The sequence below is a fragment of the Artemia franciscana genome, chromosome 13 (genome assembly GCF_032884065.1).
Source record: "Artemia franciscana chromosome 13, ASM3288406v1, whole genome shotgun sequence".
Classification (NCBI taxonomy): domain Eukaryota; kingdom Metazoa; phylum Arthropoda; class Branchiopoda; order Anostraca; family Artemiidae; genus Artemia; species Artemia franciscana.
The window spans coordinates 31182405-31326583 of NC_088875.1; the positions used below are offsets into that span (position 1 = coordinate 31182405).

A 144179-nucleotide genomic window follows, 5' to 3' on the forward strand; every position below is an offset into this window, starting at 1 on the left:
ATAACTTTTGACGGGTAACTTTGAATCTGGTAAATTTTACAAATTACGAACCATAACGAAAAACAGATTCTTTAAATAGTTGAGTTGTTTTCGTTTTGTAAAATTTACATTAACATTGCAAGTGTTGCTCTCTACTGATCGTTCATCATCAAGGACAATTTGATTGATGAGTTACATAATTAGGTACTTCTTCGGCTCAGGACGAATAGCATGGTTGATATAGTGATGATGTAAAAGGTAGCCAAGACGCAGAATTTTTCCATTCCACAGGTTTAAAAAATTGAGAGAGAAATCAGAAGAAAGAATCTAAAGGATATCTGAAATACATGGGAGGGGGCAAACAGCAAAGACTTCACCAGATTGAACTTCAGCCAACTACATAAACTATATAATACGCAAATTATGAATTTTGAAAACCACTTGCCAATGAAAGGGTGCATAAGAGGTTTTTTCAAAATATTACTTGTGTTCTTTTAGAAGTTTCTCACTGCCAAAATACGACTTTCTGTCGATTTCTTTAATATTTTTATTATTATAGGTATACTATATATTTTGCTGTCCGAACACTTATTTAAAATTGATAAATAAGTACAAAAGTTGCTTTTTGAGATTACAAAACGATCTCAAAAGATTGCGACATATTGAATCAGCTTTGAAGTAACAAAAAGCCAAAATGATTAATGTTTTAAATTTTATCTTTTCATCTGTCTAGTTTGTACTTCTAAGAAAAACATTGTTAAGCTGATAAACAGTAAATCTATTATTCCTTTTGTTAGCTATAACAGGTGAAGTCCTGTTTACTAGCTAAAACTACCAACAAAATTTATAACAGGAAATATTCTAACTAGTAAACTTCAAGCTTTTGCATCTTATGCACCTATTATTTGCATATTTATGTTATCGTGAATGTCCGAAATTGGTGAATGTCGACATTCACCGGTGAATTTCCGAAATACCCTTTTTTCTATTTGGATTTAGTTAGCGTGGTCAGTCAACTTTTTCAGTTTTTTGCAAGGTTTGATGGTGAGACCTTAGGTTAGGTTGGGTTATGTTAGTTTAGGGTTTTAACCATTTCTAAAATTTATAACCTAATTTAACCCAACCTGACCTAACTTTAACTTTAACCATTAAAGCTTGCATAAGACTGAAAAAGTTGTTTCGCAGAGCTAATTGAATCTAAGCAGAGAAAAAAGAATGGTGGATGTTGACATTAACCAGATTTCGGACATTCACAGTAACATATACACAAGTAAATATATACCTACGTGGAGGTACATATTATATACCAGGAGCCAAGTGGCTACGCCACTGGGCCCCTGCACGACTAAGCGGCAGGCTTGCAAATATTGATCCTTATTTTCGCTTGTCTTCTAACCGTAGCCTCTTCTCGATGTTATGGCGTTGCCATAGGCTCGATACAAACACCCAGCACCAAATACAAATTCTTCCTTAAAGTTGTGATCTATTTAGATCGCATGTGGCCAGAAATGTCAATATGCCGGTTTTAAGAAAAAATTACAACTATGTAGCTGATTTCGAGGCCGGACTCCGGCACGGCAACGCGGTAGGCTTATATATATATTGATTCTCGGTGTCCCTTGCCTCCTAATCGCAGACAATGTGAGCCTTTTCTTGATGTCATGGTTCGGAACCCTGCACGCCTACGAGGTAGGCTTATATATATTGATTCTCATTGACGCTTGTTTTCTAATTGCAGACAATGTCATCCTCTTCTTGATGTCATGGCGTCACCATAGGTTCGATACAATCACCCTGGCAAAAATACAAACTCTTCCTTAAGGTTAAGACCTATTTAGATCTTTTTTTGGCAAGAAATTAATATGCAAGTTAAAAAAAAACAACAAAAAAAACTATGCAACTGATTCCGAAGCCGGATCCCAGCACTCAGGATCCAGCAGACTTGTATGGTACCTTTCCTTGGGGAAATGGAGGGCCCAACAGGGAATGCATATAACATTGAAGGGTCCCAATGACTTGTCATTTTCATTTTTAACACGTTCTGATTCTCGCTGTCGCTTGTAATTCTTGCTGCCGCGTATTTCCTAACAGCATATTTCTTTGTTCTCGATGTCGCATATCTTTTAACCGCATATTTCATTGTTATACTTTGAGAAAACCAATAGCTGCTCCATGCCTGCTCAGCCTCAAGCTTCGAGTTAATAGCATCTAGGAGGTCAAGGAATTTACCTACCTTGGCAGCTTACTCAGCTCTGACAAGAGCCACTTCAAATACACCAAGCTATCCAAAGTTCAAGCTTGAACTGGATTTTGTGACTGCCAGACGACTGACACTCGCAAATTTCAGTTTTAAAGCTTTGAAGTCAGCCTATTCAACTCACTCATCATATCTATCGTCATTTAATCCTGTGAATTCTTGGACTCTTAAAAAAGAAGACCTGTATCACCTCACTGCCTTTGAAACAAAATCACTACGACGTAAGCTGTTGCTGTTATCACTTAGCTTGAGAGAATCTCCAACACTAAGCTTTCCCAAAGTCTCAAAGGTCAAATATACCGCATTCGACAGTATAAAACTATACAACAAATAGACTCATCAAGCCCATGGGAAAAAACTCGTCTCCCGAAGATAGCCTTTGAAAGTCTTGTACACAATCCACAAGGGTTCGCCCACGAAAATATTGTGTTTGGTCACAACATGGTCGACAACTTCACATGGTACCCACACGCTTATAAGATAGCCAACGTTATACTTTATGTTATTGTAAATTGAAGACTGACTGGGTTGATTCAGGACACTAGGGTATATTGGAATGCCTGAATTTATGCTAAAAGTGACGATCGCTGTAATCAAATTAGTTAAAAATCTCTAGAATTAAATGCTCTATCTCCAAAACTATTCAATTTTTTGGGTGGAGGGGGGAGTTAGATATCTCTTTACTAGAGGTTAAGTCCCAAAAATTTCAAACCTTTTCTGTTCATTAACAAGTCCAAGGTCCCCTGCTCAGCAAGAAATTTGTTTTTGTTTCTTCTGACCGAATGAAATTTTAGCACTACTCTAGTATAGGAATAGGGCCTACCCAGTCACAAAAACAAAACAAAAAAATGAAAAAAGTGAGTTATAGGGCAAGAACAAAATACTGAGCAATTTAGAAAATTTTCTGCAAAAGAGTAGTCTTTAAAAAAAGACTTCAACCGCAGCGATATTATATTTGACAGTAACTTTTAATGGCGAATCAATATTCTTCTTCATTAGGAACTTTAAGGCAAGGTAGGTTATGTCAAGTCAAAACCAGCGATGAATTAAAGCAGACCTGAATAGGGCTGAGGAAGTAAGACCCTGATTGCGAAGACTTTGGTTGGCTACCTATTTCGAAATTCCCACGATGTTCCTGTACAAAGTTTCCAAAAATACATTTTCCTAACTAACTTTTATTTTTAAGATGAAAATAAATATTCCGGAGGAAAAGATTGAAAATAGTGAAAAATTGTGTGTCAGTTTGGAAAATTTATTTATTGAGGAAGGATCAGTGACAGTACTAAGAGGTTTAAAAAATGTTAAGACTCAGGTACTGATAGTGTGGTAAATAAGTTTTTTAAATACATTGGTTGTGAAGTTCGGGACAAATTACTGAAGATTACAATTATATTATTGAAAAAGGGGAAATACCTAGCGACTTTAAGAAAATTTCATTTAATCCTCTCTATAAGAAAGGCGGTAAGAGTGAGTTTGGTAATTTAGAGGCCGTAGCTTCGTTCCTATAGGAAGCAAATTACTTAGTATGGAGATACTTTTCAGACTTAAAGATGCAGTTGATAAAGTTTTAAGAGAAGAACGGTGCACTCCAGGAAGGGTAGAGGATGTGTCAACCAAATTTTCGCTCTTCGTTTAATAATTTGAGAAGTGCCTGAGTCATTAAACACCTTTAGTCTTCACTTTCATAAATTATCAGTAAGCGTTCGATTCAGCCGACAGAAGAGCTTTAGTGTATACATAAATGCATTATTTTCATTAACGGTATGTGTGAGAATGACATTACAGCGGTTACGGTAGGAAATGAGGTTTGTTGCTGGTTATGTTTAAATCAACAGTTGAGCAAGGTTACGTTTTGCCCCATTTATATGGATCACTGTGATGGACTTTGTCTTAAGGAGTACAGCAAAGGCAATGAGAGAACAGAATCATTGGGAGAGTAAAACTCACCTAGACTTACATTGTACTGATCATATGAGCATCCTAGATGAAAATGTTAGAATAATGAATGAATTTTTGAAGGTATTGAGAATTCAAGGTGCAAGAATAGGTTTGAAAATTAATGTTAAGAAGACTAGGTCACTAAGACTAGTAATAAGCAAAGATGAAGAGGTGATGTACACGTTCATATATCAAGGCAATATTATTAGGAAAGACGGTGGGTGAACTGAAGATGTTAAAAGTAGAAGGACCAAGACCCAGGGTGTTTTTTTTCAAAGTTGAAAAAGTTTGTAAGAGTGGGAAGGTTAGTCTGCAAACCAAAATTAGAATATTGGAGGATACAGTGATGACAGTGGTAAAATATGATTTTAAAGTATGGGCTCTTCGAAATACGGAGTAGTATTTGCTAGATATTTTGCAGAGAAATTGCCTTCGTACCGCATCTCATACAGGAATCACTACAAAAAATATGGTTCAATCCCGTTTTTTCGGGAAAACGGTCAAAGTGGCCAGGACAAGGTCTACAGATCAATGGTGACAGATTGCTCAGACGATCCCTGTCGTCGAACCATCTAGGGCCCACCCCACTGAAAAGCAGGTCATCCCCGAAAGGGTAGACGAATTTCCAAAGAAAGACTTAAGGAAAAAGGGAACTTGTTGGTAGGGTCTAATGAGGGTGTTTTCGAATATTTTGGAATAGAGGAGGGGCATGTTTAGCTTTGTTGGTCACAGGCGACTTAATGTTGAGTTGTGAGTTGTCAGGAGTAGTAGTAGCAGCCTCCGCTGAGAGCTATTGAAACTCTGGGGTTTGACTAGGAAATTTGATCGAAAAGACCGCGAAATTTTACGCCCCTGCGTCGGGAAGGTTTTCAATTAAACTGGGTAGTACCACAGGGAACTCTCAAAGCCTCTGAATCGCTTTAATGATATTTCCTTTAAGCTGATTTCTAGCGTTTTCCTAGCAGGTATGCTCGAAAATTTTTAGAGACTGCCCTTTCCTGAATTTTAAATAAAATCCTGCTTCGTTTAATCGAAAAAAAAAAATTACTTTCTGATGCCGTACTACTACTACAAATACTACCAACAACTCACCACAGCGCCAAGCCACCTGAGGCCAACACAGCTACGCACGCTTCTTCTTCATCCCAATCTATTCAAAGCCTCCCTCTTTACACACTCCCAGGAAGTACCCACTTCCTTTAAATCTTTCTATGACATCCTCTCAACCCAACCACGGACAACCTGCTTTCCGTTTAACTCTTGACGGTTGGCCAAAAAGGAAGGACAATCTTCGGCAAACTAGTACCCTGAACTCGCAAAACCTCTAAAAGTTCATTTATTTTGCTCACACTTTCTTCTTTGACGCTTAAATCATCTTCCGTGGAGATTCCGTGATCTCCCATTGCCTATCCTGTCCTCCTTAATACAAAGTCCATCGAAATGATCCAAATAAAGAGGGATAGAACACAACCCTGTTTAATGATGTACGTTTTATTAAAACTCAGCACCTCTATCTCTGGCACAAAGCGGGAGAAGTTAAATGGCTTTTCTAGGATTTCTTGAAAAACCAGTCTACAAGTACCTCTACAAGTTATGACAAGACCGTCCACTCAATTATGAATAGTTTGGCCAAACAAACTAAAAAGATTTGTGTGATGGACGAGATAGAATGAGCCTTTAAGGTATCAAACCCCCTCCAAACTGTCATGAGAATCCCTCGTAGCCGTGCCAGGCCCCGGCACGACTACGCGGCCAACTTGTATATATTTATTCTCGTTGTCGCTTATCTTGCAACCGCATACAATGTGAACTTAATCACGTGTTCTAATCGCAGACAATGTGAACTTTTTCTTGATGTAATAGTGTCACTATAAGTTTGGTGCAACCAATCTGGGAAAACCACGAATTTTTCCTCGAAGCTGTGACCTACTTAGATCGTTTTTGTGGCCAGAAATGCAACCATCCCAGTTTCAAGAAAAAAAATAGAACAAAAACAACTATATAGACGATTTCGAGGCTGGGCCTACTTGCTCGAACGCAGAAGGCTTGTATATATTGATTTTCCTTGTCGCTTGTCTTCTAACTGCAGACAATGTGAACCTCTTTTTGATGTCACGGCGTCATATTACGTTCGATGCAACCAACCTGAGAAAATACTAAAAAGGCATATATTCTAACAAAATGATGCTTTAAGTAAATACACATTTTCTCGTTTAAAGGGTATATATTTGTTATTCTTGTGTTTTAAGTGATAAGGTTTCAAATAAGAAATAACTATTAAGTTAAGAAAGTCTGGCGTAAATTCAACTCCTTCTTCCAGTTAATTCACCAAAAAAACGGCTCAAAGAGATAATGCCATAAGAAAGCGTGCCGAGGAATCACAAAAAAAAGGTAAAGGATACGGCATTAGACTTTACAGTCCGTACCGGCGGTGCTGATCTCCGTTTCTTGGCCCTTCAGCCAGGATATGTGGATATGTCATGTGGATATGTTCGCTCCTTCCAATCACTGGATCCGAGGTTCAATCCCAGTCACTGCCAGGGAAGGTTCATCAAGGATAAGCATTTTCTTTTCTTTTAAGCATCACAAGAACAAGGTGAAAACAGGCTTGCGGCTCAAAGAGATAATGCCAAAAGAAAGCGTGCCGAGGAATCACAAGAGCAACGTCAATATTATCGCCTGGCATTCAGGTACAACCCAATCGATGATTATAGCTTGAGTAGATGTGTTCAAATCAGGACTTTATCTAAAATTTGTCCCTATTGCAAGACCTTGAAATTTAATGGTGAAACAATGGGAATGTGTTGCGCCTCAGGAAAAGCTAAACTTCCTCATCTGGCTGCACCACCAGAGCCATTGAAGACTTTGTGACGTTACAGACCGGGACACCAGGACACAAGGAATATAAATGACGACCGGGACACTCAAGGAGAAATCACACACCGGGACACCGGGACACAAATGACGACCGGGACACAGGAAATATAAATGACGACCGGGACACTCAAAGAGAAATTACAGACCGAGATACCAGGACACAACTACAACGGGGACGCCGGAAGGGGACAGGGGAGATATACAAATGACGACGGGGACACAGGAAATATTTGATTAGCAATCACCATCAACAAAGCTCAAGGGCAATCATTAAAAAATGCGGTATAGATCTGAATATGGATTGTTTTCCCATGGACAATTATATGTTGCATATTCAAGAGTCGGTAAAACTGACAATCTATTTATATACGCAGAGAATAGGACAGCGAAGAATGTTGTATATTCGCAAGTTTTACGTAGTTAAAAACATATATATATCTATCTATATTCATAGGTGGGACACAGGGACACAACTACAATGGCACGTAACTAATATGGAGCGTAACGACTTACGCACGCGGGGGGGGGGGGGCTTGGAGGCGCGAAGCGCCCCCACCAACTAAGTGTTGGTGTGGCGCAAAGCGCCACACCAACAGCTAGTTAACTATAAATATGCGTGTCCGACTGCAAAACGATGACAGTAGTGAAATATTTTCAGATCAATTGCTGGCAATTGGAAACGGAAAGCTCCCAGTAGACTCAATTTCAGGACGTATACAACTGCCTGCTGAATTCTGTAATTTAGTGACGTCCAAAAATGAATTGGTTGAAAAGGTATTTCCGAATATTCTAACCAATTATAAAAATCACAAATGGCTCAGTGAACGAGCGATTTTGGCAGCCAAGAATAAAGACGTCCAAGAAATCAACAATATTATTTTGACCAAGATTCGAGACCAGGAAGTATTTTACAAGTCAGTCGACACAGTTCTGGAACCAAATGAAGCGGTTAATTATCCATCTGAATTTTTAAATTTCCTGGATCTCCCAGGGTTTCCACCACACGTGCTACAACTAGAAATAGGCGTACCAATAATACTGTTACGAAATATTAACCCACCAAAGCTTTGCAATGGCACGCAACTTGCCGTAAAAAGAAACAATGGAAAACGTAATAGAGGCAAAAATCTTGACAGGGCCTTTTAAGGGTGAGGCTGTTCTTCTTCCTCGAATATAAATGACAATCGCGACACAGGGACGCAACTACAACGGGGACGCCGGGGGGGCACAGGGGGAATATATAAATGACGACGGGGGCACAGGGAATATTCGATTAGCAATCACCATCAAAAAAGCTCAAGGGCAATCATTAGAAAAATGCGGTATAGATCTGAATACGGATGGTTTTTCCTATGGACAATTGTATGTTGCATGTTCAAGAGCTGGTAAACCTGACAATCTATTTATATGCACACACAATGGGAGAGCGAAGAATGTTGTATATTCGCAAGTTTTACGTAGTTAAAAACATATATATATCTATCTATATTCACATGTGGGACACAGGGACACAACTACAATGGCGCGTAACTAATTTGGCACGTAACAACTTACGCACGCGGGGGGCTTGGGGGGGGGGGGCGAAGAGCCCCCACCAATTAGGTGTTGGTATGGCACGAAGCGCCACACCAACAGCTGGTATATATATATAAATATATATATATATATATATATATATATATATATATGTATATATATTTAGTAGACATATTCGATTCAGTTTTTGAACAGCGCATAAATAAATCTTCAAAGTAAGTGCCTAACTTTTTTGTTGCGTAAATTTTATATACTTAAGAAAAGAGTTAGCCAAAAGTTTAGAACAAAGTTAAACTTTAACATTTGCGAGAAGAAATTCATGAATCTTGTCTGCATCTCTTCTCAGCAAGTTGCTGTTCAGCTTTATAGATTCCACTGCTTGCTTTACTTTCATGTCAACACCTGAAATCACAGAATAATAAGACCTCTTAATGACAATTTGACCAGGTCCATTTTTTCTAACTTTTCTGACCCCACGTCCAGTACAAATTATTGCAATTAATTGCAACAGTCATCCCTCAAAGCTAATAGAGCCATTTTTTTTCAAAGAGAATGCTTTTTATTGGGCGTCAGTAATGAAAATCAATTACACTCGAGCCCTGGATTCACTTTTAACCCTCTAAAGCTGTGTGGATATTCCTAAAATTAAGGATTAATAACAAGAAATAGAAAAAAAACATGTTGGCTATCAAAAACTAAACACAGATTTCTGGACATGAAATCATATTTTTTAGGTTTTTTTAAGGAAATATATTTTGTGAAAGCTCTGAAGTTCAAACTAACATGTTCTTAAACATCTTCTCAATGCTTAAAACAAATTTTTCTCCGCTTGATAAGAACCAGTACTTTTTCCACCGGATCGGTAATAAATCAAAACCAAAATCAGCAATTGATCTTATTTTCAAATTTCTTTGTTTTATGGACAGTAGCAATTTAGTCTCTAAACAACTAACATAAAAAATAGTTAAAATAGAAAAAGAAGTTTTAAAAAGAAGAGGACAAATTTGAATGCAAGAAACTTAGTCAATTTTTTTTTATACCAAGGGGAGAGAGTGAATCTAATACACCTTTCCCTGCTTCATACGTGTCTGTCCGCTTCTTATTTGCACAAAACAAATACAAACAATACTATTTGCTTTACATTTAAAGCACTAAGATATCGAGTTTCACTTTATCAAGAAAGAGACAGCTTGTTTTAATTGCTTTCGAATAAACAACTTTAACTCCATCTTATTTTATTCGCCGTAGAAAATAAAACCATGACGGTTTTGGACATCTGGGTATTCATGATGTTATTCACCTGAAAATTCTTTTTTCCAAAATTAATAAAGGCCCTAATTTTTCACACCGGAAAATGAACACCTATCTTATAATGAACATTCTTTTAAAGACGAACAACAACCATCGAGCGAAGCTCAGTCCCCTGGTATGCAAATAATTATTGTAAGTTTTCTGCCGCAATGCGTATCAGTTAATGCAAAGCAATTAAGAATCAGAGACTCACTTCAACAAATATCAAACGGAAATGTCTTTCTCTAAGAGCTCAGAACCAACGAATTTGTCAATAAATAAATATTGTTTCTAAACTCTTCCTACTCATGCTCAAGGTTTCCAGCCTTCAGGGATATCTAGTTTCAGTTAGCAGACGATTTATGAAAAACATTAAGGGGGCTGGGAGGAGGAAATAAGCTTCCTCACAGTCATGACAGATCTAGATAGTTTTTCACACAGGAAAATGGTAATATCCCAGTTTCAAGAAACGAAAAATTTTAGTGCCATTTTTGAGAAAAAGTTTAAATATATACATATATACAAATATTCCTCGTTTAATAAAATAGATAAAGACATCAAGCTTTTACATAAATGTACTTTGAGTAGCATTCTTGTAGGAATGAAACTTTCCACAAAAAAAAAATAAAAATATCCGTTAAATTCTAGCTGGCGGAACATAATAGGTAAAAATAAAAAGTAAAGCACATAAAAGTTTACCTTTCATTTACAAATGTTCAACGGTTCAATTGGTTCATTGACGAAACAAGAATAAATAAATCACACATAATTAAAACAACTCAATCCCATCCTGGATGCCAAGAACCGCAATATTGATATTTTTAGACATAAATACGCAGTGGTCACCGCTCCTACTCTGAGAAACGATCTTACCTCTCATCAATAATAATAATTAACCAAATACTTTCCTTTTCCCCACCCAGGGGAAACAACCCCATGATACAAATTAAAAAAAACTATTCTTTTGTAATGCTAATGCTAATAAATAATTTTTTAACTCTTTTTTTAAACGACGCAAGGGAACTCCTACCTCTCAGATCTTCTGAGGTCGGATTCTATATGATTGCACATGCTATATTCGGAGCATGACAGGTATGTGCAGATTGGATAATGACCGAGTATGCTAGACTCACAAGATACAAATTTAGACACAAAAGTCAGGATAGTTGATGCAGTGACTTTATTGATAAGTACTCCTCATTTTTTTACAATCAATATTAGACATCGTTTGTGGATGAGTTCAGATTCCGCAAGTGAGATTGAAAAGTCAATGGCCAGCTCATTGCTCAAAAAGTAAATAGGGTGTTGTACAGCAGAATAAGTGTTTTCTGCAACAAGGTGTTCGTAAGTTTTTCCATAGCTCCAAGATTCCGGGATAGCTTTGGCTCTTCTGCTTGAAAATGATGCAGTAATGGCAGGTTTTCATCAAGAGGGGCCCCAAAGTATCTTGCAAAATGATTTTCTGGCAGACTGCTCAGACTTCTAGACCAGAAATACCATGTATTTCTGGATGAACACCCCCCAACCCGGGGAAATAATAAAACACAAGATCTGTCAACAATAATAACAAGTCGATTAGAATCCATCCATAGATACGTCTCCTCCAGAACGTTTCTCAGTTTGGACATAAGCATTGTCTTATCCGTTTCAGAAAAGCCAAGTGTAGTTTCATTCGGGAAAGCCACGAGCTCACATTGTCATCTTCGGGCTGTAAAGAATCTTCATTGTGACATACGAGGCGTGTTTTTTAAGTAAGGCCCGTTTGATCATAATTACACAACAAATTATTTTTTTTTAAGTAAATTTATTTTCAAAAACTTTACTCTATTTAAGATCATAGTTGTCAAGTTTGTTGTAACACTTATCATACCTCTAAAATAATTTTAAAGTAGCCTCTGTATAGAAACTTGCTGCCGGTTCTGCTAACCAGGAATTCACTTCCGTTTTTACATTGTCACCATCGTTACAACGTTTGCCAACAAGGCGTTGCTTGAGGTGGAGAAACGGATGGTCATCACCCGGCAAAAGATCAGAACTGTTTGTGGGTGATCTAAAACTTCCAACCTGGCACGTACGCAGGGGGAGGCCTTCGGCCCCTCCCACCGAAATTTCGTGAAATGTTTATTTTCCCCATGGTTTCTTGGGATTTCTGGAAAAAGTAGGATATTTATTAAGAATCTAAAAACATGTGTGAACCTTTTTTGGGATTTTACAGCATGCACTTATCCGGTCGTCACTGCCCAATTATTAACCCACTTTCTGTCTAACTTTTTACCCTCTTTGAAGTAATTAGTGATTGTACTGTTTTCTTTTCTTTTTGTTTTTTTTTGAAAAAGAGAGTCTGCTTTCCACATCAAAACAGAATTATCCTTGATATTAGAGCGTCTATCCCCCCTTTTCAGGATAAAGTACAGCTTAGAATGGATTAATTTTGTAAACTATCATTTTTCATTAAAATCAATGTTTTCGCAATAGAAGAACTACCCCCCACAGCACCCATATTGCAGTATTAATCCTAGAATTTCCCTTTCAGTGGGATATAATAGATCAATCACTGGTTCTAAATCGCTATGAACATAACCTGAGCCTAAAACGTACTTTTGAGCCTTCAGTCTTCTTCCCCTTATCCGCTGCAACACTACAGATTAATGCTAATCTGTATTTTCCGATATACCTACTTATTGCATTTATTTAGTTACTAAATAAAAAAGTGCTATTTTATATCTGCTGTTTCGAAAGTTTTGCCCCCTCCCCCGGAAAAAAAATTCCTGCATACGTGCCTGCTTCCAACCAAAACGGTCCAACAAATTACAGGTCTAACCAGCAGTTGGAGGTCTAGCATTGTCATGAAGAAGTACAATTTCCTTTGTCAGCATGCCAAGTTTTTTTGTTTTTATTTCTTATTTGCTCTGCGGAGCGTTCTGAGGATTAGACAGTATGCTTCTGAATTGACAGTGGTTCTTCTGTTGCATAAAGTCAATCAAAAAACACCATACCTATTCCCAAACACCGACGCCATTATTTTGCGCTGGGAGAGAAGATGTTCGGCCTTCAAATTTTTAGGGGAGTGTGTGTGTTTCCATTCCATATTCTGTTGCCTCGATTTGGGCGTGATATGCGAAACCCATATTTCGTCTTCAGCTCAACCAGTTGCCAGCTAAGTAGCAACCATTAAAAAGATGACGACGACGTAAAAACAGCAGTGAACTCTTGATTATTGGAGCTGGCGGCAAGTTCTTATAAAGACTTTACTTTAAAATTAGTTGAGAGGTATGATAAGTGTTTCAAAAAACTTGGTAATTATGTCGAAAAATAGAGTAAAGCACGAACTTTCTGAAAAATAAATTCGCTTTTTTGAAATAATCTTTCGTTGTGTACTTATGTTCCAACGGACCTTAATAAAAAATACACCTCGTAGATTACAGCAGCTAAGATTTGTCCCTGCCGGGTTCAAATTCCTATCTAATATCAAGGAAAACCGCTACAGGTAGTAGACCAGAATCCAAAAATTTCTCGATCAATAAGCTCAACGCTATTAAAGCATCTTCAGCAGAGTACCCTGGTCTGAACACAAGCAGGCTATAATTAAGAATTTCAACAAAACTGAAGTAGCTATTGCTACCAAGGTTCCTGAACTGAAAACTGAAAAAGACTGAAAAAAGGAATATAGGCCTGTAGTTAGCCAGATCAACTCGAGAAGATTCTAGCTAAATCTTTTTTTAGCAGTTTTGGGAAAACACCATTTTTGAAGGACAAATTTATCAAGTAAGTAAGAGCCTCTATATTTGACAGGGCAGCTACTTTTATCAGTTTAGTGTGTACTTGATTGAACCCAGAAACCGAATTTGCCTGTTAGATTTGGGATGGTTTGCAGAATTTCAGATGGGAGGGATAGGTTCAAGTGCCATTGACTTAGTGCATGCCGGACCAAGATAATCTAAAACTCTTAACAGCATTTCCAATAGAATCTGCATTCCTATTGCCCACCTCCGCAAAAAAGCTCCCAATGCATTTTCAACATAAAAAAAAAATATTATAAAATAACAACTATGCTTCCAATTCATTTAATTACCTTTATAGGCCGGAATATTTCAACACAACTACTTTCGATTTAAGTGCGTTTATTTTGCACTAAGCGTGACAAGTAGGAGATCAAAAGACAAGCTAAGTCTTTCTTAACTTCAGCGACACCTTCGATATTCAGGAAAAAAAAGTTCGAGGGATTGATTAGAGGGAGGAGGTTGAAAAATAGCAGAAAAAGAGAAAAGGTCGAAAAAATGTGCTCAGAATAGTTATTAATCCCTCATAAAATATACAAGATCTCTTAACAACGAATTTAAAGAAGAAATGGCCATAAGAATGATGAAAGACATCAGGGGTGAAATTTAACTCTTTTTAAGAGTCAAATACTATAGAAGTATGAGACTGAAGTTCGATAAAAACGTATATACGAAATTTTAATTGATAAGAAATATGTTGAAGACAAGATGTTTCCCAAATAGCAGCAGGATATTTAAATTCACTACTGTTCATAAATCGCCATTACTAAAATAAGCTATGAAGCTTGAATAATGAACGAAAATTCCAACACTTTGTGTTGAAATTATCAATTCACTTTTTGCATGTATATTGAAACATTCTATATAATGCAGTTTTACTTTCACAAATTTACAAAGCCCATTTCATTTATGACGAAATTTTTTATTAAAGCTCAAGAAATCTTCTGTAAGAATCAATACTATCCATCTGAAAAAAAGATTGTCATTCTTTTGGGTCTCAGACTGGTGCCATTGACAAGTGATCTGTGGTCTAAACACTGGCCTGATATATACTTCAATTCAGATAGTGTTTTTTTTTCTAATTGGCTCAGTTGTGTAGACTCATTATGTCTGTTAAATTTGCTGTATGCAATTAGGGTTGTTTGGAGATTGACGTTGGAGATTCTTAAAAAAAATAATCCTACTTTCGTTTCATTGGCTTTAGCCTACTGTATACGCGAAAATCTTTAACCTCTCTCCAGCTTCCTTATAGTTATTACTGGAAGTATAGGAAATAGGATATTTCAGATTCTGTGGATTTCTTCAATTCCAGCTGGTTTACACCGTCCGTCATAGAAGCATTCATTCTAACCCAGTTTTGAATTTAGAATATGGAAAAAATAATTTGTCTAGTGGAAGGGTTCCCACGGGCAGATCTAGAACAAAATCTTTGGGAGAGCCCAATGTGACAAGGGCACTGATGAGCAAAATCTTGGGAGGGGGGCAGTGTGACAAAGGAAACAATAAGTTGACAAATTTATTCTAAAAAAAGTGAAAAGGGGAAAAAAAACAGTGGAAGAGGGCGCCAAAAAAAATCTTGGGGACACGCCCCCCCCCTGGATCCTTTAGTCAAGGTTCTAGCTCCGATCACTGTGCCCTAGCAAAGAGTTCCAGCCCCTAGCAAGAACCAAGTGTTATTGATTTTCTTCAAGACGCAGATGTTTGTTACATAAAAGGACTTTTTGTTACGTAATAGCGAATGTTTTTTCTTTGATTGTTATGTTAATTACTTAAAGAAACCTAGGGATGTAGGGGAAAACCTTCAGGGCCCACCAGTGGGGGGCCTTCACGATGCAGGTATTATCATGCAGGTGTAGGCGTAGGACCCACTAGTCAGGTGGAGAGCCCCCGGTTGTAACTGAGGACAGCGTACACGTGAATGTCACATAATGCTTTAGAAGATGTTTTTGTTCTTCAATATCTTTTTTTATTTTTTATTTCTTCAAGATATTTTTCTTCTTCAGGATTTCTTTTTCTTATTTTCACTTATTTCCAGCCTTCTTGTTATTTCCAGTGATTTTGTAAAAAATTGGTTGCATGGTCTCTCACACCGTGCTTGTGTGTTTAAGCATCTGTTTGTCTGTCTTTGTCTCTGCCGTTCTCGTCGGATTAAAAAGGTTCTCAGACCAAATTGGAAAGCGAGTACAAGATTTATTGATTAAAAGCAATGGTTTTCATGCTATATTACATTTTTGATGTCGTGGGTATACGGCAAATTTCTCAGCACTTAAGCAGACAATCCTCGACTGAGGGAGTTTATATAGAGGAAAATAACCCTTTCCTAGCTGCGTAATATTGATTTCAGTGCCATAAAGAGAATCAAAGCCATTTGAGAATCAAAATAAAATTTCATCTAGCTCATGTCAGAAAATTAATAACAATGTAACAGCCAAGTGTGTCTAATAAATCAATAGTCAATAACATCATTGGATTCTAGCACGCTCTTGGAGAAAATTAAATAAAACAAAAACTAGTTTTTTTAACTGAAAGTAAGGAGCGACATCAAAACTTAAAACGAACAGAAATTACTCCTTATATGAAATGGATTGTCCCCTCCGCAATGCCTCGCTCTTTACGCTAAAGCTTTTAATTGTTTTAAAAAGTAGAATTGTGGCAAAGAGTTGAACTTTCGCGGAAAGGCCGAGGGATTGCGGAGGGGACAACCCATTTCATATACGGAGTAATTTCTGTTCGTTTTAAGTTTTAATATCGCTCCTTACTTTCAGTTAAAAAAATAGTTTTTTTTATTTAATATCTGAACGTTTTTGAATTAATGCATGTTTGATTTTGGCTCTCCGTATTTAAATTATTAAAATGAAATTTGCATACTAATTCTTTTTTTTTGCTAAATGGCTTTCTGTTAGTTTTGATCAGATGATTTTGAGAAATAAGGGGTGGAGAAGGAGGCCTAGTTGCCCTCCAATTTCTCGGTTACTTAAAAAGGCAACTAGAACTTTTAATTTTTAACGAACGTTTTTAATAGTGAAAAATATACGTAACTTAAGAATTAACTTACGTAACAAACTTTTATATTCTTATATTTTTGATTATGTATATGAGGGGGTTTTTCCCCTCTTAATACCTCGACCTTCACACTAAATCTTAAGTTTTGCCCTTAAACATTCTTTAAGAATGTCATTCTTTAAGAATGACCCCTGACTCAGAAAGGCCGTGGAATAAATAGTTGAAATTACTAAAAACACTTTAGCATAAAGAGCGAAGTATTTATATCCTCCTAAATGCCTCGCTCTTTATGCCGAAGTATTTTTAGAACCCCTCATATGCATAATAATCTCTGTTCGTTTTAAGTTTTAATGCTACTCCTTACTTTCAATTGGAAAAACCTTTTTCATGTTTATATTTTCATTGTTTTTTTTTGTCGTTTTTTTAATAGTAATGCTAGAAAATCCTGTGCCCTTTTCATTGAATTTCTCTTACCCCATGAAATATTCCTCCAAGGAAAGATCCCCCCACATAGTCCCCTCCCCTCAACCCCACACCCAAACAAAAAAATCTCCCTGAAAACGTCTGTACACATCACAATAACCATTACTGTATGTAAACATTGGTCAAAGTTTGTAACTTGCAGCCCCTCCCCCAGGGGATGTGGGGGAGTAAGTCATCCCCAAAGACATAGTTATTATGATTTTCGAATAGGTGGAACAAAACGGCTATCTCAAAATTTTGATCCGTTGACTTTGGGAAAAAAATGAGCATGGGAAGGGGCCTAGGTGCCCTCCGATTTTTTTGGTCACTTAAAAAGGGCACTAGAACTTTTCATTTTCGTTAGAATGAGCCCTCTTGCAACACTCTAGGACCACTTGGTCGATACGATGACCCCTGGAAAAAAACAAACAAACAAATAAATAAACACGCACCCGTGATCTGTCTTCTGGCAAAAAATACGAAATTCCACGTTTTTGTAGATTGGACCTTGAAATTTTTTCTATAGGATTCTCTGATACGCTGAATGCGATGGTGTGATTTTCGTTAAGATCCTATGACTTTTAGGGGGTGTTTCCCCCTATTTTCCAAAATAAGGCAAATTTTCTCAGGCTCGTAACTTTTGATGACAAAGATTAAATTTGATGAAACTTATATATTTAAAATCAGCATAAAAATCCGATTCTTTTGATATATCTCTTAGCATCGAAGTTCCGTTTTTTAGAGTTTCGTTTACTATTGGGCCGGGTCGCTCCTTACTACAGTTCGTTACCACGAACTGTTTGATTGATATAAAATACGCGATTAATTGCTTATCGATTCGAAAACTGTGCAGAGAATTCTCCACGCGGTCAAAAACCTTTGATGACGGAATATAAAGATTTTTTGAGGGGAAAATCTTGAAGAAAATGAAACCTTTAAGAAAAAAAACGCCTTGAAAGAAAAAAATGCCTTGAAAAAAAAACATCTCGAAGAAAATGCCTAGAAGAAAAATATTTTGAAGAAAAAAGAAATCTTCAAGAAAGAAATATCTCCTAAAGCATTACGGAACACCCACGTGTGCACCGTTATCAGTTACAACCAAGGGTTCTCCACTTGCTAGTGGGTCTCTATAAAATCATGCCCGATTACGTCACAATCAAAGAAAAAGTAATTTTTAACGCCTATGTCTGTATGATAATACCAGCAGCGTGAAGGCCCCCACCATTGGCGGGTCCTGAAGGTTTTTTCCTACATCCCTTGGTTTCTTTCAGTAATTAACATAACAACCAAAGGCAAATCATTCCCTATTAGGTAACAAACAACTCCTATTACACAACAAACACCTGAATCTTGAAGAAAATCAATAACACCTGGTGGTTGCTAGGGACCCGGAACTCGTTGCTAGGGTTCAGTGATCGGAGCTGGATCCCCTCCACTACTAATTTGAATGGATCCTTTCGTTGCATTGTAAGTTAAAAGAGAAGACAAGATCTTACCATGTTCATTGTTAACAGTCAAAAAATTTTCGACTTCTTCTGCTTGCTCGATAGTTGCGAAATTGCATGTAACACTTTGAATAAGTTCACCAATGTGGAAAACTCCCTAAAACATACAAATTATAGCATAAAATATTCTGTGAAAGTGAAAAAACATAACCCTTATGCTTTGGATTTAGGCCAATTTCTTTCTTAGATATTGGATCATAGAAATATATATTTGTAATGTTATTGTTTGTTGCTGTTTATGTAGTGAGATTTAATCAAAATTGAATTTTTCATTTTGTATTGCCACGGCCCTATGGCCCTAGGGCTTTTGGATAAATAAAAGTTATTATTATCATCATCATTATTAGTTGCTGTATGTTGTCAGTTTTTTTTAGTTTTAAAATGTACGAATCGTAGTTCAATTTTTATTTAATTTTTCTTTGAACAAAAAATGAAAACAAAACAATTTCTTTGAACAAAAACGAGCTAACTAAAATCAGCGGTATTATAAATGATCTAGTAAGTCAGAAAAGAAAACTCAATGACATAAGGACAAAATCTCAGTTTGTGCGACACGGATATAAAAGTCACAACTTCTTTTTGCACAACAAAGTTAAACTAAATCTTTTAACTCTTAAAAAAACCTTGAAGCTTCTCCCTCAAACTAGGTTTTAGGTCATTTTTTTCATCAACAATCCTCATTTTATCTTTTCCGGTGTTTGGCTTTGAAATGTATAAATGGTGTTCGTTAAACATTTGATCCGTTAAACGGAAAGATCCGTTTAACATTTGACACGTTTACGAGTCAAATCGTTTCGCTTGTTCGAACTATTCCAAAACAAATTAGCTGTTTAAAATAGGCATGGCCAGAAATAAACTTGGCTCGATGGCATAAAGATACTATCTCACTTTGTGCGTGAACCAAATTACTAATTGCTAATGTGCAACCAAATTAAGCTAAAACTTAAAATTAAGACGCTGAAAGCTTTTTCTCTACAAAAAAAGAAAATGGGCTTTATCGATCTTCTTTATAAGCATGTTGTCTACCAATAAATTTGAAATATGATAATCCAGAGTGCCTTGCTCAATTCGAAGCTAAATTTAGATAACTTCGAAGACCACACTGCCTTTCCATGACGAAAGTAAAACAGTTCAAAATAGGGATGATACCTTTTTATTGACAGTGAAATATAAAATTATTTAACTGGATATTTCGAACACATATACAGTGTTCATCATCAGCAGTAAAACTCCCAAACAATAGGAGTTGTTTGTTACCTAATAGGGAATGATTTGCTTTTTATTGAGTTTTACTGCTGATGATGAACACTGTATATGTGTTCGAAATATCCAGTTAAATAATTTTATATTTCACTGTCAATAAAAAGGTACCATCCCTATTTTGAACTGTTTTACTTTCGAAGTTAAATTTGAAAATATGCCTTCAATAAAATCTCATTTGACACATAGAAATTTCTAAAAGGCTATCGCTTAGCAACACAGCTGAGATTGTTTCTTTATATTTCCTCTTTGTCGTAGAGTTTTTCTAACTTGAACTTGAACTTTTCTAACTTTTCTAACATTTTAGATCATTCTTTTTTTTTAGTTCTGCTCAATTGTCAATCGTTTCATATTTAAGATATTTGAGTTTTTCAGACTTGCCAGTTCATTTCGATCACAATTATTTTATTATTACTTACGATATATACCATTCTAGGTCCTAATTCTTTAGTGTTATTAGCCTCCAGCATATTTTTTTAGCTTTCATTGCTGTTTTGCTAATTAAACAAATATAGTCTGGAATTTGACTATATCCAATTTACAGATAAAAATGACACTCATCATTGCAAAACAAACACATTTTGAAAGAAAAAAGATCAAAGAGCACTAAGATTATTAGACTGAAGACTAAAGAGCGCAAAAAAAAGTACAAATCAAAGATGACACACCAATGAAAATAGCCTAAGAGTGTAATGCATTTCAGAACTCTCGTTATGATTATTCTCTTAGTAATTAAACTAAAGATAAAGAGATTTCCCCTGATGGTAAACAGCAATGTTAAAACTTATTACAAAACAGATATCATTCAGCATTAGAGAAGGCTGCCAAACCCTTAACCTTCAGCCTGTCAGATCGAATTTAACTTATACTAACTAGGACTATATACATTTTCAAACAGGGACATTTTATATATACGAATAGTGAATTTCTAAAAAGGCAACAAGGTAACTAACATATGTTCGTAATCACCAACCAACAGAATCTAACACCTATCTAATTAATATTTAATAAAAAGACAGCTTTTCCATGGAAATCAAAAGCTTTATCGTATAAGAGAGGCAGTTTGAGTGGAGAGGGGATTGGCGGAGTGGAAGAGGGGAATCCCCTCGCACACAAGGTAAGTTCTGTATATTTTAGGTTCAGGTACATGGCAAATACCATGAAGAGGATAGGCTGGGTTTCAATTGTTTGGGCTGTTCTGGTGTTGTGGGGTTTAACTGCGTCAAAAACACCTCCCTCAAGCCCTAACACTAGTAAGACAACCCTGCTTACGTGGCCTCATGGTATACTTTGAAAAGACTTGTTATCAGTTTCAGAAGCTCATCTCCCAGGATTAGAAAACATAATTTTAGGTCACACAAAAATTGATTAACTCAGGTGAGAAATGAAGAAATGAAGTTAAAAGCTATTTTTGCATTGTTACAGGATTTAAGCAGGGTTGCGTCCTATCCTCCTTTACATGGATCATTTTGATGGACTTTATCCTAAGGAACATGGCAAAGGCTATTTGGAGATAATGGAATCAAATGGGAACGTTAAACTCTCGTAGACTTAGATTAAGCAGATAATTTGAGCGTCCTCAATGAAAATGTTAGCAAAATGCACGATGCTTTAGAGGTTTTAAGAGTTCAGGGTAGGAAAATAGGTTTAAAACTTAATTTTAAGAAGACAAAATCGCTGTAACAAAATCCAGGAATAACTGGAGAAGATTAATCAAGTGGATAGCTTCTCTTACCTGGATAGCATTGTTATAAAACAAAAGGGATGCAGTGAAGCTATTAAAATTATAATAGCCAAGGCTTAGGATGTTTTTTCAGGATTGAAAAAAGTTTGGAAGAAAATGAAGATTAGTCTGCGAAACATGATTAAAATATTGGAAGCTACAGTGACAGTGGTTAACCATTGTCCTGAAACGTGGGCGCTTCGGAAGACGGGGGAGGATTTGCTAGATATTTTTCAGAGGCTGTAAATCAAACAGTAAACTACAAGAAAGATGAGTTTCTATCCCCCTTAGACTATAATTAGGCTTCCTAGGGCTAAAATGAGAAAAAGATTGGGATGACTAGGACACGTTTTGCAGATGAAGAATGACAGATTATCAAAGATCGTCCTTTTTGGTCATCCATCTATGGCCAGACGAAAATCAGGTTGTCCCTGAACCGGGCACAAAGAGCTCTTAAGAAATAGTTTAAAGGAAATTGGAACTTCTTGGTAGGGTGTAATGAGAGAAGCTTCAAATAGATTGGAATAGAGGAGGCAACACATGCATAGCTGTGTTGGCGTCACATCGCTTGGTGTTGCAGTGAGTTGTTAGTAGTAGTAGGAAGGACGGGGCACAATGACAGTCGAATAGATAAATAAGGAAGATAAGGATAAAAAATAGCTGATAAATTAGGAAGCTTTGAAGTCTTGCTTAGGTTAGAACGGTATTAATAAAGGAATTCTAGTCGCTCAGTTTATGACATAAGTCTGCAAGATATCAGTCATATACCCCAGTAGAACTGAGGCGCTAGCGACAAAGATGAATTTTATATCCCGTTACCGGAGCAAATAGACAAGATTTCAGGAAGAGATATGGTATTTATTTTTTTATTTTTTTAAGGAACTTCAATGTCCAAGTTGGAACAAATGGGGATATATGCTTTCCCAGTTAAGGTAAATATAGTGTAGGGAAGAAACATAACAACGGCAATAGGCTACTACAACTTCGTAGGTACAAAAATCAATACGGTATTTGCCCATAAAATGGCCAATAACTTAAATTGCTACTCACCTAACAGCACGACAACCAACCTTAATGATTATGTCATTGCAAATCAATGACTGGCAGGACTGACACAAGAGTGCCGTTATTGATGTTAAGTTCCGCATGTATTAGTGTATAGAGTTAATAAAGGTAAAATTTAGGAAGGATAACTACCTTCCGGGTGCTTATGGGTTATGCGAAGGATAACTGGAGCATTTAAAATTGACAATGTATATGATAGTTAGAACAGTATTAGAAAAATACGCTGGATGCATACTTATTAAACCTTTCAACGTTCTGGAACACAATGGCTGTCAAAAAATTTTGTCCCTACATCATAGAAGTTACGGGGGACAGATGGCAGAGATGGAGACTGGTTGTCTTTCCCTTCCGACCCTTTAAAATGGCATTAGAGCTGTTGATTTCCCATTAAATGAACTCCTTCCCATGTTTCCACGACTACCAATATATTACAAATATATTACACAAAGTGGGGGGAGAAATAAGATTTTCTGTCCTTAGTCGGGTCCATTTTGGAAGGAACCATTGCTTTTTTCCCTTTCTAGTTTTTTCTGCAAAGAGTAAAGATGTCATAGAGAAGTAATCTAGAGACACAGCTAGGAATATTAGCAAAAACCCCTTTAGGCTTGATAGAATACAGGGGTTGGTTCAATGAGTTACCGAGTAGTGGATCTTCAACAGATAGAAGAAACGTTAGAGAAGTAGAGAAGAAATTAAAGTTTGAATATAGGAGACGTGGGCTGGAGCCAGCAGGTAAAATTGCCTAAGACCTTGGAGATACAGCCAGACGACATAATAGTGAGACATTTAATTGACATCATAAGCAATTGAGAGGAAGCAGACAGTCTGGACATATTCCATGTACAGATAGGAACGGGGATCTCACAGATGCGTCGACCATACTTCCACTCTTAGATTAATAATTGAAGTTTATGGACCATCAAACCTCATTAGCCTTCAGTCTTAAAGATTATGAAGAAATAGTCGAATCAGCGGACAGAAAAGCTTGAATGAAGGTCACGAATGAACATATTAAAGTGGTTAGCCCTGAGTGCAAGAATAATATTGCTGAGAATACTACAGGTAGAAAAAATAGTTAGCAGCTGGTTTCATTCTGACTCAGGAGTTAAGCAGGGCTGCGTTTTATCCCTGCTTATATGGATCATTTTGATGGACTTGGTCCTTAGGAGCAGGCCTAGATAAGTACATAAAGTGGTTAGAGCCAAGTGCAAGAACAGTATTGCTGCAGTTAAGGTAGGCAGTGAGGTTAGTAGGTGATTTGCTATGGAATGAGTGCTTAAGCAGGGCAATGTCTTATCCTCATTTATATGAATTATTTTGACCGACTTTTTCCAGAAAAATAAGGACAAGACTACAGGAGACAATGATAGCAAATGGGAAGGTAAAATTAGGAAAAGTCACTTAGACGCACGAATAAGCAGGGGTAAAAAGGTTAAGCTAGATAACGAGAAAATCGATCAAATAGATGGCTTCAAATCGATTTGATCGATCAAATCGATCAAATATTAGTAAATATAATGGAGGCAGTGAAGATGTGAAAAGTAAAATAGTCAAAACCCTTTTTTTTCAGTTGAAAAATTGTGATATTGTCTCCCACTTAAGATTAGAATATAAGAATTCACGTGGAAGCCAGTGGGTCAAGTAAGACTCTGCAAATGGATGCTTTTAAAAGGCTGATGGAAATTTATCAAATGTCTTCCAGAGAAATATCTATAGATGCTTTTAGGCGCTCCTGTGACTTGCCGCGTATAAAAAAAGAAGCCATGCAAATAATCTGGTTGCGTCTGCTGCCCAAGGGTACAATGACATTAATATTAAAACGCTAGGTCACGTTTTACGGATGAAGGATAGTATATTACTAAAGATTTTGATCTTTAATCTTCTTTTAGGGACTAAACAAGAAGCAGGTTATCCTTGATTGGGGTGCTAATTGGCCATAAGAAAGGAATTAAAGAAAATTGGAACTTCACGGGAGGGAGTAAAGAGTGAAGCTTTAAGTAGACAGAGATTGAGGAGGGACGTTAACAGCTCTGATGGCCTCATGTGGCCTTTAGGGTAGCTCTTCGAGCTACCCTAAATTGTTAGTAATAGTGCTATTTTAGGTTTCAACGTTGCTGTCTACTTCAAATTTTAACATTGCTTGTTACTGTCAGGTTCTTGCAAAACTTACGTCTACAAATATTAAAAAAAATTTATTATATTAACTTACAGTCAAATCATGTTAAATTATTAAAAGATTTCAATTTTTGAAGACTATTCATGAAATAATAATAGAAATACAATTTTTTTTTCTGCGCCACAGAATTTACAAATACGAAAAATTACATCTAACTCATCCAGAACAAATCTAGACCTGGTTGCTTCCGAACAATTATAAGGAAGCAATAATTCTTCAATCTCGGTGTGATGGCATGCCTAATAATAATGTATCTATTTTACGTTGTTTTGTTTTTAATCACAAGCAGATTAAAAATATACTTCACAACAGGAGAGTAGGCATAAAAGAAGCGTCCTTCCTTCCTTAAATAAACCTTCATAGAAATACAACAGTCAAATAAAAAAAAGTACCAAATGAAACAAAATATTTAGATTCAGATTATTGAAAATGATGAATCTGTACTTTGTAAGGTGCGTTTTCTAAGGTGAACTTTTTTTTTTTTTTTTAATGATCCCTAATAGCCTAAGTCATGGCTGGATTTTGGAGTTATTTTGAAGACATATGTCAAAGTTAAACAATTCTCTATGGAAAATCGAAGAAAATCCTAAAACTTAAAAATGAACAGAGTAAGGCCACAAATGGCAAAAGAAATCGCAGATATTTATATCCGATATTAAAGACCTGTTTCTAATACCAAATGAAGTAATAAAATATTATTGCTAAAGAGCTGCCTCAAGTGATCACACAACTCATCCAAAACTAACCCATTTTGGGACAAGGTTGAGTTGACTTTCTCGAATAGTCTATATGACTATTGTGAAGTCATATAGACTTCACAATAGGTGATTCACAGGTGATTCTGAAGATCTCAGAGTTTTCTATCTTAACTGCCAGGGTTTGAATTCATCTTTTGATTTTATAAGCGAGATATGTGAACTTTCCATTTTTCAGGTTATTCGTATCACAGAAACATGGCTAAATGAGCATAACTCTGCTCTCTTGGACATTCCAGGGTATACATTTTATCGTAGGAATCGTCAATTTCGTCAACATGGATGTATTGGAGCTTATATACGGAGCGATATCGAGGTTTTGGTAAGAAGTGATCTAGTGCTGTTTCACGAGATGTTATTTGAGCCACTTATCCTTCAGCTCAGGCTTAAGCCAAAAGATGTTTATGTTGTTGTACTATATAGACCACCATCTGGGTCTATACCGGCCTTTTTGGATATTTTGGAGGAACAGTTGGATAAACTACCTACTGGTTCGCATCCATTCTTCATGCTTGAGGACTTTAATATTGATCTTAACGATATGAATTCGAATACTCCTACGAACTTCCTACAGCTTTGCATGTTATGTAGTTTATTTCCCACTATTAATATTTGTACGCGTGTTACCACTTTAACGGCAAAGCTACTTGATAATATTTTTTCTAATTCCAAATTTTCAGATGCAGGGGTTGTTGTTACTGATGTTTCTAACCATTTTGGGATTTCGGCAAGTTTTAAAGTTTGTTTCCCGAGGCAGCAAGGCCCTAGACTGAAAATGAGTATGTTACCTTTGCTCAACCAGTGTAACTTAGAAAAGTTTAAACAAGAGATTTCTAATGTTGATTGGAATAATAAAGTTGAAAATCTAGATGATATAAATATAAGTTTTCAGAGATTTTATGATACATTGATCTCTATTTTGAGTAGAACTTGTGTAATGAATCGGACAAGGTCAAGGAAAAAGATGCCCAAAAAGCCGTGGTTGTCACCTAGTCTTCTGCGGTGCATAAATAAGAAAGACCAGTTATATATGGATTCAATAACGAATGAAAATGATCCAGTTTGCGCAAGAGTTTATAAAAATTAAAGAAATACTCTTAATAAACTTTTAAAAAACGCGAAGAAAAAAATTTTGAGTGTAAATTTAAAGATGCTTGTGGTAACCCTGCTAAAACTTGGAAAATTATTAAAAGTGTTATATCTTCAACAGATCCAGTTCTGCCTGATGAATTTACTACAAGTGATGGGTTAAAATCGAATGAGCCTGATGTAATTTGTAATGCCTTTTCAGAACATTTTGCAACTGTTGGGGCTCGATTTTCTCGTACTACAGTAGCTTCTGGTAATGATCCTCCGCTTGAGACTTTTATGGGTACTTCTGTCGATGCATCAATGTATCTAAGACCTGTCACTCATGATGAAGTTCGTAAGATTATCTTTGAGATGAAAAGTTCTTCGGCTGGGAGTGATTCCATTAACCTTCTTGTTTTGAAAGCCGCGTTTCCAAGCATTTTACATATATTAACGTCCCTTATTAATGCTTGTTTTAAGCAAGGGAAGTTCCCCAATTGTCTTAAAATTGCAAGAATAACTCCTGTGTTTAAGGGTGGTAACAAGAATGATTTGGGGAATTATAGACCAATTTCATTATTACCTGTTGTTTCACGAGTTTTAGAAAAATGTATTAATATTAGAATTTATGAGCATTTGGAGCGTCATAAACTTCTAGATCCAAATCAGTTTGGTTTCAGAAAGGGCAGAACAACAGAAATGGCGATTTCATTTATTACTACTATAATTAATGATGCTCTTGATAAAAAGCTTAGGGTAGCTGGTGTATTTTTGGACTTAATTAAGGCGTTTGACACTGTTGACCATCGAATATTATTAAAAAAAAAGGTGAATTTTATGGATTAAGGGGTGCTACATTGGGTTTGCTTTGCAGTTATCTTCAAAATAGACAGCAGTATGTCAATTTACAAGGATTTGCCTAGTAAAAATGTTGTTAATTGTGGGGTTCCCCAAGGCTCCGTACTGGGTCCGACTCTGTTTTTAATTTTTATTAATGATCTACCACATGTTGTGAAAGCTCTGCCTAGAATTGACCACTTTGTTGACAATGGTCCGAGTAAGACCCAGCCTACTATGCCCTTATTTGCTGATGATACAACCTTGGTGTGTGTTGCCCCTACAGAACAACTGCTCATGTCAACGATAAATGCAGCAATGAGCAGGATATGTACATGGCTTAAAATAAACCACCTTGACCTGAATATAGATAAGTCAAATTTTGTTATTTTCTCTCGATCTCCGAATTTTTACCCTTGGATTACGGAAATGATTTCGGAGCGGGGAATTATTAAACGAACAAGATTCACCAAATACCTCGGAATCAATGTTGATGAAACCCTATCATTTAGAGATCATGTGAAGTCAGTTTCGAAAATATTGTCACGTAACTTAGGTATCATGCGCAAATTAAAACATACTTTCCACCCAAACGTTCTAAGATTGTTATATTTTTCCCTTACATTTTGTATTGCTCGTCGATTTGGCTTGGTACTTTCCCTTCGATAGTTCGTCCAATCCGTGTGATCCAGAATAATGCTATCCAAGTTTTTCGTGGTGTTGGGAACCAGGAGTCTTTGAGGTCTGTATATAGAGATTTAAATATAATGCCTGCAGCTGGATTACGTGATTTTTATACGTTGATTTTTATATATAAGTATTACAGTGATAGCCTTCCTGATTGTTTTACAGGAATATTTTATGAGAGGTCTGGTGTTCACCACCACATTACTCGGATGCGAGGTAATACTGAGGTTCCTCGATTAGTTTCAAGTAGGTCTTCTTTTTCACTGATTTATAGAGCTTCAAAACTTTGGAATAAACTGAGCATAGATATCAAGGAAATAGGTAGCCTTGGCCAGTCTAAATCTGATTTACGTGTGGAGTTGCTCGTTGGGTTTGCTTTTGAAACGGATTAACTAAAATAAATTTTACATAGGTTATTCACTTGTATTATTTATGTTTTTTTTTTCTTTTCTTTTTTTTTTCTTGGGGTCACGCAAGGTAGTGTATTGTTTATGTTTTTTTTTTGTTGATTTCGGTATATGGTCTCATTCTCCATATTTTCTTATTCTTCATATTGTCTCTTTATTTTCTTTGAATTTAGCACAGCCTCGCAAGCTTCGCTTATGTTGTGCTATTGATTAAGAAATGTTTATTTCTAATAAAATTGTTCTACTGCTACTAAAAAATGAATTACTTGAAGTTTTTCACCGAATAATTTTGTAGTTCATCAATTAAAAGTAAGATAAACAAAACAGTAGTGAACAGATATTTCTTGACAAATTTAAGATGATTGTTTTTACAATACTTGCAAGCTATTTTTCTTCAGACCTTTAAGTGTGAAGACATAAATATAATGATTATAGATTATATATAAATATAAAGTGGTTATCTAAATACGTCGGATGACTTCTGTTGTATGACCTCTCTGTTGACTTTTGTCAATGACTATCACTAGATGACTTCTACTGATTGAGACACGATACTCGATGAATTTTACTGATGACTTCTACGATAAACGACAGAAAGCGTGGAAGGCGACAGAAGTCACCCGCTTCTATTGCCTCTCAGAAATCAAATTCGACTTCCACCGTCCACAATACCCTGAAAGTTTCCTCTTACTCTCCAAAGCCGTTCCGAAATATTAGAGATACTCCAATTTGACAACCTAGTAGCAGATAGTGTCGCTATATTTAGCTTACTACTGAATCATGAATCGATTCTGAATTATGGTGCAATACCTTTGAGGTGTATCAAAGAAAACATACTTTAAGTCCCACAGCCATCCCCCACCGCACGCACTCACACAAAATAAAAGAAAGATAAATAAAACAAAGTTTACCGGATGTTTTTTGACCAGTTCAAGATGATTGTCTTTATAATACTGCCAGGCTATTTCCCTTCCGACCTTTGAGACAGCTACTGAGCAAAATATCCTCACTGAATCTTGTTTTCGGACACGGTCCTAAAATATAAAATTGTTTTTTGAAAAACAAATATTCTCTAAATTATAAAATGAGGGAAATATTCAACGAAGCTCTTCCCTTGACCTTTAAGACAGCCGTTGAGCAAACTCTCCTTGTATTTTGACACGTTCCTTAAATAAAAAATTTTTGAAAAAGAACTGAACATTTCTATGAAACAAAGGAACTATTCAGTAAAGCTGTTTCCCATCCTACCTTTGAGACAACCGCTATCCAAATAATCCTTTACTGGATCTTGTTTTCGGACACGGTCCAAAAATATACAATTCATAAAAAATAAATGAATACATCCTAAACTACAAAACAAAGAAACCATTTGATAGGTAAAATTTCACGTTTTTACGACGGGTAAGTAATAAGAAAGCAACTTGCATCTAATTTACATTATACATTGTCATAATAGCATGAAGCGCACAGATTAAAGGTATTCAGATATGAATACCTTTAATGAATATCTTATTGAATACCTTAGATATGCATGGGGCTTCACGCCCATGAAAATTTATACAATTTTTCTAATTTTTTGTCTGTCTATTATATTCGTTCGCCAGTTATAATTTTGTACTTTTTCTAATTTTGCCCTCCCCTAATTCACCCTTCTCTCCTGAAATTAATACCTGTGTGTGTGCCTGGAGAATTAGTGTCAGTCATGCAAAACCTTGTAATTACAGAAAGAAATTTCTAAACTAAGTATGTTATGCCATAGTTAAGGGATAGTTAACAGATAAATTATACCAAAGTTAAGGGATAATTAACAGATAAATTACACCGTGGTTAAGGGATAGTTAATAGATAAATTATGCCATAGTTAAGGGATAATTAACAGATAATATATGCCATAGTTAAGGCTTTCGACAGTCTTGACTATAATGTAGTGGTAGAAAAAGATAAGGGTTATGGGCGCCCGTTCATTTGTTGTACGTATGCTTGCTAGTTTTATTTTTGAAATATGTTAGGGTGTCCAACTCCCTGATCATGAGCTCTCTGGATTTTAAGATATTTTTTGCAGTTCACCAAAAGAGACTAAACTAGGATCACTTTCATTTCTTATTGTTTTTAACCGTATTTTAACAACAAACCATAAGCGTTTTAAATTTTCTGATGACTTAACTATTTTATTGCTGCGACTAAGCCATCTTTTTGATCCTTATTTTGTATCTTCTTTGTTTAAGGTTAACATATTCATGTTAGCTCCAGCTATTTTAGCCAATGAATATATTCTACCCTATTATCTGCATAACTCTGCAAAATGATATCAAACGTGCCGTAAAAAGAGCAGCCCTTTAAACTAAATCAAGTAACTATTCAAACAACCAATTCCGATTTGTAAACTACAAGGGCAATTTTATAGTTTATTGGTTTCATATACGACAAAAATCTTTTCTCTTAACATCAAACAAGAGTTCCGAATATTTTGACAATTGATTTACTCTAATTAATACATTAAGAACAAATTAATTTGATTTTAATAATTTTGTGTACATAGAATTTTTTCCTTATTCAAACTATTTATATTTCAAATTGGACAAATCAAAAAGAAATTACGAATCAAAAATAGTTCAGAGCCGGAAATGTAGGCAGAAGTTCAGTCTCGGAGAGGGGGGGGGGGGCAATACAATAAAAATACAAAACACTTTAGGGAAAAAACTTAAAGCAGGATTTTATCATCCTCTTACCATCTATTTTCGCATGTATTGTATGATGCAATAGACCTAGTTGCGCAAGTTCTTGGAACGTGGACTTGATTTTCTATTAGAAATGTCATTTACAACAAAGTAAGATAAGGATGACATGAAATTAAAAAAAATACATATTTTAATGATTACATAAATATTTACTCCTTTTCTTATTTACCTATCTAAATACATTAGATAAGAAAAGTTCATACAAAAAAACAACACACTAAATGTTAGGATATAGATAATGCCCGTCAAAGACATAGTACCAGCTAAATCTGTTCTCATCAAAATACCTTGATCCAAAACTATCTACCGATATCTTTTTCGAAAAATCTTTTTTATTTCTTTTTTTTTATCCTTCATAAACAACTGGTTCGCAGTCCTTATGGACTAAGTATACTTTTCATGTTCGTATTAGGGGTCTATTCGATAAGAAAAAGTAAGAATCGTGAATAATTGTTTCCCAAAAACTCTCTTTTTTCTTCATTTTAAAACGGATAAGTTCCACTCGTATTTTAAGTCACATTAGGTTTTTGGGAAGGGGGTAAAATATCCTGGATATCGGATATTTGGATATTTGGACGAATCCAAAGTCTACTCTCTGCGTACATGCCACTTCAAACCCACTTGTCTTTTCCTACCTCTTATAAGCACTTAGTGACATTTTTTTCAGGACTTCAATCGTACATCTGTCATTATCAGCTTTAGTCCCTGCTCTTCATCCCCTTCTACAAAAAGAAAATATACAAGTTTCAAGGGGATTAAATACCACTTTTCATGGATCCCATATGGCCTCTTTTGTTGCCTTCAGTAGAAGATTCGAATTTTTTCACAATGAGATGAACGCATCGTCTTACTTCGAATTTTACTTGAACAAAGCTATACAAGCCCTTTGAAGATAAATATGCTAGTTCTGTGTTGTATTCAAAGTCTGTGTTACTTCTTCTTCTCTATTATTATATAGTCTTTTTTACTGAACTAAAGTATTGTGTTGCGAAACACAGAAAGTTAGCTAACACATGGACAAAAATGAATATAATATCACAATTAATAAGATAAAAGAATAAAATGGCAAATACATTTATTCAGAAGTGTCAGCTAATTTGAACTGTTGGAGATGACAATAGTTATATTGATATTATTAGCTCTGATATTATTGTCTATTATTGATATTTTTAACATTTCTTTCATTGGTGGCTATTTTAACTAAAAAGCTCCCGCTGGATACGTGTTATTCGGTCAAAGTAATAAGTTGTCTGTCTGTGGATCAGGTGACGTCATGAAATTAGTTGTCGTCATTTTTGCTTTGACGGTGACGTCATTCAAGTTATATAAGACATATGTTCACGTAGAAATCTATTAATGTTTAAGTTTACAATGACTGATGAAGATGCTCAAAGAGTCTATACCAAAAAACTTGCTGCTGATAGTTCCTCGGCACGCTTTCTTTTCTGACTTTCTCTATCAGCAGCAAGTTTTTTGGCATAGACTCTTTGAGCATCTTCATCAGTCATTGTAAACTTAAACATTAATAGATTTCTACGTGAACATATGTCTTATATAACTTGAATGACGTCACCGTCAAAGCAAAAATGACGGCAACTAATTTCATGACTTAATTTCAGAGCTTAATTTCTGTGTTGACTGACGTCATGAAATTAGTTGTCGTCATTTTTGTTTTGACGATGCTTAGTATATTGTAAAACACATTAATTTGGTTAATAATATACCATTTAAAACACCAAAATGAACATGCTGGAGTAGTCACTCGGTGAGAGAGGGTGTCAGAACGGAGAATGAAGGTCCCAGGTTCAAATCCTGGTTAGGCTAAAAAAGGTAAAAATCTAAAAACTAAAAAAAAACCTGAAAAAACTAAAAAAGGCAAAAACTACAATAAGAACTAAAAACTAATAAAAAGAAAATTAAGAATAAAAAAAAAAAAATAAAAAAGATAAAAACTAAAAAAAAAGTAAAAAGAAAAAACGAAAAAAACTAAAAAAGCTAAAAAAAAAGGTAAAAACCAATAAAAAACTGAAAAGAAAAAAAGGAATAAAACTAAAAAAATTTTCATCTAAAAAACTAAAAAAAAACTAAAAAAGGTAAAAACTAAAAGAACTAAAAAGAAAAAAAAACTAAAAAAAGGAAAAAAACTGAAAAATAAAGGAGAAAAAGAAAACTAAAAAAATATAAATAAAAATAAAAAAACTAAAAATATAAAAACTTCAAAAAAAACTAAAAAGAAAAAAGAAAAAAACTAAAAAACCTAAAAAAAGGTCAAAACCAATAAAAAAAAAACTAAAAGGAAAAAAAGGGAAAAAATTAAAAATTTATTTCATCATATACCAATTCAAAAACGAATGTATACCGGGATGACGACCGGGACACAGGGAATATAAATGACACAACTACAACGGGGACGCCGGGGGGCACAGGGGGATATAAATGACGACCGGGACACCGGGACATAAGAGAAATCAGAGACTGGGACACCGGGACACAGGGAATATAAATGACGACCGGGACACAGGGACATAACTACAAAGGGGACGCCGGGGTGCACAGGGGGATATATAAATGACGATGGTGACTCAGGGAATGGTCGATTAGCAATCACCATCAACAAAGCTCAAGGGCAATCATTAGAATCATGAGGTATAGATCTGAATACGGATTGTTTTCCCATGGACCATTATATGTTGCATGTTCAAGAGTCGGTAAACCTGACAATCTATTTATATGCACAGACAATGGGACAGCAAAGAATGTTGTATATTCGCAAGTTTTACGTAGTTAAAAACATGTATATAGATATATATATATATATATATATATATATATATATATATATATATATATATATATATATATATATATATATATATATATATACACATATATATATATATATATATATATATATATATATATATATATATATATATGTGTATATATATATATATATATATATATATATATATATATATATATATATATATATATATATATATATATATATATATATATATATATATATATATATATATATATATATATATATATATATATACACATATATATATATATATATATATATATATATATATATATATATATATATATATATATCTATCTATATTCACAGGTGGGACATAGGGACACAACTACAATGGCGCGTAACTAATCTGGCGCGTAACGACTTACGCACGCGGGGGGGCTTGGGGGGGGGGGCGCGAAGCGCCCCCACCAACTAGGTGTTGGGGTGGCGCGAAGCGCCACCCCAACAGCTAGTATATATATATATATATATATATATATATATATATATATATATATATATATATATATATACACATATATATATATATATATATATATATATATATATATATATATATATATATATATATCTATCTATATTCACAGGTGGGACATAGGGACACAACTACAATGGCGCGTAACTAATCTGGCGCGTAACGACTTACGCACGCGGGGGGGCTTGGGGGGGGGGGCGCGAAGCGCCCCCACCAACTAGGTGTTGGGGTGGCGCGAAGCGCCACCCCAACAGCTAGTATATATATATATATATATATATATATATATATATATATATATATATATATATATATATATATATATTAGACGCAATAAATTGTGTCTTAGCGGCAAAAAAAAGTGCCAGTCGCAAAAAAAAAAACACAAAAAAAACAAAGGAAAACAAAGCTGGCTAGTTACGAATAAGGAGTAAAAAAGCACGTTAGTTAAAAATTAACGCTTTCATCATCATGATAAATTTTTATCGATAAACTAGTGCAAATAATGGGTATTTCTTGATGTCATTAATTACAAAAGGAAGAAAGAACTCAAACTTGGAAGTTTTATGAAGTCATAAGCGTAATCATTTGAGTTTAGCGCGCAAAATCACAAGCTAAAAACATTTTCCACTATCAGGCTGAATTTGTTTTCCAATGCAATTTACTTCTTGTGTCCCAGCGAATAATGTCTAGAAGCTTTCTTCTAGTCGTGGATGATGGAACTAAACAATGAAAAGCTAAGTCAGCTTCTTTTCCAAGCTCGCAAATAACACCCTTTTGTTCCCACTGGCTGATTCCTTGTTCACTCATCTAACAATTTTTTTCTTAGATTTATAAATACTGGTAGAAAACAACATTTTTTCACCATATTGAACGTGCGGCTGTTGCAATGATAAGGAAAGACAATATAACACTTACAGACTCTGCAAAATCTATTACATCTCGAAGAATTGCTGGATCTTTGGATTTCCCGAATGAATTGCCAATTCTGTTCTTTTCTTCAGTGGTCGAAGCTTCGTCATAAAGCTGAAAATATAGCTCTCAGTTACATTCAGTGTATTTTTTTAGAGATAGCACAGTTTAAAGCAAAAATTTCCTAATTCTATAAGCTCAGATTATTTTTCCAGAATATTAAGAAATGTATACAGTGCAACTCCTCAAGAAAATGAGTAATTTGTAAGGGGAATTCCTTCCGTTTTTTGGCATTACTTTTGTCAAAGAGCGTGGTGAACTACTAGGTTTCACAAAATACCCAACATTTTCCAGTATTCATATAAAAAACTTGAGCAACTAGGTCACTTTTTGTACCACAAAACTCTTCAAAGGGTATTCTTCCTGGTAGACTTCCTGTGCGAAAGCTCCCTTCCCTTTTTGCTACTGACTGAAGTTAACCCAGAGGTTGGCTTTATACAACTTTAAAGGTTTCTTTATTTTACTTTGTACAATCACTGGCGGATCCAGAGGGCTGGAGGACCCCCCCCACAAAAAAGTTTCTAGCACTCTCTTATCCTGTTTTTTTTCTACGCCTTTTTTAGAATAAATTTGTCAATTTGGTCAATTATGGGCATCAATGTTACACTGTCCCTACCCAAGATTTTACTCATTGGCGCCCTTGTCACATTGTGCCTCCTCCGATATTTTTCTTTAGATCCACCCCTTTGTACAATTAACAAAAATAGAAGAGCCAGAGCGCAGCGTGTTTTTATGCGGTTCAAGAAAAATTAGAAGGATAGAAAGATAAGGAAAAAATTGGTTTATGGTACTGATTTTATATATATATATATATATATATATATATATATATATATATATATATATATATATATATATATATATATATATATATATATATATATATAATATATATATATATATATATATATATATATATATATATATATATATATATATATATATATATATATATATACATATATATATGTATATATATATATATATATATATATATATATATATATACGTATATATATATATATATATATATATATATATATATATATATATATATATATATATATATACGTATATATATATATATATATATATATATATATATATATATATATATATATATATATATATACGTATGTAATGTATATATATATATATATATATATATATATATATATATATATATATATATATATATATATATATATATATATATATATATATATATATATATATATATATATATAAGAGGAAGAAGACAAGATTCAAGATTCCAATATATTTTGACAGATATATTTTGGCCAATATATTTTGACAAAATATATAAAAAATTTATTTTGAGGTTATACAGATGCGTCTCCTTATTATTTCAGACAACAAGAAGAAGAAAACAAGATTCAAGATTCCATTATATTTTGACAGATATATTTTCGCCAATATATTTTGACAGATATATTTTTGCCAATATATTTTGACAAAATATATAAACGATATATTTTGAGGTTATACAGATACGTCTCCTTATTATTTCAAAGAAGAAGGAGAAGACAAGATTCAGCTGGCCAATATATTTTGACCCGAAACCTACCTCACTAAAAAGTGATACAAAGCACTACCAAAACATGTTGGTATAATATTAGTATATATAGTACTATATTAACTATTAAATAAAGAATTTGTTTTGAGGTAAAGTCAACTAACACAATACCAAAATCTATCGAACATTTTTCTGTGCACATAAGCCAATATAACATGAAATATGCCTGGAGAGCATGTTGTTTTCAAACAAGATCTAGCGCTAGTTTTTCGCTATCTTACGAATATAGGGAAATATGATGAGTCGGTTTATTTGAGATAGATTATAGATAAATTTTGCAGATGCTACGAAGTAATAATTTCTGTTTGTTTTAAGTTTCAACTTTGCTCTTTACTTTCATCCGAAAAATTTTGTTTTTTTTAGATGTATTACTTAGAAAAAAAAATCTTAATTCGATAAAAAAAAAGACAGTGTTGATAAATGCTGATTATTCAAAATCCCAGTTTATTTGCGTACGTCTTTTTGTCATACAGTTAGTATTAAATGGTAAAGAAATATAATGACAATAAAAACTTCGTCACTGACATCAGAGAGAACAAGAGTTTCCTAAAATTTCGTGATAAAAAGTCTGCCTTATATTCATTGGTTTACATAATTTGGTTTACGTCTGTTTACATCGGGCAATTTCTGGAGACGAATAGCCACGAATTTTGAAAACCTGTTTGGTTCTACTGTGCGATATTTTAAGCCATAGGGAAGTGAAACAAATGAGACGTTTAAATTCTACCTAATTGATTACTCTACGCGAAGTTTTAAACCAATAAATAGAACAAAAAGTTTTCAAGTCGCAAGATTTTTCGGGAGTTCTCCCTCTATTTCCGTGTGGTAATATGTTACTATGTTTTACTATAAACTGGTGTTAGAAGAATACAAACTTAGAATCGAAATAACCAATTAGCCTCAAAGTATTTACGATGATCATAATAGAATTATTTCATTCGGATACTATGGTAATTATATAACAATTTCATTTGGACACGGTGGTCACCACAGAATTATTTAATTTGGACACGATGATCACAATAGGATAATTTCATTGTTCCAAAAAAGAGAAAAGGGACAGAACTTGGAAACTCCAAAGTAATGAAAATAATACGGTTGCAAGTTTTTCCATGTATCATTGGTCTTAAAACTGTAAATGCAGCCATGTCAATTATAAAAAAAATCAAAACATCATAAAAAAAAACTAAAAAAAAACCGGCTAAGTGTGATTAATTTAAGAGTTTACTGAAAACTTATGTTTTTCATATCAACTTGAGGAAGCAACTCTCTATGCTACAACGAATTTATAGTAATCTTGGTAGAATTAGATGAAAAACAGCTAAGTGAAGAATCAATATGACCATCATCATACATCTCTGAATCGCAAAAGTCATAAAAAAAGCTAATAGAAAACTCGTATAAGCAAAAAGAATTGAAAATAAAAGTGTGCAAAAGGAAATTATATCCGCAAAAGTCCTGAAAACAAGCCTGCATTCCAGGTTCGACAAGAAGAAACTAAAAGTAAGGAAAAACTAACTGCTTCGTTCCAACTGACGTTGTTGTAGTAGCTGAACGACAGAAGAGTAACTTCGAATTTACTTTTTTAGTAACTTATACTATAGATAGTTAAGGAGCGTCTAAGTAACTGTGCATCATCATCGTCATTACTATTACTATCAGTTTGAAACATATTGAAAGCAATGTTAGACTAAATCATAATGAAAGAGTAATGAATACAATTGAAACGCGTGAAGATTCTACCCTTAAAAACCTATTAAGCCCGTAGTTACTAAACAAACATTCCCAGTGGATGCCAACTTCAAGTAAACTTCTGTAGTTGAAGTTAAGACGGAATAAACTAAAAATATAACGTAATAAGATAAAATTTAAGAAAAGAAATTCCTGAAATCCAAAAACCCAATATTGAACTGTACAAACAAACCAGGCACTTCTTTATGAATTTACTTTTAAAGAAAAAAAATTGTTAAAACCTGAAGATTTCAGGGAAAACAAGCCCAAACGTCCCTCTGAATACACGCCTGAATCCAATTGACAATTCAAAAGATCTAAGATAGGCTAATAAATAACTCTACCTTTGACAACTCATTTTACACAATTAGGAGTAATATTCGCTTCCTTTTTGCGCTGACGATTTCTTTTGAAAGATCATATTTTTAAATTTGAACAGGCCAAATATCCAAAAGCAACTTCTTAAATTTGCACTAACATATTTTATAGTTAAAAAATATAAATTCTTATTTTGGTTATTTTTAATTTATTAAAAATAAACAAAATAAGGAAAAAAAAATTGAACGTGACAAGTCAGTTCAACAAAACGTTGCCAAGGAAATCCCAGAAAATTTCCGAACTTCAAACCAATTTTCATGTGATATAAGCCCTTAGGCTATTTATTTTTTTACACTTTCTAGAGAAATAACAAAAAGCTAATTATTTCAACATTTTTGAACACTATGCTGTGGATGGTAAAATTATCGATGTTTCAAATGAGGGGAAAGGAGGCGGAATTTTCACAAGGATACTTAATGTTAGAATATTTCCTTATTATTCTATGGATCAATGAATAATAGAAAAAATATGCAGATTCTGATCCATAGAAAAAGTAGACGGAACGAGAAATTGCACAAAATTCATAAATATAGGTAGTATTCAATGTTATTTTGAATTATTCATGGTTGAACGTTTTTGTAAAAATTATGCTTTCTATTGAAGCGAAATAAACGTTAATTCAGTGCTTATTCTTTAAGCATGCTTAAAGTTTTTAGAATCCTTCATTTCATCCCCAGTGACTTTAAATCATAAAATATAGGGAGGAGGATTAAAGTGCACTTTTCAAAATATAGGGGGAATAATTCTGCTGTTTTTTTATACTAATACTTCTAATACTTACTACTTCTGGTAGTTTAAAGATGGAATAAACTCAAAATATAACGTAATAAAATAAGATTTAGGAAAAAAAATCGATACTTTAGAGAAAAAAGGATCAACAAACCTTAAGTAGTGCATTAAAGGTGTCTCTTCCCCCGGCAGAGACTACTATAGAAAACACAGTGGCACGAATATCAGCCGCAATTTTTTCTTTCCCACTGACATGCAATTCAAACCGTCTTTTGGCCTCTTCAATAACAGTTTGGTCTCCATAAAGTCCCAGCTTTCTAAGAATAATGGCGCGCAGCAGTGTTTGTGTATGGCCTAATTAAAAATAGAAACTGAAACACCTTGGGAGTTATACCAGATTTTGATCAATTACAGCTTCAAATTACAATTTTAAATAGAATATAGCACAAAAAATTGTCTTTTGAACTAGTAAAATCCAAAAAAGAGGCATGAGGCAGCAGCCTACCTCAGACACAAACAATCGAGACACAAACAAAACTTCATCAACTAATATAAGAGCTCGATTTTGTGGACGAGCCTATAATTTGTAGACTGTTATTATATTTTTCTACGTTAGCAGGAACAGCGATAATTACTTCATGCAGACAAAAGATTTACAGGACAGAGGTTTATCTAAACTGGGTTTTCTAACACTTCTTTGAAACTTGGCAATGTCGCTCTATCAGCGAGAATCGTAGTTGGAAAAGTTCCTTAATCTGAACAAGGTATAACGGGAAAAGTAGAAAGCCAAGTGCCCTTAATGTACTAATTTTTTTTCACAGCACTTCCTACAGATGGAGTAGTTATATAACTTCAGGCTCATTCATTTGTAATTAACAAAATGGGACAAAATTAACCAAACACTGCTACTATCCGAATGAAACTCTTTCAGTGTATGAGAACTACAATAAGGGACCAAAAAGAGAAGAAAAAAAAATGAGAAAAAAGTGGTTTTACAAATTCTTATTGTGATAAATTCAATTATTTTCTTTTTGCTGGTCCACTTAAAAATGTCAGGGCAAATAGATAGGGTCAAGGATTCTACTTTAAGACGAAAAATTAACGAGATAATTGGATAGCATTTTCTTCTTTAAGCTAACTGTCAGAACAGCGACTAGGAATTTCAATTCAAACTAAAACAAAACGCAAAATTCTTTTAACTCAACCATATTTAATAAGAAAACTAAGCTTAATCTCAATTAACCAAAAGAGACTTAGCCTCTGAAGTAGTATAGTCTTTATTTAGTGAGGAGGCCACTTAATTGCCAATTTAGATTCTTAATTACGCTTGTTAGACTCTATACGCACATTTCAAGCATCAATACCCGAAGTTCGCTTAAAAGTCTCATATTAATTGGACTTCAAAAACCTGCTGCAAAATCAACAGATGGTTCTATTGTTCAAATGTGCTCAGGAATCTCGTTATAGCTAAGCAATTCAATATACTATTGATAGAATCTCAATAATCTCAACTCAAGTTAAGATTATATTATATTATAAAGATGTTGCTTAAGACCATAAAATCAATTGAAGAAAACTCTAAAAAAAATTCAATCAGAAATACTTACTTATGTCACTCCTAAAGCACATTTCTTCGCTTCCCCTCCTCTTTAGTGGATAAGCAAGCAGTCTTCTTTTTACATTACCATTACATAGTAAATGGCAAAGGCAAAAAAAAAATCTTCTATGGCGAGCGCTAGTCAAGCATTGAAGAAAAGAGTAGCACTATAGTAAAGTATAATGGCAGTACCTAAAGTTGGCAGTACCTCAAGTTAAAATTAGCTCAATAAGATCAAGGTGCTTAACTCGAGTTGAGTTGCACAAAATAGAACTATATTGCTACTCAATATCTGTATTGACTTTACTTCTAATTAGCCATGGCTCTCAAGTCTTTCATCACATCTACCAAGTTGATAATCCTTTTGTGATTTTTGAACTATCAACTTTGCGGAAGAGACGAAAGACTCGACTGTCATGACTAATTGGAGTAAAGCCAAGACAGATAGTCCTTGTGACAGGCAAAGCTTGCATAACCTTTTCAGAGTTGAGCAAGAATGATTCTTTCACTTCCCAGGTTTCACCGACATTCCAATGATTCTGAATAAAAAAGATCGTTGGTAAGTTTTGAGAATAAAAATTAAATTTTTACTTCATCTCGTTATCTGCAGTTACTAGATTTAACTAGAAATGGAATTTTAAAACGGTCCACTGGTTCTGGTCATTCGACCAAACATTAAAAACAAAAATAAAAAATTATGTATGCAATCAATAAGTCCAGTTTAACGATCTTGGAGACCTCATTGCACTCTGCTCATTAATTAAAGACCAAATTTTCCAATCGCCTTCATTAAAAAGCTTATTTGATAGAAACTAAAAGCAAAACTTACTCTCTTCTGGTTTTGGATCCCAGCCAACGTCAGCCCAAATTTTAGCCATTAAATTGCGGACATACTTTTGGAAAAGACTCTGCGAATCCGTATAGTCAAGTAAAAGGTTAAGCTTCCCAAGAATTCCACTGATACAGTTCCAAACAACATACGCATCTTCGTCAATAAACGATGGTAACAGTTTCAAGAGGTCCACAGCAGTTGTTTGACCTGCTTGAATCTAAGAAAAAAGAAACAAAGGAAAAAACAGGGCGCACAAATTGTAACAGCGATTGCACCCTTCCCATTCTTGCAACGCTTTCAATTTGTTGAAACAATAAATAAGTGACTTTTCAAACAGGGAAAGAATATAAATTTCCAAAAACAAAAGTACAAAATGATGTCTCAGGACATGAATAATTTTTAAAACGGGAGAAAAAACGGACCCTAAACAAGCTGTAGCCAATACTTCTCAATTTTTTGTCTTCGCTATCCTCCCGCTCTGCTAGCACTTTATTGAAAACACAAAACCGACGCAACAAAACAGAAATAACAATTGAACAAACCCTAAATGGCCTGCAAGAAATAAGAGAATAATTTATAAAGCTCTCAATAGGCTTTTACTGACCAAGAAATCAATAGCTTTTATGAAAAGTGCGATTTTTACTCTGTAAAAAAAAAAACTCATAAAAGCTTAGTTTTCAGTAAAGCACTAGTTTTTCAGAATTCTATAAATATAGGGAAATACCACGAGCCAGTTTATTCGAAGCTGTTTTTCAAAAATATGTCACACAAACCGCGACGCAGTAATTTCTGTTCGGTTTAAGTTTCAATTTCGCTCTTTACTTTCATAAAGAAAAACTTTTTTAAATCAATTTTTGTCCGTTTTTTAGTTTTAAAAACTGAACAAAACGCCTAACTAAAAGATTTTTTTTTCCAAATTAGGCAAAGAAACTGATGAAATTAACATGAGATTTTGCTAACGTAGGGCATCAAAATACAGGTCTAACTTCACTTCTCTCTTAAACTTTGCCTTAAACAATCTAGGATTTGTCATTCAAAAAAACTCTATTGGGTGTTTATCCTTGGCATCTTTGAAGAATTACAAATGAAAAATTTTTCCATCAATAAAAATATTTTTAAAATTTAAGATGTTTAGTCAAAATATTTAAAAAAAAATTTCTTTTTATTATTTTTGCTTCTTTGACTTTAACATTTTAGGAGAACTGATCGTTGGAAATGAAACAGCACTCGAAAGTGAATACGAATTTCAGAATAACTATTCAATCCAAGATTCAAACTTCTATTACCACGGCCACAAGGCAGGACCATTACTACTAGACTTCTTTATACGAGATATTATGCATTTATTACACGCTAGGAATTTAAGACAATAAGATAAATTTGACCTCAACTTCACCTCTCAATACTACTCGCTACTCGATACAGCTATTTAATACTATTTTCAACTATAAATGTACAAAAAGCTCAATGAAATGATCAATAGCTTTGAATTGAGCCTTTAAACATATCTCTATAATAATCATTAAGTGTTTATTCAATTGGTGCCAATTGAAGAGGTTGGGGGGTACCCGTGTCTTCCTAGTTTTTGCCCCTGCCTAAATTTTGAAACACAACCTTTTGGGAGTCTTTTCACTTGGACTAGAACCCTTTTCTGTATTTTCGTTTAAAAAATTGGAAAGCAATTCAAAGTGTAATTTTGAGTGGCACATGAGACTTAATGGTCGCGTTACCAGATCAATTTCATAAAAAGTAATTAGAAATAAAAATTCACTTTAAATGAGCCCTTAAACAGCTCTACTACGTTGCAGTAGTTTTCTAGTTCTGTTCGTCAGTAGGCTATTTAGGGGACTGGAAGAGAAGGAAATTGAAGAGATGGATTGTAAACCTCAGGATTGGAGGGTTCTCGACCGTAAGGATTATGATAGCACGCTTTTTATTCCTCCCAGCCTTTCTATACCGGAAATGACACTCCGAGTGCATTTTTTAGGCGCCATATGGCATTTTATGAAAACTTTATCAAGTCGAATGCACAAAAAACGATTAGACATAAAAATTAGCTTTTAAATGAGCCCTTTAACAGCTCTCTGATGTCCCATTGCCCACCCAGTCTTTCCATTCCGGAAAAGGCCAGCCTTTCACATGCAGAACCAGAACGACGTCATAAAAGGTGATTAGAAATAAAAACTAGGTTTGAGATGAGCTAAAGTCTCCATGATGTTTCAGTGCCCGATTAGTGACGAAGAAAAAAAGAAAAAAAAAGTATAAATGAAGAAAACACTAGTACCCATGCAAAAGTGTTATTTCCTTGTGGTTCAACGTGGGAGAGGGGCTGTAAGCTTACTGCATAAGCTTTCTGACAATGGTAATTGCAATGGTTTGCCTTTTGCTTTGATTCAACGCCATTTTCAAGGCTTTTCAGGCTCTTTTTCAAAATTCCTGTGGATTTGTTCTCAAAATAACATTCTAATATTAAGATTAATCGAAATAATAGTTACTATTCCCGAATCAACTAAAATGTCAATTTTTTGTAATTGGACATTTTTTCATTACATTTTAAACTTTTGGTTACTATTGTTCGTAGTTTACTCTTTACTAGGTTACAGCTATCACTGAAACAATGATACTTGATTACACAAGATACAATTTGTGAAATAGGGATTTTCAAGACAGGGGAAGAAATAAAACTATATTGGAGAGCAAATATTTTATTATATAATCAAGAATTGTTCACCTGAAGAAACAAATAAAAAAAATTTAAGGAGACACAACTTAAGAGTCTTGAACCTTTTCAACCAAGATCAGCCACAAGAAAAGAAGCGAAGCTAGTAAAAGGAAGTGAAGTATTAGCTAAGCATTTTTTACAATTCACACGTTTTATCAGAGCATCTTTGTAGTTCCATTTTAATTTTTTTTTTTCGTTTTGTGTCTGATATCCTGGAAGAAATGATCTTCAAATTTGTTGGACTTTTCCGTTAATGCTGATAAACTCTTTCTAAGTCATCGCTTCTTCAAATCTTACAGCTGTGTTTTGAACTCTTTTTGAATAGACTGTAAAACTTTTGCTGGAAAAGTAAATCACGCAAATGCATTATTCAGATATTGTAAAAAAAAACAAAAAAAAATACTTTCTGAAATCAAAATCCTTCCTCCCAGGGGTAGGTAATTTTCTCTATCAATTTAAACTTTTATGATTCGTGTTTTTATGAACTATTTTTGCCATTTTTAAAAAATGTATTCTTTAAGTGAATATATTGCAGCTTCAGCCAGTTTGAAGTCTATTTGCAGTCGGTTACGAAGGATTTTCTTATTGTTGTGCTAACTATATGTAATTATAGATTAGAAGGAACATAATAAGAGGAAATATGCAACAAGAACCACTGTCTATTCTCTCCGCCTATTTCCTATAAACTGTAAGTCTTCATTTACCCTTAAAACATGGTTAATGTGATAAAAAACTAAGAACAAAAAATATAGTTCAAACATCCAATAGATTAAATATGACGAAACTATGCTAGGTCAAGTTGCGTGAACTAAGAAATCACAGCTAAAATAAACTTAATTCACGTAGCAACAGCTTAATAATTACATTGCTTAAAAGGGACACAATTTAGGGGCACGGCTTATCCCGTCAGTGTTTACAGTCAGCTTGCCCGGATGACTCGGAAGATCCGCAGTATATTGAAAATAGGCTCTTCAGAATGATATAAGTTAAGGGTGTAAATTCCCCGACATAAACAGCATTATTACACATAATTAGAAAAAGAAAACAGAAGCCTTTACAAGAGACAGAACACAGACTTAATGGTGACCGATGCAGCAGTATATCTATTAACAGAGTAAAAACAATAATTGGGATTATACAACCATTCAAAAGATTATATTTAGTAGCATTAAATTTTTACCAATAAGAAAAGATCGTGGACCAATCCAAGGCGGTCAATGGGTGGAAGACTTTTATCTTTAATGGCTGGCTGAAATTTGAGAAGGAGCTCATCTGGATACTTGACAATATAAAAACCAATCTAAAATAGTAAGTCAAATAAGAATGAATATAAATAACGCATTTGTGCTAGGGTCTCTCAAAACGCGATGATAACAAAGCAGAATCAATGAAAGAAGCCATAGTAAAAAAAAAAAGACAGTAAAAGCCGAGAAGATAAATATTAGGTGATTTTACGTTATTTAGGTGATTTTTCAATGACTCATTCTTACCGCTGGTGGCAACCCTCTCACAGTTTTAGTGCCAATAGATCACAAGCAGTCTTTAAACAGTGCAGGCTTACAATAGATAAATGCGCAGTAAGAGAATATATTACATAATACTCGTATTTTATCCGTGCGTTATTATTGCAAACTGTGCACAATCCTCTTAGCTTCTCAGATGAAAAATTGGTGTGCTCCGTATAAGACAGCTAAGGAACAAAAATTGAAATAATTTTGTTTTAAGGCTTGAAGCAAAAAGTCGCAATAAAAGATTAAGAATTATAATTATGCTATAAACGTTGCAGTGCCATCTATTCAATTTATAAAAGAAAAAAGATTTCTATTAAAACGAAACTTAATACAAACTTATTCAAACTTAATAGAATTGAAGTTATATAAAATTCAATGAGCATTGTCAGTAAACTAATGGTAAACGAGAAAACCATTGAACTTAATCCTCTTGTCGTTAGCCAGAAACGCTACAACTGCTTTTTAACAGCCGTGAAAGTGATAGTTAATTATTTGATGAAATAAACTGCTAAAAATATTCCACAACTTTGAAGTTGGGACTTTTTCAGAAACTCTTTTTTGTGTTATTTCAACCACACTTACGAACAAGTTCATATGATGAATTGGAAAAAAGAATGGACTCAATAAACTTTAACACTCAATCATCGGAATGGAAAAACATTATTTTTACGATTTGGAGCACAAAGTTACGATAAAAGAGTAAATAAAGAGTTAAAATAAAAGAACAAATAGTTAAAAAGAGAGTACCACAACGACACGTATTCAGCATACAGAATGGAGCAAAACTAGTTAGTGTTAGAAACAAAAACGAGCTCTTGTGCTGACCCCTCGATACAATGAGCGGGGGGGGAGAGAAAAAACACAAACCTTACAGGAGATTAAAAAAAAAAATTTTCCAGTCTCTATGAGCCTCCTAGTGAGACAAAAACATATATGATATGATGGTAAAAAATTTCAAATACCACAACGGCTTCTATTTAATATGTGAGCTGAAAAAAAAATTAGTTTCTATTTAGAAACAAGAAATAATTCTTAAATTGCCCTGTCCATGCGACACGGGGCAAATGAACAAATACCAACCTTACGAGGAGCAAAAAAAATCCATTTTTATCCAGACCACAACGATCTTCATAGTGGGATCCTAAACAATCTTTTTAGGGTTATTCTTAAACAATCTTTTTAGGGTTATTCTTTTTGGGGTATTCTTTTTAGGGTTTAAACGACTGACATTGAATGAACAGAAATAAGAAAACTAAAGAATTAGTTTAAAGAAATCCAACTTTTACTTCCCTTTCGAAATGAAATTCTAAATGTATACCTTCAACAATTTAGTTATGGCATGACCAATACGATGCTAATCCTGGATGATTTTAACAATTAATTATTTTAATTGCTTAGCTTTGTAAATACAGATTTAAGTAATATGAAGCATCCAATTACATAAACTAAGCAGAAAATTCTTACAATTAATAAAACAGCAAAAGTAAAATTTATGTAGGTAATTAAGAAAATTAGAAATCTTGGAAATTTGGCGCACACACATTTGAAAATTCAGCAACTGGTTACCGAGAAACAACCAATCATATTTTTCAACACACCAAAAGAATACGTCACCCCCCCCCCCCCGTAACTGGAAAGCATTTGGAAAAAATAACACACCCGTGCGCTACGTGTTCTTGATCCGGGAACTGTTGGTCAAATTGACCCCTTTGGACTTGTATCTGTTCCTTACATTAAAGTCGTCACAGAATGGGAAGATATTTGTCTCAATTGACGAAATCCAAGCAAATACACAAGGATGCTTTGAGAAGTGGAAACATCATTGGAATCGGTGCAACAATTCAGCAAGAGATTATTTTGAAATTACAGGCTCAGCATTTTCAATCACATTTTGTTAATCAAAAGGAAGCTTAAGGAAAATACCGAAACCTTTCTCATGGAGCCTATCAAACTTAACTCAAATAGCCTACTGGAATCAGACTCAGGGAATATACTAAGATGTAGCTGATAATGGGCCAGAATTCGGTTCACGGAGTCTACCAGACTTTGGCATAGAGAATTTATGTGAGTTTCAAGGAGTGCACCAGAGTCTGGCTCAGGGAATCAAATAGACGCTGAGTCAGGGGAACTACAAAAATTCCCGCGAGAAAACACACTGTGAAAGGTGTTAGGGAGTTCGCCAGATAGTGTAGCTTACCGGAGAAGAGATCACTGCAGTACAAGCAGAATACTTAGACGTCGTTCTGGTAGCAAGATTGATGAAAGCAGCCCTTAAATACTAGGCAGTTTCGAAGAACCTAACATTCATATATAGATTGATGCGTCGGTAGACCCGACAGAAAAAGTTGCGAGACTAATAGATGCAGAAGGAGAAACTGTGAAGAGAAGATAAAAAAAAAAAAACAGAGACATGGGACAGCGTCAGCCCACTTCAGGAATTGTCCAGCTCTCCCAATTTACAGAGTTAGCTGCAGGGTTCTGCGTCTCCAAAATAAAGACAGCCATTTTGCCTTTTCACAGTGAAATAAAATTAATACGAGGCGACAAAAAAACTGGCTGTGGTCTAGTGTCATGTTGGAGCCTATGCATTTAGCTCTGACAGCTTTTCCGACTCTTTTCTGGCGATTGGACAGAGCCAATATGAGCCCAAAACGTGTTAGTCTTGTTCCATCATGGTGTTGGACTAAAGGTGGCCAACTTTGTACTTTTATGTGAAAACCTTCCGGGTTAATATTTTGTTTAATTTTAATCTTATCATGCTAAAGTCAGCATGTAAAGATGTTAGAGTTTCTGAAACATGGTTACAAGAAAGAACTTCCGTTAAAACTTCAAAAAATGTTCGTAAAATTTAGGGAAATTCTGGTGAAATTCTGATCCTAAAATATATCCCCCTCCCATGCGGATGCTGAAATGGGACCTGCCTAAAGATAGTTGGGCCTGGCCTTAGAGACGACAGATGTTTAATATAAAACTGCCGTTGTTCTCACATAGATTTTCTGAATTTTCAATACATTTTTGATCAACAATTAAAGAAATATCATTTACTAACTTGGCCAGGGTTCAGCTTAAACCATCCTAGGTTTTTCCCCTTTTCAACAACATATTCATCTTCCTTTTTACTCAGCATTACAGATAAGCAGGGTTTTTGTACACATTGTGAGGAAATAGCATCTATTGGTACCATCCATGTAGGTTTAGCTGAAAAAAGAAAAATAAATCGTTTAAACAAGAAATATAGATATAAGTAGTTACATGTATAGTTAGTTACAGTTGAAACCACATTTCAAGGCATATGTTTTATTTAGAATTCTTTGACCATAGACTTCCGTTCAGATTTCACCCTACAGACTTCTGCAGTCATAAAAATGAATCCATAACTGTTATTAAGTGTAGCCAAACGATTTAGGAATGGCCAATTAATGCAAAATGGCACACAATATCTGACGATGGTTATACAAATCAGATAAAAATTAGTAACCGCTAGTAGATATTGTAAACGTTAATAAATGAAGTAAATAGGCTCCAAGTGCATATTGTAAACTCGAGCCATAAATAAGAATGTTAATAAAGAGAAAGCGATAACACTGATTTGAGGGCCCAAAACAAGGGGAAAAAGTACAAAAAATAAACTATGTTAATAGTACATTAAGGAGGTCATGCACATGGCCTAGAACCCATTTTCAAGAGAATCACAGCTGGATTTAAATCCCACTTTTTCATCCTTTGTTTTTGGCGCTGGATTTGTTCAGAGAAAGTATGTTTTTGCTTCCATTCTCCTCTTATCCATCTCTTGTTGAAGTTGATGAAGAGTTCTAGCTCAACTCTGTCTTGAACCAAAGTATAGCTGGATTGGGAAATCCATTTTTTTTTTAACAAATGGCTCTTTTCACGATAGGAGGTAAGGATTAGTTCAGCTCTCATCCTCTTGAAAATGGGCTCTTAAGTCCTCTTTCACTGAAAAAAAAAATCTGTCAAAATAAAACTTAAAAAAAAATCGTAAAATTTTTTTGAGCAATTCCGTCGGAGAAATTATTAAAAAGAATAGCTTACTGTATCTAGAGGCACCCACTGTTTGTTAATAGTGTAAAACTTATATTTTTAAGAAATATTAGCTCCTCCCTCCCAAAAAGACAAGATTTGCTGTATAGATCACGGTATTGCATTCGAAAAGCTTAGGCTCGGGCCAAGACTTTCTTTAAACTTTATTTAATAAAAATCTCATTTCCTTGCACTAGAAACTTCACACTAAACATATTAATAAATCATTCAAGCAATAAACCTATGAAATCATAGTTGTAGTCATAATTAAGGAATTAATGTTAAATATAAACAATTTTATATTTTACAAGCGACAGTTGTATATGCTTGAAAGCAACAAGCATACCGGTAGAATTGTCCGTTTTGGTATCTATCTTTATTTTTTCCACAAGATCTATTCGTACAAACAAATGATAGATATCGGTTCTTGCCTTTAGTGCAATCCCCTGATCAAAATTTTCTAAGTCTCAAGAGGGGAGTCTCGGCACTCCCCTCCCCCCAAGTTTGGATTTGCAGTTACAAGTCACCAATTTAGAATCACACTAGATCTAAATTTATCATTTCAGAAACGGTGATATATTAATCTACGAAATCTGCTTCAAGCCATAGAAAACAAACCCCTGTGCTAGTTTGGTTTGCGCAGCTTAAACTCGTATAACAGTAAAAAATCACAGAGCATCCTTGTTAGCAGCAAAAACATGATTGAAGACCCAAAGAAACATTTAACATACTACTATGAAAAGAAAATTGTGGTAGGCGTAAATAGGTATCCAACCCGTGGCTTGATCAACACACGGGCTACATGTAGCTGCTTTGTTTTTGCCTAGTAAGTAAATCGAAACTTAAGAAAATATAGGACTTGCAAGTATTTTGACTTGCATTCAAAAACTAAACGGGGAAGCTTAATAGTATATATATATTTTTTTTTATTCCAGTTTGTGACAAAAGTTTCTAGATAACAAAGTAGACATGACAAAAAAGATCATACTTTAGTAGCAGCAAAGTATTTATTACACATCAAAATACAACCGATTTATCACCAGCGCATCAAAAGCTAAGCTTGCGATGGCATGAAGCAAAGGGAAGGCTAACAAAATAAAAAAAAAACAAAAAAACTTACAAACAGAATTAAATTAGTGTAACAAAGCAAATGGAATAAACTATTTGACAAGTAAGATCTGGGGGGTGACACTATGAACCGAATTAAAAACAAACATCAAAATACAAACGAAACGTCAAATTTCATGTCCTGGAACAATATATTAATTCTATTTCTTTTTTTAGAAAGAGAATTCGCTTTTTGTATATAATTTCTAATTGATTTTTAATATGTTAATAACGATTAAGATAAAGCAATCAAATATAATTTTAAAAGAGAACTAATTATGCCTAGCTAATTCCTTTTAATCTATTTCAAAGGTGTTATTATCCGGTAATTCCACACATAGCTCAGATTTAAGTAGATCAAAATTATTATAATCTCTTTATGCTCTGGCTACGGGTGTTCCAGAGTTTAGACGCTATTTAAATGATTCATACAGCACTCCAACACAAGGAAATTAACTGACAAGTAGATTTCCAGTAGATTTACCCAAACAAGTAGATTAACTGAATCAATACCGTGCAAATTTTTCTCCCTAAAATCTATATTCTTCGAATTTATGCAGTCGATTTACATTTTGCTGGTTGAAGTAGAAAACTTAGAAATTTAAATTAAAAATCAACATTACTTTAACCCAGCAACGGTAATTACCAAAAAACAAAGGGTTGCTGTGGCGAATATCGAATATAATGAATTTCATAGCGTTCCAAAAATGCAAATCGACTATTTATTTTTCGTTTTTTTATTCGTGTATTTACGAACGTTGTCTACGGGAGACCTTTTGGTATATTCTTTTATATATATATATATATATATATATATATATATATATATATATATATATATATATATATATATATATATATATATATATATATATATATATATATATATATATACATATATATATATATATATATATATATATATATATATATATTTATATATATATATATATATATATATATATATATATATATATATATATATATATATATATATATATATATATATAACTTTCTTTTGGGAAAACAGGGGGAGGGGGAAATGAGGAACTTTTGGAAAAAAAGGGATAGTGGAAGCATTGTTCACTAGATAGTCTTCTCAGAATTTGCTCAGTCACTGGGGTGTTAGACGATGGATCATATTACATATAAGTAGTACTACCAAAACCACAACTACTGCAATTTTATTAGTCCAAACATTGGAGCAAAACATTAGAGCTAAAAAGAGTCAAGCATTGCTTTTATCGTAAGCACTTAAAAGACTATTCGAGAAAATATTCCGGAGGCTGCAGTATGGGTACTACTGGCCCACATATGGCTTGCCATTTGTGCTGCACTTAGGGGCAGAATGACTTTTTGTAATTTGCATACTATTGAAGCTGTCTAATACATTCACATAAGATAACTACTTATTCCGTTAGCAACTTTGAATCATACATAAATGCAGCAAGGTTTTTTTGTTATCAAAATACAGTAGATTCACTCCTTGACATGTGTGGAGGGGAAACCGGGTACTGAACCCGAATTCTTCATTTTCAAAATGAAGCAGATTCACTCCTTGACATGTGTGGAGCGGGAACAGGATATTAAACCGGAATTTTTTGTTTTCAAAAATAAAGTAGATTCAATCATTGACATGTGTGGAGGGGGAACCGGACATCGAACCGGAATTCTTGGTTTTCAAAAATAAAGTAGATTCACTTCTTGACATTCATAATGCAGAGATGAGTACAAAAACACACAAAATTGACATATGATTCGCAAAAATAAAGCATTTTATTATTATTATTTTCAAAATCTAATTTATTTTAAAAAATAAAGTAGATTCACTCCTTGACATCTATAATGCAGAGAAGAGTACAAAACACACATAGTTGACATAAGATTCGCAAAAATAAAGTATTGTATTATTATTATTTTCAAAATCTAATTTGTTTTCAGAAATAAAATAGATTCACTCCTTGACATTCATAATGCAGAGATGAGTACAAAAACACACATAATTGACATAGGATTCGAAAAAATATAGTATTTTATTATTATATTTAAAATCTACTTTATTTTCAAAAGTAAAGTAGATTCTCTCCTTGACATAGATAGATAGAGATAAGATATTTATTTCAAAAAGATCACTATCAAAAGCCCTCAAAGGGCCGAATTCGGACTTCGGAGTCGACTAACAAAGCAAACAAAGCAAAAAACACTAATAATAATGAATAATCAAATTATGAGTCAAACAAAAAAAAAATCGGTCAAACTAAACTTGAACAAATATAAGTCAGAAAAAAAGGGAAGGGGGACAAAAAAAAATCTAATAATACAGAAAGGAACAAGAAATAAACATATATATCTACAAATTAAAAGGGACACTAAAAAAAAGTCCAAAAACTCACAAAAAAAAGAACAAAGCATAAAACACGCGAAAAACACATATGAATTAAAAGGGAAACTAAACCAAAACAGCGGGGGGGGGGCAAGCAAATTAGTGTAACGACCTAAAGCACCTCACATGAAAAAAAGAGGGGGGAGAAACTAGTTGGCTATTTTATTTATTTTTTCTGTGATGAAGGGGACAAAGGTTTTTTCATATCTGGAAGTAATGCAGCGAATGGGGGACAAAACTGGGATAGACTCAGAAACAGCTCGAGGCTGTCGTAATCTGGATGGTGAGTGACATTTGGGGAAAATACTTGTCGTACGAGGGTTCGTTATTGCATTTTTTGAAAAATGGAGGCACAACGACGACCTCCTTCGCTCAAGGGTTTCCAAACTAGCTTTTTTTAGGAGCTGAGAGTAAGGCACTTTACCTTCTTTGAAAATTATTCGCAAGGCTCTTTTTTGGATTGACTCAATTTTGTCTGATTCTTCACGGGAGATGCCAGGATGCCAAACTGGACAAGCATATTCAAGATGCAGGCGGACAAAAGACGTGTACAACCTTAAGGAGTGAGATGGGGGGCGCTATATTTATTTAGGAGCTTAAGGAGGGCGATAGACACATTAGCTTTATGGATGATATCTTTAACGTGGATATTCCACTTTCAATTTGAAGAAATTGTGACTCCAAGTAATTTAACCGAGGACTCATAAATTTCAGGAGGGATAGGATTAAGAAAACAGGGCGAGGATTTGAGGAAACAAATCGGCATTATCATGGACTTAGCGGGGTTTACTGTCATATCTAGGTCCAAAGCCTCACTTCCAATTTCATTGAGAATACTCATAGGGTCGCTTATTAAATTTCTAAAGCAAATTTCAACAATCGTTAGGTCATCAACAAATTTCCAACGGTCAGGAACTTCCTTTGCGAGGCTGTTAATCATGACTGAAAAAAGGAGGGGGCCTAGGAGAGTTCCTTGGGGTATGCCATTGTAGATAGGGAGAGATAACTTCGAAGACCACACTGCCTTTCCATGACGAAAGTAAAACAGTTCAAAATAGGGATGATACCTTTTTATTGACAGTGAAATATAAAATTATTTAACTGGATATTTCGAACACATATACAGTGTTCATCATCAGCAGTAAAACTCATCAGAGTTTTACTGCTGATGATGAACACTGTATATGTGTTCGAAATATCCAGTTAAATAATTTTATATTTCACTGTCAATAAAAAGGTATCATCCCTATTTTGAACTGTTCTACTTTAGATAGGGAGAGGATTTGAGTCATGGTTTTGGTATTTAACCACCTTCGATCTATTTGTTAAAAAGGACGCAACCAATTTTACCAGTAGGGGATCAATACTGAACTCGCTTTTTAGTTTCTCAATTAAAATATTGTGGTTAACAAGGTCAAAGGCTTTCTGAAGGTCAATGGAAATTAGGTTTAGCCAGGAATTAGGCTTTTCGAGGATTTTCCCGATGTGGTCAATAAGAGAAACGAGGTAGTGGGAAGTAGAAGTTGATTTTAGGTTTCCGAATTGCTTCAGGTCAGTAAGAGGTAGGATTTTTTTCTTTAGCAAATCTGCAAGGAATCCTTCATACAATTTTGAAAAAATAGGTTTAAGCGTAATAGGTCGAACGCCTTCAAAGCCAGGCTTTCCGTTTTTCTTTTCCATAGGGGTAATGAAACCCTGTTTCCAAATTGTTGGAATTTGCCCAGACTTAGTAATTTCGTTAAACAGGACAGACAAGGGCTTAGACAGGAAGTCACCGAAGGCTCTAACAAGAGGAAACGGGATATCCAAAGGACAAACACTTGTCTTTCTTAGTTTATCAATTCTTCTTTCAGTCTCAGACGGGGAAATAGTCGGGAAAAATGGGTATGGGGCTCCTGTTGATAATTGGATTGTCAATGCTGGAAGGCTCTGGACAATGGAAGTGAGAAATTTATTTAGACTATTTGCAGTAACATCAGGGGGCTCTGGTAAGTTGAAATTAAACTGGTTAAGACTCCTGCCACATAGCTTTTTAACCTCGGAATACCAGTTTTTTGGCTTATTAGTGAACAATTCTTCAATCTTATTTTTGTAGTACGATCGTGCCATATTACGAATTTCTCTTTTAATTGATTTTCTTAGTATATTGGCTTTATCGAGTTTACCATTTTTAAACAGCTTCAATTTGGTTCTAATTAGTGTTTTTATTGTCTGATTAATAAAGGGTTTATCACTTGAGCACCTTTTAAACCTTTTTTCTGGGAAACAAATTTGATATTTATCAATTAGCTTTTTATGAAACGTGGCTGTTTTCTCATCAAGGTTTTGTAAACTATAAATGTCGGACCAATCTTCAGTACTCAGCCACATACCGAAAGAAAGAAGACCAGAATTTTGAAGAGGGCGGTAAGTGCTATAAGCTATTGAGAAAGTATGCTTAAAATTTGAGGAGGGGGACAAAAGAATGGAAAGATGATAACTCCTACCTAATGGGGGCAAACTTGAGGGAGGGCTGTAAAAATTGTACATATTAGTTAAAATAATATCAAGAGAGGTATTTCCCCGAGTCGTCGGTGTTTTAACAATTTGCTTTACTTTAAGTGAAGCACAAAAAGAATCCATTTTAAGGTCGTTGGCATCGCCAACTAAAAAAAGGCCAGCATTGGGGTACTTAAAAATAACAAAATCAGCACTTGCCTGTAATTGCTGGATAAAATTACGTTTTGACTCGATATTTTGATTTGGGGAGTAATAGAAAACAGCTATTGCAATAATACTAAATGGACGAGGGAGTACTTTTGGTCTAACACTTAGCCAGAGGATTTCATCATACTCGGATGAACTCCGCCATCTTTTTTCCCGAGTGGGTGGTCTGAAGGACGGAGTTTAATTAACTCTGAATAATTTGTCAGGCGTAAGGACCCTGGGTCATGGGATTGAACCTCAGTAACAGCTATAATATCTATCAAATTTGATTCTGAAACCACCTCAAGTTCAGTAAGCTTTTCAAAATTAAGACTTTCAGCATTAGTAACTAAAAGTTTAGGAAAAACAAATCGATTGGGGAATCGCGACAGGGAAGCTTGATGGCTTTGAGAATTTCCTGGGTAGGGTTTTAATTTAATTTATTATGCTTTGGAGAAGAAGGGTAAGAGAAGGATTTGTTTTGGGGATTTGGATGTGGGGGGACGGGCAAGGATATGGACGAAGCACCAGGACTTATTATATGACAATTATTGGATGCAAAAAGTCTCAGACCTGAGTCACGTTTACAGGATAGGCACGAGGGATAAAACGAATGGGCTGGGGGTTGGGTTTCGTAAGGTGCTGGGAAAGGGGGGCTGGATGGGAATAGTCATTCATGTCCGTCAAGAAATTGCTGGTTTGCGGTAGAGTAGGGAGGGTATGGGGCAGCATACTGTAAGGGGGAAGGAAATAGGCATTCTGTATACGGAGAGGAGGAGGAGATAACATGGGGTAAGGGGGGGAGTATGTGATCGGGAAGGGTTTATTAATTGTTGAGCTGAAAATGCAGGGGGATAAGAATGGAAGTCGACAGGAACCTGTCCAAGGGGAGGAGGGGGTCGTGAGTGCTTTCGACGCTGCCCTAATAAAGGTTGGGTTTTAAACCTACCCCCCGCGTCTGATGATACATGAGCAAAATTACACGACTAAAAATGCTTAGTAAATTTAGCAGGATTAAGGTGGCTTCTGGGCATCCCAGTTTTGTGGAACCTACTACGATCTTTAATGGGCGATTCAATTTGAGCTTTTGTACAGCCAAAGCATCTTCCACTTGAAATTTTTTAAAAAATATCAACATGGGGGTATTTACACAGATTATTTGTACAGCGGCTAAAAACATAAAATTTACAAATGTGTAGATATTTACAATTGCTAGAAATACATTTACTATCTAAGAAGTTAAAACACACATTAGGTTTATTACGCGTAAAATCATTAAGCTCATTTTTTTGAATATTTGATTGCATTGTATAAGAATTTCCGCTTCAAGTCAGTTCAACTGCATTGTCACTTTTTAAAGATGTATCGTTAACACTGGATTTCAACAATAAATTATCTTCGGTTGAAGCGAGGTCAGTATGATTAGGTTGCGTAACCTTTTTAATCTCTTGAGAAAATTCTGACGAAGGAAGTACACTAGCACTTGCTTGATGAACCGACGAATTTTGGTAATGAATATTTGGAGCGGAAGTATCAGCTAAATGAGGGATCCTGGCCGGTGTAGGGGAATTTAAAGTATGTATAGCTTCAACAATTGCGAGCTGAAAACCAACTTTTAACAATTTGATTTCTTTGTCCTTGAAGAGATTACTATTCTGGCGCTCGTAAAGATCAGACTAGCTATCATAAAGAAATTCGAAATTAATAATCCGTTTCTTGAGATTGACGATATCTGCATCTTTTTTTAGGCAATCTTCACAGGTATGGGGCTCAAACACACTAGCCTTTTTTGCATTGCACGTCAATTCATATTTACTGAAGCAAGAAATATGTGGGGTAATTTGGGGTTGATGGTAGGTGGTAATTTTTGCAGAATCAATCGATCCAGGGGAACTATTTTTATCATTATTCGAATCACGAGGTATGGATGGGGAATTAACAATACTAATTGGAACGATCACTTCCAGTTGATTATCATTGGAATTAGTTGAATTTTCTTCAATAGAAATAAGGTGGGATTTTTTAACCTTGGGTGGTTGGATCACTTCAGGTTGGTTATCGTTGGTAATAATCTCGTCATTTACGACCATTGCTGATCGGCACTGTACGCATAACCATTTAGGATTTTTTAGGCGACTACTTTTTGTGACGCCAGCACAAGCTGGGTGCAACCATGCATTTCACTTAGAATTCTGGAATGACCCAGTTCCACATTTTCTATAGCAATCATTACAAGGATGGGACATTCTAGGCTAAGGGACAAAAACGAGACAGAGACCTTGAATTAGAAACTATATCTTCAACTGAAACCTGGTTGCCTAAGCCAGGATTAGCACTGGTACTTGCTAGAGAAAAGTTCAACAAGGCTGATCTCGCGTCTTCACTTAAAAATCACAGGTGTCATTCATTAAAAAAGAGACGTCTTGACAAGCCAAGATCGAAATGAAGACTGAAAGACGTCTTGACATGTGAGGAGGGGGAACCAGATATTGAAGAGGAATTCTTCGTTTTCAAAAATAAAGTAGATTCACTCTTAGACATTCATAATGCAGAGATGAGTAGAAAAACACACATAATTGACATAAGATTTGAAAAAATTTAAGTATTTTATTATCATTTTCAGAATCTACTTCATTTTCAGAATCTACTTTATTTTCAAAAATAAAGAAGATTCATTCCTTGACATTCATAATGCAGAGATGAGTACAAAACCATACAAAATTGACACAGGATTCGAAAAAAAAATTATTTTATTAATATATTCAAAATCTACTTTATTTTCAAAAGTAAAGCAGATTCCCTCCTTGACATGTGAGGAGGGGGAACCGGATATTGAACCAGAATTCTTCGTTTTCAAAAATAAAGCAGATTCACTCCTTGACATATGTGGAGGGAAACCGGGTGCTAAACCGGAATTCTTCGTTTTCGTAAATAGAGTAGATTCACTCTTTGACATTCATAATGTAGAAATGTGTACAAAAACGTACAAAATTGACATTGGATTCGAAAAAATAAAGTATTTTATTATTATTTTCAAAATTAAATAGATTCATTCCTTGGCATTCATAATGCAGAAATGAGAACAAATCCATAGAAAATTGACATTGGATTCGAAAAAATAAAGTAATTATTAGTATTTTCAAAATCTACTTTATTTTCAAAAATAAAGTAGATTCATTCCTTGAGATTTATAATGCAACATACAAAATTGGCATTGGATTCGAAAAAATTAAATGTTTTATTATTATTTTCAAAATCTACTTTGTTTTCAAAAATAATGTATATTCACTCTTTGACATTCATAATGCAGAGATGAGTACAAAAACGCACAAAATTGACATAGGATTCGAAAAAATAAAGTATTTTATTATTATTTTCAAAATCTACTTTATTTCAAAGAATTAAGTAGATTCACTCCTTGACATTCATAATGCAGAGATGAGTACAAAAAACTGTTAACTAAGCATTAAATAACATACATCATAGATTGTGTTCAGGGAAGTTACCTAAACTAAATTTCTAAACATAAAGCATAATAATTTAAAGGTAACTGAAAGTAACCCCTTGTAGATCAGGGCAAAGCCTTAATTAGGCTTTAAACATTACAAAAATTGAACTAAAAACTTATTTACTTTAAGAATAGATATTTATGCTATAATTCTTAGCTAAAGCTACCTTGGGGTTGACATTTGAAAGGACATTGAACCGGGTGTATTACAAGCCAATACTCTTGCAGAAATTCATGGAAAACATTCTTGTGCGAGAGCTAGTGATAGTGAAACATTTTTGATTGTATATTTTCCGATATACCAGCCCTCTTCCAAGGAAAAATCGATTCCAAGATAAATTGCAATTCAAATAAAAAAAAAATCCTTGATGTGCTGAAACCCCTCTATAAAAGCCTTTTCTCAGACATAAATTCGATTATTTAATGATAATTAAAAAAAAAGTTGTATAGACGAGTGACAAGGAACAAAACTTGACAGCCTTACCATCTATAGTGCCGTCAAGAAGGAACCGTTGTTGATGCAACTTCAAACGAAGGCTATCTCCATCTTCTGTTGCGTGAATGGTGATTACGGGGAAGCCTACTTGACTAGTCCAAGTTGACATAACGTCCCGAACTGGTTTGCCACACGCTTCTCCCAGGGCCTCCCATAAGTCTTCCGTGAAAGTATTCTTATAAATATGACGCTCTAAATACAATTTCATTCCCTTACGAAAATCCTAAAAGAGAGGAAAATGTGAATAAGATGCTAAAAGCAATCTGTATCTGCCATGCATGCAAATCTGAATGGTAACGAAGGCTATCTCCATCTTCTGTTGCGTGAATGGTGATTACGGGGAAGCCTACTTGACTAGTCCAAGTTGACATAACGTCCCGAACTGGTTTGCCACACGCTTCTCCCAGGGCCTCCCATAAGTCTTCCGTGAAAGTATTCTTATAAACATGACACTCTAAATACAATTTCATTCCCTTACGAAAATCCTAAAAGAGAGGAAAATGTGAATAAGGTGCTAAAAGCAATCTGTATCTGCCATGCATGCAAATCTGAATGGTAATTAGGGCATTTTTACATTTTTGGGGGCATTTTTTTACATTTTTTAAAGTTATATTTTTGTGATAAACTAAAAAATATACAAGAAGGAAGTGAGTATTTGGATAAATAGAGGACAAAAGTAACTTGGGTGTGTAATTTTTCTAAATTCTATGGACACTGAGTCGTAACCTAAAAGATAAATGTGTCCGTTAAACCAAATCAATTGTTTTTTTTTTTTTTTTTTTAACTTTATTGAAGTTAATTTAAGTGACTTGTTTGAAAGCCAAGAGGTTCAGGACTGATTGACAAAGTTGTACTATAAAATACAAGAAATTAAGACATGGAGGCTAACTTTATAAACAAAGTAAGGAAAAATCGTAGTTTCCTTTATCAAAAAAAAAAGCTCTCTGGCTCGTAATCCGACAGTTAATCCGGAGGAATAAAACACAAAAAATTTGTTTCCTCTTTATGTTTATGATCAAGTAACAATAAAAAAATATATTAAAAAGAAAAAAAATAGGAGCAAATATATTATTCGAGACTTCTCCTATATTAAGGTTGTTCTAATAAGGCATGAAATTCTCCTTCCCTTCTCCCCTCGAGATTGATCTAGGGAAACTCCTCAATTGACCCTCATCCCAGGTTTTCAAAAGTACCTATTTTCGGTATTTTCATTAAAAAATAAAAAGAATAGTATTGCTACTCTTAACCTCTGTAGGAGTATGGGGGTCCCTAAGGTATTTGTCATCATGATTTTTATCCAAAATGGTGCTGAAAGTAAGAGCAAAGGATCTTGTTTTATTTTTCGTTGGTTCGTAATCAATGTCACCTCTACGAGTAAAGGGAGCAGGGGGCCTTAGTTTCTCGTAATCACGAAATCGAACAGATGAGGTTGTCAAACATCAACCAAACTTACTGAGAAAAAGAGTGTCCTAGCATAGGCTTTTAGGGGTCCTTTCCTAAGGGGATCTAAAACTTTGCCGTTCCTACAGCTACTTGAAGGAGTAATCAACTAAAGTAGTGAAAAGAAAAAATAAGTACCCTATTGGTGCCTTTTGTGGACTGCGATCTGACCTCTCTTGTGGAGAATTATTATCGTAACGACATCTTCCAGAAGGCGTCATTAGATTTTAACCAAACTAAGTGGGCAGTAATTGTTAGTTCCCTATTTGTCCCTTATGGGTATAAAATCGAAATCCAACCAATGAATGGAGAGGCAGACAGGATCTCTAAATACCTCTTATCTGGATACTGCAATAAGGAGCAGTCAAATTTCGACAAAACTTTGTCGGAAGAAACAGTTAATGGACTAGTTCCACCTCTTTTGTTATCAGGGATCGATTGAGCTTTTGTAAGAGCGAGGGAAGAGTAAAAGAGATCCTAAATTCTTGGCTATAGTCAAGAAATCCAACCAAGCCTTGCCAGTAGCCAGTTAAGGATTTAGACGTCTGTATACAACCCTACTGTAAGGAAAGGGCTACTTTCTTAACATATTAATCCACAAGGAAGACTTGTGGTAGGTTCTAGTTGATAAAGTTTTGGCTGTGCCTTTCCAGGAGTTTAAGCCCGGCCTCTTACAGAACATTTGTAACAAGATGCAGTCTTTCAGTCTTGTTCCTTTTTTTGGTGCAGGGACACTTTTACATCCATAAAAGATCCATTCTATGGACAGCCCATAACCCTTGAAAACCGTTTGGGACCTTAATGAGCGTAATCGAAACCGACATTTTTCGACAGGCTAGGAATTGGATCTTTCATTTATGTTTCTTGCACTTAGCAGCTTATTTGGATTTGTCGTATTTAGCGAAAAAATGTGAAATGAAACATGCACGTTTTCCCCTAAGTGCATGGTCGTATATGCTGCTACGCGACTGAGAACCATAGATCAAAGTCGCTGCAACACTCCATGGAACCTTGCCCTTAGAAGTCTATAGGTTTTATCCAATAATTGACTTCAAATTGGGTTTTCTGTACAAACAGAGATTTGACCAGTATTTATTCAACCAACTTACATCATCTCCAATATAGCTGTGAAGCATGCGTATAACAGAAGCCCCTTTGTTATAAGATATTTCATCAAATATTTCGTCCACTTCAGATGGAGAATTCACGGGCACTTCTATAGGATGGGAATTTTTCATGGAATCCAAACTGAATGCCCCAAATGTTGTATCAGTTACAAACTGGGTCCAAATCTCATACTCTGGAAACACGCTATCAACGCATAGGTATTCGCTGAAACTTGCATAGCCTTCATTTAACCATAAATGTGTCCACCATTCCTGTAAAAAAAGAAGAAAAATAAATATACAACGGGATAAAATAAAACTAAAAAAAAGGCCCTTCCCACTGAGACCAATAAAAGAACGTTTTTTACAAGGAAGAATGTTTCTGCCTTCGTAAGTTAGATTAAGAGCCACAATTAAGAAGTATTTTCCTCCAAAAACAAGTAAATAGGTTCTGAGGGAACACTCACTGTACATAACATACGATAAAACAACGAAGAAAAGCAATTAAGACACAAAAATCAAAACAAGGGGATTTCAGAGTAACTGTGATTCTTTACTGCTTTCAGTTCAACCAATTTAACTCAATTCAATTTATTTAAAAGAAATAAAGAAACAAATTACAAAACTTTAGACCCACACAAAGGCTCTTTGGCCTGTAAGAGTAGAAGACTAAACATAACATTGAATAATAGCAATAAAATCCAACAGAAGGAAAAGAAGAAAAGAAATAATAATAATAATTAAACAAAAACAACAAAAAGTAACATGCCAATCAAAATAAATGAATTAAATAAATTGGAAAGGAAAGACAGAGGGGAAAAAGAGAAGGAAGGAGAGATCTAACTCTCTAGGCATAAGATATGATCGGTTAGCTCTATTTTAAATTGTCCATAAGAACGACATAGCCAAATTTTAACTGGCAGGGAACTCCATATGGAGGCACAATATAAAACTGGATAAAATCTGATTTTATTGTTTTGGTTTTATAAATGAAAATATCCATGTCATTTCTGAGAGAAAAAGAAACCAACGATTCCTTTTGTAGTTCAGAATTTTGAAAATATAATTGTCTGAAGAAGTCAGGGAGGAGTCCATGAAAATACTTCAAAATGAAACAAGAGGAAGGAAAAATGTATGTGGATTGACCATTCAATAGGTTTATGCTGAGCTGGCCTGTCACCTCAGACACTAATTTAATTGTTCTGTTATATATTTTGAAAACAGGGAAGGTAAAGAAATAGAACGTCGATAGCCATACTGTTGGAGAGTAGTACATATAAGGTCGAATGAGAGTGAAAGAGGATCCCTATTATTAAACCAGGGAAACAATTACGAAGCTTCCGAAGAACTCCTAGGTTTCTTAAATTTTCGAGAGTCTTAAGTTTTAAGAACTCCTAGGTTTCGGGAGCTTAAGTTTCACAATGACACATGATGTTGGAAAGAAAGATTTAAAAATACCCAGGAATCGAACATGTCTATTAAGGGGACGAGTTATATCACCATGAGTGGTAGAAATAGTTTGAACCAAAGGACAAGAAGTACCTAATCTGGTAAAAATAAGTAGACTAGATTCATCTAGATTTAGGGCAAAGCGATTAGCATCGAACCAAGAAAGGTTCTTTCTAAAACAGAATACACTTTCTTCATAAGGGAAGAATCCTAAATTTTTGAACACCCAAGAGTACTATCATCTGCAAATCCAATTAGCACTGGGTCTTCAGCTGTCTCACTAGGTGGAACATAATTGTGATTACAAACAATACAGCAACTTCGTACAGTTTGTTCAAATACAGCAATAAGAAGATCATTGATGAATATAAGGAATAAAACAGGTCCTAGGATAGACCCTTGAGGGACACCAAATCAACACGGAATTGATCTTGAGGATTAGGATCAATACTGATAAACTTTTCAGATAAATAAGTTTAAACCAATGATATTTGTTTCCCCGTATCCCTGTGTCCTCCATTTTTGAGAGTAGGATAGTATGTGAAATGTTGCAAAACACTTTTCTGACATCAAGGAAAATTGCAGCTGGAATTCTACCCTCATAAAGTGCCTTGTGAATGAACTTCAGCAAGGCCATGCAAGCATGTTCTGTTGAGTGTTTAGGGAGAAAATCAAACTGATTGTAATGGAAATTTTTTTTATCAAGAAACGACAGAAGTCTAGAGTACACACATTTTTTTTCAAAAATTTCACTAAAGGCTGATAAAAGACAAATTGGTCGATAATTAGAAGGATCATCTGTAGAACCACCCTTATGGTGAACAACTAATCTGGCAGGTTTTAGGGCTGTAGAAAAGTTCCATTCAAAAACGATAGGTTCACATAAATGGTGAGAGGAGATAGAATTGAGGGTAATATAAACTTTTAAGTCTTTGCAGGACTTTGGTCAGGTCCACAAGAGGAAGATCCAATTAGCTCAGAGACGTTTCTCTAGACTTCAAACTCGGAAACAGGATTCAAAGCAGTCAATTTGACAAGAAGGACCGAGGTACTTTTTGAAGTCACTGGCAGAAGAAGCACTGAACAGAATATCTTCAGAAATTGATTTCCCTATGGATCCAAAATAAGAGCAAATTCATCCATTATGACTTTACTATTAGTTATTACTACCCTCTTAGAAATGAATTTATTTGGTAAGTTATTTCTTTTGGAATTGGGATGAAGAACTATGTGTATAAGTTGCCAGGTTTTTCTCATATAGTTGCCGAATTTGGAGAGCATCTGGGAGAAATAAATATACTTGGGCTTTACAAATTAAGGAATTCAATATGTTTAAACATTTTTTATACTTTTCAAGGTGATGATGATAGTTAGAGGACTTGAATACCTTCCACAAATAAATCTTTCTTTTTGCACTCTTAAGAAGAGCTGCAGTAATCCAAGGGGCACGAAGAACTGAACGCTTGGAGCTTTTAGCAGAGGTTACACAGCAACTATCAATAAAGGCCTCTTTGACCGGGTCATAGAATTGACTGAAAAGACCGACTTCTATCGGTGATGAACTCCCAGGAGGTATCAGACACTCAAATTTTAAACTGTTCAAGTTGATGCTGTTGGTAACAGACTGGTAAATTACAGGGAGAGGAAGGAACTGAAGGTACACCAGAGATTGAATAATTTGTAATGCATGGAAAGTGGTCCGAGATTTCAGACATGATAAGAAAGCTCGAATTAGGCATTGGAGTAGAAAAAATGTTGTTGGTTAATCTCGCAGATGTGTCAGTAACTCTAGTAGGAATAGGAATACCAGGAAACATATTAAAGGATATAGCAGAGGATGAAAATTCATAAGAAGTTGTAAATGAAGTTTTTGACAGGTCAATACTAAAAAGGATAATTCGTAATTACTTCTGCATATTTCAGACATAACCATGTTTGAAATTCCTAGGAAAGAAGGTATCAGCCCACTTGGTGGGGGGTATAGTTCCCCAAAGATAGCTTTCTTGTTGTCAATCAAAATTTCATTGAAAATAGACTCAAAAATTCTATCCAAATACTTACACAGATCACTACGCAAAATATAATCCAGGTAATCAGCAATATAAAATGCTAAGCCACCCTTTTTTTCTCTCCAATCTATTTACAAACCCCAAGTTATATCCGGAGATATCTAAAACCAAATCATTGCCCTTGTGACAATATGTTTCCAATAGTCCAATAGTCTGAGGAGAAGAATTAACTATGAGAGACTTCAAATTATTAAGAGAGGAACAGAGTCCTTGAACGGTTAAATGAAAAACTGATAAATTAATACCAGAATTCACATTTTTGGACATGTCTTATCTATAGACACAATCTGTAGTAGAGTTACTAGTCAAAGAAGAGATATTAGATAGAGCCCCAGATGAGCCCCAGATGAGTCAACATTTAAATTTAAAACATTTAGAGGAGTCTTCCCAAGCAATTTAAATTGAATGGGGATAGAATCATTATAACTAGAGTGATCATCATCAACAGCTGTCATTTACAAGAAGTGGATGCAATAAAAATCTGAATATAATTAAAGAGGAATGTGCAGAAAAAGGGAGAATGAACAGATAATTAATAGAAAAATGATTTGTGCGATGATCTAAGAGCAAAATCATGACGTAAAAGACAAACGAAAAATCATTAAAAATGTCAAACCAGTGAGGTGGCACATAGCTATCAGGCCCAGAAGTTTTGATGAAAAACATAAAAGCTGTAATGATAAAAAGAAAGACAGAGGATTTACTATAGTTGATCCATTGTATACAGAAAAAGAAAAAAATAAAGTAGTCTAGTCTAAAATACAATAAGAATGGGGAAAAAAACGAAAACAAGAATGAAAGATTAAGAACAAAAAGAAGAATAATAAAATGGGATAGTCGAAGATAAACAGCAAGGATGAACAGCAATAATTAGAAAAAAAAACACAAGGGTTATTAGATGGATCAGCGCTTAATGTCACAGTAAGGGAGAAGGGAAGGTGGTCAAATCACGTTTGTCTTCGTCAACATGAACGACAGAACAGGGAACATCAGCAGAGCAGATAAACTGGCAAATATTGGTCACAGTACCACTATTATGAATATAACTGTAACTAGATCTACGTTGCAAGGGCAAGATGAAGTGTTGCGGCAACGTTTGTTCGGCTTCGCCGAGCAAAGTGTTCCGAGAGCAACACTTTGGTTTTGTTTCCTCGCTTCGATTAAACGCTGAAGTTGTTAATCTGTAAGGGTCTTAAAACAAACAAGTCCCCTGCACTGGAACCAAATCGGTCTTACCATCAAATACACCTGAAACAAATAATAGGTACACCAACTAGCAAAATTTACGAGCCCCTCATTGCCAATGATGATTATGAGCTAACAGCCGATTATTGCTTAAAACTCCCCTATATGTCTCACAACTGGTAATGACCTATTTTTGGTTTCAGTGTGTATTTTACTACTGAAGTTGTCAACCACTTTAAACTTTCAAACCGGTACATCTCATGAAGAAATTTTTCTACCAAAAAATGGATGACATAAACTTTGATCAGCTCGTCAAGAGCTATCGACTACCGTCGAAAAAAAAATCTAACTGTCTTAGCTCAAAAGTTGACTTTTTTGCTATAGGCCAAGTTTCTACCGTCATCACTTAGAAAGAAGCAAAGGATAAACTCTAATTTCATTAGCAATGAGAGAACTTTTAAAGTTTAAGAGGCACATCTGATACCATTTCTCTACTGCAATCCCAAGTGCGTAAAACCGAATGATAAACTCAGCTGAAATCACGAACAGAAATTGGTAGAAACAGTTGATGGCAGCACTTTCGGACCCGTGGGAAAATGCCACTTTTTTGTTTCTGTAAAGTTTTCTATTTATCACTCAAAGAAGATATATCGGCTGTGGAGCCGGGTAACTGCCGCATATATTTAACACTTATAGATTTTAGTCCATCTTCAATTTGAAACTGGTGCCTGCCTGCTTGCCTGGAACGGGGCTTTCCACTCAAAAGCAGAAACATGGTTTGATGAAAGGAAAGCTTGACTGCACAACTTCAGATAGTTCTCTCTGACATAGGCTATAAAACTCCACTTCACTTCATACACTATAGGCTCTGGCTCAAGGACAAGCAAAAACCATCCTTTTTGGTCCCATACAAGAGTTCTACGAAGCTTTCCAAAATACAAAGTCATATTCATCAATCCGGCCTAAAGTCCACACTTTCCGTAAAAACCGCAGAGGCTAGACCCTTACCACTTTCTAGGAATAAGCTGAAATCAGGGTGCTAGGAACAAAAAAAAAAACGACGAAACCAAAGTGTTGTTCTCGCAACACAATTAAGAGCTTTGGGTGCTATATGGTACCCAATTGGCAATAAATCTAAAACTATTTTGGCGCGAGTAGAGGAGCTATGAACATCACAATTGAAGTCACCTATCACTAGCCACCAATATCCATGCTTTTCATCATTGCATAACAGAGTTTTAAGGGATGAGCCAGCATTAGAAAACTTAGAAAGTGAAGCTAAACGTTTCTGATCACAGGGAAGATATACATTTACAAATAGAGGGTGACCAAGTCGTATTGCCATAATATTATCAAAGGAATGAAATAAGACAAGTGACAAAGGTGTATCTAATCGTTCGATAACAAATGCAATGCCCATGGAGGGTCGGCCTTTTGTTTTGCGGTTATTGGCGGTAAACACAACATGCTGGCTGCTTCTTCGTAGAGAGTTAACGAAGATGGCAGGAGGTAAATGTTCTTGCCAGAACAAAATGTCAAAAAATTCATTTTGGTTTATTGAGCCATATATATCTTTCGTACCACTGATATTAAACAAACAGATTGAAACAGACAATTCGACAACTATTTCCAAATCACACGTTTGCTCAGGACAACAAGTAGAACACGACATTTTAGGCTATACGATACGTGACTACCCTCAAAATTAGTGCATTTTGGATCTAAAACACGGGGGAAATCACGGAATGATACATGAGGGCCGGCCCAGCGGTTGCATGTTATTAGCTTATCATATTTGGTTTTCATTTGGTTGGGATATTGACAATTGTGACAGCAACGGGGCGGCCGCAGGAATTCAGAGACCATGAAAGATTCATAACACACCTTGAGCCCGAGTCGTAGGCTATTACTCAGTGCTACAGCATCAGTAAAGGTACTTTTCACCGCCAGGGATTTTCCAACACGTTCATCTTCACATTTCTTAAGGATCATCGCATCATAATTAGCGGGCACCCACTTAACAATGACATAAAATTTCTTTTCGCACGTCATGAAGTTACAGCTATTCAACAAAGTTGGAACCGCGTTGTTGAAAACCTTCGCTGTAGATCGACTAATCTGAACAAACAGCTTATCGACAGAAGGCTTTATGCTTTGAATAGCTTCAAGACAAGGAATTTTTTTTTAATAGCTTGAGCTCGTTTCGAGGGGTCGTCAAGATTAGTAGGCATTTTTAAAATAACAACGGTGTTGGTGCTTTCAATATGGGGACTAGCATAAGGAATGGGAAGTGACGGAAAATTTAAATAATGACCTGTTACCTTTTCTTTGATGAAGCTAAGGGTACAATCCAGATCCCAAATTTTGGAAATTTTGGAAGCAAGTTTGGATAAGCAACAACTAGAATTACAGGCACTTCAGTGGGTGAAACAATTACGTACGTTGGCACTATTGACTCCTCATCTCAACACTTTCGAATCGAAACAATTATATCTTTCACATGCCGAGCGGAGGCATGATCACCTTGTCTCCTTGGTGCTGTTTGGCTACTAGGGAATATTTCTGTCCATAAACCAACTCTAGCATCTTTGAAAATATTTTCAGGAAAAAAATCCACTCCATGACAAATAATAACTTCATCGTCAACACTCGATGTAATGTTTGATTGGATAAAATTATGAATAGCTGAATGTACAAACATTATTATTTTTGCTTAGCTCAGCTCAAAAAATGTTAGGTCCGAAACATGAAACGAAAATCCTTAACCGTTTGAAAAACGACAAAAATACAACAATCACAAAAATAGACAAGAAAACACCATTGTCGTTTCGGAAACAATAGATTATGATAAATAAAAAGACTATGCCCTCTTGATGGACAAAACTGTTTATAAAAGTAATCAAAACATATCCTACAGATAAAAACATAGAACAATTAAAAAGGACCTGGAAACATTGGAAAATGATAGAGCAGTAGCCCCTGAGACGTAAAGAAAATTTTTACTCCGAAGGCTGTTTTACTGCTAAATTTTACGGTCTCCCCAAAAATCCTTAAATAAGATATTTTGTTGCACCCTATCGTAGCATGCTCTAATTCTCCAGATGAAAAACTAAAAATCATTTTACCACCATTCTTCAAGCCCTATTAAGGACACAGAAATCATACGCAGAAAAAAAAAATATAAAATGTTTTGTTAAAAAGTTAAAAAATCAAAGGATAACTGATAATACTATCCTAACGAGCTTCGATGCAATTTCAAAGTTTGAGCTAACAAACTTTAAACAGTATTGGAGGAAAATTGTAGTTTTTTTCTGATTAAAATTTTAACAATTGACACTATCATGACTCTTGTTCAGCTCTAGAACAAAGTTTTGATATGTTTTAGGTTAAGCCACAAACCTTGTCTTCCAATTGCGGTTTTACCAAGAAACAGTTTTATCTCCCCCTATTTGGCGAGTTTCTGTATGGATTTTGTCGAAAAAAAAGAGTAGTTTTGTTCTTACTATTTAAATAGCTTCAATGGGCTAATTTTTCCCTTTTGTACTAAAACGGCTTGGCACAAGTTTTTGCCGAAACATTTATTTTATTTGGTTTTATTAACTGGCTGAAAATCACCCACACCTTTTTTTTCGTCTCATAATTATTTAAATGCAACATAAAATGATTATTCACCCCTCATTTGATCTTTCTTATTCCTGTTTTAATTTATTACAATAATGGGTCAGCAACAGTCATTAATTGAACTTTTTCTAGTCAAACAGAGGTTAAGGCCTCCAAGAATTATAAGAGTTAGAAAAATCTTATTTTTTCACCAATAATTTATCGGAATCATAAATTATACAGCCGAGAAGACCAGACTGCCTTTTTATTCATGCTTAAAAAGACATTAAAACATAAAAATGGGTAAAAAATTTTCTGAAGGACAGTGAAGCTTTGAAAAAAAAACTGAATTTTATATGGATACTAAAAGATGTCTGGTTATTTCAGTTTTACATCCGAAGGCCTTCATAAATGGCAAAAAAAAATAGATGAAATAAATTAACACGTACGAGATTCTATAAAGGAAAATAGTGCAAAAAATTCCCGACTCCCCTTCGTCTGTGCCTGAGATGTCTTACTATTCAGATTAAACCTGGAGATATTTAATTTTGAGTATTAAAGAATCATTATACAAGATAATAGTTATTCTGGATGAAGACATAGTTATCTGGGTGACGAAAGAATGAGTACATTCATTCATAAATACCAATAACGCTTGAAACAGTAAATTACCCCGACAGAGCAGAACGTGTAAGGTCGAAAAACTCTTTAAAATAGTTTCTTGAATAAATCGAAAAACATCTCGATAATACTTTAAAAAGAATTCTAGTGGTATAAAATTGCTTTAATATTTGAATCTACGTAGGTACATGCGTAAACATACCTACGTATGTTCTGAATCTTCATATATTTATATTACCGGATAATCAGTTTAAATTTGTTTCGTTAAAAATTTTGCTAGAGCATTGACCGCATATAAACCGTTCGATTTGATTAAACAATTTAGTTTTGACATCAAACTTGTGCCTAATTTTTCACGAAACTCACTATGGAATCAAAAAAGAAGATAAACTAGCCCACAAAAAAGAAAGCTTGCGTTAGGCAAATATTTAAAGTTGTATGGCTTTCTCCTAACATTAGCACAGACGTTCACCATTGGGGTAGGGTGAAAACCGAAATGGAATAGACATTAATTACAATCGTTACTATGTCATCACTAAAATTAGTTCGTAATAGGGATTACAGTAAATACCATAGTTACTAGGTTTCCAAACCATTGATGAGCAAGTTCATGGGCGACAATAATGGCAATCCATTGCTTCCGTGATGTGGAGCTATTCTCAGGATCAACTAACATACAATCTTCACGAAACGTCACCATTCCCCAGTTTTCCATGGCACCTAAATGAGCAAAACACATTCATGAATAGTAGTTCTGATAACGCAACATGCATTCCTAGCTGTACTTACTTCTTATTTGAGAAAGAGAAAAAAAAGCAGCATAACTTAAGCAAAACACGTCACTAACTAACAGACCGCGAACCGGTTGAACCATAAAAAAGATAGATAGAGTAAAATAGAATCAGTCATCATAGCTTAGGCAAAACACATCACGAACATAAAGACCATGAACCAGTTGAACAAACCGACTACGATCCTTTCGTAGACCGGAATTTAAAGACCCTCAACTTATGCCACTTGTCAACCCATTGTCACACCATCAGGTGGCCTAGCATGTTTAATAAAAAAGACACTGTTTTCACCCCCCCCCCCCCTTTATGTTATCACAAGAGTGATTATTATATTGCTATTCGTCTTGCCAACCTTGTCCTCATTAATGTTTATCTCCCCTACGACCAGAAATCCCTCCAAAGTTTAACTAAATTTACAAAATCTTGCGCATTAATAAAAAGTCTTCAGAATAGCATTGAGAGTAAGGACTGGATTGGTTATTAATCGGTGATAAGAACTGTAATATTAACTCTTCATCAGTGCGGACTGAGCTTCTTTTAGATTCCCTACCGAATAGTTACAAAATTTTGAAGATAGATGCCTCCCATTCCTATATATAGTCTTGTTTGAGAGTTCATACAGTAAACACCTTTATTGGATACAATCTGGATATAATCTCATTATACAGTAAGACTCAATCGTGATTCCCTATGGACTTCTCTTAATCAACCTTGAACTTGGATGTTCTGAGTGAAAATTCCCTTGGGAACTTTGATTAAGAATTAACCTGAGTGATTCCCCTAGAGTCATTTAGTATCCGATTGTTTTGATCTATTTACTATTGACATTTTTGCAATTTGAACTTGGTGTACTCAGTAGTGATATTTATTATGGATCCGGAGCAGTGTGGTATCTGTTTAAAAAGAATTACAAGCAAAACAGGCGGCGTGCAGTGTATCAAATGTAATAAATGGTCTCATTTTAGTTGTGGAAAAACTAAATACTCTAATGACTTGAAGAAGACCTTTGTCTGCGTAATTTGTACACAAAAAGATTCCCCTAAAACCTTTACTCTGAAAAAACTGAGATCGAAAAATAATAGTCCGAAACAGCAAAGTAACAACGATAAAATCCAGGATCAACTTAAAAAGAACACTATCTTCCCAGTAGAAAACTTGTCATCTAAATCTCCAGGCATTCCTGGCGGTGCACTGAGAATTATGGATACTATAAAAATATCACTGAGGAAAGAATCGATACTATAGAAAATATCACCGAGGAAAGAAATGACTACTCAGGTCCTGATCTGAGCTGCCTCTTATGTGACGAACCGACAAAAGACAGCCCTTCGTTTGATTGCCACCTTTGCTTACATGCATGCATGCGGCCTGCGCTGCAATTGATGCAGACATAGTTCTTGCTCTGCAGAAACCCTCGGGACGTTTCTTTCTTTTTACCTGTGAGAAGTGCTTAAACCAGAGTAATATAACCAGCTCTAAAGTTCTCAGTAATAATGTATCTGTTCAATGCAGTAGCTTTCTTACTAGTCAAACAACACAAACCGACCTAGAGTATTCTCAGTCTCCGCATACAGATGAAGAGGGTGTTACAACAGATCATATTCCGGAACGACGTGTCTGCAGATTTCACATAAGGCGAGGCTGTAGAAAGGAGGAGAATTGCACGTTACTCCATATTTGCTTGGATTATTTCAAAGGCATCTGCCATGATGAGTGTTGTATTCTGCCTCACAGATCTCTGTGTAAAAAATTTGCTCATGGCCTTTGTTTCATGAACTGTTGTCCTAATGTGCATCTCACTTCCCCCAGAAGGAAAAAGCTACGTTCCAATACTGAATTGCGAAGTTCAAAAAACGGGGAGCGAAAAATTCCACCTCTGTTAAAACATGGTTGCCAAAGACAACAGTTTACAGTCCCACTTATGAGCTTGAAACTCAAACCACCTGTCTTAAATCAGCCAATGCAGATCCCTCCCCCCTCATACCAACCACTCCTCGTGAAAACTTGGAGAAACTGGCAAGAACCAACATCTGCCAGCCTTCCGACAATATATCCAGTACTAACAACCAACCAATTTGGAATTTCAAAGAAATCAAAGATTCACCCACCCCTCAAACCATGTCTTCCGAGTATCCCAACTTGGAACCGATTCAATGTGTTGGCAAGGAGATTCGAGACCGCAGTGTAAAGCCCCCCTTTCATCCCTATATATTTCCGAAAATACTATTATCAAATGTCCGGTCACTTATGAACAAATTAGAAGAGGTTGAACTTTGCTTGAAGAATGAACTGGTTGATATTGCTTGTATCTGTGAATCACGGTCCGCGACTGAAGATGTTGTAGCATTTGAAGGATATGATACCTATTTCAAACCTAGAATGACACCCAATGATATTTCAGTAACACATGGTGGTGGTGTTGGTATTATTTGTCGATCGTCTATAAGAAATCGAGTTCTCACTTTCAGTAATATACCAAATAAGCATGGTTTTGAAGTATTATGGTTGTGGTGCAGGCCTAAGAAGCTTCCCAAGGAAGTGGCATCACTGTTGATATGTGTTGTTTACTATCCGCCCCGTGGCCCCTATCGTAAAGACCTTGTGAATTACTTACAGAATTGCACTGACAATGTACGATCTTTGTATCCTAATGCTGGTATCATAATGTGTGGTGACTTTAATGACTTAGATGCCAAATGGCTAAGTAATTCACTATCACTTAAGCAGGTTGTGAATGTGCCCACAAGAGGTAACCGTATGTTGGATCTCATTTTTAGCAACTGACCTGAATATTATAATACTCCAGTTACATTACCCCCATTAGGTTTGAGTGATCACTTGTGTGTTGCTTGGACACCCAATCATTTTATCCCAAATCGACAAATAAATAGTGTGGTGTACAGGCCTTTCACACCTGAACTAGTAAATCTCTACAAGAAATGGCTCACAGATCGTGACTGGCGTGATATTCTCTCATTGTCTGACGGTGACAAAATGGCAAGTTTATTCTGTAAGGAACTATTCGAAAAAGACTGTGAAATTTTCCCACAAAAAAAAAATATATGTGAAATCTAATGATAAACCATGGATTACTCAAGAGATTCGGAATCTGATAAAAGTGAGGAACGAATTGCATTTAACTGGATCCGTAAAAGATTTCAAAAGAGTAAGAAATTTAATTGTATATAAAATAAGATGTTCTCGTAAGCAGTATGGGTCGAAAATAATAAGCAAAATATATAAATCCAACCCAAGGAAGTTCCATGACTTAGTTCAGAACATTATCGGGAAAAAAGTAACCAGAGTTGAAGTGAGAGATGTCAATGGTAAACCCCTGTTACCTAGTGAAATTAATAAATTTTTTGCATCTGTTTGTAAAATTCATCCGCAACTAAGAAAACTACCACCGAATGATTCAGTTTCAAATATCCCTATACTAGAGATTTGTTCAGTTGCTAAAAAGTTAAAGGCACTTGATTCTCGTAAATCTAGTTATCCTAGTGAGATACCAATTAAATTGATTATTGAGTGTGCTGATCTTTTATCTACTCCTTTAACGGCAATTTTTAACCAGTGTTTTATTGATGGTGTTTTCCCATGTATTTTTAAACAGGCATATGTAACGCCAATCCCCAAATGCAAGGCACCTAAAGATATAACCGAGATGAGGCCGATTTCGAAAACTCCAGCTCTCTCAAAAGTATTTGAAAGTTTTATTTTTGATTGTTTATTTGAGGACATAAATGATAATATTGATCCCCAACAATTTGGATTTAGATCCGGGCATAGTACTGTTCATTATTTGGAAGCATTATTGGATACTATCCTTAAGCACTTAGAGAATAATGGGGCCTATGTTGAAGCATTATTTGCAGACATAGTTAAGGCTTTTGATAGTCTTGATCATAATGTAGTTGTGGAAGAAGCAAAGGCTATGGGTGCCCGTCCATTTGTTGTACGAATGCTAGCTAGTTTTCTTTTTGAAAGATCTCAGTGTGTCCAACTTCGTGATCATGAGCCATCTGAATTTGTAAATATTTTTGTGGTTCGCCACAAGGGACTAAATTAGGCCCGCTTTCTTTTCTTATTGTTTTTAACCGTATTTTAACAACAATACGTGAGCGTTTTAAATTTGCTGATGATTTAACTGTTTTATCACTGCGACTAAGCCCTCCGACTACTGAACAGTCTGACTTGATCAAAATCTATCATGATCTAAAAGCCGAATTAGGAAAGGTAAAACTGGCGGTCAGTGAAACTAAGAGCTCTTACATGACATTTTCCTTCCTAAAGGGTAACAACCACTCTTCTCATAAATCCATACTGCCAACAAAGAAAACTGTTAAAATACTTGGGATTCTTTTGGACGATGATTTAAGATGGAATTCGCACGTTGACTATCTGACTAAAACAGGCGCCTCGCTTTTACATTCATTTTCCAACCTAAAAAGATTTGGTACACCAACTGAGGTTTCAAAGTCTGTATACTGCAGCTATGTTAGACCTTCTCTTGAGTATGCATGTCCTGCTTGGCATCCGGGATTGACAAAAGATCAAACAGATAGACTTGAGACGATACAAAAAAGAGCTGTAAAAATTATACTTGGACAAAACTACTCAACTTACGAAGATGCACTGAAACAACTCAATTTGGACTCACTTGATAGTCGTAGACATGGCTTGACATATAGATTTGGACTAAATTGTTTAAATTCCCCAGCTCATTGTCGTCTACTACCCAACTTTGCGAGCCCCCCAACTGGAGGACCAGTTACTAGACTTCGACAAATAAAAAACAATTGTCCACAGTTACTGACTTGCTCAGCATATAGTACTGAGAGATATCGCAAATCATTTGTTCCATATTTTACCCGTCATTTTAATAATATTGACGCGACTAATATTTAATGTTTGATTAATATATTGTTTGTTTAAATTTTCCTGTGAGTGTTTTTGAAGGTATAAATTATTTTTATCATGACATACTAATGCTAGCTCCGGCTATTGTAGTGAATAAATATATTCTATTCTATTCTATTCTATTGTATCGTTTCTTCTGGTCTCATCTGTGGCGAAGTCCATGTTGATCAGGATGAGCGTGATTATGACCATCTCCCCTATCCCTCACTGTTACCCTTAATGCTACTGCTGAAAAGAACCTTCGTCCTAATTCTAGAAAATGGGTTTCTAAAAGAGAATGGAACAAAGCTGACTGGCCTCTTTATTTTTCTACGCTTGTTAGCCTTCTATCAACGATTAAAGTCCCTTCTAATCTGATGTGTACAAGCGTTGGGTCCCCACAAGCCAGAATTCAGCTTAATATTTATTATAGCCACATTGTATCGTGCTTAAAGAGGTCTGAAGAGGTAGCTGTTCCCCTGTTCCCCTATGTCGCTTTCGATCCCAAACAAGAAGTTCAATTTGGAAGAATGACCCAGAGCTCAAAACTATAAAAAATCGGACTAAATTGTGGCTAAAATGTGGATAGCTTGCGGCCACCCTTTAAGGGGTAATGTTTTCGATATTAAACAAAGAACAAAGCTTAATTTTAAACGCTATCTTCGAAAAATTAGGTATAATGGTGCCGAATTTCCTAAGACTCCTAGCCAGTGGAGAAAAGTGATAAATGTCGCGAAGTTGGATAGATCGCGTAGGGCCGACCGAATCCCTAATGTATCATGGATAATTTTAAACGCTATCTTCGAAAAATTAGGTATAATGGTGCCGAATTTCCTAAGACTCCTAGCCAGTGGAGAAAAGTGATAAATGTCGCGAAGTTGGACCGAATGTCGCGTAACCGAAATCGCGTAGGGCCGACCGAATCCCTAATGTATCATGGATCAATCATTATAGTAACATTTTCGATACAGTGATATATGCGGTTCATTTTCGACATATTGCGATATTTCTATATTATTTCTTTCCGGTTTGCACCCGTTTTTGAATAATCAAGATTTGCAAGGTATAGAGTTCTGTATTTTCGTTATTGCAAATATTTATTGTATCTGCCGCGTTCTTATACAAATCAGAAGATTATTAGAAAGTTTTGTGCCACTGATATTATTTTTGTTTATAAAAAACTCTATGCTAGATTAGGCGCTGAGGCCTATCACCGTTTGGGTCCTTCCCACCCTTTGATTAGACTGTATTGATTGTATTGTTTGTGTTATTTAGTTTTTCTTTCCTTTACGTTTTTACTCCGCTTAAATTGTCAAAACAAGCGTGTAACAAATAAATTATTATTAATTATTATTAACCGATCGATTCTAAAATTCAGAACACGTGACTGAAAGAGCCTAGCTTATCATATAATTCATCAGCTTACAACTGCCACCACCGTGAAGAGTTAAGCAGTCTTGAAGCTATACTTCAGGACACCGTGAAGAACACGTGACTGAAACAGCCTAGCTTATCATATAATTCATCAGCTTACAACTGCCATGAACCACCGTGAAGAGTTAAGCAGTCGTGAAGCTATACTTCAAGACACCGTGAAGAATACGTGACTGAAAGAGCCTAGCTTATCATATAATTCATCGGCTTACAACTGCCACCATCGTGAACCACCGTGAAGAGTTAAGCAGTCTTGAAGCTAGACTACATGCAATGTGGTCATTAAACGCATATTCAACAGAATACAGCAGAAAAAAGGAACTCCAATAAGAAGAAGCAAATATGTAACAATGTTATACACGTCTCTGAACTATTTTTACAACTTGTACTGACACAAGACCACACTAATAACATCCCAAACATTTATATTTACGTCGAACATCAATACAACAAGAGGAGGCATTGTACTGTCTGTTATGGCTTAAAACTTCGGCCTAGAATTTTAGGCGCAAAACTTGATATAGACTGAAATCTAAATGAAAAGCTTAGAATTAAAAAAAACTTTTTACTTTGTCATTTATGGGAGCGGAGTGTCTGTTTCTTTCCCTCTTTTAGCATGCATTCAAAAAGTTCGAGTATTCCACGAATCTGTCATTCTAATTGTGTACCATAGGCACGAATCAGCATGGTTTATGCATTTCTTGAATATTAAACGGTCCATAGGGTTCCGTACCTAATGCTAGATTTTATGTTGGAAATCAAAAGTATCTAGATTTATTTTCGTCCTCATTTCAGACGCTCATTTTGTCCACAGTTATTGTATAACTTGAGTATTTTCTTTAATGTTAGGTATTTTACTATTTCCTAAATACTTGTTGAGCTGGTAATTTAGTAATTCGTGTATGTTGTACAGCTTGATTAGAGTGCGCTTATATCACTTCTGTTTGCCAAAGTCCAGCAAAAATTCACTTAAAGCTACGAATGTTTATAGCTATTGACATTATTATTTTCAAAACAAAGGAATTTTTACCAAATCAAGATATTGTTCAACCAAACCCCCGAAGAAGAAGCTAAACAAACAAAGCTAACTTATTTACCTGATTGGAAATCTGGAACAGGTACTAAATCAACTTTTGGTAAAGGATAAGGTACATCAAAATACTTTTCAAAAAACGTTAATGACTTTACAGCTGCATTTAAAGCAAATTTGCCGTGCTCCTGGAGTCCTTTAGGCGTGAAAACGCGAATGAGTCGACCCATTTCAGTAGTGTCTCTAATATGATCCAGTTCACCGACGAAGAAAGCAACTAGATAGGTTGACATAATTGGAGTTCGCTCAAATACAACTTCTCGTAGCTCAGGAGATCCTTCAATATTCTTCTCGGAAGCAATAGGCTGAAAATAATGGGGAAATGTAAAATCAACACAAAACAGCACCGCCAATTCTATTACAACATAAAATAAAATTCTGAACAAAAAGTATAAGAGCAGAAATTTCCGGAGATTTTTTCATCAATCCTTAAAGTACTGAGGACAACAAAATAAAAACATGTTTGTCCCCTGGCTCTATCATAGGGGGCACCCTAATATTGAGCCAGGCTCTAAATTTTCGCCCTATCTTTAAATTCTTGAAAACAGGAATTTGCTGCGAATTTTTTATTTTTTTTTATAAAATTCTGAAGCCTCCAAGCCATGTGCTAGGTTTCATCAGAGTTGCCGAGCAGAACTGTAAAAAATGAGCGGAAACTAATCTGAATGATTAAAATTCAAAGTCTCGCTGTTAAAATTTAGATTTGAATAATCAGTTTGAATAAATATCTTACACTTCTTTCAATCAGATTTTTACGCATTTGTGTCTGTGTAACTAAACTGTCTTCTTTGATATTTTTTTTTCTTATTTGCCACTTCTGCAAATATCCGCCATTTCTTTTGTTTGCTCAGAAGCTGCTGATCAGAAAAGGTAAAGAAAATCAAACAATTCTTGTAAATGGTCTGATTTTTGGAATTAAAAGTGAATTATTGAGGCTGTTTTTGGTGTGTAATAGACCAGGGACAAACATGTGAGTAAGAATGAGGGCAGAAAATGGGGGTTTAAAATTTAGGTAAGGTTTTATTTCGGGAGGGGGGGGGGGGATTTACGGGCAAATTATATCGGTATCGTATCGGTACGATACCGATATATTGGTATCGGACCCTAAAAACCCACATCGAATGGGCCCTAGTTAACACCACAGTCATCTATCAAGATAAGGGGTTAGCAACTACAGCTAGTTGTATGGAACCTTCAGTATCAAATACACATTCTTGGGGCTAAAAAAAGCTAGTTTCCATCTCTATTATAGCGACAGAATCGTGAAGATCTTCCCGATTCAGGTAATCTGAATATCTTTAGGGTAATACTTCAGGCGTATCTTCAGGGTAAGACTTTAAATGCTTTTGTAGGGTAGCAATAGAATTATGATTTTGATTCGCCAATAAAAACATCACTAAGGTCCATGCCAAGAAGGGAACAAAAAACCCTGCTTTAAGACACACAACCTTCTTTTTTTTTACTCATATTACATATAATATATTTTGCAGCATCAGGCACATTTAATCACTAAGCTTTTTACATGTATGAAAATTTGCTCAACATTTAGGTAATACAACCAGAAAGCTCCAACTGGATCTTTGGCACGAAACAAAAGGAGCTATCTTGTATGGCTAGTCCAGTTTTGCCATTAACAGCATCAGGCACACAGAAAGATACTTGATATGCCACTGGTCCTATACCTAAGTCCATCAATTCTAACAAGAGGAACAGTGCGATTTCTATAAACCTAAATGATTTTCGAAAAAAGGAAAGCAATTACCACAAAAATGCAAAGTAACAAGAGAAATATATAATAAAAATAGAATACCCTCTTTTCTTTCAAATTGTTTCCTTTCAAAAATTTTGTCTTGTATAATACAAGGCTCTGCATTGACATCTTAAAAATCACTGAACTATCTTCAAAACCTATGTTTTTAGAGCCGGCTCAGTCAGGGGAAAACTAGATAGCATATCATCTAATGGATATTTAGGAGTGAGTTGTTGATTCATAATACGGTTGAATTGCTCTGCCAAATCCTTAAAACCATTGTATTCATTAATAATGCTGTATATCTTAATTGATGGGACAACAATAACTAATAGATAGAGGTGATCATTTGCATAAACTGAGAACCTTGAATAAAACGGACTAAAGTGGCTACAGCGAAAAAGGAGTGAATGAAACGAAGTTTAATTATAATAATCGTTCTACCTTTCCAAAATAGCCAAAATATATGCTTCCCAGTCTATCTGACATGTCTTTTTGTGATCTTTCCTTAAAAAATATTTTCACAATAGACAATACATTGCTAAGATTCTCCAAGATGTATTAAATTCTATTTTTAATTAAATATGCTGTGAATACTCAATAAAATAAAATTATATTGTTTAACTGGCACATTGAACACTTTTAGTAGTAAATCTTGCACAGAATTAGGTCTAAATATTCAATTCTACTATCTCCCTTTGTTTAGACAAAGTGTAAATTCGACTTAAAAATCTTCTAGCTAGTTTAAGAAGAAATTCCTTCTTTCCCTCGATAAGCAGAAGTGTATACAATATCCCCTTTCTTATACCGAGGAAACAGGCTCAAAATCCTCCAATGCAGAAAAAATTCACTGGAAGTGTCAGGTTAATAATTCTTTTCATCTCTATTTATTACCAAAATAGTTCAATATAAGACCAATTAGAAAAGTCCCATCACTTACCATGTTAGATATAGCAGTGCGATCCTTAGGAACAATTAAAGTTATATCAAAGGTTGCTTTGTGAGCAGGTTCATCCCAACAAGGAAAACATCTTCTAGCATCAGAAGGTTCAAACATAGTGGAACAAGCATAGCGCTCCTCTCCCTCTGAACTAAAAACGAAAACTATATAAAAACCAGTAAGATCACTAAAAGTACATACTTCAGTTGCACTTTTTAAAAAATTTCTCAACAGCAAACTTTCGAGGACCAATTAATCTACAAAATCAAAACAATAACCTATTAATAATAATATTTATAATAATAACAGTACATTATGTCTTTCTGGAAGATAAACAACACTTAGAGATTGAAATAATGGCTTAAAATCTTCAAAGAAAATAATTTATTTTGGCTATTATTTTTTAGTCTGAATAACGCCCTCCCCCTTACAAAAAATTTATGCAAGCTTATGCAATTGTATCAAAACAGTAGCGACATCAAAATAAAATATAGTAAAGGGTATCAAAAATGATGAAAAAGGGGATAAGTTCCCAATTAAAATACTTTCTAGTCCCTCACTAGCTGTCGAACTGCTCGCTTTCCTATAGTCTGGTACTGGCCCGACGACTTTATAATGACGCATCTGGTTTATTTTTTGTTTTTAAGTAAAATGGAAGTGGTGGCACGGTATGCAACGCACTTCAAATACAATACGCTTTCAATGGGGCATGAAAAGGATGTACCACACTTTTAATGGGGTAGTCGACAAAAATACTGAACTGACAAAGTAATTAGACTAGTACATGGCTATGCTCGAATAGATTTATTAATTCATTGTCACTTGAGAGGGCAACGTATTTTTGTAATTAAGAGAATATTTGAGACATCTCGCTCATTAATAGAACCACCTTTGGCTGATTTACTTTCGAGGTATGATCCCCTACTTCGCCTATTTTTCAGGTAAAGGAAATGAGGTAAATGGCTGTACTTAATTACGATCCATTACTTCCTTCCAATTACCCAGCAATACTCACTTCTTCTTTATTTATGTGTTCTAGAGACAACATACTTAAGATGTAGGACACCAATGTTAAACTGACACAGCCTTTGACAAATATTTTTGCCCCGTGGAGGTACCTGTCCCTGAAAACTGACCAGCCAAATTGAACACATTTCTTTTAAGCATTATACTCCAATCCATTTGCCATAATAAAAGGAAATCGAAGATGTATTAGGATGTGTTTCTAAACTGATGCAGACTCTAAAAAAAAAATGTCTCACTGAAGATGCACTGGATGTGTTTCTAAAAAATACAGGACACCAATGTTAAACTGACAATGCCTTTGACTGATATTTTAACCCCTTGGAGGTAACTATCCCTGAAAACTGGCCGGCCATATTAGACACATATCTGATCAACTTTATCCTCTAATCCATTTGCCATAATAAAAGAAATCAAAGATGTATTAGGGTGTATTTCTAAACTCATTAGTACATAATAATCAAGAAAATTCTAAACTTTGCTTCCTGCAATCGTGCAAGAGACAAGAAACAGCTATAATTTACTATCTGAGCCAAAATATTACAGTGATAATACCCTTGTTCAATACAAAAGTGAAAGTTTTGCAACCGATAATGAAGAAACAAGTTCAATCAACCAAAAACAACAACTTAAACACTACAGATGTTACCATTTTAAATTAACTCCAGTTAGTCATTCACATATCTAATATTGCTAAGCAGTTCAATGCAGAGTTATCATTACTCGGAATTATAGGTAAATCCACGAACTTACTAAGAACATCGCGAGCATTAAACCGCTTATGGAGTACGACTGTATGGTACAGAGCTCTGTATGTTCGATTTAAGTAAATGACAAAATAGGACTAACCGAACACATCGCTTAAATTGAAAGGAATATTTACACTGAAACTAGAACTTATATTATTCCTCCTTCAGAACTACATGACTGGCCACCCAACAAATGAAAGAGAAAATCTTTGCCTGCTTTTCATCAAGCTTGTAGGGACCGACCATTTCCCAGCCCAATTCCTAAACCCCCAAATACCAATTATATCCCACGTACCTCTTTTAGACTCTTTAATGCTCTCAATGTATATGCTAATTTCTACCCTTACCAAAGTTTATGTAATTTCATCCCCTTTGCAATAAAACTTTGAATACAATGTTTCTTTTAACTCTGCTCTTATTTAATCCATTTTTAGTTGTTTCTCTCTTATAAAAAGTCTCAATACCACATCTCCCCCTCTCCCATCCGTTCAATAACTTTTGCTACAACAATGTGCCCTGTTTGCTTTTACTTGACACTCGGCTTAGTCTAGCTAATGAAACATTTTTCAATAAAACTTTATCTCACAAAATAAGTGAATGTTAACCATTCGATTGGATGACTAAACAAGGTCAAATAATCAAAGAACTAACTTAGGATCAGCTAATATGAACTCACTGGATGTACACCGTGAGTGAACCCAGTTACCAAAGCATTTATATATCTTTAAATGCGATAAGTCAAACCAATCCCAACGCCCCTCCAATCATCCAGTCCAGATACAACTAACAGCTCAATTACTATCAAAAGTGAATATCTGTTTTCAAAGCTGTTTTGACTAGAACAAAACGCTTGATCTTGAAAAGAATATTGAAATCATGGCTCTTTTTAATAAATTTACAATTTACATTTGTTGGTTGCCACGTAGGCTTATGTGCAAAATAGCGCCTCCCAATGCATTGAGAGGCAGTCTTCTCAAAGAGAAAGGGTGCTGTCGTACTTTTGTTGTAGATCATCACCTAAGCCCAGTTCAAATTAAATCTCTTGGACTTGCTTCACAGGATCAAACACTTCTATTTAGCATTAGACCTCATCCTTCAATACAATCCTCCTTTATTGTCTTTATTATTTTCCAAGGAAACATTTTTGGGGACAAAAAAAAATTGTTGCAAAAGAGTTACAGCAGCCATGGTTTGCATCCAAGTCAAAAGTTTTCCGAGAGAAACATTTTGATTTCTTTTTTTGCCAATAAAGAAACTCTGTAGTGTGGAACTACAGAGTTAATTACTCTGTCACGTGGAAACTTTTATTATGGTAGGTCCCAAGAAAAATCAAATCATAAAGAAAAAAGGATGACACATCAGTGGCATTACAACTTTTACTGCAGCTTTATCATATGAAGGGTCGGTTGCGAAGACATAATAAAGGGGTCGATCACGCTCAGAAATTGAAATTTCTAGTGTGCCCTTTAAAATCTGAATCTGACTGAAGAGTAATAAGCTCCCCTTTCGTGTTTTCTGTCATGTATCCCCCCTCAGGCATTTGATATATATATACAGCAATTTTTCTCAAAACTGTCCAAAGGTCTAATAAATACGCCTCAAAGGATGACATGACTCATGCAGTCCCAAGGGCAAGAGCCCTGATTTATGAAAAGTGTCCGTTATTCACAAGTATATTTCATAATAGAAAAAAACAATGATCAGCTTCAAAACTTCGGTAATCATTCCCTGGGCTAAGGGGAGCTCACGTTTCAGTCGGTAGGGAAAGAGTGTAATGTTTTCGAAAATAGGCCAAAAAGCTAATTCTCCCAAAGTAGTTTGGAAGCTAAATCCGTCAGTAGTTGCGCCAATGGGACTATCCCGAAAAAAGAACTTATCCTTTGAGACAAATGGTTTCCATATTTGTGAGTCCCTTGATCAAAAGGACCTTAATGAGAAAAAAAAAATATGAAACTCCCACAGATGACAGGAGAAACGCTTGAAACCCTCAAAAAATGTAATACAAACTTTTTAATCTACCTGAAAACTATATCTGTGAAACCCCTGCCAAGGAGACTCTGAAGTACAAAAGAAAAATTAGATTTCGGGAGGAGTCCCCAAAATAGGCCAGAAGGCTTTATTTACCAGCCTTCTTGAGATTGTTCCAAAAAGATACTTCACTTTTATGGCCATACTTATTTTTGAAAACAGACTGACATAAATAACGACAAAGACTACATTGCCTTTCCATAATAAAAATATAGAAGAGAGAATAATGAGGACTTTTTCCCAAGACAGTGAATGAGCTAAACATATTTGAATATTTCTGACAAACTGAGAAACTTGTTATTTTTTATAGACTTGGGACTTAAGCCCGTCATTGCCTGGGATCAAAAGGACCCTAAAGCACAGAAACAAAAACTGGGTGAAAGCATTATAAGACCCACACATGGGGCCCACAAAAGACCAATTACTTGTTTTCTCTTCCTCAAACGGCTTGAAAGTTACATCTGTAAGTTCACATGTTCATTGGGTGTCTATCCACCAAAAATATCTCAGCATGAACAAATTGGAATAAATTCCATAAATAAAGTTTAACTTAAACGCTCCTTTTATTGTCTAAATCCTTCTAAAATTTGCTTGGAAATGTAACCTTTCAAAAAAAAAAAAGAAAATTAACTCAGCAAAAGAATTGCAGAAGAATTACGAAAAAGAGCAGAAATAGCAAATGGAATAGGTCCAGTTCGAACCTTGACAACAATGCTTAAATGGAATCAGCTTAAAATCTCTAAAATAAAATAAAAACTGTAAAATTTGGTCAAATGCAGGGCGTCATTTGAGGGTAAGGGGGGCAGTTGCTTTCCCCTAATAATTTGGAGAAAAAAAATTACACAACCCATGCCCATTGAGCATTCGAATATGAAACCCTCTTGCCCCCCCCCCCCCGAAAAAAATGCTGAAGATTCAGCCCTGGTCAAATGATGGCAATGGTAACTGAAATGGTACAGATATAGTCTGACAAGCATGGTATTTTTCAAAAATTACTTACATTGTATATTTGGCACGGTACCATCCTTTCATTTGCTCTCCAATCTCGCCAATATACTCAATATTAAGATACCCTTTCCCTCTAGGAATATCCCTTGGAAAGTGTATTGTTACTGTTTCAAGTTCTTCTGAGGGAACAATATTACAAGCCTTGATGATGTCATGATCCTCAACTTTAATAGTGGCTTCTTTCAGGTCTAAGTTGACTGAGTTCAAAACAACCGACGTTGTACTCTTGCATACCTAAAAATAATTATAAAGTCTAAAAAATGATATTGTTAAATTAAAATGGCAATTTATTACAGCTGCTTTAGGCTATCAATTAAATTTTAATTTAGTACCAGACTTTAGTTGTTTTTTTTTTAATTTTCCAGATATATTGAGCTTCTTTAATTTTAGTTTGGTGCCAGACACTGTCAAGAGTGTAACCAATGTGATGTTTGTAATTTAAACTGCTTGGATTGCTCATTTTTATGATTAATAAAAATAAAAAAGACATTTGGAAAGATAAGTTAAGAGCTATATTAAAACCTAAGACGAGCACACATAAAGTATTACAATAATTTCACCTTAAAACGGCCTGATAGTAGTATCAATGAGTAAACAAAACTCAAAAGAAACTAAAATTAAATAATAACATTAGATTACCCCCCCCCCTTGTATCTCTGGCCATGTAGCCTTTTGAGGGGGAATAAGTGTATTGTATTTCCATTATGCATTGTATTGAATAAACTTCTTCTTCTTCTTAGACATAAAGAACTACAAATAATGGTACATTTGAATGAATAAATCCTAAAGTGAGCAAAAATTCAAATGAGGAATCAATTTAAGCATAAAACAAACAGAAATTACTACAAAAAAGAGTAAGCCTACTGTCCCCCCCAAGCCTTCAAAAGTTCATTGTGTCATTTACAATTGACTGAGAACTAAACACATTTTGAACATTGAGGTTTAATTTGTGAAAACATTAGCAAAGAAAAAAAAATTAAATCCACATTATAATTGAGATGTTTTGAAACAACAAGTGAAAATGAACTGTATAAAAAATATATATGATATTGATTTCTAAAAAGCTTAGCAATTCATAATTTAAGATTTTAATTAACAAAACAAAATGAGTAGCAAAGCACAAATGACGCAATAGTCTTTACAAGCTTTGGGGCAGAGGGTGGGGTGAAGAAACTAATTCCTTAATTAATATAATAATGTTTGCATGTCAAGTTGGCAACCTTAAAACTTTGCTTTTTATCAGCTCTTCAAGAGTATTGGGTAAGCATAACCGCAAACGAATTTGGTCAGCAATGACAAGTCAGCTTAAGCATTGCACAGCACAAAAACAACATTCAGTGATCATATTTTTCACTGCAGAGGGTATCAAAGATAGTGAAATCCATTAAAGAATTTTAAAAGAGTACATTAATAGGTTTTTGAACCACTCAAATGTTTATTAATGAGCAGAACAATTCAAAAGTGGCATTATAAGCATCTTTGAAGAGCAAGGAATTGGATGACTGGTTGAAGTTACAGCTTCCTCCCTTGAATATCACATTAACATATTAATTCAGGACAACGGGTATATTGCCATTGAGCAGATAACTGGAGAAGTGCAAGCAAGTATTGGAACTTTCTGCAGAATTATTCAGAATAAGATGCAGTACAACAAAACTTCTGCAAGATGGATTCCAAGACAAATTAGACTCCAACAGAAAAAACTAGCCTTCAAACCAGTCAATAGCTGAAAAAATAATATATAGTTGAAAAAGAAGAGCTTTTCAATAAAATTGTTAAGCATGCTGAAATGCAGGTACATCTTTTTGAAGCACAGTATAAAGGGGACTGAGCTTTGCTCAGTGAAGTGGATTATAGATGCAAAAACAATGTTCTGCATATCCCCCCTGCAGAAGTACAATCTCCTCATACTCTGATTCACAGGGTATGAATTTTTCTAGATTCAGTTGTACTGACATTCATTTAATGTTACAATTTTCTCATTACATTTCATTTACTTTACAATTTTCTGAAAAAAAAAATTGTTTTCAGAAAATTGTAGAGTAAATAAATACATCCAAAATTGTTTGGTTTCAAGCATCATATGATGAGGCTAATCACACAAGAAAGGTAAATTTACTAAATTTAAATCATGTGTTGAAAGATATACACTTCCAGAGATCACAAATAGTAAAAGAAATGGATTTTTCTTTAAATAGTCTTTTTAGTTTTCTTAATACATATGAATTCCAACAAATTATTTCAATTTCCAAAAATTCTTTTTAATATGTTTCAAGATTGTCTATGGAAGATTCAACCAAAAATTTTGCAATTGAAAAGGGAACATGAAAAACAAAAAAATATCAATGTATAAACCTAAACATTTCCCAGGCCCTGGTGTGATTAATTTAAGCAAAAGGGAGGTGACCAAAGAACAAAAGGAATTCCTTGAAAAAAGTATAGAATTTGGACTAAATCCTGAAAAAGTACCAATAAAGAAATGATTTCAAAGACTGAGACAGGGATTCATAAGTTTTCAAAAGATGTTAATGATGTAGATGATTTATGACTGAGGGTTGTGAATATTTTTAAAATTTTCAAGAAAACCTTGAGAACAAAGATATAAAAAAATTTTAAGATTTTATGAAATATTATTCTCTAATAATAACAAAAACTGATAACAGCAATATGAAATCAATCCTAGAAAAAGATTATTATGATAGTAAAATAGAAACAATCCTAAAGCATATTTCAACAAATAAAGACCAGATGTGCAGACCAGGGTCTGCACATCTGCAAAAAGTGGTACTTCAAATACCACCTCAACAAACTGTGTCCAGAATGTGTTTAAATGGTTAGTTTTTATGGTAAACATATTCTATTTGCTAGAGGTTAAATTAAATGTTCCTATCTAAAGCATATTTTATTTATAAGCATTTTAGCTGTGGTTATTTGCCCTATCCAATCAGTTATGTTATATAAAAAAAAAAAAACTTTGACCAGTTATGGGTTCAGTTGTATAGACTTCAAAAGAAGTGGATCAATAGCATCTGAACTTGCAAAAATTTTCAAAACATTAGAGGTGAAGACACCAATCTTAAAGGAGTATTTTATCAAAATTAACACAAAGGTCAAATTCTGTAAGTTGGAGTACATTACTTTTGAATAATTAATTTATAACCTAATGGAATGTTTTTCACCAGTTTTTAAAACATTTGCTAGCATTGATAAATTTTTGTGTTATAACAAAAATAGACATTTTTGGGTTCCCTTAACAGCTCAAGATATAGTTTGCCCCAGAAGCAATTATTGAATTGTGAACAAGCATGAAAAGGCACCAAGTGATAAACTCACTATTATTCTAAAATATTATGTTGTTAACAACAAATTTACCACTAAGTTGGTTATTATGAGGCCTATATGTTTATCCTACAAACAGGCCCCTAGTAGCCTAATATTGGCCAGATATTTTGATTAAAAAGAATCTGGTTTTTAAATAGGCTATTAGAAACTAGATAGAAATTACCTCTACACCCTAGCTTATTTAAATATGATTATTCTGTTTCTTATTCCTTTCTTAGATTAAATCTGCTCAAGGATGACTTCCCTTAGGATAGGTTATTTTAACTTTAAGATCATGTGTAAAAGATTAGGTTCAAACTTTTAAATGTGTGGCAAAGATTAAGCTCCACTGTCGTCAACCAACACATTTGAAATTTCTAGTGTTGTTTATTGTTGAAACACTCAAGCTAATCATACAGTTGTTGAGAAGATTTTGACACATGTAATGGCAAACAATACACTTTCTAGCCTATAGAGCATGATACAGATTTATATGATCTATATTATATTCATAAAAAGCATATAAAAAGACATTGGATATTCATCCAGTATAGGGCTACAAGAAATAACTAGGGGGGGGGGGGTGAATATGAGCATTAGCAAAACCATGTTAATAGGCCAAACATAAAATTATCCATCTAAAAATGTCGATTTTCTATGTCTCCAGCTGGATAGTCACTATTATCATCCTTGATTTCAACAAAATGTACTTAACCTCACCTCTTGGAAACAATCAGCCAAGGCTAGTGTAAAACACTAGCATTAAGTCCTAGCATATTCAAGAAAATCTACTTTAATAGACATTTGAGGCTTACCTCCACTTCAATAGACTCAGAGCCAGTAAACTGAAACGTTTTAATGTGTGGTTTCAGTTTCAAGACATAATTGATTGGTCTCAGGGCCACTGGAAGACGAGAAAATGTAGCTTTCATTCTCAGTATGCTAAACGTTAAATTTCAAATTAATGCCTGTCACTGACAGTATTGCCAGCATTTTATTCTACAAACGTGCCCCTGAGTATCCATAAGTTTGCCATTCTTTAACTAAAATGTGTTCATCTTAAAATTTCAAAACATGAGGAAATTTTTTTTCAAATGTATTATTTATCAATAAACACTTTCTAAGTTCTTCAAAGTGGTCAGTTAACAACAAAAATAATGAATGCGATAAAATCTATATAAGACATTCATATAAAATGACTTAGTGTGAAAGCACAAATCACGTTTTAAGTGTCAAATTTACTCTTTACTTTGGTAAAAAATTATTTTTACTTATCAAAATTTATATCCAGTTGGGAAATATTTTTCTTTTTTATGTTATCAATTTGCAAAAAAAAATCTCAATGCATATCAAATTTACAGTTTAATTTGAGCAGATAATTTTTTAATTAATTCATGCTAGTTTTTAACATAAGAAAAACGAGACAAATAGGGGTTCTTTACACTTTATAATATGTTTTACATTAATATTTTTACAAATATAATGTCTTTGAAACATTTTCGTTAAGTAAAAACGTAAGACTAATTAACGTCAAATTCAAAATATTCTATGCTTGTTGTTTGGCTACATTTGCTCGGTTCAATTTTTTTCTGACATTTAAGGTGCTTTTACTTCCTAGGGTCTATCAGTTCAAGACTGTAATTCTCTTGTTTTTAAACTTCTAAATGCGAAAATAGATGCACCAGCCACATGTGCAAATAGAGCAGAAATAGAATTGTTGAAGAAAAAAATGTACACACAGTGAATATGACTTCCTGAATGAAAAACAAATCATTGAAAAGAAAATAAGACTTAGTGATTTTTGTAATGATATTTATACTATAACTAGATAGGTCACATAGGTTATCGTTTGCTTCTAGACTTTGTTAGTGGGGGATCCGCTCTAGGAATCATTTAATTGTTATAACTTTTATTTCCAATATTTAACTGAAACTTTGATTTTCTTATTTGTCATTGAAATGCCTGATAAGAGCTCATAACATCTTATTCCTTATGTTTCTGATTCACATATTAACTCATATATGTAGAACTGCCTCTATGTCAAAAACCATGCTTACTTCTAGTTATTTTCACTTTTCTAAATATTTCTTTTAACCAGCACAAGAACAAAAATTGACATAGATGCGCTAAGAATTATGAGTGAAATTAATGGCATTTCACACAACCAGCATCGTTTGTGGGACATTTATCTATGCATTAGCATAATATACGAAATTTCTGCTGAAAGTAAAGTGAATTTAAACAAAATATACAAATTTTTCGCAGAATTTAGAAATTTTGTGCAGACGTAGAAGCAGTACTAACCTATTACTTCTTCTTGTGTAATCAGTTTTATCCAGCACTACTGAGCTTTTGCTTGTGAGGAGAATTCTAGGCATAATAGAATATTTATTGTAACCTTCCTCCCTAAATATATACCCCCATGCCCTGATTTACATAACAAAAACTTTTGTGTCATTTTGATAGAATTCGTTCTCTTTTAATGAACATAAAAAGGGGAATGTAATTTTCCCTTCCTGTTGGCTTCTCTGGCAATTTTTAATTAATTTAAGGTTTCTACTGCAATCATACCACGAATTGTTCAGATTTTTTCAATATTTTTTGTCAAACAATGCCCATCGAACAGGTTAATAATTTTAGCTTTATTATTCGAACATTTTCAAATTTGAAATATTGTCCCTTTGTAAATGTGGTGAAGAATTCACAACATAATATTACACAATATATAATATTTTGGCTTGTCTTATATCTTTGATAGACAACACTATTGCACTGCCTGTTATTTTTTATTCAGCTTAATATCAATACTATTCGTTATTATAAACCGGCGAACCCACAAAATAACCAATTTAGTAAGAAACCATAAATAATATTTGAATAAATAACGCATTTTAAAAGTATAGTACAACAAATTAAATCTTACAGAGTCAAAATCTCTTCAAAATTATGAACAAATAAATAGCATGATACCCGGTGCTGTTAGAATAGAAATTGGTTTAATTATCCGGTTGAGCATTCTTTGCTGGCCGTGGGAGTTGGGGGAGATGGAGGGAGGATCTGTAGTGCAGTATTAGTGGTGATTCTGGCTAAAAAGTTAAGTGTATACGAAATTCATTTTCACCCATCTGAGAGCTTGTTTACGCTATACTGCTGTCAGCTGCAGCAGCTCATTGCTGACAATCTTAATAAAAATCAAGCACAAGCACTTATATTTACGATTGTTTAAAATATGTTTATTGTTTATAACATATTGCGCTGTGTTTTAAAATCCACCAAGTAGTGTGTTCGGTAAATAGTAAATTTTCTTTACTACCGCTCTTATTGCACCTTTTTCAATAGCACTTTTGCCACCCAATAAAAATACTGCAGCTACGCCCTTGCTACGTAGTGACTTAAATCTGCTTGAAACATACGTATTTTTCTTGGTGTGAACCAATAAACCTAGACTAAAATCAAATAATGAACGCCCCTCTCCTCCCCCACCCTCTAAAAAATGTTAAATTTTTAAAACTCAACCCTGAGTGCGCTCTATCAATTTGCCTAAGAATTTTGCCCGAGAAAAATTTGCCTTATTTAAAAAATAGGGGTAAATACCCCCTAAAAGTCATAGAATCTTAACGAAAATCCTACCATGAGATTCAGCGTATCAGAGAACCCTGTTTAAGAAGTGTCAAACTCCTATCTACAAAAATGTAGAATTTTGTATTTTTTGCCAGAAGTCGGATCACAGACGCGTGTTTATTTGTTGTTTTTTTTTCCAAGATCGATCGTATCGACCCAGTGGTCCTAAAATGTCACAAGAGAACTCTTTCTGACAGAAATAAAAAGTTCTAGTACCCATTTTAAGCGACAGAAAAATTGGAGGGCACCTAGGTCCCCTCCACCGCACCCTTTTTTCTCAAAGTCACCATATCTAAATTTTGAGATAGCCATTCTGTTTAGCTTAGTCGAAAACCAAATAACTATGTCTTTGGGACGACTTATTACCCCCAAACATCCTGGGGGAGGGGCTGCAAGTTACAAACTTTGACCATGGTTCACATATAATAATGATTATTATGAAGTGTGGAGACGTTTTCAGGGGGGATTTTTTCACGTTGGGGTGGGGGTGGGCTGGGGTTTACGTGGGAGACTCTTTCCATGGAAGAATGTATCACGAGGGAAGAGAATTGCCATGAAGGGGGGCGCAAGATTTTTTAGAATTATTTAAAAAAATGAGAAAATAAATGATTGTTTTTTTTCAACTGAAAGTAATGAGCAGCAATACCAATGATGATTGTGCAATCTTTTACCTAATCTGGCGCAATCATTTACGGCTCAATAGTAAACGGAACTCTAAAAAACGGAATTTTGATGCCAAAATATATATTTAGGCCTATATATATATATATATATATATATATATATATATACTAGCTTTTGGGGTATACTAGCTTTATACTTTATATACTAGCTATATATATATATATATATATATATATATATATATATATATATATATATATACTAGCTTTTGGGGAGGCGCTTCGCGCCCCCCCCCCCCCCCGAAGCCCCCCCGCGCGCGTAAGTCGTTACGCGCCATATTAGTTACGTGCCATTGTAGTTGTGTCCCTATGTCCCACCTGTGAATATATTTATATATATATATATATATATATATATATATATATATATATATATATATATATATATATACATATACATATATATATATATATATATATATATATATATATACATATATATATATATATATATATATATATATATATATATATATATATATATATATATATATATATATATATATATATATATATATATATATATATATATATATATATTTAGTTAAAGTTTAACGTTTCAAAGTTAAAGTTTAACTTTGTTCTAAACTTTTGGCTAACTCTTTTCTTAAGTATATAAAATTTACGCAACAAAAAAGTTAGGCACTTACTTTGTAGATTTATTTATGCGCTGTTCAAAAACTGAATCGAATATGTCTACTAAATATATATACATTTATATATATATACATATATATATCTATATATATATATATATATATTTATATATATATATATATACCAGCTGTTGGTGTGGCGCTTCGTGCCATACCAACACCTAATTGGTGGGGGCTCTTCGCCCCCCCCCCAAGACCCCCGCGCGCGTAAGTCGTTACGTGCCAAATTAGTTACGCGCCATTGTAGTTGTGTCCCTGTGTCCCACATGTGAATATAGATAGATATATATATGTTTTTAACTACGTAAAACTTGCGAATATACAACATTCTTTGCTGTCCCATTGTCTGTGCATATAAATAGAATGTCAGGTTTAACGACTCTTGAACATGCAACATATAATGGTCCATGGGAAAACAATCCGTATTCAGATCTATACCTCATGATTCTAATGATTGCCCTTGAGCTTTGTTGATGGTGATTGCTAATCGACGATTCCCTGTGTCGCCATCGTCATTTATATATCCCCCTGAGCCCCCGAGAGTCCCTGTTGTAGTTGTGTCCCTGTGTCCCGGTCGTCATGTCCCGGTGTTCCGGTCGTCATTTGTGTCCCGGTCTGTATATACATTCGTTTTTGAATTGGTCTTTTTTTAGGTTTTAGTTTTTTACCTTTAATTTGTGTCCCGGTGCTTTGTTGATGGTGATTGCTAATCGAACATTCCTTGTGTCTCGGTCGTCATTTATATTCTCTATGTGCCGGTGTCCCGGTCGTCATTTGTGTCCCGATGTCCCGGTCTGTAATTTCGTCAGTCGAAAACATGACGTCAGTCGACACAGAAACATGACGTCACCTAACAGATCCACAGACTGACAACTTATTTTTATATATATAGATATATATATATAAATATATATATATATATATATATATATTTTCTTTTTAGTTTTTTTGTAGTTTTTACCTTTTTTAGTTTTTTTCTTCTTTTGTATTAATGCTAAAGCCAAGGTTCAAACCTGGAGCCTCTCGGACCTAGAACCTGAAACATAACGCTTTACCAACTCAGCTACTTCGGCTTGAATACATTCGTTTTGAGCAGCTTCCTCGGGTGTTGCCATTGTAGGTTCTTCAGTCATTTTACAATTAGAAATTTCTCTTTCAACGGTCTTCTTACATTTAAAAATTTGTCTTTGAACGATATTCTTAAATACCTGTGTCCTGGTCGTCATTTATATTCCCTGTGTCCCGGTCGTCATTTGTGTCCAAGTATCCCAGTCTGTAATTTCTCTTTGAGTGTCCCGGTCGTTATTTATATTCCCTCTGTCCCGGTCGTCATTTGTGTCCCGGTCGTCATTTGTGTCCCGGTCTGTAATTTCTCTTTGAGTGTTTTTTCTTTTTAGTATTTTTTTAGTTTTTTACATTTTTTCTTTTTTCAGTTTTCTTTTTCTTTTTTATTTTTCAGCTTCACTATGAAATACATATCACAGAATCTTTGTTTTTTTAACTAAAATCTGGTAGGCATTGATAACCTTATCCAAGTCAAAATCCCAAACCCAATCATCATCGCTATCATTTTCAGTTTTGATATGTTTTGACTCCCGCTGTCCAGGTGGATCTTCATCTAACTGCGCGGTTTTGCGTTCTTTAGCCTCAAGCCTGTTTCCTTGCTGTTCTTTTGATTCCTCGGCATGCTTTCTTTTCTGACTTTCTCTATCAGCAGCAAGTTTTTTGGCATAGACTCTTTGAGCATTTTCATCGGCTTTTGCCATTGTAAGTTCATCAGTCATTTTAAACTTAAACATTAATAGATTTCTACGTGAACATATATGTCTTAAATATCTTTAATGACGTCACCGTCATAGCAAAAATGACGACAACTAACTTCATGACGTCAGTCGACACAGAAACATGACGTCACCTGACAGACAGACACACAAACAGACAACTTATTTTTATATATATAGATATATATATATATATATATATATATATATATATATATATATATATATATATATATATATATATATATATATATATATATATATATATATATATTAGCTGTTGGGGTGGCGCTTCGCGCCACCCCAACACCTAGTTGGTGGGGCGCTTCGCGCCCCCCCAAGCCCCCCTGCGCGCGTAAGTTGTTACGTGCCATATTAGTTACGCGCCATTGTAGTTGTGTCCCTGTGTCCCACCTGTGAATAGAGATAGATATAAATATATGTTTTTAACTACGTAAAACATACGAATATACAACATTCTTCGCTGTCCCATTGTCTGTGCATATAAATAGATTGTCAGGTTTACTGACTCTTGAACATGCAACATATATATGTCCATGGGAAAAACAATCCGTATTCAGATCTATACCTCATTATTCTAATGATGTGTCCCTGTGTCCCGGTCGTCATTTGTGTCCCGGTGTCCCAGTTTGTAATTTCTCTTTGAGTGTCCCGGTCGTCATTTATATTCCCGGTGTCCCGGTCGTCATTTGTGTCCCGGTGTCCCGGTCTGTAATTTCTATTCGAACAATCCCTGTGTCCCGGTCGTCATTTATATATCCCACCTGTGCCCCCGGCGTCCCCGTTGTAGTTGTGTCCCTGTGTCCCGGTCGTCATTTATATTCCCTGTGTCCCGGTCGTGATTTGTGTCCGGGTGTCCCAGTCTGTAATTTCTCTTTGAGGTTCCCGGTCGTCACTTATATTCCCTCTGTCTCGGTCGTCATTTGTGTCCCGGTCTGTAATTTCTCTTTGAGTGTTTTTTCTTTTTAGTTTTTTTTTTAGTTTTTTACCTTTTTTCTTTTTTCAGTTTTCTTTTTCTTCTTTATTTTTCAGCGTCACTATGAAGTACATATCGACGAACCTTTGTTTTTTTAACTTAAATCTGGTAGGCATTGATGACCTTATCCAAGTCAAAATCCCAAACCCAATCATCATCGCTATCATTTTCAGTTTTGATATGTTTTGACTCTCGCTGTCCAGGTGGATTTTCATCTAACTGCGCGGTTTTGCGTTCAAATACCGTTAATGACGTCACCGTCAAAGCAAAAATGACGATAACTAATTTCATGACGTCAGTCAACACAGAAACATGACGTCACCTGATCCACAGACAGACAGACAGACAACTTATCTATATATATAAAAATAAGTTGTCTGTGTGTGGATCTGTGGATGGATCAGGTGACGTCATGTTTCGGCTGACGTCATGAAATTAGTTGCCTTCATTTTTGCTTTGAAGGTGACGTCATTCAAGTTATATAAGACATATGTTCGCGTAGAATTCTATTAATGTTTAAGTTTACAATGACTGATGAAGATGCTCAAAGAGTCTATGCCAAAAAACTTGCTGCTGAGAGAAAGTCAGAAAAGAAAGCGTGCCGAGGAATCAAAAGAACAGCAAGGAAACAGGCTTGAGGCTAAAGAACGCAAAACCGCGCAGTTAGATGAAGATCCACCTGGACAGCGAGAGTCAAAACATATTAAAACTGAAAATGATAGCGATGATGATTGGGTTTGGGATTTTAACTTGGAAAAGGTCATCAATGACTACCAGATTTTAGTTAAAAAAACAAAGGTTCGGCGATATGTATTTCATAGTGAAGCTGAAAAATAAAGAAGAAAAAGAAAACTGAAAAAAGAAAAAAGAGAAATTACAGACTGGGATACCGGGACACAAATGACGACCGGGACACAGGGAATATAAATGACGACCAGGACACAGGTATTTAAGAATATCGTTCAAAGACAAATTTTTAATTGTAAGAAGACCGTTGAAAGAGAAATTTCTAATTGTAAAATGACTGAAAAACCTGCAATGGCAACGGTACCACCATCGAAGTAGATAACCAGTGGGTTTACGGCCAACCTACCATCTTCAAAGATACCACGATAGGAAGACTCTACACCGTTCACCCCAATCAACATGAATGCTTCTTTCTACGCCTGCTTTTGGTGAATGTACCCGGTCCGACATCCTTTGAGTATTTGAGAACTGTAAACGGTACTATACATGACACTTACCGTAGTGCATGCCAAGCTCTGAATTTATTGGAGAATGACCAACACTGGGATAACTGCATCAATGACGCGTGCGAAACGTCAACCCCAAGTCAAATTCGTACACTTGCTCTCCATCAGCTCCTACAGAGTTATGGGAAAAATATAAGTCAAAAATGTCCGAAGATATACTCCATCGAAAACAGTTAGAGACGTCAGAAATGACTTTTGATTTTACATCAGAAATTTATAACGACACTTTAGTTATTATAGAAGATTTGTGCGTACGTATGGCAAACAAACCTCTTCAGGATTTGGGAATGCCTTCACCTAACCGTATCGCTGCTGTTTCGACATGTGTAGAATTGGATCGTGAACAAAGTTACAGTACGAGTGATCTATTGTCGTAACAGACAATGGGAAAGCCAAGAATGTTGTATATTCGCAATTTTTACGTAGTTTAACTCCTGCAGACGAAATGAATGCTTGCCTGAAAAATTCTAATTTATGGGCACACGTAAAAATATTAAAATTAACTACAAATATGCGTGTCCGATTGCAAAACGATGATTCTGGTCAAACATTTTCAGATCAATTGCTGGCAATTGGAAACGGAAAGCTTCCAGTAGTGGGAAAGCCAAAAATGTTGTATATTCGCAATTTTTACGTAGTTTGAAACACATATATAAATCTATCTATATTCACAGGTGGGACACAGGGACACAACTACAATGGCGCGTAACTAATATGGCGCGTAACGACTTAAGCGCGCGGGGGGGCTTGGGGGGGCGCGAAGCGCCCCACCAACTAGGTGTTGGGGTGGCGCGAAGCGCCACCCCAACAGCTAGTTTTTATATATATAGAAGATATATATATATATCATGAAAAGAGAAATCACCAATGCAACAGCACAAACACAAAAAAAAGAAAAAAAAAAAAGAGAGACAGAAGGAGAAAAGGAAGACTGTTTTCCTAAATTAGTGATTAATATAGACCAGCACTTGAATGAGGCCTTAACCCTACTCATCAATACAATCACATAGGTCAAACAGCATAGCCATACACAATCAACCATAAAGAATAATCCATGGACAGGCAGTCATGTCGTCAATAAGTATATGTATATATAAGTAAAAATAATATATAAATATAATACAAGTTTTTGAGGAAATAAACACTTGCAACTCCCAATTGGTTATATTGGTTGGGCTAAAAAAAAAAAGAAATATATAGGTAAGCGTTGGTAACATTTTAGTTTAGAAAGTGGGGGATCGGGGGCGGGATTTCCTTCATATAAAGATAGTTTACATTCATTTAATGATTTTAGCCTAGTTTTTACTTTCATTTGAAAACTGAAAACTTTTTTTTCACGACTGAATAAGGACACCGACCGGTGTCCCAGTCTGTAATTTCTCTTTGAGTGTCCCGGTCGTCATTTATATTCCCTGTGTCGATTTATAGTCCCTGTGTCCCGGTGTGCCGGTGGAAGCCTTATATACTTATATCTTGCGAATATCAACATTCTTCGCTGTCCCATTGTCTGTGCATATAAATAGATTGTCAGGTTTACCGACCCTTGAACATGCAACATATAATTGTCCATGGGAAAAAAAATCCGTATTCAGATCTATACCTCGTTATTCAAATGATTGCCCTTTTACATTCCCTGTGTCCCGGTCGTCATTTATATATCCCCCCTGTGCCGCCCCCGGCGTCCCCGTTTTAGTTGTGTCCCTGTGTCCCGGTCGTTATTTGTGTCCCGCTGTCCCAGTCTGTAATTTATCTTTGAATGTCCCGGTCGTCATTTATATCCCCTGTGTCCCGGTGTCCCGGTCTTCATTTGTGTCCCGTTGTCCCGATCTGTAATTTCGTCAGTCGACAAACAACTTCATGACGGAATAATGCTCAATCCTCATAATGACGTCAGTCGACAAACATGACGTCAGTCGACACACAAACATGACGTCAGTAGACAGACAGACAAACAACTTATTTTTATATATATATAAATATATATATATATATATATATATATATATATATATATATATATATATATATATATATATATATATATATATATATATATATATATATATATATATATATATATATATATATATATATGCTTTCTCTTTTGTATCTCAATATTACGCACACAGTGTTTAAGGGTAATTATCCGGGGTAAATTTTTACCGGTATTGAGTTGTCTAGAGTAGTGCTTTTTAAACTGTGGGTCGCGACCCCCAGGGGGGGTCGTGAGACTACTGAAAGGGGGTCGCAAAGATCTGATACTTTTCAATCATTATAAATAAAATTTTAAAATTATTATACACACTACGTACAAAAATATAAATACAAATAAAAATCATACAAAATACTATTGTAGATTTATTATATTTTTTTTTTTGAAAAAATCTGCAATGCAAAACTGTTATGTAGGGCCTATAAATGAAAATATGGAAGTAGTATTTAAAATAATAAATACAACGCGCTTCTCGATTTTCAACTGAAGCTACGACATTGATGTCTGGCCGCCGGCGTCAGTGTTTGCAAGATAACTTAGTGATTATAAGTACCCAGACGCCGCGTCGCCTTGGGCTTACAGGTTACACATTCTGTTTGTACTTCAGTTTGGACTCAGCTTTGTCTTCATTGTGACATGTGTATTTACTGTGTAAATATATTTTTATCTTTTATTACATTATTTTGTTTTCATATTTTTGACGTCATATTTTAGTTTATTTCTTTTTTAGTTTTTTTTTTCTTTTTTAGTTTTTCTAGCGAGAAATTTTCAGTATAAAGTCAGTAGAATTCATTGAAATAGTGACGAATTTTGAAAGAATTTTTGCTTAGTCTTTTGATCTTACAGCTGGGAACCGAGATGAAAATTTCAAGGAAAGTTCTTTTTTGGGAGTGTGGGTAAAAGGACTTGAAACTTAGTATTAAATAAGAGGGAAAAATATTTTTTTATGTATCTAGTACAAGTGGTTAAGTTAAAGTTTTTTTTTTTTAATTTTTTTGCTTATCCTTCCACAGACCATATTCATATCTAGGTATTAGGGGAATAAGAGTATAGATTAGGCCTAGAAGAATCTTTAAAGTTTGAAGTCACATAAAAGTTTTAAAATTTGTCCAAAAGACCAAACAATCGTCCAAAGATAGCTTCATAATCACGTGTTATTCTCTTGTTCTGAATTAAACACGTTTCTGTCTGTTTTTTCTGTCATAGTAATGACTATTTGACAGTATGTTGCAGCAACCTCCCCTAATTCATAAGGCAACTTACTCGCGATAGCAGGGCACGAACCTGAATACCGTCATTCGAACGGCAGAGACGTATCCACTACACTATCCCGAGGTACATGGTTATAGGATCTATTAAAATAGTGATTTGTTTAATCGATTATAACAGCTGATGTCATTTGAAATAACAACTTTTTGACAGCAGTGTATTTTACAATCAAGATCATAAGTTTATCATCAAGTTTTTACCAAAATAATTCAGTCGTGAAAAAAAAGTTTTCAGTTTTCAAATGAAAGTAAAAACTAGGCTAAAATCATTAAATGAATGTAAACTATCTTTATATGAAGGAAATCCCGCCCCCGATCCCCCACTTTCTAAACTAAAATGTTACCAACGCTTAGCTATATATTTCTTTTTTTTTAGCCCAACCAATATAACCAATTGGGAGTTGCAAGTGTTTATTTCCTCAAAAACTTGTATTATATTTATATATTATATATATATATATATATATATATATATATATATATATATATATATATATATATATATATACATATATACATATATATATATATATATATATATATATATATATATATATATATATATATATATATATATATATATATGCTTTCTCTTTTGTATCTCAATATTACGCACACAGTGTTTAAGGGTAATTATCCGGGGTAAATTTTTACCGGTATTGAGTTGTCTAGAGTAGGGCTTTTTAAACTGTGGGTCGCGACCCCCAGGGGGGGTCGCGAGACTACTGAAAGGGGGTCGCAAAGATCTGATACTTTTCAATCATTATAAATAAAATTTTAAAATTATTATACACACTACGTACAAAAATATAAATACAAATAAAAATCATACAAAATACTATTGTAGATTTATTATATTTTTTTTTTGAAAAAATCTGCAATGCAAAACTGTTATGTAGGGCCTATAAATGAAAATATGGAAGTAGTATTTAAAATAATAAATACAACGCGCTTCTCGATTTTCAACTGAAGCTACGACATTGATGTCTGGCCGCCGGCGTCAGTGTTTGCAAGATAACTTAGTGATTATAAGTACCCAGACGCCGCGTCGCCTTGGGCTTACAGGTTACACATTCTGTTTGTACTTCAGTTTGGACTCAGCTTTGTCTTCATTGTGACATGTGTATTTACTGTGTAAATATATTTTTATCTTTTATTACATTATTTTGTTTTCATATTTTTGACGTCATATTTTAGTTTATTTCTTTTTTAGTTTTTTTTTTCTTTTTTAGTTTTTCTAGCGAGAAATTTTCAGTATAAAGTCAGTAGAATTCATTGAAATAGTGACGAATTTTGAAAGAATTTTTGCTTAGTCTTTTGATCTTACAGCTGGGAACCGAGATGAAAATTTCAAGGAAAGTTCTTTTTTGGGAGTGTGGGTAAAAGGACTTGAAACTTAGTATTAAATAAGAGGGAAAAATATTTTTTTATGTATCTAGTACAAGTGGTTAAGTTAAAGTTTTTTTTTTTAATTTTTTTGCTTATCCTTCCACAGACCATATTCATATCTAGGTATTAGGGGAATAAGAGTATAGATTAGGCCTAGAAGAATCTTTAAAGTTTGAAGTCACATAAAAGTTTTAAAATTTGTCCAAAAGACCAAACAATCGTCCAAAGATAGCTTCATAATCACGTGTTATTCTCTTGTTCTGAATTAAACACGTTTCTGTCTGTTTTTTCTGTCATAGTAATGACTATTTGACAGTATGTTGCAGCAACCTCCCCTAATTCATAAGGCAACTTACTCGCGATAGCAGGGCACGAACCTGAATACCGTCATTCGAACGGCAGAGACGTATCCACTACACTATCCCGAGGTACATGGTTATAGGATCTATTAAAATAGTGATTTGTTTAATCGATTATAACAGCTGATGTCATTTGAAATAACAACTTTTTGACAGCAGTGTATTTTACAATCAAGATCATAAGTTTATCATCAAGTTTTTACCAAAATAATTCAGTCGTGAAAAAAAAGTTTTCAGTTTTCAAATGAAAGTAAAAACTAGGCTAAAATCATTAAATGAATGTAAACTATCTTTATATGAAGGAAATCCCGCCCCCGATCCCCCACTTTCTAAACTAAAATGTTACCAACGCTTAGCTATATATTTCTTTTTTTTTAGCCCAACCAATATAACCAATTGGGAGTTGCAAGTGTTTATTTCCTCAAAAACTTGTATTATATTTATATATTATATATATATATATATATATATATATATATATATATATATATATATATATACATATATACATATATATATATATATATATATATATATATATATATATATATATATATATATATATATATATATATATATATGCTTTCTCTTTTGTATCTCAATATTACGCACACAGTGTTTAAGGGTAATTATCCGGGGTAAATTTTTACCGGTATTGAGTTGTCTAGAGTAGGGCTTTTTAAACTGTGGGTCGCGACCCCCAGGGGGGGGGGGTCGCGAGACTACTGAAAGGGGGTCGCAAAGATCTGATACTTTTCAATCATTATAAATAAAATTTTAAAATTATTATACACACTACGTACAAAAATATAAATACAAATAAAAATCATACAAAATACTATTGTAGATTTATTATATTTTTTTTTTTGAAAAAATCTGCAATGCAAAACTGTTATGTAGGGCCTATAAATGAAAATATGGAAGTAGTATTTAAAATAATAAATACAACGCGCTTCTCGATTTTCAACTGAAGCTACGACATTGATGTCTGGCCGCCGGCGTCAGTGTTTGCAAGATAACTTAGTGATTATAAGTACCCAGACGCCGCGTCGCCTTGGGCTTACAGGTTACACATTCTGTTTGTACTTCAGTTTGGACTCAGCTTTGTCTTCATTGTGACATGTGTATTTACTGTGTAATTTTCAGTTGGTGTTTTTAATTATTACGTTAAAGCTCAACTACATTTTGTTTAATTATTTAACCATCTTGGATAAATGGCTAATTAAAATTCCAACTAGTAAGTATGCCACGCCGTCACAACCAAGTTGCAGTGCTTCAAATCCGACTTCTAGCAAAACAAAAAAAAAGAAAATATGACGAATCATATTTGCAGTATGGCTTCACTTGCTCTTCTCACAACAATAAAGAAGAACCAGTGTGCTTAATTTGCAAAGAAGTTTTGGCTGCAGAAAGCATGAAACCGTCAAAACTGCAACGACATTTGAATACTGAACATGCAACGTTATCAAAAAAGCCAATGGAATATCTTGAGCGTCTTTTGCAAACATCAAATAAAGAAAAGAACACTTTGGAGAAGTATGTTACTTTGAATAATAAATATCTATTGGCATCGTATGAAGTTTCGTATTTGATAGCAAAAACGAAAAAGCCTTTTACTATTGGAGAGCAACTTTTACTACCCGCAGCTATAAGAATGTCTGAAATTGTTCATGGAAAACAGTATGCTGCTGAAATTAGTAGAATTCCATTATCAAATGACACTGTGTCCAAAAGAATTTCAGACATTAGCAATGATCAATTTCAACAGCTTCTTATGAGAATTAAGGACAGCTCAAAGTTTGCAATACAACTGGACGAATCGACAGACATTTCAAAAATGGCAGAGTTGTTACTTTTTGTAAGATATATTTATGAGGGAAGAATTCATGAAGATATACTGTTTTGTCGTCCTCTGGAAGGTCATATTCGTGGAAAAGATATATATATAAAAGTAAATGAGTTTTTTAAAAAAGAAGGATTAAATTGGAAAAATTGTGTTGGTGTGTGCACGGACGGTGCTGCAGCAATTACCGGACAAGATCTTGGCTTTACAGCATTTGTTAAAGCTGGAAATGATCATATTACATTTACACATTGTATGATTCACCGAGAGGCACTTGTTGTTAAAAAAATTGCACCAGAATTAAACACTGTGTTTTTTGATGCAGTCAAAATCATTAATTTTATTAAAAGTCGAGCACTTAATAGTCGATTGTTTAAAAATTTGTGCATTGATATGGATTCGGATTATACAAGTTTATTGCTACATGCTGAAGTTAGGTGGCTATCAAGAGGTCGAAGTTTGAAACGATTATAATGATAAAGTATATGATATTAACTTTAAAAGATAAAGTTCTTATATTTCTAACAGAGCAAAATTCTAATTTGGCCGATTATTTTCACGATAATTTATGGCTTCTCAAGCTATGCTGTTTGGCAGATATTTTTGATAAAATCAATGATATGAATTTATAAATGCAGGGAGTCTGCATTAATATGTTTATGTTAAAAAAAAAAAACTTGAGGCCTTTGTTAAAAAAAAATTCTTATATGGAAGAACAGAGTGGAAAGTGGATCGCTCGAAATGTTTCCATTTACTGACGAGTATATAATTAGTAACAATATTTCAAAAAAGATACTAATATAACAAAAATTATAGTTAATCATTTGAAGGAAATGGAAGTTTACATGCATAGGTATTTTCCCAATGATATCGATACACAACAATGGATTTGCAATCCATTTTCAGTTGAAATGGAAGAAATTAATTTTTAAACTTAAAAGCACAAGAAGAATTTGCCGAATTAACAAGTGATACTACCTTGCGACTCAGATTTTCTCAAGTGCCTGTGCATGAATTTTGGATAGAAATCAAATCAGAATATCCCCTACTATCGGATATGACAGTGAACAAATTACTGCAATTTTGCACAACATATTTATGTGAATCAGCCTTTTCCACATTAACTTACATAAAATCAAAATACCGTTCAACTTTAATAAACGTTGAAAATCTATTACGATCTGCACTAACTCAAATTGAGCCTAGATTTAATTATTTGTGTGAAAATAAACAATCAGATCCGTCACATTAATATTTTTTTATGTTAATAATATGTTTTTATTAAAAAATTGTAACAAAGTTTATTTTTTCTATTGAATATACAGATATAGTTTTATGTCATTCTATTTATTGTGTTTTATTACGACCAGTATCCCGTCAACGTTTCCAATTACATATATGTGAAATGAATGGGCACGTTATTTACATTGTAAAATAGTGCGAAATTACATCTACATCTACGGTTAATATATATTTCATTATATGGAGGAGGGGGTTGTTTAAAATTTCCTAAGCTTGAAGGGGGTCGCTATATAAAAAAGTTTAAGAAGCCCTGGTCTAGAGGATATTTTTGTGGAAAAGGAGGGTTTCAACGTGGAGGTATGATTTCTCGGCATTATTAAAAAATTATAAGAAATTATATTTAAAAATATTTTTTTCAACTGAAAGTAAGGAACAACATTAAAACTTAAAAGTATCAGAAATTCTTCGTTTATGCAGTGGATTGACCCCTCCTCAACACAACGCTCTTGAAGCTTAAGTACTCTAGTATTTTTAAAAAAAAGCTTTTTATTGCTCTAATTAAACGGCCCTTGTGCGTCAGGAATCATTCTTAAAGAATAGAGACAAAATTCAAACTTTAGTTTAAAGAGTGAGGTGGTGAGGAGAGGGATATCCTCCCCTTCATATACATAGTAATTTCTGTTCGTTTTAAGCTTCAATGTTGCTCCTTACTTTCAGGTAAAAAATGGGTTTTTATTTGCCTAAAATACAAAATAACTTATCTCTGTTGGACTGTTGCTGCAACATACTGTCAAATAGTCATTACTATGACAGAAAAAACAGACAGAAACGTGTTTAATTCAGAACAAGAGAATAACACGTGATTATGAAGCTATCTTTGGACGATTGTTTGGTCTTTTGGACAAATTTTAAAACTTTTATGTGACTTCAAACTTTAAAGATTCTTCTAGGCCTAATCTATACTCTTATTCCCCTAATACCTAGATATGAATATGGTCTGTGGAAGGATAAGCAAAAAAATTTAAAAAAAAAAAACTTTAACTTAACCACTTGTACTAGATACATAAAAAAATATTTTTCCCTCTTATTTAATACTAAGTTTCAAGTCCTTTTACCCACACTCCCAAAAAAGAACTTTCCTTGAAATTTTCATCTCGGTTCCCAGCTGTAAGATCAAAAGACTAAGCAAAAATTCTTTCAAAATTCGTCACTATTTCAATGAATTCTACTGACTTTATACTGAAAATTTCTCGCTAGAAAAACTAAAAAAGAAAAAAAAAACTAAAAAAGAAATAAACTAAAATATGACGTCAAAAATATGAAAACAAAATAATGTAATAAAAGATAAAAATATATAAATGACGTCATGTTCGCAACGCCAAACCAGGCTTGCGGCTAATAGAGATATTAAATAAAGAAGGCGTGTGGCTGCATTACAAAAGCGATGCGTGTATAATTATCCTACAATGACATCAAAAAGAGAACACCAGGAGGAAACACCAGAGCAACGCAAAACCAGGCTTGCGGCTCAAAGAGAAAGGTTCAGATTAGGAATGTCCAATTTACGTCATCAACTCGATCCAAAAACGACATAGCGTTGCCGGGACCCGTAACACAGGGGACAATGAGAATCCATATATAGAAACCTGCCGCGTGCCATGCTGGGGCCTGGCGATGGAACCGCTGGGGTCCAGCACCGTCTGCGGCTAGAACACAAGGGACAATGACAATCCATATATAGAAGCCTGTTGCGTTTCATGCTAGGGCCTGGTGGTGAAGCCGCCGGGACCCAGCTAGTATATAGCTAGTATATAATACACTTGCCAGCTAGTATATAACAGCAGCACTGCCCTTGGTTAGAACACAAGAGACAATGAGAATCCATATATAGAAGCCGGCCGCGTGTCATGCTTTGGCCCGGCGGCGAAGGCGCCGTGAACCAGCTGGTATATATACATATATTTTATATAATCTTCAATATTTGATTCTTTGATATGTTCATTGTTATTAAGACTCTACTTCTTTTAGTTACGGTCACTTTTGACATTTCCGGTTATTTCTTATCTTATTGGAAAAAAGATATTTGGCTGCAATTTTACAAATTTTTAAAGAAGAAAACACTCAATTCTTGCACAAGAACATTCCTAACAATATCGTATGATTGTTACTTAAAATTGCTCTTTCTAGGTTCAAGAAAGTTTGTTGCAGAAATAAAAAAAAATTATAACCTCCCCTAATTCATAAGGCAACTTACTCGCGATAGCAGCGCACGAACCTGAATACCGTCATTCGAACGGCAGAGACGTATCCACTACACTATCCCGAGGTACATGGTTATAGGATCTATTAAAATAGTGATTTGTTTAATCGATTATAACAGCTGATGTCATTTGAAATAACAACTTTTTGACAGCAGTGTATTTTACAATCAAGATCATAAGTTTATCATCAAGTTTTTACCAAAATAAACCAGCTTTAGCAAATAATTAATTAAAGGTAAGCCAATTAGATAAAATTCCATAAACCTTTGTTATTATCATAAAGTTGTATTGACTGAAGTCCTTCAATAAGGAGTATTCTGAGAATTGACGTTTACCCCTGCGTAACTCTTTTAGTTACGGTCACTTTTGAGGTTTCCGGTTATTTCGTATCTTATTGGAAAAACATATTTGGCTGCAATTTTACACTCTGTGTCATATTAGTTTCAATATATAACCTTTAGCGACATATTTAAACACTTACTTCAATGCATAAATAAGATCATGTTTGATTTTGACAATTGCAATTGTAAAGCCGAAGGGAACTTCGAGGCTATTTTTTGGATGAGCAGTGTGTATAAGTTAGTGCTTCTCTTTGAATCTAGGAGCCATTCATATTTATTAAAATAAACTCTGGCAGCAATATCCGTTATTACCCATTCGTGAATTTATTTGCAAATATTTTATTTTATATTATATTTATATTAATATTTTATGTTGTATAGTTATTTATATTCATTAGACTTCCCACTCGCTGCATCACCAGTCTGTTTCTATCAGTAATACGAATCTGAGCTAAACTAAAAAAAAAAAACTTTTTAAAACGGTTCTTTTTACCATTATATTATACATACAGGAAAACAAAAGGCAGGTACTAATAAAGTCATAATCAACGGTCAAATAGTCACTACTATGACAGAAAAAACAGACAGAAACGTGTTTAATTCAGAATAAGAGAGTAACACTAGATTATGGAGCTATCAAGGCTTCACCCCTCCAGGGCATTCTTTTTCGTGGGTGGGCAAGTGGTCAGTTGCCCCCTCCCCAACAATTTGGATAAACAATTATTACATAGCCTATGTGTATTAACTATCAAGAAATGGACCCTTCCTGCCCCCCATCCCCCCATAAAAATGCTAGAACTACATCCATGCATCGCCCCTTTTATTTCCTCCAAAAAAGGCCTATAAGCGGTCTGCGAAGAAAAATATTTTTGACCATAGCTACATAGGGTAGAATCTTTGGACGATTGTTTGGTCTTTTGGACAAATTTTAAAACTTTTATGTGACTTCAAACTTTAAAGATTCTTCTAGGCCTAATCTATACTCTTATTCCCCTAATACCTAGATATGAATATGGTCTGTGGAAGGATAAGCAAAAAAATTAAAGAAAAAACTTTAGCTTAACCACTTGTACTAGATACATTAAAAAATATGTTTCCCTCTCATTTGATACTAAGTTTCAAGTCCTTTTACCCACACTCCCAAAAAAGAACTTTCCTTGAAATTTTCATCTCGGTTCCCAGCTGTGAAATCCAAAGACTAAGCAGAAATTGTTTCAAAATTCGTCACCATTTTAATGAATTCTACTGACTTTATACTGAAAATTTCTCGCTTGGCTTCAGGACTCAGTTAGCTGTTGTTCACCCCTCATACAACTGTCAACAAAGATTAAGATTAGTATTAAATAACTGGGTAATTTCAAATTGTCAAACACAATTTTCTTTATCAATATTATCCCATCAAAAAATGTGTTTTGTTCACCCTCCCCCAAGGAAAAAAATCTATTGGTGTGTGTGTGTGTGAGGTAGATAGGTTCATCCCTAAATGTAGAATACATGGATATGGTTAAAAGCAATGGATTAATTGTCTATCAATGTTTGTTTCATTTATTTATCAAAGCTGATTTGGTCACTAATTACTAAGTATGACGTCAATATATAGAAAAACTAACAAAAAAACTGAAAAAAAGGAAAAAAATAAAAAAAACTAAAATAAAAATAAAAGAAAACTATAAAAAAATAATAGAGAAAACAACTAAAAAAAACTAAAAATAAGGAAAAACTAAAAAAATAAAAAAAGAAAAAACTAAAAAAAGAAAACTAAAATAAAGACAAAAACAAAAGAAAAAGAAAAAACTAGAAAAAAGTAACACAGAGAAAAAAATAAAACAGAAAAAAAACAAAAAGAGAAAAAACTAAAAAAGCAAAAAAGCAAAAAAAAGATGAAAACTAAAAAAGAACAACTAAAATAAAAGACGAAGACAAAAACCAAAGAAAAAGAAAAAAAGAAGAGGAAACACTAAAAAAGAAAAAAAGAAAAAAGAAAAAAATTAAAAAAGAAAAATTGAATAACCTAAATTAGGTAAAAAACTAAAAGAACAAAAAAGAAAAAAAGAAAAAACTAAAACTAAAAAAGAAAAAGAAAAAAAACTAAAAAAGAAAAAAAAGCAGAAACAAAAAAAAGAAAAACTAAAAAAAAGAAAAAACTAAAAAGGAAATAAACTGAAATATGGCGTCAAAAAATATAAAAAAAATAAGGTAATAAAAGATAAAAATATATAAATGACGTCATGTTCGCAACGCGAAACCAGGCTTGCGGCTAATAGAGATATTAAAAAAAGAAGGCATGTCGCTGTATTACAAACGCGATGCGTGTATAATTATCCTACAATGTCACCAAAAAGAGAACACCAGGAGAAAACACCAGAGCAACGCAAAACCATACTTATGGCTCAAAGAGAAAGGCCCAGATTAGGAATGTCCCATTTATGTCATCAATTTGATCCAAAAATGACATAGCGTTGCCGGGACCCGGAACACAGGGGACAATGAGAATCCATATATAGAAGCCTGCCGCGTGCCATGCTGGGGCCTGACGATGAAACCACCGGGGCCTAGCACCTTCTACGGTTAGAACACAAGGGACAGTGAGAATCCATATATAGAAGCCTGCCGCGTGTCATTCTGGGGCCTAGTGGCGAAGCCGCCGGGATCCAGCTAGTTTATAGCTAGTATATAATATACTTGCCAGCTAGTATATAACCGCAACACTGCCTTTGGTTAGAACACAAGGGACAATGAGATTAAATATATAGAAGCCGGCCACGTGTCATGCTGGGGCCCGGTGGAGGAGGCGCCGGGACCCAGCTGGCATATATATATATATATATATATATATATATATATACATAATCATAAATATTTGATTCTTTGATATGTTCATTGTTATTAAGACTCTGCTTCTTTTAGTTACGGTCACTTTTGAAGTTTCTGGATATTTCTTATCTTATTGGAATAAAGTGTTCGGCTGCAATTTTACAAATTTTCAAAGAAGAAATCACTCAATTCTTGCACAAGTACATTCCTAACAATATCATATGATTGTTAATTAAAATTTCTCTTTCTAAGTTTAAGAAAGTTTGTTGCAAAAATAAAACAACAAAATTAGAAACTTCCGAGCTGTAAATCACAAGTTCCTCGCGATAGCAGTGCACTAACCTGAATGTAGTCATTCGAGCGGCAGACACGTATCCACCATACTATCTCGAGGTACATGGTTATAGGATCTATTAAAATAGTGATTTGTGTAACAATTTATTGACAGCAGTGTAGTTTACATTCAAGATCATAAGTTTATCATCAAGTTTTTACCAAAATAAGCCAGTTTTAGCAAATAATTAATTAAAGGTAAGTCAATTAGAAAAATTTCCATAAACCTTTGTTATTATCATAAAGTTGTATTGACTGAAGTCCTTCAATAAGGAGTATTCTGAGAATTGACGTTTACCCCTGCGTAACTCTTTTAGTTACTGTCACTTTTGAGGTTTCCTGTCATTTCTTATCTTATTCGAAAAAAATGTTTGGCTGCAATTTTACAAATTTTCAAAGAAGAAATCACTCAATTCTTGCACAAGTATATTCCTAACAGTAGACAAATTGCTCTTTCTAAGTTCAAGAAAGTCTGTTGCAAAAATAAGACAAAAAATTAGAACCTTCTAATTTAAATCCCATTAACTTCCTCGCGATAGCAGGGCACGAACCTGAGTACCTTCATTCGAGCGGCAGGGACGTATCCACTATAATATCACGAGGTACATGGTTATAGGATCTATTAAAATAGTGATTTGTGTAATCAATTATAGGAGCTGTTGTCATTTGAAATAACAATTTATTGACAGCAGTGTATTTTAAAATCAAGATCATAAGTTTATCATCAAGTTTTTACCAAAATAAGCCAGTTTTAGCAAATAATTAATTAAAGGTAAGCCAATTAGAAAAATTTCCATAAACCTTTGTTATTATTATAAAGTTGTATTGACTGAAGTCCTTCAATAAGAAGTATTCTGAGAATTGACGTTTACCCCTGCGTAACTCTTTTAGTTACGGTCACTTTTGAGGTTTCCGGTCATTTCTTATCTTATTGGAAAAAAATGTTTGGCTGCAATTTTACAAATTTTCAAAGAAGAAATCACTCAATTCTTGCACAAGTATATTCCTAACAATATTCCTAACAGTAGACAAATTGCTCTTTCTAAGTTCAAGAAAGTCTGTTGCAAAAATAAGACAAAAAATTAGAACCTTCCAAGGTTATAACAATTAGAACCAATTAACTTCCTCGCGATAGCAGGGCACAAAACTGAGTACCTTCATTCGAGCGGCAGAGACGTATCCACTATACTATCTCGAGGTACATGGTTATAGTATCTATTAAAATAGTGATTTGTGTAATCAATTATAAGAGCTGATGTCATTTGAAATAACAATTTATTGACAGCAGTGTATTTTAAAATCAAGATCATAAGTTTATCATCAAGTTTTTACCAAAATAAGCCAGTTTTAGCAAATAATTAATTAAAGGTAAGCCAATTAGAAAGATTTCCATAAACCTTTGTTATTATCATAAAGTTGTATTGACTGAAGTCCTTCAATAAGGAGTATTCTGAGAATTGACGTTTACCCCTGCGTAACTCTTTTAGCTACGGTCACTTTTGAGGTTTCCGGTCATTTCTTATCTTATTGGAAAAAAATATTTGGCTGCAATTTTACAAATTTTCAAAGAAGAAATCACTTAATTCTTGCACAAGTATATTCCTAACAATATTCCTAACAGTAGACAAATTGCTCTTTCTAAGTTCAAGAAAGTCAATTGCAAAAATAAGACAAAAAAATTAGAACCTTCCAAGATTATACCAATTAGAACCAATTAACTTCCTCGCGATAGCAGGGCACAAACCTGAGTACCTTCATTCGAGCGGCAGAGACGTATCCACCGTACTATCCCAAGGTACATGGTAATAGGATCTATTAAAATAGTGATTTGTGTAATCAATTATAAGAGTTGATGTCATTTGAAATAACAATTTATTGACAGCAGTGTAGTTTACAATCAAGATCATAAGTTTATCATCAAGTTTTTACCAAAATAAGCCAGTTTTAGCAAATAATTAATTAAAGGTAAGCCAATTAGAAAAATTTCCATAAACCTTTGTTATTATCATAAAGTTGTATTGACTGAAGTCCTTCATTAAGGAGTATTCTGAGAATTGACGTTTACCCCTGCGTAACTCTTTTAGTTACTGTCACTTTTGAGGTTTCCGGTCATTTCTTATCTTATTCGAAAAAAATGTTTGGCTGCAATTTTACAAATTTTCAAAAAAGAAATCACTCAATTCTTGCACAAGTACATTCCTAACAGTATTCCTAACAGTAGACAAATTGCTCTTTCTAAGTTCAAGAAAGTCTGTTGCAAAAATAAGACGAAAAAATTAGAACCTTCCAAGATTATACCAATTAGAACCAATTAACTTCCTCGCGACAGCAGGGCACAAACCTGAGTACCTTCATTCGAGCGGCAGAGACGTATCCACCGTACTATCCCAAGGTACATGGTAATAGGATCTATTAAAATAGTGATTTGTGTAATCAATTATAAGAGTTGATGTCATTTGAAATAACAATTTATTGACAGCAGTGTAGTTTACAATCAAGATCATAAGTTTATCATCAAGTTTTTACCAAAATAAGCCAGTTTTAGCAAATAATTAATTAAAGGCAAGTCAATTAGAAAAATTTCCATAAACCTTTGTTATTATCATAAAGTTGTATTGACTGAAGTCCTTCAATAAGGAGTATTCTGAGAATTGACGTTTACCCCTGCGTAACTCTTTTAATTACTGTCACTTTTGAGGTTTCCGGTCATTTCTTATATTATTCGAAAAAAATGTTTGGCTGCAATTTTACAAATTTTCAAAAAAGAAATCACTCAATTCTTGCACAAGTACATTCCTAACGGTATTCCTAACAGTAGACAAATTGCTCTTTCTAAGTTCAAGAAAGTCTGTTGCAAAAATAAGACAAAAAAATTAGAACCTTCCAAAATTATACCAATTAGAACCAATTAACTTCCTCGCGATAGCAGGGCACAAACCTGAGTACCTTCATTCGAGCGGCAGAGACGTATCCACCGTACTATCCCGAGGTACATGGTTATAGGATCTATTAAAATATTGATTTGTGTAATCAATTATAAGAGCTGATGTCATTTGAAGTAACAATTTATTGACAGCAGTGTAGTTTACATTCAAGATCATAAGTTTATCATCAAGTTTTTACCAAAATAAGCCAGTTTTAGCAAATAATTAATTAAAGGCAAGTCAATTAGAAAAATTTCCATAAACCTTTGTTATTATCATAAAGTTGTATTGACTGTAGTCTTTCAATAAGGAGTATTCTGAGAATTGACGTTTACCCCTGCGTAACTCTTTTAGTTACTGTCACTTTTGAGGTTTCCGGTCATTTCTTATCTTATTCGAAAAAAATGTTTGGCTGCAATTTTACAAATTTTCAAAGAAGAAATCACTCAATTCTTGCACAAGTATATTCCTAACAGTAGACAAATTGCTCTTTCTAAGTTCAAGAAAGTCTGTTGCAAAAATAAGACAAAAAAATTAGAACCTTCTAATTTAAAACCCATTAACTTCCTCGCGATAGCATTGCACGAACCTGTGTACCTTCATTCGAGCGGCAGGGACGTATCCACTATACTATCACGAGGTACATGGTTATAGGATCTATTAAAATAGTGATTTGTGTAATCAATTATAAGAGCTGTTGTCATTTGAAATAACAATTTATTGACAGCAGTGTATTTTAAAATCAAGATCATAAGTTTATCATCAAGTTTTTACCAAAATATGCCAGTTTTAGCAAATAATTAATTAAAGGTAAGCCAATTAGAAAAATTTCCATAAACCTTTGTTATTATCATAAAGTTGTATTGACTGAAGTCCTTCAATAAGGAGTATTCTGAGAATTGACGTTTACCCCTGCGTAACTCTTTTAGTTACGGTCACTTTTGAGGTTTCCGGTCATTTCTTATCTTATTGGAAAAAAATGCTTGGCTGCAATTTTACAAATTTTCAAAGAAGAAATCACTCAATTCTTGCACAAGTATATTCCTAACAATATTCCTAACAGTAGACAAATTGCTCTTTCTAAGTTCAAGAAAGTCTGTTGCAAAAATAAGACAAAAAATTAGAACCTTCCAAGATTATACCAATTAGAACCAATTAACTTCCTCGCGATAGCAGGGCACAAACCTGAGTACCTTCATTCGAGCGGCAGAGACGTATCCACTATACTATCCCGAGGTACATGGTTATAGTATCTATTAAAATAGTGATTTGTGTAATCAATTATAAGAGCTGATGTCATTTGAATTAACAATTTATTGACAGCAGTGTAGTTTACAATCTAGATCATAAGTTTATCATCAAGTTTTTACCAAAATAAGCCAGTTTTAGCAAATAATTAATTAAAGGTAAGCCAATTAGAAAAATTTCCATAAACCTTTGTTATTATCATAAAGTTGTATTGACTGAAGTCCTTCAATAAGGAATATTCTGAGAATCGACATTTACCCCTGCGCAACTCTTTTAGTTACTGTCACTTTTGAGGTTTCCGGTCATTTCTTATCTTATTTGAAAAAAATGTTTGGCTGCAATTTTACAAATTTTCAAAAAAGAAATCACTCAATTCTTGCACAAGTACATTCCTAACAGTATTCCTAACAGTAGACAAATTGCTTTTTCTAAGTTCAAGAAAGGCTGTTGCAAAAATAAGACAAAAAAATTAGAACCTTCCAAGATTTAAATCCCAACTTCCTCGCGATAGCAAGGCACGAATCTGAGTACTTTCATTCGAGCGGAAGAGACGTATCCACTATACTATGCCGAGGTACATGGTTATAGGATCTATTAAAATAGTGATTTGTGTAATCAATTATAACAGCTGATGTCATTTGAAATAACAATTTATTGACAGCAGTGTATTTTACAATCAAGATCATAAGTTTATCATCAAGTTTTTACCAAAATAAGCCAGTTTTAGCAAATAATTAATTAAAGGTAAGCCGATTAGAAAAATTTCCATAAACTTTTGTTATTATCATAAAGTTGTATTGACTGAATTCCTTCAATAAGGAGTATTCTGAGAATTGACGTTTACCCCTGCGTAACTCTTTTAGTTACGGTCACTTTTGAGGTTTCCGGTCATTTCTTATCTTATTGGAAAAAAATGTTTGGCTGCAATTTTACAAATTTTCAAAGAAGAAATCACTCAATTCTTGCACAAGTACATTCCTAACAGTATTCCTAACAGTAGACAAGTTGCTTTTTCTAAGTTCAAGAAAGTCTGTTGCAAAAATAAGACAAAAAAATTAGAACCTTCCAAGATTAGTACCAATTAGAACCAACAACTTCCTCCTGATAGCAGGGCACGAACCTGAGTATACGAACCTTCAATAAGGAGTATTCTGAGAATTGACGTTTACCCCCGCGTAACTCTTTTAGTTACGGTCAATTTTGAGGTTTCTGGTTATTTCTTATCTTATTGGAAAAAAATGTTTGCTGCAATTTTACAAATTTTCAAAGAAGAAATAACTCAATTCTTGCACAAGTACATTCCTAACAGTATCGTATGATTGTTACTTAAAATTGCTCTTTCTAAGTTCAAGAAAGTCTGTTGCAAAAATAAAACTAAAAAATTAGAACCTTCCAAGATTTAAATCACAACTTCCTCGCGATAGCAGGGCACAAACCTGAGTACCTTCATTCGAGCGGCAGAGACGTATCCACTATACTATCCCAAGGTACATGGTTAAATGATCTATTTAAATTGTTATTTGTGTAATCAATTATAACAGCTGATGCCATTTGAAATAACAATTTATTGACAGCAGTGTATTTTACAATCAAGATCATAAGTTTATCATTAAGTTTTTACCAAAATAAACCAGTTTTAGCAAATAATTAATTAAAGGTAAGCTAATTAGAAAAATTTCCATAAGCCTTTGTTATTATCATAAAGTTGTATTGACTGAAGTCCTTCAATAAGGAGTATTCTGAGAATCGACGTTTACCCCTGCCCCCCACGCCCTTGGAAAATACCTCTGTGGAAAATATTTGGTTCTTGTCTGTTAAACAGAAAATATTCAAGAATTACACTAAGATCTGACAAATATCGGTTTGACTCTCTGGAATTGTTTGTGATTTACCTATTTTGAGAGTGAAAAACAATGATGAAAACATATTTCAATTAATATTTAATGTTTAGGGATGGTTAGGGGCTAGGTTGAATTAGGTTAGGTATTTAATATAATAAGTGCCAGCTTTCCATTTTTCTTTTTTGTACTTTCCATATTTTTGTTTCCAAAGTATTATATTATCATAATATTTTGGCGATTATGATTACAAAAATATTTATGCTATTAGGATTAACTTAACTTCACATTTTGGGTGTTTTCTATCTTATTAGCAAGTACCAAATATCCCATGCAAAATACCCCCTTCCCCGCGAAAAAATCCTTCCGGATGATTACTACCCACATACTCTCTTTTGATAATACCAAATGTTCATTAGGAGGAAAATTGAATGTTTTACTCACCTATTTAAATCATCCTATTATCCTATAGAATTCCCTCTAGTAAAGAGCAAATATAATAATATTTTTTATTTATTTTTTCCCAGAGGTACTTCATATGGAAGATATGGTCGTGGAAACTTTGGAGGGAACTCCCTGGCTCATTCGATGGCTAATTAAAAGTTCTTGTGCAATTTTAAAAGTTTTAAGTCTTATATTTTAAAATTCTTAATTTTAAAACTGATGGGCTGGCAACAATCCCTCCCGTCAGCTACAATAAACCTCTACAAGAGGGTTTTCCCATACGCTGAAACTCATTATGTGATTTTTATTAAGATTCCTTGACTCTTAGAAGGTATTTCCTCCTTTTTTGAAAATCAGGAAAATATTCTCAGGTGCATATTTTTGATGGGTAGCATTAAACTTAATGAATCTTAACATTTTGTGCTAACGTCAATTTACGTTTATGTCCCCTAAATATTATGCAATTGCTGAAAATTTCTTTTGAAAATTATATTAGAGGATATGGGCACATGAATTTAGATATTTTTAAATTTTGTTCTGCAAATGCTTCTTAAACAGTTTTCAAATCGATTTTTCTTGTGTTTTCACTTTCTCTCAACAAAATTGCTAATCTATTTAGTCTCTGCGGACATATTGCTGATATGACATAATTGTTTTTTATTTGTCATAGGCTGAAAAATGATCTCTCTCCAGAAGCAAACATTTCAATATTTTGTTATTGCTAATATCATTGAAAATTTTTGAAAACCAATTGTTCATTTTCATGGCAGCACGGCGTCCTTTCAAAATCCAATCCAACATAGCTCCAAAGGCTCTTATTTCTAAATGAAATACCTATTAAGTGTTGATGATTTCCTATTCCTTACGTTCTGGATTCAAACTCAAATATATAACTACCTCGGTGTAAAATACCATGCTAATATTTGCTAATATATAATAATGTTAATATACCAAACTAATATAAAATATGTGAAAGGTGTATTTGACGTCTCCATTTGGGTCTAAAAAGTACATTTGGCCATATGAATTTGGTTCAAAATAGCCTTCAAGGGTCTGTGATGGACTAAATTGTTTTTGTGATAAATTTGTCCAGTTATTTTAAACCTGAAGAAATTATGACTCTTTTTGACAAATCAACGCTTAACTTGTCGTCAAAGTCAGTATTGGACTTGTCATCTAAACCATTGGACTTCCTAACTTGTCATCAAAGTCAGTATTGGAGTTCCACTAGTCTTACCTTGCCTGGTAACATTATTTAGAAGTTTGAGCAGATTTTTTATGTTTCAAAATTACATGCAAATATTTCAACTCATTATATGCCCATTCTATATACAATCCATTATATAGAGGTTTTAACATTTCTTATGTTTCAAAATTATTTCAGTATCGATAGTGCTGTAAGTGAAATAATAAAATGACACAATGTTCGAACTATAGTGGCTCAGACAAAAGTTTCTGCTACAATTGTGGATACTTTTTGTTATTTCAAGTTTTTTCGAAGTTTCTTCATAAGTCTTGGTTAAATTGATTTAGAAAATCTATAACCAAACTCATCCCCTAATGTTTTGTTTCTTGACAAAATCTCATTTCCTAATGTCTTTTTCTGTACGTATATATGCATACGTCACGTACGTACGTACATAGTTGCAGACGTACTATGTGCTTGTTTCAGAATCCCTTGACTCAAAACTTACAGCTTGACCTTTATCAGTTAATTCGATACCCCTCCCCCTTCACTGAGAGCAAACCTTTCGAATAAAAGACTCATGCGTGCATGCATCACCACAGTTACATAGAACTTGCAACATTATTGTTATTTATGTTGGTAGTTATGTCCTAACTTATTTGGCTCTTTAATGGTGTTTATGTGCTAGATATACCTCAGTAATTACAATAGATTCATTAATTATATTTTTGATTTTTTATTATTTAAATTCATCAATGTTAGTAAGACGCAAAATAGCACATTTATGTTAAAGCTCGCTCAATCTATAATAATTTAAACGTAATCCCCTTACTCTATCACTCTCTCTATCTGTCTCCTTCCCCCCCCTCTCTCTCTCTCTCTCTCTCTTTCTCTCTCTCTCTCTCTCTCTCTCTCTCTCTCTCTCTTTCACTCTTAGTACCATACTTATTTTTTCTCCTTTTATGGCATGATTAAATATAAAAAAAAACAATTTTTAAACTGCAATTAAAGAGCGACATTAAAACTTAAAACGAACACAATTTACTCCATATATGAAAGAGATTGTCCCCTCCGCAATGCCTTGCTTTTTGCGCTAAAGTTTGACTCTGCCACAAATCTACTTTTTAAAACAATAAAAAAAAACTTTAGCGTAAAGAGCGAGGCGTTGCGGAGGGAACAACCTCTTTCATACACGAAGTAGATTCTGTTCGTTTTAAGTTTTAATGTCGCTCCTTACTTGCAGTTAAAAGAACTTGATTTTTTTATATATAGTTTCTGAACTTTTATAAATTAATGCATGTTTTGATTTTGGCTCACCGCACATGACTAATTAAAAAAATTTTGCATATTATATTTTTTTGCTAAAAGGCTTTCTCATAGTTTTGATCGGATGATTTCGAAAAAAAAAGGGTTGGGGACTTACAAATGCTACTAGATTTTTTATTTTTTTTGTACGAACGTTTTTGTTAGTAATAAACATACGTACCTTACGAATTAACTTACGTAACGAACTTCTATATTTGTTTATATTTATTACGTATCTGAGGGGGTTTGACCCCTCGTCAATGCCTTGCTCTTTACGCTAAAGCTTGAATTATATCCCAAATCCTTAAGAATGATCCCTGAATCACAAAGGCCGTAGAATAAATAGTTGAAATTACTAACAATACTTTAGCGTAAACAGCAAGGTATTGTAGAGGAGACGAGCCCCCTTATTACCATAATATTTTTTGTTCGTTTTAAGTTTCCATGCTACTCATTACTTCCAGGTAAAAAAAAATTCATTTTCTCATTATTTTTTTTAATGATACTAGAAAATCCTGCACCCCCTTCATGGAAATTCTATTCCCTTATGATATATTCCTCAATGGAAAAATCCTCCCACGTAACCCCCCCCCGACCTGCTCCCACCTTGACGCGAAAAATTCCCCCTGAAAACATTAGTACACTTCCTAATAACCATTGCTATATGTAAACAATGGTCAAAATTTGGAACTTGCAGCCCCCCTACCAGGGACTCTGGGGGATTAAGTCGTCCCCAAAGACATAGGTATTAGATGTTCAACTAAGCTGAATAGAATGGCTATCTCAAAATTTTGATCCGGTGACTTTGGAAGAAAATGTGCTTGGGAGGGGGCCTAGATGCCCTCGAAATGTTTTGATCACTTAAAAAGGGTACTAGAACTTCTGATTTCCGTTAGAATGTGTGCTCTCGCAACATTCTAAGACCACTGGGTCAATACGATCACCCATGGGGAAACAAAATAAACACGTATCCGTGATCTGTATTCTGGCAAAAAATACAAATTCCATATTTTTCATAGCGTCCAACATAATAAGGCTGATGCTTTAAAAAGAGGGTTTTGATTATGAGAAATCCTCATTCTTCTTAGGGATGAGGAATCTGGATAAATCTTGTGGAATTAACCCCTACGCTGTTCCCTCAGCATTTGGGTATATTTTTGACCATGGGCTCTTAGGAAAAATCGGATGATTCCAACAGGACGGTGTTAGAGGACTAACAGATTATTTTATTTAAAAATTTTCCAGCAGTATCTTGCAATTATTCTCAGAGATACAATATTTTTGTAACAGTATAAATGCTATTGATCCAATTTTTGCAGATGTTATTTTTTCAGTGAGTGTTATTTTTTTGTTATAAGTGATTCTAGGGAATATTTTGAAAGACAAGGATTGTGTTTTATGGTTGTTGTGACATATTTTTACAAGTTTATGAATATACGACAGCAACAAGAGGACCAGTAATGGGGATATAAATTCAGGGTTACATCTTGTTTCGGATGCTGGGTATCTCTTAGCAAGGTCTAAGACAATTTAGTAGCGATCTGTTTGAAACGTAGCTTCTGTATTTTTTTTCATGTGTTGCTAAGGTGTACCCAAAATGCTTCTTACTGCTGAGTATAAGTAGAGTGCTTGCACTTTTTTTTTGGGTGAAGGCAAACATAAATGAGTTCCCTAAGCCAGGAGAAGGAGAAATGGGCAGTGTCATATTTTTGTTCAATGCTAAAAGAATGGGGCTGTTTTATCTTTTGATCTTTTAGGAAAGAGGGGGTGGGGTGGGGTTTGGGGAGATAGGGCGATCCAATACCCCTGTTTGCTCCCTCTGCAGCTGCTTTGTTTCTGTTGGCCATTTGTTACTTATCAAAGAGGTAGAAAAATTAAGTTAGAGTTAAAGATTTTTAATTGTGACCATGTTTATTTTTGTATTAAGATAAAAGCATTTAAAGGCTTTGACCAAATTACTAAACATCATGCAAGAATTTCTTATGATTGTTGGGGATTCCACCAAAATTTAATGCTAAAAGTTCAATCTTAGATTTAAGTTAATTAGAAGTTAAATTTAATCTAAATTAAATTTGTAAATATATTTAACTTTAAATTAAATGCAAAGATGCATTTTTCAAAAGTTAAAATTAATTTGATTGAGTTTGAGATTACAAGGAAATTTTAGATTACAAATATTAAGATTTGATGGCCTATTTCTTCTAGAATCTTGCAATAAAATGTTTTAGGGCTTAAGTAGTATATTTATAAATCAGTACAAAAGAAAAGGCTTAAATTCCCTCATGAGTAGATATTAAGTTTTTGTAACTAGTAGCTTGTCTGTCAGTGTGCATATTAAGCATCAAATTCATGTTGCATTTTAATTTAATGTTTTGAAATTGCTTTGTAGGTGGACGCTGAAAAACACATTTCCGGTTTATTACAGGTAGGCCACAAAAGAACAGGGAATTTATTGGTAAAAAAAAAAAAAAAAAAAAATCAGGATAAGATCTTTAGTCAAAATCTGTTGGGAGTTTTTACTGTTTTAGAATTCCACACGGAAAAACCAATCCATAAAATTTAAGTGTTCTTCTTATTGGCTTAGAATTTTAAATGAGACCAATCCAGTTTATAAAAAAGACGAGGTTTTTGGATTTTTTTTATTGCTTATGATATTTACAGTCATAAGTCAATAAAATTAAGGCTACTTTTTACCCCAGAATTATAGGAAAGTAATCTCTCCTTTTCTCGTATGTTAGACTATTGGCAAACCGACCAAAAGCTGTTGTGTAGATCGAGAAGGACGTGGTTAGCTCAAGAGGCCTTATGTTGCGTTGTTTAAATCTTACGAAAGAGTAGAAAAGCAAAAAGGGTGTTTCGAATTAGTTGACTGCTATTAAATACCCATTGCTGATGTATAGAAGGTTCTTTTACTTGTCAAGATACGTCCAACATCATGTCATACAGCCATAGTATAAGCATCATACGGCCATTACTCAATATCAAGCGTGTCCTTTCCCAGCTATTTTCATTGGTCTGAACAGGGGATATAAAGCATTTTATGAGCTGTATGTTACGAGAAAATTGAGGGGTAGTTAGAAGGTTTTTCAGGAAAAATAAGTTTTGCAATCATAATACATAACGTCTTTCGAATTACTCAAGGTGAAATAAAGAAATAGGGTCCATCATAGAACAAGACATGAATTAAGCTGCATTTCATTGTTTAATTGGTCATCAAATTTGTACATTGTTGTTTTCAAACAGCAATCCAAGAAAAATTTTGTTTCTAAAAGATGTACACTTCCAATGACAAGAAAAAACACCTTCGTTTCATTCCATATTCGACAGCGATTGTCCAGTTTTTATTCGATTTTTCTACCTCAGTAAGGTTGTTCCCAGCTATTGTCCCATAATGTCTTCAAGTCCATCCAAAGGATTTTAGTTTCATGTTGTTTTTTTCTGATTTACCGGCTTGCTACACACTAACTACGCGACAAACGTGAACTAAACCTATTCAGTTCATGTTCTCTCTTCAGGCTATGCTACTTATTTGTAAGCTTTGGTACTACCTACCTAATGTAAGAACGAAATGAAAATGCCGTCTCTTGTATTATTTTAAATCTATATATATAAATCTATATATATAAAAATAAGTTGTCTGTCTGTCTGTGGATGGATCAGGTGACGTCACCTGAAAAAACTGGATCAGGTGACGTCAAAACTGAAAAAACTAAAAAAGGCAAAAACTACAAAAAAAACTAAAAACTAATAAAAAATATAAAAAAGCTAAAAAACTAAAAAAACTAAAAAAAGGCAAAAACTACAAAAAAAACTAAAAACTAATAAAAAAGCTAAAAAACTAAAAAAACTAAAAAAAGGCAAAAACTACAAAAAAAACTAAAAACTAATAAAAAAAATAAAAAAGCTAAAAAACTAAAAAAACTAAAAAAAACTAAAAAAAAGGTAAAAAACGAAAAAAACTAAAAACTAAAAAAAACTAAAAAAAAAGGAAAAAACTGAAAAATAAGCTAAAATAAAGGTAAAAACCAATAAAAAACTAAAAAAAAAAACTGAAAAAACTAAAAAAAGGCAAAAACTACAAAAAAAAAACTAAAAACTAATAAAAAAAGTAAAAAAGCTAAAAAACTAAAAAAACTAAAAAAACTAAAAAAAGGTAAAAAACTAAAAAAAATAAAAAATAAAAAAAAACTAAAAAAAAGGAAAAAACTGAAAAATAAGCTAAAATAAAGGTAAAAACCAATAAAAAACTAAAAAGAAAAAAAGGAAAAAACTAAAAAAAATTTTCATCTAAAAAACTAAAAAAACTAAAAAAGGTAAAAACTAAAAGAACTAAAAAAGAAAAAAATAAATGACGAAACTCAAAGAGAAAGCGACCAGGACAAAAGGAATGTTCGATTAGCAATCAACAAAGCACCGGGACACAGGGAGTATAAATGACGACCAGGACATAAGTAAAAAAAAAAAACTATCTATATATATAAAAATAAGTTGTCTGTGGATCTGTGGATCGTGGATCAGGTGACGTCACCTGAAAAAACTGGATCAGGTGACGTCAAAACTGAAAAAACTAAAAAAAGGCAAAAACTACAAAAAAACTAAAAACTAATAAAAAAAATAAAAAAGCTAAAAAACTAAAAAAACTAAAAAAAGGCAAAAACTACAAAAAAAACTAAAAACTAATAAAAAAGCTAAAAAACTAAAAAAACTAAAAAAAGGCAAAAACTACAAAAAAAACTAAAAACTAATAAAAAAAATAAAAAAGCTAAAAAACTAAAAAAACTAAAAAAACTAAAAAAAGGTAAAAAACTAAAAAAACTAAAAACTAAAAAAAACTAAAAAAAAGGAAAAAACTGGAAAATAAGCTAAAATAAAGGTGAAAACCAATGAAAAACTAAAAAAAAACTGAAAAAACCAAAAAAAGGCAAAAACTACAAAAAAACTAAAAACTAATAAAAAAAGTAAAAAAGCTAAAAAACTAAAAAAACTAAAAAAACTAAAAAAACTAAAAAAAGGTAAAAAACTAAAAAAAATAAAAAATAAAAAAAAACTAAAAAAAAAGGAAAAAACTGAAAAATAAGCTAACATAAAGGTAAAAACCAATAAAAAACGAAAAAGAAAATAAGGAAAAAACTAAAAAAAATTTTCATCTAAAAAACTAAAAAAAACTAAAAAAGGTAAAAACTAAAAGAACTAAAAAAGAAAAAAATAAATGACGACACTCAAAGAGAAAGCGACCAGGACAAAAGGAATGTTCGATTAGCAATCAACAAAGCACCGGGACACAGGGAGTATAAATGACGACCAGGACATAAGTAAAAAAAAAAAATTAACAAAACTAAAAAGAAGTTAAAAACTACAAAAAAACTAAAAAGAAAAAAAAACTAAAAACTAATAAAAAAACTAAAAAATCTAAAAATCTAAATAAACTAAAAAAGAAAAAAAAAGGAAAAAAATAAAGGAGAAAAACAAAACTAAAAAACGAATGTATATACAGACCGGTACACCGGGATACAAATGACGACCGGGACACAGGGAATATAAATGACGACCGGGACACAGGGACACAACTACAACGGGGACACCGGGGGAAACAGGGGGATATAAATGACGACCGGGACAAAAAAACTAAAAAGAAAAAAAAAATAAAAACTAATAAAAAAACTAAAAAATCTAAAAATCTAAATAAGCTAAAAAAGAAAAAAAAGGAAAAAAATAAAGGAGAAAAACAAAACTAAAAAACGAATGTATATACAGACCGGGACACCGGGATACAAATGACGACCGGGACACAGGGAATATAAATGACGACCGGGACACAGGGACACAACTACAACGGGGACACCGGGGGAAACAGGGGGATGTAAATGACGACCGGGACACCGGGACAGGGAATGGTCGATTAGCAATCACCATCAACAAAGCTCAAGGGCAATCATTAGAATCATGAGGTATAGATCTGAATACAGATTGTTTTCCCATGGACCATTATGTGTTGCATGTTCAAGAGTCGGTAAACCTGACAATCTATTTATATGCAAAGACAATGGGACAGCAAAGAATGTTGTATATTCGCAAGTTTTACGTAGTTAAAACCATATATATATATATATATATATATATATATATATATATATATATATATATATATATATATATATATATATATATATCTATCTATATTCACAGGTGGGACATAGGGACACAACTACAATGGCGCGTAACTATTATGGCGCGTAACGACTTACGCGCGCGGGGGGGCTTGGGGGGGGGGGCGCGAAGCGCCCCCACCAACTAGGTGTTGGGGTGTATAAAAATAAGTATAAAAATAAGTTGCTTGTTTGTGTGTCTATCTGTCGACTGACGTCATTATAAGGATTGAGCTGTATGTCGTCATGAAGTTAGTTGTCGTCATGTTTGTTATGACGACGCTTAGTATATGACGTCATTATAAGTATTTAGGAAGATCGCTAAAAGAGAAATTTTTAATTGTAAGAAGATCGTTCAAAGAGAAATTTTTAATTGTAAAATGATTGAAGAACCTACAATGGCAACAGCCGAGGAAGCTGCTCAAAGAGTCTATGCCAAAAGACTTGCGGCTGATAGAGAAAGTAAGAAAAGAAAGCGTGCCGGGTAATCACAACAACACATGAAAACAGGCTTGTGGCTGATAGAGAAAGTAAGAAAAGAAAGCGTGCCGAGGAATCACAAGAACAGCAAGAAAATAGGCTTGCGGCTAATACAGAAAGTATGAAAAGAAAGCGTGCCGAGGAACCAAAACAACAGTGTGAAAACAGGCTTGTGTCTCAAAGAGAAATCACCAAAAGAAAGTGTGCCGAGAAATCACAAGAGCAACCTGAAGATTTTCACCTGGCATTCAGGTACAGCCCAGTCGATGAATATAGCTTGAGTAAATGTGTTCAAATCGAGACTATGTCTAAAATTCGTCCCTATTGCAAGGCCTTGAGATTCAATGGTGAAACAATGGGAATGTGTTGCGCCTCAGGAAAAGTTAAACTTCCTCTACTGGCTGCACCACCAGAACCATTAAAGACTTTGCTTACTGGAACTACGTCAGAATCTAAGCGTTTTTTTTTATATCACAGATCAGAAAATATAACTCATGTTTCCAAATGACGTCGTTTGGTGCCCAAATCGAAAATCCAGATCAATTTATGCCTACTTTAGCCTACTTTATCAATTATGCCTACTTTAAGTCCCTTCCAGTCCCTTCAGGGTCCCTTCTACCATTCTCAGGCGAGAATCATAAATTTTTACATCTACACTTCATCAGTGATAGAAATTCTGGATTGAATGCACGTTGCGAAATTTCTCCCGAAGTTGAAAGGACTATCATATCCCAATTGCAACATCTTTGCCATGAAAATAATAATTTAGTGCGTCTGTTCAAAACAGCCATCGATTTGATGCCTTCTGATACGCATAAAATTGTTATTTCCGCTGACAAAACGCATCCTGGCCAACATGTGCGTAGATACAATGCTTCAACTATCGACGAAGTGGCAATCGTTATGGTCGGTGATCGGTTTTTACCTCGAGATATTATCCTTCATAAGCGAAACGCTCAGTTGGCAAGAATTGCTGAAACTCATCGATGCTACGATGCCCTACAATATCCTATCATTTTTTGGGATGGAGCGGACGGCTATCACTTTAATATTAAATTGATAAATCCAGCCACTAATAAAGAAATGAATAAGAAATGCAGCACAGTATATTATTATTCCTATAGACTAATGATTTGGCAGGATGAAGACAATTATATTTTAAAATGCCGTCAGTTGTTTCACCAATACATCGTTGATATGTATGAAAAAATTGAATCGGAACTTTTGCTATTTATCCGTCTGAATCAGACCAAGCTCTGCTCTGAACAATACATTCATTTGCAAGATGTAGTTGTATATGACGGTAATACAACAAACGTTGGAAGATTAACGATTTTACCTTCGTCATATGCTGGCAGTCCCCGTCATATGCATGAATATGCTCAAGATGCTATTGCATATGTTCGTCTCTATGGGCGTCCAGATTTATTTATTACATTTAAATGTAATCAATCTTGGGACGAGATACAGCAGCTTTTACTTCAAGGACAATTGGTGGGACAATTGTCTTTTGGCAAAAGTTGAAATCACTGATAAACTACATAGTAAAACTTAAAGTGTTTAGGTCAGTGCGATGCTGGATGTACTCAGTGGAATGGCAAAAACGAGGATTGCCACACGCACATATACTAATCTGGCTAAATGATATAATTACTTCTAATGAAATTGATGATGTGATATCCGCTGAAATACCTGATGAAAATGTCGATAAGGGCTTATATGGTATTCTGGTAAAAAATATGATACATGGACCTTGCGGTGCACTGAAGGAAAAATCACCATGCATGGCCAAAGTAAGGTGCACAAAGCAATATCCTCGACTTTTAGTACCCAACACAATTACTGGCAATGATGGTTACCAACAATATAGAAGAAAATCTACTGAAGATGGAGGTAAAACAGCAATGATAAAGAAGCGTAATGGTACCACCATCGAAGTAGATACCCAGTGGGTTGTTCTATATTCCCCATTATTATCAAAAACATTTAATGCAATCATAAACGTTGAAAACTGTAACTCCATAAAGGCAATCAAATACATATGTAAATATGTCAACAAAGGCAATGACATGGCAGTTTTTGGCTTGCAGTCCGAAATCAGTGATATCGACGAAATCGTACAATATCAGGCTGGAAGATACATAAGCAGTAATGAAGCTGTTTGGCGAATTCTTTCATTTCCGATACATGAAAGAAGTCCAGCTGTTGTTCACTTAGCGGTAAATTTACAGAATGGTCAATGTGTTTATTTTTCCGAATCCAACGTGCAACAAAGAGCCCTGAATCCACCGGATACAACGCTAACTGCTTTCTTTTTGTTATGCAAAAATGATTCTTTTGCAAAAAACCTGCTGTATACTGAAGTACCTTCGTATTACACGTGGAATACTAAATGAAAGTATTTGAACGTCGAAAACAGGGTAATTCAGTCGACGGCCAACCTACCATCTTCAAAATACCACGATAGGAAGACTCTACACCGTTCATCCCAATCAACATGAATGCTTCTTTCTACGCCTGCTTTTGGTGAATGTACCCGGTCCGACATCCTTTGAGTATTTGAGAACTGTAAACAGTACTATGCATGACACTTACCGTAGTGCATGCCAAGCTCTGCATTTATTGGAGAATGACCAACACTGGGATAACTGCATCAATGACGTGTGCGAAACGTCAACTCCAAGTCAAACTCGTGCATTGTTTGGAATCATACTAACAACTTGCTCTCCATTAGCTCCTACAGAGTTATGGGAAAATATAAATCGAAAATGTCCGAAGATATACTCCATTGAAAACGGTTAGAGATGTCAGATATGACTTTTGATTTTACATCAGAAATTTATAACTACACTTTAGTTTTTATTGAAGATTAGTGCGTATGTATGGCAAACAAACCTCTTCAGGATTTGGGAGCAAAAAGTCAGAGCAAAAAGTCATTTATGATACGATAATGCATTTTGTCGATAACAACGTTGGAGAAATTTTCTTTTTGGATGCGCCAGGAGGTACTGGTAAAACGTTTGTGATAAAACTGATTCTGGCATCAATTCGATAAAAAAATGATATAGCGTCGGCAATTGCATCGTCCGGAATAGCTGCAACGTTGCTGCCTGGTGGAAAAACTGCTCATTCCGCTATGAAATTACCTCTAAATTTGCATTCTACAGAAACTCCCACGTGCAATATTTCCAAATCATCTGGGATGGGTAAAGTATTGTAGCAATGCAAACTTATTATTTGGGACGAGTGCACAATGGCACACAAAGAATCGCTCGAGGCTCTGTTTCAATCTTTGAAGGATTTGTGGGGAAATTCGAAAGCCTTTGGCAGCACATTAATATTGCTTGTGGGAGATTTCAGGCAAACATTACCTATAATACCTAGATCAACCCCTGCAGACGAAATGAATGCTTGCCCGAAAAATTCTAATTTATGGGCACGCGTAAAGACATTAAAATTAACTACAAATATGCGTGTCTGATAGCAAAACGATGACTCTGGTCAAACATTTTCAGATCAATTGCTGGTAATTGGAAACGGAAAGCTCCCAGTAGACTCAATTTCAGGACTTATACAACCACCTGCTGAATTCTGTAATTTAGTGATATCCAAAAATGAATTGATTGAAAAAGTGTTTCCGAATATTCTAACCAATTATAAAAATCATAAATGGCTAAGTGAACGAGCGGTTCTGGCACCCAAAATTATAGACGTCCACGAAATCAACATTATTGTTTTGACCGAGATTCGAGACCTGGCAGTCCTTTACAAGTCAGTCGACACAGTTGTGGAACCGAATGAAGCGGTTAATTATCCATCTGAATTCTTAAATTCCCTGGATCTCACAGGGTTTCCACCACACGTGCTACGACTAAAAATAGGCGTACCAATAATATTGTTAAGAAATATAAACCCTCCAAAGCTTTCCAATGGCACGCGACTTGCCGTAAAAAACAATGAAAAACGTAATAGAGGCAACAATCTTGACAGGGCCTTTTAAGGGTGAGGCTGTTCTTATTCCTTGTATTCCCATGATTCCAATGGATCTGGCTTTTCAATTTAAAAGATTGCAATTCCCAATTCGATTTGCATTTGCAATCACCATCAACAAAGCTCAAGGTCAATCATTAGAAAAATGCGGTATAGATCTTGATACAGATTTTTTTTCCTACTATATCTATATAAAATGAGTAGTATGTATGCATGTTTGTTAGTTTGTAAAAAGAGCGTTTGCATATGACGTCATTATAAGTAAATAAAGCTTTGTATATGCACAGACAATGGGACAGCCAATGTTGTATTTTCGCAAGTAATATATATAGATATATATATAGTAGCTGTTGGTGTGGTGCTTTGCGCCACCCCAACATCTAGTTGGTGGGGGCGCCTCGCGCCCCCCCCAAGCCCCTCCGCGCGCGTAAGTCGTTACGCACCATATTAGTTACGCGCCATTGTAGTTGTTTCCCTGTATCCCACCTGTGAATATAGATAAAGGAGAAAATATTACTCTTTTCGTTATAGATATATATGTTTTTAACTACGTAAAACTTGCGAATATACCACATTCTTCGATGTCCCATTGTCTGTGCATATAAATAGATTGTCAGGTTTATCGAATCTTGAACATGCAACATAAAATTATCCATGGGAAAAACAATCCATATTCAGATCTATATCTCATTATTCCAATGATTGCCCTTGAGCTTTGTTTATGGTGATTGCTAATCGAACATTCCCTGTGTCCCGGTCGTCATTTGTATTCCTAGTATCCCGGTCGTCATTTGTGTCCCAGTGTCCCAGTCTGTAATTTCTCTTTGACTGTCCCATTCGTCATTTGTGTCCCAGTGTCCCAGTCTGTAATTTCTCTTTGAGTGTCTCGGTCGTCATTTATATTCCCTGTGCCCCGGCTCTTAGTTTTATTTTTCTCCTTTATTTTTCAGTTTTTTTCTTTTTTTTAGTTTTTTTTCTTTTTCAGTTTTTAGTTTTTTTTAGTTTTTAGTTTTTTCTTTTTAGTTTTTTTTGTAGTTTTTACCTTTTTTTTAGTTTTTTAAGTTTTTTTTCTTCTTTAGTTTTTAGTTTTTTACCTTTTTTGTTTTTGTTTTTTTAGTTTTTTAGCTTTTTTATTTTTTTAGTATTTTCTTTTTAGTTTTTTCGTAGTTTTTACCTTTTTTAGTTTTTCCCTTCTTTTTTATTAATGCTAAAGCCAAGGTTCAAACCTGGAGCCTCTCGGACCTAGAACCTGAAACATAACGCTTTACAAACTCAGCTACTTCGGCTTGAATGCATTCGTTTTGAGCAGATTCCTCGGGTGTTGCCATTGTAGGTTCTTCAGTCATTTTACAATCAGAAATTTCTCTTTCAACGATCTTCTTACAATTAAAAATTTGTCTTTGAACGATATTCTTAAATACCTGTGTCCTGGTCGTCATTTATATTCCCTGTGTCCTGGTCGTCATTTTTGTCCCGGTATCGCAGTCTGTAATTTCTCTTTGAGTGTCCCGGTCGTCATTTATATTCCTTCTGTCCTTGTTGTCATTTGTGTCCCGGTCTGTAATTTCTCTTTGAGTGTTTTTTTCTTTTTAGTTTTTTTTTAATTTTTTACCTTTTTTCTATTTTCAGTTTTCTTTTTCTTCTTTATTTTTCAGCGTCACTATGAAATACATATCGCCGAACCTTTCTTTTTTTAACTAAAATCTGGTAGGCATTGATGACCTTATCCAAGTCAAAACCCCAAACCCAATCATCATTGCTATCATTTTCAGTTTTGATATGTTTTGAATCTCGCTGTCCAGGTGGATTTTCATCTAACTGCGCAGGTTTGTGTTCTTTAGCCGCAAGTCTGTTTTCTTGCTGTTCTTGTGATTCCTCGGCAAGCTTTCTTTTCTAATTTTCTCTATCAGCCGCAAGTTTTTGGCATAGACTCTTTGAGCAGCTTCCTCGGCTGTTGCCATTGTAGGTTCTTCAGTCATTTTACAATTAATTATTTTTCCGTCCACGATCTTCTTACAATTAAAAATTTGTCTTTGAACGATTTTCTTAAATACTTTTAATGACGTCATCGTCATAACAACATGATGACAACTAACTTCATGACGACATGATGACATGACCTCACTCGACAGACCAACAGACAAACAACTTATTTTTATATATAGATATATATCTATCTATATTCACAGGTGGGACACAGGGACACAACTACAATGGCGCGTAACGACTTACACGCGCGGGGGGGGGGGGCTTGGGGGGCGCAAAGCACCCCCACCAAGTAATAAAGTTAGTAATAAAGTTAAGTCTTGTGACACTTGTTGCGATGGGAAATTATTGTCCTGTGTGAACAGATTGAAATCTTGTCCTGTGTCCTGTTGTCTTTTGTGAAATCTTGTGCGAGTTTGAACAAAGGATGTAGCCTACAGCATCTTGCTAACTATATAAAATAAGAATAAACGGGATTTACTTTTCGAAAAGGTATAGGAAGTTTGAGGGTATAGCATTGTCGTCCTCTTTTTACCTCTGCCATTTTTATGGAATAATCAAAACATAATTCTATTCCTAAAACGTATGCATCTTCAGTGGCAAAAACATCATTTCTGCCCACTGACCCTACACCAGTTGGCCAATTATTTGTTCCAAGGTCAAAATATTTTTTCTTTCTTTTGTCTGTTTTACATTAATTTATTTTTTTCAAATTAAATGTGTAAGAAAATGAGTTACATGAGGCAGGTTATACCAAGGGCATGTCAGGTTGTAATCTCAGGTATGTGAAAAATCATTATATTTAATCTAGCACTGGCAGGCATTTAAATTACCAGAACATCAACTGGTACCTAAATAGTGCATGTGCTAATGACAATATGTTGTTATTTCATTCAGTTGATTTTTTTTTAATTTGGGGCATATGCACATTTTGTCTCTCTTTTGACTCCTTTAAACAAGTTCTGGTTTAATGTAATAGGTAATTTATTTTTTTGATTTTATTTAGAGTTTGGTTTTGTCCGAAACCAAAAGTCCATAACCAAAAATATTTGGTTTTAGACTTTGGTCCTTTTGGCTTTGCATTTTTTTTCCAATTGATTTATTTATTTTGTGCTTACTACAAATTCTATTAGCCTGAAGTAGCTGACCCGCCGGAGGTGAAAATTGTATTCCAAACTTGAAATTTTCAGACTTATAAGTGTCAGGCCAGAAAAAAACTGAGGCCAAGAAACTACTTTAAGAATTCTTGGCCGTAAATATGGCTAAAAGGGAAATTTGTGAAGTATTCCTAGAAATATTGCATAAATTCATTTGAATTTCTTCTAATAAGGTTTCTCTGTTGTGCTTAAAAGGCATTGATCTCCCACACTAATTTCCCACAATTCAGAAAACAAGCCATTCTCCCTTGGGATCCTAATTAAATGCTTTGGTTTTATGCCTTAAAGAAGCTCAGGGCTTATTGTCAAGTTTATATTTGTCAAGTTCATTAAGTTCGTATTCAGCTTCATCTCCGTTATTATTGCATGTCAAGTCAATTTTAGTTGTTTTTACATATTATTTCTTAACTGCTTTAAGTTCTTTTTTGAACATGTTTCAACTATCTTGTTTTTTGTTTTGTTTGTAATGACAAGTAGGTGATTAGGTGTTTCCAATTTAGGTTGTTAACCCTAGTCTTATTTAAATACTGATCTCGAATTTGTTTTGTATATAAATGTGATTTACTGCTTATTATATTTATTTTTTGTACTAATTGTGTTTCATTTTTGGCTGAAGTAAGATTTACGAGATTAACTACTACTACCAACAACTCACTACAGCACCAATCCACCTAAGGATGGCAAAACTACGAACGCCCCTCCTCAATCTCAATCTATTCAGAGCCTCTCTCTTTACGCCCTCCTCGGAAGTTCTAATTTCACTTAAGTGTTTTCTTTATGACCTCTTTCCACCCCTTTCGCAGACAAGGACAAACTTTCGTAATTGATCATCGGTCATCCGCAAAACGTGCCGTAGCAATCTCAACTTAACCTAGATATGATTAAGTTTAAAGTTAAAAATTATAGATACTTAGTGAATATTTTGTGTCATTGAGATATAAAAAGGTTATATTTCTTCTGATTGTATTTTACACCACCGGAGAGCCTCTTGTTTGGCTTGGAGACCGTAGGAATCCCCATAGTGGCAGCAATCCACTTCATTCATTGGATTTTATTGTTTGAAGTTTCAATTTCACTTATTTGAAAAAAAGTTTAAAGCTTTGAGCAACCCTTTATTGTTTTTTTCTCCATATAAAAATCGAAAAAATGCCCCCTGTCCCTTCCTAGATTTTGAATTATTTTTCTTTCTTCATTAGAAAAAAAGGTTGAAAAAATCCCTACTCATTTTCCCACATGCACGCATTGTATATTTTGACGTTTCTTCTGATGAAACAGTAAGAATAAGCTTCTATGTGTGTATATATAGCTTAATTGCTCACTGTGTTTTAAAATGTAATTTAAAGGGCTATAAAAACAGGAAAAAGGAGAAATTTTAAATAAGTAAGAAAGAGTAAAATACAATGGGCTGGAAAAGCACTTTGATTCATAATTTGAGTATTAGTTGTTTCTATAGAGACGTTGTCAAAATGATAAGGAAAGTGTTCAATTAATTAAATTATTTTATTTTATCTAACTAATTTTCTCTAACTAAAATAATTTTGTTCAGAAGATTTCACCAAAAGAACGAAGAAGGGGTCTACCTCCCAGGGATATCTCTAATGGTATTTCAAGTAAGAGTTTTTTTGCTTTCAATTTCTACATACCAGACGGCCTGACGCTGCAGTGAGTTATTCTGGCACTAGTAGTTTTGTTTGAAACATTGTTTTGAAAATGATTTATAGTTCAAAAAACTTTTTCCTTTTAAAAGGGTGGTCTATATTAAAAAAAATACCTCTGTTGTTGTATTTTTTGTGGAGGGAGGGGTACATACACTCTTTTCTAGTGGAGATGGTGGTATGTGAGAAGCGCTTGAAATATATTTCAATTATATATTTTGTTTGGGGAGGGGATTTAAAACTAAGAAAAACTGTTGTTCATGTTTTACTTTAAATATTTAATTTGAAGTGAGTTTACTTGAGGGGGACGGGAATCGAATACAGTTAGGTAATAACGAAACAAAACCGCGGAGGCTTAAAACATAGGGCTTGTATAACAGTATCTTGTCTTTGCTAGTAAAATGTAGTTGCCACAGGAAAATTTCTTGAAAGTATTAATGGGATTGGCCAACTCATTAAGTCGAATTATAACGAAATGTGACGTCAAGCTTATAAATGAAAAGAAGAAACACCGCTTACAATCATACACATTGGATTTTTTGTTGGAAATAGCAGTGAAATCAGTAATATAACCCATAAAACACAACAAAAGTACCAACACACAACAAAAGTACCAATAAAACACAACAAAATAACTTTTTTTGCCTCCAAGCCATCTTAGATCTATCAAATAACGAACTGTAAGAAAGGGGGATTGAGGGACAATAATACCGAAATTCTATAAAAAGGAATTTTAATGATAACTAATTCATCAAAATAATTAGCTTTTTATGCTGATTCCAAGTGTATGTAATCCATTAAGATTGATATTATCCATGAACAGCCAGGATTCTGAGAAAATGTGCCTGATTTTCGAAAAAGGAGTAATCACTCCCAAAAAGGTAAGTACTCTTAGTGAAAATCACCCCATTAGAGTCAGTATGTCAGAGAACCTTACTGTAGAGGTTTCAAGTTCCTATCCACAAAATAGACTATGTCCACAATTTACACTATCATTTTGAAGACATTTACTTAATGATATCGTTTACATGCATTATACACTTAACTGGTAGATCAGGATGGAAGGAGTGATCAGTCAAATGCATTAGATCATCTTAAGTAAAAATCATCACAAAGCATGAATTATGCAAAAAGGAATATATCAAATAGTTTGTAGGAGCGAAGCAAGGAATGACAAAGCTTAATAGTAACCAAAACTCTAGAGTTGGAAATTACATATAAATTGAAATATCAAAATATTTGGCCATATAAATAAAATTAATCAAGTTTAGTGTTAACCATCAAAAACTAACTGTAAACAAGGAGTGACGCTTAGGTAATACGCTTAATTATTACTTAAGAGTAACCAAAACTCTAAAAACGGAAATTTATATGTCATAAGTTAAACCAAAAGATTTGCCCAAATACAATGCCAGATTTTCAAAAAAGGGGAAACAACCCCTAAAAGTTAAGGAATCTTAATAAAAATTAGAATATCAGATTAAGAGTATCAGAAAATTGTACTTTAGCTGTTTCAAGCTCCTATATACTAAATAATTTTTTTTATTAATACTAAATTAACTATATGCTAATAATTTATATACTATGGGCTGCCTCCCCATAGTAGCATAATATTTGTTGGCATGAATATATAATGAGTTGGAGGTAATAGGCTTGGGACTATCTGTGCAGGATTTCGACTCTTGTTAATAGAAGAGTATCGCCAAATGCTAAAAAACATGTTGTGACCAAGATGGGCCTAAGATTGCACACAGCGTCCAATCATACTGGAGGCCCCAGGGACTTCTTTCTGTCCAGCTCTAAGCCGGCTAAAGTACTTCGGTGTAGACTTGTGAAGATATGTTGGTCCCCGTCCTGCACTAGTAACCGAGACCAATGCTTTTCCTGAGGCCAAAATAATTTCAATGATTTAAAGAAAATAAAAATTAGAACTTGAAATGTTCTACGACGTTAAAAAATGACTATCGTATCGACTTGTTGACTGACGAATTCAGACGGTTTGAACTGGACTTATTAAGAGTCTCAGGAACTCAAATCCTAAGGGTAGGAAGCATGAAATTAGGTGATATAGAATTTGTTTACTCAGGCGGGAAGGATGTGGTACACAGGCAGGGAGTAGGGCTCATAGTAAATAAAAAAGCGGCTAAGTCTTGTTTAGGCTGGGAAGGTATTAATAATGGAATACTAGTTGCTCATTTTATGCCTAAAAAGTCCAGGGTATCAGTTATAGTAGCATATGCACCCGTTGGTCGACTGATGGAGATACTGGTTACTTAGATGAATTTTACTTACGGTTACAGGAGCAAATAAATAGGAAACTAGGTAGAAATATGGTGTTTTTATTAGGAGAATGTAAGGCCCAGGCTGGTAGAAATTGGGATAGAAGGTATCCTAGCCTAGATAAATTTGGTGTAGGAAAAGAAAACTGTAATGGCTACAGGCTTTTGCAAATTTGTAGGTGTAAAAACCTAGTGATAGCCAATACAGTGTATGGTCATAAATTGGCTCACAAGTTAACATGGTATCCGCGTGATCGTAAGACAGCAAACCTTATTGATTATGTTATCGTAAACTGAACCTGATTAATAGTAATATTAGTAAAGACGGGGAGTGAAGATGTTAAAAATAGAATAGCCATGGCTCAAGGTGTTTTTTCACAGTTTTTTCAAAAGCTTGGAAAAATAGGAAGATAATTCTGCAAACCAAGATTAGAATAATGTAAGCAACAGTGATGACCGTGGTCAATTATGGCTCTGAAGCATGGGTGGTCCGAAAAGCGGATGAAAATTTACTAGATGTATTGAAGAGAAATTGCCTACAGATTGTTCTGGGTACCCGCTAACTGACCATATTTCAAACAGTAGCCTGTACAAAAAATGTAGTTCAATCCCGCTTTCTAGGGCTATAATGAAAGAAAGGTTAAGATGGCTAGGCCACGTTCTGCGGATGAAGGATGACAGATTGCCGAAGATTGTCCTTTTAGGTCAACCTTCTAGGGCTAAATGGAAAACAGGTCATCCTCATCAGGGGTGGGAGGGTGTCATAAATAAAGGTTTAAAAGAAATAGGAACTTCTTGGGAAGGGTGTAAAGAGGGAGGCTTTGAATATATTGAGTTGGAGGAGGAGCGTACGTAGCTATGTTGGCCTTGGGCGTCTTGGTACTGTGGTGAGTTATCTGTAGTATTAGTAAATACTAAAATGTTTAATTATCGTTTTTTACCAAAAAGATCAAAAAATACATGTTTATTTTTTATTCTTTTTTTGTTTGTATATTTCTAGAGGGATGATCGTATCAAACCAATGCTTCTAGAAGATCGGGAGAGGACTAATTTGATTGGGAATCAAAAGTGATAGTGCCCTTTTAAAAGCAGCCATAAAGATCGGAGGGCAGATAGCCCCCCTCCTATACTTTTTTTCTTAGAGTTCAGTCGATCAAAATTTTAAGATTTTTTCAATATAGCTGAAAGATTCAGCAATAATTGCCTTTTGGATAATATAACCCCTCAAAGCCCAAGGCAAAAGGGCTACCAGTTACGTATATTTTTCTGAAGGTGACGACTGTGACGGAACTGTTTGAAGTGGATTTTACGGGAGAGAAGATTTTTTTTTCTTATGTGGGAGGAACTCTCCTCGAAGAAATTTACTGTCACGGGAGGAATTTCGTCATGAAAATGAAGCCTGATTTACCCTTATTATTTGTAATAACTAATCAAAAATTAAATAAAAAACAATTTTTTGGACGAGTAAAATTATTGTGTATGTGAAGGAATTAATTCCTCCTCAATGTCTTTTTCTCTTCATTGAAATTTGACTTTTTGTCCCAGTTTTTCAATAGTGACACCTAAATACAGTAGATGTTTAATTTAAACAAAAAGCTTTTCTAAAAGTGTTAACTGTATTTTTCCAGAAGGTACTTTTAAGAGTATAGAAAGGAAAATCATCCTGGGTCAAGTACAGAAGTCGGAGGAAGCGTGGTTCATATTCATCAATATAACATCCTGGATGTTCTTATGGACTTTCCTAGGATTTCTTACATTTCAATGTAATTTGTATCGTTTCTGACTTTTTTTTTCAAACTTATGATAAAAACAAGCTCTTGCGCAATGTCACAGTCTGAAAAATAAGTGTTTGACCATTTTCTCCTAAATTTGCTGAAATTCTGAAGAAAATACTCTTTTTTAGAAATTGTGCAAGCCTAATGGCAATTTCGTTGTCGAGTAAAGAAAGAATGTTCAAATACAGGGAAAAGAAAATGTTTTCACCAAAAATTCAATTCCGGTGAATCAAACAGGAGGTTGTCCTAACAGGCGGAAAATCAGCTTCTTGTTATCAAACAGCTCGTGGTAACGAACTGTAGTAAGGAGCGACCCGGCTCACTAGTAAACGAAACTCTAAAAAACGGAATTTTGATGATAAAATATACATCAAAAGAATCGGATTTTTATGCTGATTTTAAATATATAATTTTCATCAAATTTAGTCTTTGTCATCAGAAGTTACGAGCCTGAGAAAATTTGCCATATTTTGGGAAATAGGGAGAAACTATATTTTGGAAAATAGGGAGAAAATAGGGTAAAAGTCATAGAATCTTAACGAAAATCACAACATCGTATTCGGCGTATCAGAGAACCCTAGAGCAAAAAATTGAAGCTCCTATCTACGAAAATGTGGAATTTCGTATTTTTTGCCATAAGACAAATCACGGGTGCGTGTTTATTTGTTTTTTTGTTTTTGTTTTTTTTTTCTTTCTTTTCCCCAGGGGTCATCGTATCGACGAAGTGGTTCTAGAATTTCACAAGAGGGCTCATTCTAACGGAAATGAAAAGTTCTAGTGCCCTTTTTAAGTGACCAAAAAATTGGAGGGCACCTACGCCCCCTCCCACGCTCATCTTTTCTCCAAAGTCAACAGATAAATATTTTGAGATAGCCATTTTGTTCATCATCAGAAATGATGCAAATTACACTGAAATATAAGAAATCCTGGGAAAGTCCATAAGAAGATCCAGGATGTTATATTGATGAGTATAACCACACTTCCTCCGACTGCTGTGCTTGACCCAGGATGATTTTCCGTCCTATACTCTTAAAAGTACCTTCTGGAAAAATAGAGTCAATATTTCAAATTCATTCGTTAGAACCTCCATTGACTTTGAGCCTCTCCAAACTGAATCGTAGGCTCCACCCCTGTTTCAATGCTAGATTAAGTGTTATGGGATGGCTACCAGGGAGTGACAGATAACTTCATCTCCTTGGAAAAAAGAAATCTCATTTTAAGCAGAACAATGGCAACAAAATACAAAATTTGAAGGGGCAAAGATTTTTATGGCACTTGGTATTATATTATATATTAACCAAGTGACATAAAGCGATCACAAATTTTGTCAAGTTTCAAGTTCAAGTTCCAGTTTTTATTTCAACATCCACAAATAAATAAAAAAATTTACAACACTTTCGCGCTGGGGAAAACCTATGAGGGTTTGTATTCGCGCTAAAGTCCACATATCTACTTACCTATAATAACAAATCCAATCTCTCTTACTCATTAAT

The 144179-nt window shown here is 34.3% G+C and overlaps 2 protein-coding genes across 2 annotated transcripts; one reads left to right on the forward strand and one right to left on the reverse strand.

The window, feature by feature from the left end:
- Positions 1-8791: 8791 nt before the first annotated feature.
- LOC136034797 (puromycin-sensitive aminopeptidase-like) lies at positions 8792-92602 on the reverse strand. Its single transcript, XM_065716212.1, has 15 exons — positions 92255-92602; positions 88111-88352; positions 83311-83461; positions 80628-80925; positions 72978-73126; positions 63486-63755; positions 60925-61159; positions 49769-49917; positions 46389-46508; positions 42484-42703; positions 40212-40411; positions 35569-35676; positions 29519-29641; positions 18618-18723; positions 8792-8989 (listed from the first exon to the last, which is right to left on the reverse strand). Exons 1-15 carry the CDS (start codon positions 92369-92371, stop codon positions 8877-8879), a joined length of 2601 nt encoding a protein of 866 aa, XP_065572284.1. The 5' UTR covers positions 92372-92602; the 3' UTR covers positions 8792-8876.
- A 14080-nt stretch (positions 92603-106682) lies between these two features.
- Positions 106683-107756, forward strand: LOC136034296 (zinc finger BED domain-containing protein 5-like). The gene has a single exon (XM_065715434.1). It carries the CDS (start codon positions 106683-106685, stop codon positions 107754-107756), a length of 1074 nt encoding a protein of 357 aa, XP_065571506.1.
- The last annotated feature ends 36423 nt before the right edge of the window (positions 107757-144179 follow it).

Coding starts and splice junctions, on each gene's coding strand:
- LOC136034797 (XM_065716212.1), bottom strand. CDS start 92,371: ATGAAAGCTACATTTTCTCGTCTTCCAGTGGCCCTGAGACCAATCAAT. Junction 49,918..60,924: donor TCTTGACGGCACTATAGATG/GTAAGGCTGTCA, acceptor TTCTTTTTTCAG/CTAAACCTACATGGATGGTA. Junction 29,642..35,568: donor TAATAGATTTTGCAGAGTCT/GTAAGTGTTATA, acceptor TTTATATTTTAG/GACCGTGTCCGAAAACAAGA.
- LOC136034296 (XM_065715434.1), top strand. CDS start 106,683: ATGCCACGCCGTCACAACCAAGTTGCAGTGCTTCAAATCCGACTTCTA.